General features: G+C 46.0%; 1 protein-coding gene across 1 annotated transcript; it reads right to left on the bottom strand.

Annotated features, from left to right (window-relative positions):
* Positions 1 to 38871: 38871 nt before the first annotated feature.
* Positions 38872 to 127192, bottom strand: RCOR1 (REST corepressor 1). Its single transcript, XM_063333082.1, has 12 exons — positions 126753 to 127192; positions 126571 to 126630; positions 83481 to 83564; positions 63434 to 63486; positions 59231 to 59392; positions 56464 to 56582; positions 52863 to 52941; positions 48448 to 48642; positions 47393 to 47470; positions 46627 to 46684; positions 45849 to 46078; positions 38872 to 43330 (listed from the first exon to the last, which is right to left on the bottom strand). The coding sequence occupies exons 1-12, from the start codon at positions 126940 to 126942 to the stop codon at positions 43289 to 43291; spliced, it is 1350 nt and encodes a 449-aa protein (XP_063189152.1). The 5' UTR covers positions 126943 to 127192; the 3' UTR covers positions 38872 to 43288.
* Positions 127193 to 130624: the final 3432 nt, after the last annotated feature.

The following is a 130624-nucleotide window of genomic DNA, read 5'->3' as shown; positions in this document are numbered from 1 at the left end:
ACTCTCTGAGAATTTCAGGTGTATTAGGATGCCAACAGAAAGGAGGACTCATCTGCAGCTTAACTTTGGAAGGTTACTTTGGAGAAATGATTTAATACTGTGCTGTATTCGGGATGGTCGGGATGTTGAAGTGAGGTTCAGTCCATTCCCTTATTAAATAAGAAGTCATTAGCGGGTTTTCAAACTACCCAAACGTCGATTCAACCTGAGACCTGAACTGGGAGGTTGGTCTGCCTTTCTCACACACCAGCCAGCCAAAGCCAGCCCTTAGCTGCAATTGCCGAGGTGGAAAGCATGGCAGCTACCTACTTTTTGGTGGTCAGTTTAAAATAACATATTTCAAGGAAAACCTAGGCATTATTTTTGCCCCCTGCTTTTCAAACCAGACAGCTGCTTCAAAGTAACTTAAAGCACTTTTTTTTTTTTTTCTTCTCTATCCAAATTACTTATTTCCTAGGTTCTAACCAAATCTTTTTAGCTCTCATAGGCAAGAATTGCATGAGTCGTTTTCATTTAGATAGAACGAACATCCCTGGAGCAGGGGGTTCCTCCACAAACATTGGCACACGGGTTTCCGTGGGCCAGTGTTGCCTGAGACTTTGCAAACAGTGTCTGAAGAAGCTGAGAGACGCTGCAAAGGAGCAGCTTTCCTCCTGGACGCGCAGCGTTTCCAAGAAAAGGACGTTCTGTTCTCTGCCACCTCTAAAAACAAAACTGGTTCAGTCATCTCCATGTTTGTTTTGCTACATCTGATATTTTTAAATTGTTTATTAAATACGGTGGTGATTTAATTCAACGTTTGTAATAGCACGAGATCTGTGCCATCGGCTTGAGCCAAGAGCCAGAAGGCACGCAGATAAACTTCCCCCATCGCACTGCCGCTGCCAGGCCTCCATGGCTTGCACAAAATCCCTTTCCAATCACTAAACCTCCTTAACGTCATTCCCCCCACCACCACCAACTGGGATAAAACTGCTGTGAGAAGTTGTCTCAGAGTCTGAAATCATGCACAAAGGATCCCTCTTTAATTTCCCTGTAATTGCCAAAAATTGTTTTCTGAATCCAGTCGTAGCCACTACATAGGAAGAGTCCACGTAAAAATTTTCTCTCCTCGCTGCATTTCCCGAAATCACAGAACTCTTGCTGCAGGACTATTGCACTGGAAACTATTATAATGAAAGCTCATTAAATTTCATTGCAGAACTGCCCAAACATGAAATGTATACAGCAAAACATTTTCAAGGAAAACACTTAAAAGATCCCATTTCAGGAAAATGAAATGCAGGGGTTTCCATCTCGAAACCGAAGGGAAGACGAAATTTTACAATGCTAAAACAAATACCAGAAAATAAGGAAATCAGCTTTGTAATAATGAAATAAAATCATTGTGAATTAAGTGGCTGCTTACACAAAAGACGCTAAACAAAAACAATGTTAAAATTCCAATATTAAGGCATAAATCCACAAAAGGGGAATTCTAAATTAAGTCAACTCTTTGCTTAATGCAATTCTTATAAAAATGACACTTTTCCAGAAAGATACCTTATTCCCAGCATATTTTCTTTCTGTGTACCAGGCCATAGAGTAAGAATGAATAAATGATTATTCACACAGTTTACATAATGCTCCATATCTCACATTCACAGATAAACATGCGGGACTCCAGGCATCCAGCAGTAGGAAAAAGCCACCGGGACTGCATTTCACTATGGCTGTCTCTCTTCCCGTCACCCTCCACAGTCCAAAGTCACTTCTGCGGGGAATCAGTGCCATTTATGTCCCCCATACCCCATGATTTCCCCGCAAGAAAAAGCAAATAACAAACAACAGAAACGGTGTCACCTTTTTCTCCGCTGTTGCCCCTCCACACGGAGAAGACAGGCAATTGCCTTATTGCAGGGGACAGCAGGGTTTGTCTCTCAGCTCCCTCTCCCAGGTGCTCCTCATTGCCCATGCACAGCAGATGTTCACAGCTGAGCTGGAAAACCACATGGACGCTGGTCCTTCTGCAAGACTTGAGGCCGCCCATAGGAGATGCACCATTACAGCACCAGGGGAGACCCTGAAGAGAGAAACAAGTAAGAAGGGATGAGCCAAGGACCACAAGCACCATGGTTTCACTGAAAGATCCACGATGGGTGACATCTCACCACTGTTGAAGGTTGAGCACTGGTCTGAGCTACCAGCGCTAGAAGTTCTCAGCCACCACCGTAGAGCTGAGATGGCCCTTGATGGAGCAGTGCCTGGCCAGGAGGTGAGGGAGCCCAACCCGAACCAGAAAGGGAACCCGAACCACCGCAGGTGAAAGAGCCGATCTCCAGGAGGCCTGGGCGTCAAAGCCATGGCAGAGAGAAAAGGGAGGAAAATGGGGACAGAAGTGACAGGGGATGCACGGTCCAGGTGCCAAAGGAAACAAAACAGCAGGACAATAGGAGAAATGTGTGAAAGAGGAAAGGATGGAGGAGGCAAAAATTGAGGAAAGGAAGGTGAAACGAAGGAAAGTACTTACTCCATTTGAGGAGGAGGCACTGGCGCCAGGAAGACTCCCAGTTGGACAAAGCCCTCCTTTTGTTTCCAAATTCCCCATACAGAAATGTGGACAAGAAAAATTTTCCTCATGCTCCTGACGAAACAAATTGGGACGTGCCCTGTAACAAAAGCTACTGAGGCAAAGTCAGCACTGGCGCAAGAACAAATGGGTCTGGGCCACGAATGCATTCAAGGTGGCAGCGAGAAGCGTGGCTCTGGGGTGACAAAGGGCAGGATCTTATTCCAGTATGAAACGGAGCTTGATGCATTTATTAAAGGGATTATAGAGCACGATGACCTGCAGAGACAGGCAACTTAGAGGCCTCACCTCGAGTGCTGTGTTCAGTTCTGGGCCCCTCTGTACAAGAGGGACATTGAAGTGCTGGAGCGTGTCCAGAGGAGAGCTACCAGGCTGGTGAGGGGTCTGGAAACCAGGTCATATGAGGAGCGGCTGAGGGAGCTGGGCATGTTTAGCTTGGAGAAGAGGAGGCTGAGGGGAGACCTCATTGCCCTCCACAACTACCTGAAAGGAGGTTGTAGAGAGGTGGGTGTTGGCCTCTTCTCCCAGTGAATAGTGACAGGACCAGAGGAAATGGTCTGAAGTTGCGGCAGGGGAGGTTTAGATTAAGTATTCGGAAGAATGACTTTACTGAAAGAGTGGTCAGGCACTGGAACAGCCTGCCCAGGGAGGTGGTTGAGTCACCAGCCCTAGAGGTATTTAAGAAACGTCTAGATTTGGCACTTCAGGGCATGCTCTAGTGGCAGAGATTGTAGGGGGTTTTTATGTGTGTGTATGGTTGGACTCGATGATCTCAAAGGTCCTTTCCAACCATGAAGATTCTATGATTCTATAACTTGTTTCAACAGTCCCAAAGACCCCCACCTCTATTCCCAAATCCCACCGCACTTTCTGCACCTCACTTTCGCCAAGCTCTCGTGCTTTCCTGGACCCAGCAGCACCACGCTGCAAGAATAAAGGACAAATGTGCAGAACAAATTTAGAAGCTGTTAATGTAACAATGTACATATTTATACTCTTACACGGATAAGACCAACTTTTTCACTTAGGAATATAGGACCAATTAAGGACTGCAAGAGCACATACAGATCCATCCCAAAATAATGCTTTCTGTATATTTCAGGAATGTGCCTTAACTAAACTTAGGATAAGGAATTTGTCTTCATGTGATGAGCCTGACCTCATCATCTACAAAAGGGAGAGGTTGTGAGCAAGCAGACACTCCTCTCATCTGCAAGGTCCAAATCACCAGTATATTTCATATATTTAAAGTACTGATCTGGAACCCGTTGCCGTAGCGTCTGAGTGCCTCGTAGTCTGCCTAAAAATAAACAAATATCAGTTACCCAAGTGGGTGACTCATAATCATGCATGAGCCCCTTCCAGTGTGAGCAGGTTGGCTGGTTAATTAACTTGAAGTCTGACTAACAGATGATCCTAATACTATCCTCAAACTACCATCAAACCACTTTAATTAGTCTGTGTAAAAGGGCCAAAGCGCACAAAGCTAGTAAACTAATCTCCCCTTCCCTCCTACATCATACGCTAGAAAAAAATCCCTGCTCTCCGACCAGAATTCATCCGTATTGACAAGAAGCACCATTAAAGCTTTTTCTGTCCCACACTCAAAATAGGGGCAGAGAGACAGGTTTCCATCATAGCATCAGCGAAAGTATACTGGTGCAACCCTTCACCAAATCAGGAACCCAGCACAAAACTCAATCCACTCTTCAGATACTTGCCATGATGCTCGTGTAGCCTATCGTCGATATTTCTGATAGCTTAACCTCTCCCTCCATCCCCTCCACACCCCGAAAAAATACAGTCTGTTGAGATTATACTTCTGAATCTTGACCTCATGCGAAATATTTTTTTAACTAACATAAATATTTCAAAATAAAAATATTTTAGAATGAGCAGAGCCCTTTGGGATCTGATAAGTCGTTTATTTCCTTGAGCTTAGTTTTCTGTTTTTAAAAACGCCTGTCGACATATAGGTACATAAACAAACACAAGGAAAAAAAAATATATATACACACACACACATAGATATATGGGACCATATGGAACTCTTTTTGCCAAGCCAGACTCAGCCCAGGGGAGCTCTGCTGGCAAGCACAGGAGCCTTTGCCTTCCTTTGACTCAGTAGCAGCCCTCTCACTGCCAGCAATATTAGTTCAGTTACCATTCAAAAATGCATAAAAAAAAATAATCTGGGTTTAATTTCCCTAAAGAGACACCATACTCAATTGTTCCAAGAAAAATAAAGTTCACTCTTTTTTAAAACAAAACAAAACACCCCCAGATCTTGTGGCATCTCTCTATGAAGTGTGTTACAACTGGCCACCTTTAAAAGATACTTGAAGTTTAAGCCCATGTCACACTCCCCGTGCTGGTTGCCTTCCAGTCCAAGCAACTCCTCTGGGCTGGAAAGGGAAGGAAGGGGGATGCCGGCAGACACTCCTCATCTATAATCAGCAGCTGTAATTGCACTTTCCTTTAGCTGGCTCTAGCGTTTTCCAGGCTCAACCCCACCGTTCTCACGCAGGGAAAACTCTTTGGAAGTCAATACAGAACTGCCGCTCCGAAGTCAATGAGAATTGACTTTTTCAGCCTGTCTGCAGGTGCCGGCCACAGTCGCTTTTTGACATCCCTTCATTACACCGGCTTTGTGTGTACAAATGAGTGAAGTTGCTCCCCGGCAACTGACTTGAAGAGACTTATTACTACCGACAGCTGCAGGAACTCGCTTTTTGCTCAAGAGAGAAAAATGTGTGTTTTGGAGCCAAAGGACCAGAGACAGTCAGAGTAAAACATGCTGAAGTTGATGAGAAAACTCCCACCGGCTTCCACGGGACCAGGAATTCACCCCCTTCTCCTGGCGGCTAATGGGTACGTGCAGTCCTGCCCCTTGGCTTTGTGGTTTCTTCACTGCTCGCACCCCGAGGGTCTGCTCTGCGGCACTCACAACCACGTCGAGTGTCAGATCAGAGCTCACATCACAAAGCGGTCTCATATCTACATCAATCCCAACATTTCCCTGCACGGAAATTTATGCCGGCCGCTGCCATCTTAATGAACAAGAAACACACCTGGTCTCATAACCGCTTCTATGAGCTCCGTGGAGCTGGACTGAGATGACTCTTTAGGGCTAAACACAGACATACAATACTTGTCTCAGCGTTGCTACTTGAGTTTTTTATCAGCATTCCAAAATGTGTGAAAACAAAGATAATTCAGGTTTTCACCTTACTGTATTGACTGTTTCAAAGCGACGTTAACCAGTGCCTACCTAATTATCCAAGTGAGATAATACAACAAACACCTTTCGAGCCACAGGACTGCATCAGTGTGGATGAGCTGTGCATATTACTCGTTCCGTGCAAAATACTGTTAAAGTAAGTAGGGATTTGTTCAAAGTTATCCTTCAAAAGTGTTTGTTTGGGGTTTTTTTTTGTAGGAGTTATGAAAGTACATTAAAACAAATGGAAAAATGTGCGTACAGGCAAACACAATGCTCACCACAAAAGCCAACCCAAAGGAAAAAAAAAAAATAAAAAATCCCAAACATTGTTCTGTGCGGGTTTTGTTCCAGGGAAAATAGTTAACATGAATAGCGCAAATAGGCATTTCTCTGACCTGACCGGATTCTGAACAAAGGCAAGAAAATCTTCATGTTGTGGGGTTTTTTTTTTCCTTTTATTTTAAGATGTTTGTGAATTTCATCGGATATTTTCAGCCTGGTGTTGGAAAAGTGGTAGAAAATACAGGCAATTTCACATGCTACACCTGATCCTTTTCTCTCCATTGAATGCTTTTCTGGATATGTATTTGCAGTTTCCTTTAGAGCGTCCTTCTTACTCTAGAAAAGAGCCACCCAGAACTACAAGGGAAACAAAATAGCTGATTTTAGTGAAAGTAGCAGCAAAACTGATTATACAGAGCCTATCCTCAAATTTCCACGGAAGTATCCCAGGGAACACACTAGAAAAATAGAGATGTTTTAATTATCTGGGGCAAAAGTAGCGCGATGCTGAAGCTGGTAGCATCATTTCAGCATTAGCGAAGCCTGACAGTGTGTGCTGGGGGGTCAGAGCGTTCTTTATCTCTACGTAACGGGGTTTTCTCATTTAATGAAAGCGCATACGCCTCCCTCTGCCATTGAGCTGGGGTTTTTCTTCTTCTGTTAAAGGAAGCAGGAGACGACATAAAAAAAAATTAGAAAACCCCTGGCACAAAAACAAAGGATGAATTTAAAAGACATTCAAACTACAAGTTTTATTTCTGTCTGAAATATGTCATTTGTGCCAACATACTGCGTGCTGTGACATTACACTGCAGTAAAGCGAATTCTGCCATGAATGTTACTAAAGGAGAACAGTTTCTGTTGTAACTCCCACCTCGGGGCTTCTGTCTGGATTTGGTTTTGGAATGGCGGGTTTTTTCTTACTTTAAAGTTCCTGTGTAAAAAAGATATTTCGGTTTAGGTGGGTTTTTTTCCCTTAATTTCAGCATCTAAAAAGGAATGAATCCCTTTTGCCTGGGTGAAGCCCCATGGCAGGGTAAGAGCCCGTGCCTTGGTGCCTGCCCATATCAGTTGTGAGAGACGGACTGCAAATTCCCTGACCAGGGGCAGGAAGCCCTCCAAGCCTCCAATGGAATGCCTCAAACACTCACAAGGAAATAAATAATGCAGGCCTGGCCTTCCAAGAGCTGATAAGGCTAACACTTCTGGCACCTGAAAGTGTGGGAGAACTGCCTTGTGAAGACAGGACAGTCCTGCCACTCGTGTGGTGAGCTTGCTAGTTCTCAATTCTGGAGGCCATTGTGTCCGAGGAGAGACCTTTGCTTCGTTATCCGCGAAATGCACGTGAAAGCACACACCCCTGCATATGCTAATGAAGATTATAGAGATCATGCTAAACATGTATGACTATGGCACTCGTTTCTCCACCCAAATCATGCTACACATCACCTGGGAGAAGGGAGAAACCTGAAAGAAGGCTGTGCTCCAGAAGGAGGGCAGGCCATGCTAATGCAGCAAACATAAAAGGGGAAAATAAGTGCCCCTGGAGAGAGAACAAAGAAGAAACAAAAGAAGACTGAGTCTGGGAAGATTCTTCCCAAGAAAGAATACTGTACCTGGGAAGATTTTTCCAAGAAAGAAGATCATGCCTGGGAAGATTCCCTGAAAAAGACGCTGGAACCAGGACCAGTGATCTCTTTCTCGCTTTTTCTTTCTCTATCCCCCAGTTCCTCTTTTCTCTTAGAATTGTTAAATAACAGTTAGAGTTGTTAAGTAACGACCTTAAGTATGACCTTAAGTACCACTTGCTATAAGTTGTCATCTACCTGTTGTATAGTAACAGAAGGCATACCTCACCATTTGTCATCATTTGTCACATACCTAACCAATTCTCATGGACTTGTTAATACCTATACTAATCATTTTGGGCAGCGAATAACTGTTTCTATATGGACCTTGAGATTTATCTCCCCTTAGTCCGCACCATTGGGAATTTACCCATGTCAAGTCATTTACCCCCCACCTCTTCCCTGGGAGCGGGACGTGACACCAGCTCACCAGGGTGAGCCCTTCCCTTTGGTTCCCTGACACCATGAGGTAAGAGCTCCCCACTTCTCCCTCACTTCTCCATTGCCAGGTGGTGCTCCATCCATTGCTCTTCTGTTAAGCAATTCCTCCAGGACCCAGAGGACATCTCTGGATCCTCTCTCCTTTGTCTGTATCCTGAAGCACGGAGAGAAATGAGTTATATCTTCAGAGGGGCTTGGAACGTCCTGTGCTCATCTGGCCATGAAGGATCCATCCTATGGTACTGCTGCCAGCGATAGTGCTGTTGGTACCACTGATGGCAGGCAGTTGGATTTCAAAAATCCATTTCCATCCCATGTCTCTGTGATTCAGTCACCAGCTGATCCTGCAAGCCCCGTGCCAGCCCCGTGAGCCTCAGAGGCACGTCCGCCCCGTGCCAGAAGCACATGTGTCTGTGTGAGGCTTGGTCCACGCCGCCTGCCTCACTCCTGTATCACCGTCCTCAAATACCTGCTGAGCACCACCAGCACCGGCAAAACTGTGTCAGTGATGGCACTGGTCTCCACCAGCAGCACATAAACTCAGGCTTTGAGCACAATCCCAAGGAATCTTGGTACCTCGGCATGAACTGTGTCTCAGGCTCCCACACCCACCCTCCTCCTGAAATGCAAGAGGGAACTTACAGGCTGTCATCACCCCCATTTCTACCAACCTGTCAGCATCCAAATTTGACTTCGGTAGGGTCCTTCCCCAGGCATATCCACGTTGTTGTTACCTTTCTGCTCAACAGATTTACCCACCAAGAGAACTGGCAGGCCCAGGCCCAGGTCCAGGCAGGGTTCTCACTGAAACTCATTGCACTGAGTTTTGGCCCAGGCAGCCAAAACAACCCTGATTAGTGCTAGGGACATCTTTGTCTTTATCACCTGATCATTCACGCTGCAGGCCATCAGCGCTGGTCAGCATCTTCAGGCTGTGCCAGAGGCTCTCTTGAAAGACTTGTCCATAAGGGACATCTGAAGAGGAGCCGCTCCACTGCTCAGCCCTCACCTCTCAACGTGCCGTGCCATGACGAGGCCCAACACAGACATCGGAGAGGTTGTCCTGCCCTTAGGCTTTTAACAAATCCTGAGGCTCAGCATCAGGGAGCTACTTGGGATCCCTACTTGGGATCTTCATACAGCAGAACAGACAAATGCAATCAGTCATACTGTGCACAGCAAAATAAATAAAATTTTGTTTTCTACAAACAACATCTTAAAGGTGAGGCTGGATTCTTCACAGATACTCAGGGAAAGATGAGCTGCTGCCCCCTTCCCTGTCCTAGGAGCAGCAACAGGTCTACGTATTCATGGAACTGAAGGAGCTTGATACTTCTGAGGTCCCTGAAATTTTGTGTAATTTGGTCAAATGAGTTCAAAATCAGAGGAGGACAGAGTGACAATATGAGCATGTAACCTCACTTGCATAGTAACCATTTAGCCCCAGTCGCATCCCCCTTTCCTGCAGCTCCCCATCCCTCTGCGGGAACAGAGGGCAGAACAGCAGAAGGACATGTGCCGCCTGGACCACATTACCCTGGGAACTTTTCCTGAGCGTGGAATAAGAACACAGCACAGCAAAACATGTTGTGTCACGCACTTCAAATGGGACACCTCTATGCGGGCACATAACCATCACTATTTTTTCCCTGCTGGCCCACTAATGCCAGGGGTACGGTTCACAACTGAGATAGGGACCGCTGCGCAAGCACTAATACCCAGCAAAGACTGACGTGGTCAGATGATAGAAACAATTAGGCTTCAAACCGTCACCACAGGAACTCCTGGAGCCCCTCTGACAAAGCCCTTGGTCTCTGTGGCTTAGCTGTTCCCGTGAAGATAAAACTGCGCCTTTTCTCCTGCTTGCGCTTGTCTGGCTCTCTCAGTAGCTGCGGAGGTTCAAAAAGCATGGAGGGGAGCACCCCAAAAACCTGGGGGTTATTTCTTCTGGGTTTTTTTTTTTTTTTTTGCTAGCAGAAATGCATATAAATTTGGTTGATTCATGTTTTTTTAAAAGGGTATCTTTTCCTTCCTGAGCATCCCCACCTTCCCCAGCTACAGGTACCATCTCCCAGCAAACACCCTTACAGAAATGCAGCTTATTGCAACGTCCTTCGGCTGGAATATCTCAGACTGGCTCTTGAGAGAGAGCAAACAATGCCAGCAAAGTTCTTTTCAAGTGATACGACTGCATCAGCACTGGGACATTTGCCAGCACAGCTATTTTTTTGGCAAGAGAAGAGTAAAAAGCCACTGCTCCAACCAACATAACGAAGCTGGCAAAACAGAAGCACGGGCCATTGCATCTCTAATAGCATCTGTCTCCTCTGTGCCCCTTCTCCAGCCCCACTTTCTCCCACCACCACTTACACACACAGTTTTGGGTCTGCCCGGGAAGGGATGTACTGCTATCTCCTCATGCGGATAAAGCCAAAATGTCTAGTGTAAACAAGTCCAAAGGACCTGTGGGAGATGCAAACCGTATGCTGCAAGTCAATTCATTCCCTCAGTCACTCCTCACCTTGTTAAGCCACTAACCCCACAGCATCTCCTCACTCACTACAAAGCTTTTGTTGCAAAGGAAAATGCTTTGAACGATCTTTGTGCCAAAAAAAATTAAAATAAAAGATACGGTGTGTCTGCGATGAGAGCTGCAGTGCTGCCGTCTGGTCTGCGGGGCACTGCTGAAAGAAGCAAAGAGCCGAAAGCGTATCTGCGGCCCCGCTCGCTTTAATGAGCGGTGAACTTCATGGGTGAGTTGGGACTGGTTCATCAATAGCATTATTAAGCAAAGCTCGTTTGCCCTCCCACCTTCCGCCTGTGAAAGACGGAGAGAAGTTCAATACCAAACTCTGCGCTAAAGGCAACTGCAAAATTACAGTTTTAAAAAAGAGATGAAAAAGGGGAAGCTGGGGGGCTGTTTCAGCAGCAGCCATAGTCCAGCCTCGCTGCAGTGACCCAGGTGGGCTTCCCTGGGCGAGGGCACACTGACAGCATTACAGCTTCACCCGGGATGCTTCGGCACAGCGGAGAGCACGGGGAGACATGGCACAGCCCGAATGCAACTTCCAGAGCCTCTGCAGGCTCCCACCTTGGCTTTCCTTTAGCAAACAGCGCGTGGTGCAGGCTGACAGTGCCTGCAAGGAGGCTGTGCCGTAGCTACGCATCCACACGCGAGCAAACTGAGCAACAGATAGGAAAAGCAAAGTATATGCAGCCGCATCTCCGCCGACATGCAGGTAAATCCCGATGACAGGCTCTAATCCTTCTTGTTAACGTACCTAAATTTCTTCCTACAGTTTAGCAAGTTGATGCTATTTGGGCAAAATACCACAATCAACATATAAGTTGGCAGGCACGGCAAATTGAAAAGGCTTTGAATAATGTTGATCCAATTCCTAGCTTGAAAGCTTATAGCTTACAAACAACGTAACATGTAACAACACTGTATATTGATTTAATTAAATAATAGCATTGGGTGAGGGGGGGGGAAATTGCTCTGAATAGCGGCTTTTAGGAAAATCACTTTATAGCCCATAGTATCTGATAAAAACGGTAGTGCTGGCAATCGAGACCAAGGGGAGAAAGAGCTGAATCAGAGGCCCCCGGGATGCAGTGCCAGTCTCTGCTGCAAGGGTGCGGGAATCCTGCAGCAGATTTTACTAATTCTCCTCCAGCCCTGCAGTCGCAGCATGTGACTGCAATCCCCCGGCCCCCGGGCTGGCCACAGCCATGCTCTGCCCGGGAGCTGCCGCGCAAATCCTTCACAGAGAGACACGGCATCAATCCCTCCCCGAGCAGCGCTCCTGCTCGGACCGTTCAGACTCTGCCGCAGAATATAAACGTTGCTGGGGCAGCATTTTGGGTAGGGGCTGGAGCTGCGCTGGAAGGGTTTTAACTGGGATAACTAGAGCGGGATGTCCCTAGGCAAAGCGGTCTGGGGTGCAGGCGCCAGTCATCCGCAAAACGGAATTTCTGCTAGATAAATGTTCCTACCTCTCCTCTGCTCCCCTTACCCCAAATAAAAAGTAATAATAATAATAATAAAAAAAAGCTGCTGGGGGTGTATCCGAGGGGCTTTTCCCACTATGATTCTCTCAAGCACCCCATGCATCTCCTCGCACCTCCAGCTGGTACGGCTCTGCGGGGCTGGACCGGAGCCCAGCCACCAGCAAGGTGCAAGGGAAAAACCTCAGATTTGTCAAATCAGCTGCCGCTCGGAGCAGGGTGGACTCCATTAGGATCCGGTGGGGCAGCCATTTAACCTCACCATTAAGTTTCCATCAGGCAACGCCGCTGCCCCTGCCAGGGTGGAGCCCAGTTAATTGGGCTTGTGACCTCCCCGCTCCCCCCCGGCTCCTCTCATTCAGCGAGGGCTCGTAAAAGCGCAGACGCTGCCAGCCTGAAGCACGCTATTAGCAGCAATAGTAGTGGCACTGTTATTATTAGCTAGTCTTTTATTTATTTTTTAGGAAGTTGTGCTGCTGGATGGCAGACCTGCTGTGATGCTTTTCTAAGGGGGAGGGGAGCTGGGGAGGGCAGACTCCCCGGCACCAAACCCATCATTAATCTATTTTGAAAACAAGATCTCGTGTTTTCCAAATATCACTGCATGACTCGCTCCTATTCTGCCAACACATTTTTATGGTGGTTTGGGATTTTTAGGGGGTTTCTTGGTGGTGGGGGAGGAGGTTAATGACTGATAAGCATACTAGCCTGCTTCGCAGCCAGCCAGGAGAAGAGTCTGTGCCCCCACCCCAGGCTGAGCCAGTAAAGCCCTTCTGCACCGGGTGGGGATCAGGTCCCCAGGAAGCCCTCTCCATAGGCACTGGCTATAACCCATTCCAGCTGGAGGATGTGCCCACTTACACAGCCGTATCTGGAGGCAACGGCATCATCGGCCACGCATGCAGGAGGTTTTACTCAGGCGCACACCCCGGGAGCGTGGTTAACCCCCCAGAAAAGCTAGCATGACTGCAGCCCAGGGAAATGCAAGGCTGGATTCTCCACCGATGCTCTGCAAAGCTGAGCTTTAACAGCGCCATTCCCGCTGGACCAGCTGCCTCTGCTGCAGTGCAGCACCCCTGGCTGCCCCGCACGGCAGACCCCGCAGCCAGGGTAGGTTCCTCTGGTCCCCAGCCGCATTCGCCAAGTGCAAAGGTCCCATCGCTGTGACTAAAGATGGGGCTCAGCTGAAGGCTTCACGTCAGAGCTGATCTGAGCGGCTTACAGCACTCGAGAGCGGACTGGCGCTCCAAATCCCAATGGATTTGTCCTGCACCACAGTAAAGGCTAGCTCAGGATCGAATGCTGGTTCTGTCTCTAACTGCTGTTCTTTAAGGGAGATGTGCGCGGTCCCGAGAGGAAGAAACAAGCTGGCTGCTGGCAGCCTTTGCGGGCAAGGAGCAGCGGGGACAGGCGAGGACCAGCAGCCTTGCTGAGGAGACAGTAAGGAAAGCGAAACACCAGCGCTTTAGCTCGTAGCTTTGGACCCCCTTTGGGGAATTCCCAGCATGCAAGATGCTGTTTGATTTCTCCTGGGGGTCCCTCAGGAGCTTTTGGGCAATTACAAATGCATGCGTCGGAGCACAAAACCTGGTTTCTCCCGAGGCCGCCTGGTCCTGCACCAAGGGCTTTCAGCAGCCCAGAGGAGCCGTCTCGGTGTGAGCCTCTGCACCTCCCCTACCTCCAGCCCAGCCCTGACATGGGTACCTGAGCAAGAAGCAGCAGAGGTGAGAGCACAGACCTATAGCTCAGGAAACACTGTCTCTACTTCCAGCACCACCTTTGCCTCCCCATGATCCCATACGAGATGCTTGGCTCTGTGCCTCAGTTTCCCCTCTCTGTAAAATGGGCTAGCAGCCACCCTTCTGGTAAGCTCTGACAGGTAGGGATGGGAAGCGCTGAAAGTGCTATCACATGGTCGCTGCCCTGCAGAGAGGGCAGGGGGAAGGAAGATGTGCCAGCTGTGTAGCAGGAACAGCAGAAAGGGCCTTAGCACCTGGTTTTTCTCAGTTTAAAAAGCAGGAATCCTGGGCAAAGGAAAAGAAGTTAATAAAGCCAGGTGAGAAGCAAGGTAGCTGGCGAAGTCGCACAGCTGGGGAAACTGAGGCAGAGACAAGCTTCAGTTGGGAATCAATTCACTGACACTGAAAGCATCTTCAGCAGAGGGTCTTGTCCGCTCCTGAGACCGGGACGGTCCTGGCAGTGAGAAGTCCACGTGCTACTTCTAAATATTGCAGAAAGTCCCAGCTGCTGCAGGGAAAGGAGTCCTCCCCCTAGGACAGAGCCAGGCTGGCTCAGGAGAACGTGAGCGTGCTGCAAAACAAGTCTTAGGGAGAGGCTACTGGGTGCTTTGCTCATTTAAAACGGCGTTGTGCTTATTCATCTTTGTGCAATGTCCCCTGTGATTGCACACGGCTGCATACAATACTGGAGAAGTTAGGAGAAATTCAATTATATTGATTTACAGAAGAAAGAGACAATAACAAATGTAATGGGTAGTTGCTATTCCATATTTTATCGTGAGCCATTAAGACTTCGGTTTCTAATATCCTCTACCTTTAGCGTGAGAATGAAATTAAAACAATCATTTTCAGGATGAGGCGCTTCTCCACGCAAAGCCCGGAGCTGCCAGCTAACCCAGTGTCGGCACACATAAATCAAGACCTCCTCAAATCTGGGTGCATTCGGATACTTGCTGGAAATCAGCTGAAGAAGGTCCCTCTCAGAAAAGATGCTTCTTGGTATAAAATATGCCAAGCGGGCGTCCCACTCATTGTGCTAATCTAGTTGTAGACTGGGTAAATGCACAGTTGGAAACTGAATCCGAGGTGGCTTCTATTTAATGTCCATGCTTTCAAGAACCACCTTCTAATTAGTAGGTAGGTGACCACAATCTACAGTAGGGAAATAGAAAACTGGAAGTATTAAGCTAAAGCAAGCAGAGAATCGTACTGGTCTGTAACATATTCCAGGTACCAATGACCAAAACCTGATTGATTTTAGGGGGGGGACTTGAAATAAGACAGATTTTTTGAGAGGGGCAACAAAATCAGTCATCCAGACTTGAGCTTACCAGCTAAGAAATCCCTGGCATCTCCCGCTGCTGGATACACATATCACCAGTGACAGCTTAATGCCCTGCTGCTCTGCTGCCGGGTGTACAGCTCCACTTCCACCAGGAATACAGCACTGAGCCTCTCCTAACTGGACTTTCCTCCTCTGGCTCACCTTTCCTTAGAGGTCACAGTACCGCCATGACCCAGATGGAACACAAAACGTAACCAATATCTCCACACCTCTTCCTTTCAGCAAGTAAAATCTGAAACCACCTCATTTATAGGTCTGCTGCTAGCGGGGAAATTTCCCTCCCCAATATTCAGATTCTGCTGGGGACACACAACCAGGCAGCTGCTCTTTCTAATATAGCCTGAAAATGTCTGCTCTTTATCATGAGCAAGGGCTAAAAAGCTGCCGAGGCACATTCCAGCGTTGTAATGTTGCTTTAAGTAGAAAAAAGATAGAATGCAACTCTGGCTTCTGGAGGTAGAGCATTTTTATGTTAATTGTGGTTTAGGAGCCCTGCTCAGTAGTTGAATGAATGACCATTTGTTTGCAGCATCTTAGGCTACGACTGCATGCAGTTTATGGCAATTTAACAGAGTATTTATAGCCGAGGTTAATAATTTCCCTGCAGTTTTTCTTAGCTCCTTGCTATCATTTGACACCTTGAATGGCTCCTCCCCACCCACGGCCTGGACCGAGCAGCAATGTGCTGCCAAAACAGCAATGATGCCTCCTTCGGCGTGCTCCAGCCTCAGCCAAGTGATGGGAGCAACTCTTACCTAGCAGAAACATTGCTCCCTGTTCCCAAAAATCATTCTCGGAGTCGTACATCTCTCTCCCTGACTCCATCAATGCTGAAGGCTTCCCAAAAACCCTCAGAGACACCAGGGCAGTCTGCACCGCCCCCTGCACAGAGGCTGGTGGGACCATGGCACGGCTCCCACGGGACACGAGGAAGACTGTCAACCTGCCCAGCCTTCCTCCAGTGAGCAGACCAGGGTGCTGCTTCAGCTCGCAGCTGTCTGGCACTTCTCCAGGTGACGCTTGCTTGCTTTTTAAAAGCAAGCCACCCACAGCCGAGTCCTCGCCGAAGGTGGTTTCCCCAGCCCTTGCTTTCTGCATGAAGCCTGGAGGTGCCTCATCGTCCAAAAGCACCGTTGGGCAGAAAGTGGCTACCTGAGCCCTGCACATGGACCCTTCCCAGAGCATCGCCCCTGCAGGAGGCCTCCAAAGGGCTTGTGGTTTCTACCAGCAAACTCCTTTCCCTGGGGTGGTGAGAACCCAGAGGGCAGCTCCCTCTACCAGGCTCTTCCCTCTGCCCAGAGCATGGGTTTTGCACCCATTTGGATGGATGGACGGATGGATGGATGGATGGATGGATGCTTCAGTACCTCCACCTCCTCAAGGACGCGCAGCTCCTGCCGGGCAGGTCACTGAGGGCCAGCTCTGCCCCAGCCCAAGCCTGGGGCTTGTCCCACAGGTCCCTTAAATGCTTTTGGACCACCTTTGGGGAGAGAGGGCCTGAGGTTTGGGTGGAGGCCGGGTGGGTGGGAGGGGGCTCTGGGGCATCCCCGGGGTGTAGGGCTGGGGTGTGAGGGGAAGCGGCAGCTGCACGCCTTCCCTGGGGAGCAGAGAGCTGAGAGACGAGTTTCAGTGCCAGTTTCAAAGGCACACTCTTCTCACAATTAACCCTCTGACCTCCCAGCACACCCCGGGCCAGCCTCTTGCCGCTCTCCTTGGCGTTTGAGGCGCTCAGGGCATCCTCCTCCAGCTTTACTATGAGCAGTGTCTCCAAGCAGGAGGAGGGAGCAAGAGGAGAGCGCAAGAGGAGAAATGGGACTGGAAGATTTGCAGTATCAGGATGGGTGAGGTGGCAGGGACCCCTCTGGAGATCATCTGCCCACCCCCTGCCCAGGGCAGGGTCGGCCAGAGCAGGCTGCTCAGTGGGTGTTTGTGTATCTCCATGGGTGGAGACGCTACATCCTCTCTGGGCGCCCTATTCCTGTGTTTGACCACTGCTAACGTGCAGGCAGGCTGGGATTTAATCTCAGTCAACATCTGAAAATGTCATCGAAGCAGGTCTCCTTTCCTGTGTAAAACCAGTACCCTCTGCAGGGCCCCTGGTCCAGCTCTGCTCCTTGGGAGCCTTCACCGCCTCAGAAGCATGATCGCATCAGCACAGGAGACTCAGTCTCCCAGCTAGACCTACTCCCCGCTCCGAGTTCACCGTCCGTGTATTTGATAATTCACAGATTCAAATATTCTACCTTTTGCCATTTAATCTCTGTCAGCAAAGTTAATTTGCAGAGGCAGATTGTGAGCTCGGTGGGACAAAAACCACATTTTTCTACCGTGTTGTACATAGTAACAGTTTCTATGTAATATTCCATAGAAATAAGAGTCTTTATAGGACGGGCTAAATATAACAGCTCTAATGAAGTTACCTCTGGTCTTAAACATAACATGCCGCCTTCCAGCCTGCAGGGCTTCATCACACGCATTGTTCCCCTTCATCAAAAAATAGGGGAGTAGGATGGCTGTTTTTCTGTCCTCAGGCAGCTTTACCTGCCTCCTCTTTGGCCTGGGAGCCCCTTCAATACATCCTTCGCTTTCTAAATATCACACGGAGACCCCTAGGAAATGTCACAGCCCACCTTTGCCATCTCCTCCTGCCCAGGCCACTTCCCAGCTCTGTCCCACCACTCTGTGGCCTCTTTGACCTCACGCCATTGCAAGAGCCCTCTACCCCTGCCTTTCTTGGCACGTCCGTCCCTTACCGATTCCCAGCACTACCCAAGTCCCAGCGGAAAACAGTTCTGCCACCTTTTGCTATGCTCATCTCTTTATTTCCAGTTACTATCTCTACAACTGAAGAGATAAAGCTTAAGTGAAAGAAAACAAAATTATCCCCCAGCCTCAAGATGAACAAAACCAAGCGCTGCCGGGTTAGATAGGGCAGCATTGAAACTTCCTTCTAAAAGCTCACAGCACAGGAGCTTCAAAACCAAGAAAAACTTCAGCAACCTCACCCTATCAATTAGGCTGCTCATCTCGATTCCTACTTAGGAGTTACATGGCATCACACGCAGCGCAGCCGTCCGGGTTCAAAACAAGCATAATCACGCCCAGGGTTTCAGACAATAATAGCAGACAAGGGATTCCCGCCCGGCCCGGAGAGCGAGTGCCTTGGATCACTGCACCCTAACGCGTAAAGTTATTAAATGCATTTGTTGGGACCATCTGCTCCGAGAGGCGCAGCGCGAGGGCAGGGGGAGCTGCCTGCAGTAGCCTGTTGTCTCTGGCTGCTTATCTGGGACCCGAGTCACAGTTGGCTGCTGGTCCAGAACTGAGAAGCGAAAGACACCCAAATGAAACGTAGTTGGCGTGAGCGCTGCTTTAGCACTTCACTGACCGCCTCACTTAAAATCGCTTAAAACTTCTGTTACACATGCAGAGGGAAAGAGCACTCCAGAAGGTAGAGATACTCTACCAATGCACAAAAATAAACAGCGGGTTTGCTAAAATTGTGTCTAGATACAGGCTGGGGAAAACCCAGCACCCCTATTATGCATTTCAGGCTCACAGATAATAAGAATCCGATTTTCCCTTCCTACCTACTATCTGCGTCTCTTCCACTGCAGGCAATATTTAGAGAACCCAAGTAAGCAGAGAGTACCTGATGATGTGCCACTACAGGTACAGCGGTGGCACTTGCTATTTGCACAGAATTGTCTTTAGTGTGTAAAACTGATATCGTGCTCTTATAAAACAAGCCAGAGCCCCCACCCCACACTCCCTCACCAGAGTAGAACTCTGCCTATTCTATAGGTAGAAAGGGTAGCCTCATTCTCCGTACCCAAAGGACGTGGTGGGTGAACAAGGGGAGAAATTGCTTTAACATACCCAATTTGCATTCCCCGTGAAGGCCAGCTCCAGCCAATCGCGCTCTGCGCCGCATGCATTGCAATAAGCTGTAGATCACCGTTTGGCAGGAGACTTACCCGCAGGCTGCCAAGCTGTCCAGGAGCTAGTAGCAAGAGACCTCGCTGCCTTCGGCTACCCTCGACGCGCTCGGCACCTGTGGACCACTGTGCAGCACTCTCCCCCACGAAGCACGCACCGCTCGATCCAGGTCATGAAGTCACTCTCGTTGGCAACAGCGACCGACGCATCTGGCTGCCTCTCAAATCGCATCTGAAAGCCTCATGGCTGGGCTGGTTTTATCCAGTCCCCCGTGGGCTCCCTTCGCAAAGGGCGACCAGCAGAGTGGAGGCTAATGCCACCGGTCAGCTGGCTGGCTCCTGGCTAGTGTTTCAGATAGCAGTGGAGGGTTGTCTGCTTTGGGGGATCTCAACGTGGGATCTTCAAATTCTAAGTAATAGGTCAATTCGCTGAGCTAGACCTGGAGCTCTGTGCTTGCCGGGGCCTGAGATGCTCTTTCGAGCACTGCAGTGTCACCGGGAGCTGGCCACCTGCCAGCCCAAAGGTCTCCAGGTTGGGGCTGCAACTTGACTCCAAAAAAAAAACCCCAAACCCCATGCGACGTTCTCATTTTCTGTTTTACCACCCTGAAAGGCCGTGTTTGCTCAAGCAGGCAACTGTGCTCAGCCCTCACCACCGAGCGAAGGCAGCTCGGCAGCCACATCCACCCTGGCACCCAAGGCACAAGCCCAGATGGAGAGTGTGGCCACACAGCCGGGGGAAGAGCTGCACCAGAGGGACTGCAGGAGAGAGGATCTTCCTTCTGCTTTGCTCTCTGTTCTGTCTCTTCTATTTTCACCACTTTCGTTCCTGCTTTACCTTCTTCTGCTGTTTTCTTCCTCCCCTCTCCTCAGTCATGAACCCTTCCTTGGTTCCACCAAAGCCAGGTGGGTCCAGCCTCTGCCATTTGCAGCTGCCAGCACTGAACTAAGCTGTGCTTTTTCTCAGGGAAGGAGCATCAGCTCCCCCACCAAGACTGGGCCCTAATCTCCATTTTCCTCCACAGCTTTTTCCCCCCCGGTCCCAGAGAGCACAAACTAACTGGGTGAGGTTTGGAAACTGCAGGCAGACACCCCTGGTGGCAGAGAACAGCCTTTTGCTGGGTCGCTGGAGCAGAGCACTGTGGATGCCTGAGCTTAGATACCAAATCCACGTCACCTGTGAGTGCACGTGGGCACGGTGTGTCCCTCTGTCCAGCTGTGTCTGAACCTGCAGCTCTCCCCTCCCAAACCTGCATCTCTACCCACGTTGTCACCACGTGCTCTGCCTCCATGTCTTGCTCAAAATCAGAGGGTGCTTGCAGAGATTCAGTGGGAGGTACCTATGTCCTTCATTCCCAGTGTTTCGCCATACAACAGTGACCAGATACTCTTCAGGTTCAGTTTATCACAAGCATTTCTTTCATTAAATCCTCACCAGAAACCCCTCACGTCATCCACACCGCTAATGCAGCGCAAGATCTGTCATTAATCCAACACGCGGCCACCAACAAATTCAGATTTGTTGCTAACAAACGTGAGGAAATGCTTGGCTGCCAAGGCATCCGTGACCTTGTCTCCGGCGTCACAAGGAATTATTCTTTTCCCCTTACCTGTCACCTTCCCTTCCATTTCCCAGGATGTGAAGCTATTAATCACGGAAGTGGGGGAAAGTGCTCCTGCTCGTTCCCAAAGAGGGGAAGAAAGGAGCTGCAGGACATTTCTAGCCCAAGTAAAAAGCGTCGGGGTAACAGTCTGGCACCCAGTCACTCTACAGAAAAATTAGCAACGATCTCCACTGCAACACGGCCTGGAGCTGGCTGGATATTTGTCAGGGTTTTGGCATGTGTGGGCTGGGGTTGGTTGGGTTTTTTTTTTTTGCTTTTTTTATAAATTAATTTAGAAATGGAATGCAGAGGTGCCTCTTTTATAGTACCTCAGCTCGGAAAAATGTTGATTTGCAGTTTTTGTGAGGGTTTAGGTGATAAAGCTCCTCTGGCTTTCACTGTAGCAGCCCGTTTCTAGACCATGGACGCACCGGTTTGCTTCTTTTTGCTAGTTTATGAGGAATATATATCATATATGTATATGGTTTGTTTGTTTTCCGTGTTTGTATTTCAGATTTCCTTTTTTTCATCCCCAGGCATCCTTATTGACAGACTAATAAATATTACAGCAGCTCTTTCCTGTGGGTTGGGAGGGCTGCAACTGTCCATTCAAATGCTCAGAATGATCAATTATTTTTTTTTCACTGCAGATAACGGGAGGGGAAGAAAAAGCATCATAACCCACGATGGGCGATGAGGCAGGGGAACAGCACGTACACAAAATGCTCGGCCGTGGCTCTGGAATTACACTGAACTTGTTTCTGAAAGCTTAATTTGTCATTTCGGGATTTTGTACACCAGAGGATCCAGCTGCAGGCTTGAATCATTGTATTCCCATCAGAACAGCTCACAGAAATCACCTAGGAGGTAAACCATAGACCGGCATTGCAAGGTATATTGTTTTCAGCGGGCCAGGTAAGAATAGGTTTGCCAAAAAGGGGGTGTTTCGAAACAATGGTGTGCCTGTAGTTCTGGAAACGCAGAATCAGGTCTGAGGTTCTTGAGTCAAGAGCATTCTTTTGGTCGTTTCAAGAACGTAAAAGTCCCAGGATGCCACAGGCTCATCTCCTTTCCATGAGGAAGCATTGCCTTAGTTAGTCCCGTGATGCAGTTTGGGACCCGACCCAGGAAAGCCACACTAGGTTTTCAGGCAGGATTCGCATCACTGATGTATTACAGCTGCAAAGCTCAATGCTCTATGCAAGGCCAAGGCAATGGGACTTACTAAAATCACTGCTTTTCCTTAAAAAAAAAAAAAAAAAAAAAAAAAAGGCATCCCTTGCTTTTCTTGCTTTTATCACAGGGAAGTTACCCACTGACACATGGAGCTTTGAGAGCACAGGGCGTCAAATGGATAAAACTGACAGGGGTAAAGGAGAAACGAGATAGGAAATTAAATAATGGGTTATAACACTTGTCTCTTGCCTGCAAGAATTTGGAACGTAAGAGACGGGAAGGTGCCTAGCACCAAAAATACCATCAAATAAGGCTTATGCAAGATTTTATTTTTATGAAGACATGCTCAAAAAGAAGACAAGTGAAGCATGGCTCTAAAACAAATGTAATTTTTCACAGTCAAAAAGATTAGTCTTGCTCAATATTCTACAGCTAAGTGGGAAGAGCTGGTTATTAGGCAACACTAGAAAAGAAATGGAACAACTCCGCAGTCTTACAAAAAAAAAAATTGGAGGGATATTGCTTTCATGTAAAGACAGAAGCTTCTGAGGTCTGAGATGGGAGATTTACATCAAACCCAGAACCTAGTGAAATTTCTAGTTTAAGGCTAGATTGTAAGGGCTGTCAGAGACACAAAACTGGAAAAGAACTCGCTGTTTTCCATCCTATGTAGAAGTACACGCGGGCTTCTGCAGCTCTGCTGCTTTTACAAGAACTCGGTGAGGACCCACAGAAACATACCTTGAAAGAAACCCCAAAGGTCCATCCCTGCAGGGAGCAGATGGCCTCGGTACAAAGATGAGGGGGGAACCGCTCATGGGGATTTCTCAAGGAGCCAAGGCACCCAGCGAGCGAAACACCAGCGTGAGCATGAAGGTCTCTTATAAATTGAACACTTCTGTGAGCGGGTAGAGAGAGTTTCAATAAAAGGGTTGAAAAGAAAATGCAATCATGCTCATCGCTGAACTGGGCTGTCACAGTAGGAAAATAATTTCTATCATAGAGAGAAGCAAGCTGGATGTCAGAGGAAAACAAAATATTGAAGAGTTGGTTTCAAGTAACGAGTTTGCGTTCCAGTGCTGAGAACATTTTAAGCTTCAGCATTTGGGTTCATCTCCCCCAGCTTTTAGGTTGTTCTCCAGTATGGAAACCTGCAGCTGGCACTGCCTGTCTGAGGTCCCGCGTGGGTTAGGGGAGGAGAACGGGCACATCTGGGATGCAGTTCCTCTCAGCTAGTTTAGAGATCTGCCCTAGATCTAGCTTAGGAGGAGACAAATCACATCCTAGAAGTGTGTATTTTTCTCCATCTGATAAAAAGGGAGGCTTTACAACTCAGGTATCTACACACGAGCTGGTTGGTCACCATCATCTGATCAAGTTAAAGATCTGACCTAGTTAAAGATGTCCCTGCTTACTGCAGGCGGGTTGGACTAGATGACCTTTAAAGGTCCCTTCCAACCCAACACATTCTATGATCATCTGAAACCAGGCTGGGATTCTTACCTTACTGAATGAAAAATTGTATTATAGGACTGGAGCTTGTAGAGGGGGGAAAAAAATATACAGAAGCAGAACTAAAGAAGGGAAAAAAAACCAAATAAAAGCCCCATCCCCAGTGGCAGGTGAAGGCAATGCAGAAAGTGATATATCTAAAGTAAAATGAAAAAGAGACAGAATAAAAAAACAACCCTAAGTTAATGTTTCTGAACATACTGAAGGAAGCCAGATTCACAGGCCAAGGCTGGCACAGGCCTGCTTATGCTGGGAAAATATATATTGATTTTGGATCATTGCTCTTAGAATCCCAAAATAGCATTATTAAAGATTACAAACCAGTAACCATGTGGTCTCCTGTCTAAAAGTCTATCTGCCAGTCATAGCACAACAGCTATGGAAACAACAGATAACATAATTGAGCATTACAAGTTCAAGTGTTTCGGGGGGGTGGGGGGTGGGGAATTATTGTGAGGAAACTCCTCTGAGCGCAAGGCGATTTGGCTTGGTCTGAGATCTCCAGCTTATCTACCTCATGGGAAGTGATGCCTACAGCCCCAGCCCAGCGTACAAACATATAACGAGGTGTTATCCTGGGTGCCGGGGGGCAATTCCCCCCTCCTCGTGCCTCCGAGGGGATTACTAGAGGGGGCCAGGCCTATAAGAGAAACAGGAAGCCATTCATCAGGTTCATCCAGAAGAAGGGGAGATGGCAGCTCAGGTTCTCCAAGTTGCAGAGCGAGGCCAGCTGGGCTCGTTGCACCAGGGAGGGGACTGAGGATGTCGGCTCAGGGACACCTGTGGGGCACAGGAGCGAGGAGACCAGTGCCGAGCACAACCAAGTCCCATGGAATTCCTTTTTCAGCGCTCTGCCTCCTTCCAAGGCAGCGTGGGTGAACTGCAGTGTCCCAGAGCAACCCAGACAGAGCAGTTTTGGGAACAGTAAGAGCTTACAGCCAGAGACGAGCAGACGATGCCTTTCTTCAGCTGGCAGGAATATTTTTTAATTTAGCTCTTCCACTAAAATGCATCCAAGTTGTTATCCCAGCCAGGCAATTCCCCCACCTCACCTCAACCACACGTACTGCCTGTGTGAAGAAGCTGTTACCAACACATGGACATCTCTGCCCAACGCTGCGGTTGTACCTCCGTGACTGAGCCACCCAGGGGGACCGTGCTGGTCCCACAAGGGGCCGAGCAGTCGCTGCCGGAGCTGCAGCCCCCTCCAGGTCTCCGGCGGGTCGTCTGTGTCCAGACCACTGCAGCCTCCGGGGTTTGCTGTGAGCTTGACGTTCACCTTCGGAAACAGGGACTTTTTAGCCCTTGGCAGAGGCACAAGAGAGGAAGGAGGAGGGAGAGGCGGGGATGGAGAAGAATTTGATGCTGTTCTGAGCGCCGTCAAAACTAGAGAAAGAAAAAAAAATAATCCCGCAGAGGTAGAAAAGCTGATCTACAGCCCAGCTCATTTTTAGAGTGGCAGCCACCAACATCTGCTAGTGGCAGTAAAAGTCCTCCCACTTTGGCTACGTATCAGCTCCTGTAGAAACTCATCGGAAGGCTGACAGGCATCCTGGCTTGGCCATTTCGGTACATTTTATTGCTTCGGCGCTTGCAAAGGGAACGCGTTTGTGTCCCAGGCGGCTAAGAGCCACGCGTAACCTGCAGCCTCACCTCTCACCGGGGTTTAAGACCCTCTGCATCCCCCGCTGGTGCTGCCCCTGGCCCCCAGCCCAGCACCCACCTCCCCAGCAGCTCCACCGAGCCCCCTCTTCCCCGCAGAAGACAACACCGTGGCAGCCAACCTACCTTTTACCTGAGCAGGGTCTCCATCAGGAGGAAGCTCCAGGTGACCCAGCACTGGGCGGGCATCAAGCCAGAGCTCACAGCACGGGGTGCTTCCAGCTATTCCAGGGGAAGAGCTACAACTTCTGCTCAAAACTCCTCTGCAAAGCACTCGTGATGCTAATGCGTTTTAATTTTCCATGAATTTGCAAAAGCAGTATCCTGCAAAGCTGCAGACGATTGTTCATGCTTCCTCACCTAGTCTAACATTTATTGTATTTTTCAAACAGACATTAGTATTAATTTAATCTTGATTTTTTTTTTTTCCTGAAGCAGTCTATTATTAAATATCCTTTTCCCGTGACATTTGCTGGGATGTAGTGAGGCCAGGGCATTTTTAAAGACTCATTCAATACAACTCGCATTTCAATTAGCGTAAGTGCATGAAGTAAACATTAAAAAAAAACCCAGCCCAGTCACATGAGCTCATTCACATGGGACAGTTTGATTTTTAATTGACTGCAATTTTTTATTTTTTTTTAAAGTCTGACTGAGTGGTGGAAGTCCTAGCGAAGCATGCATGTTAAAGCATGCTGGATTTCTTTTCATTTTCTCCTCAGAGCTGCAATATATTTTCCTTTCCACAGCTGAAGCTTCATGTTGACACTTCGTCTCTGTGCTGCTGCCCTTACTTGGGGAGATTTTCATATAGGAAATTTCCTACCGAGCAACATTGTCTCGCTGAACAAAGCTGCTTCTCTTTCAGTCCATCACTTCAACATGCCCGAGCAGGGATTGTCAAAGGCACGTGTAATATTTTCAATGGCTTACCCTTCCTCTTTAAAGGCAATCAGAGAAAAATACGATATTCTTCTCATTATTATTTTTCAGGGAACATCTCTTTAAAAAAAAAAAAAAAAAAAAAAGCCTCCTTTGGGGGTTCACAGATCCCAGCTACCTCCTGAGAAGGAGGTCATTAAAGCAAGAGTCACATCTTGCTGTATCTTAGCGCAGCATCTCACACAAGAGACCCCTGACCTTGCTCGGGGGTGCCGGGCAGGAGGCAGCAGTGCTGTGCAGCACCAGCAGCCATTGAGCCTTTAATAAGTTGTCTCAAATTACCATAGAAGACATTAAGGGAAGGGATGTTTAATTACAGTTCTTTGTTAGAGGGGGAAAAAAAAAGAAAAAGCAGCAAGCAACGATCGTTTTAATCCATCTCCCACAAGTGTGGAAAAGGAAGAGCATCTTCCCCGTGCCATTTCAGTCTCCTTTCTGTACCGCTGGTGACCAAAGCCAAGGGGCGGTGGGAGAGGACACCAGCCCACGGGCCGACAGTGGCTCCTGGAGAGGCAAAGTGGAAGGCTCGACTTTTCCAACCCAATATAAAGGCACTTATAATCATAGAATGGTTTGGGTTGGAAGGGACCTTAAAGACCATCTAGTTCCAACCCCCCTGCCCTGGGCAGGGAATAATACGTCGCTCAGAGAGGTTGCCCTGCTTCGAGAAAGCTCCCCGCGTTCCCGCAAGCGCCTGCTGGTTGCGCAGCCCCGATGTGTCTGTACGAGGGCTCCGACACTTCTGGGCTTGTTTGAGGAGCCACGGGGAGGGGAGAAAGGATGTGCTGAAGGTGAAGGGGGAGGCTTGGGAAAAAAGGTGAATCCAAGCTTTCCCTGCAGAAAGTGGGGCTCGCGTGGTAAGAGGGGCACGTGCCTAAAGGGGACGGCTCAAAAGCACATTACAGGAGGCTCCTGATATCGCTGCAGCAGCGGTGAGGGACGCCGCATGCCGGTACCTCACCCTCGAGTACCCCAACCAGGCTGCAGTAAATTGGGCCGGTCTTTGGCACTAATTAGCCCCAAGACCTGGAGAAACATGGGGACAGCGCTTGAGAAGAAACTCGGCATCTGCACCGCTATTTCTCTTCCCAGTAATACTGTTGAGACACCCAAATGAAGTGTGATTACAAAAGCCAAGAGTAATTCTAAAAATAAAGGAGATACCAGCAAATGCCTCCATATGAAACGTAGCATTTTATCTGACGCTACCAATTGAACTAACCGCTGCGCCGCTTGCTCTGCCGTTCCCAGAATAAGCACGGCGCATCCCCAATTGATTTACCCTTATTACTCGTTTGGTACCGGGCTTTGCAAATTCCTCTCCCAGCGCAGAACACAATTTTTCTCCGTGGCTGACGGACAGCAGCAGGCTGACTCCGATAAATCCCGCTTGGTCAGAACCAAGTATCTCTGTAATCATTCCTCCTAACCGACCGGCTGAAACACTGCCGGCACTGCATTAGCAGGAGGCGATTTCAGTCGTCGCGTTTATCCTTCCTTTAGCCTCTTCCACAGATCCCAGAGCTTTCCCATTATGTCAGACGCTGGAGGTGCTTTCCTCAACTTCGGTGCGAAGCAACCCTCTCCAGGAGGAGAGGAGATTTGAACGCCATCACCTCTGGGTGGAAAGTCACCTTCAGGAAGGCTCAACCCAGAACCACTGGCTGTTCCCAAGGGGAAGCAAACATCCCGCTGCCCTTTTCCCACTTCAACCGACGGCACTTGGCCTGAGCTGGAACCCAACAGACCCCAAGGTCGGGGTAAGATTTGTGAGCAATTTAGCAACATGTTTATTTTTGTGCAGTCGGTTACTACACACTGACAAGTGTCCTTAACGTGACACCAGGCTCTCTTCTGGGCTGGCCTTTCCTGCCCAACAAGTCTACCCGGGGGATCTCATTAATTAATCCCCAGCCATGCTCAATAGTTGCTGATGGGAGCCCACCAACCTGGCAGAGAACTTCATCTCCCCAGGTTTTTTTTTTGATCAAACTTGCAACAGGTGGATATCAGGGATAAAGGGGGGAGGAAGAGGAGGAAGATGACAACTTAAACGCCGAAGCCAACCTGCCCGAGATACTAATGATGCTTCTTGGTGCGCTGCCATGCTCACCGGCGGCAAACCATTTCCCCATCTCTCCCTACGGCAGCGGAGAGGCGGTGCGGAAGAGCGCTGCTGGGAACACAAACCCGTTAGCGGCGCCTCTTCGTTAAAGACAACATCTAGAAAGCTCCTCAGGGCAGGAGGGAAGTGGCGCACCCGGCCTGCTGTGCCCCTCAGGAAGGGATACGGGGAATGGAGCCTCCCCCATGCCCTACCCAGAGGAGCCGAAACCCAGCTCCCTGCCCCATGGATCAGTTTTGCCTCCAGACCTTGGTGCCCGCCCCCGGGCCTCCATCGCAAAACATGTATTTTTTTCCCAGGGACTTCTTCTAAGCCCCAGGGCCTCTTGCCTGGACTTTGCTAATTAGAGACAGAGTTGCAGCGACTGCAGAATTGCTCTCATTTTGTCTTTCGTTTTTTTTTCAGTTAGATTAGCTCAGGGATCAGAAAATGAATGAGCTTAGCTCAAGTCCCACAAGCCTGCTTTTCCTCCAGGCAGCTAAACACGCTGCTCTGCTTGCTAGACAAACATTTCATCACTTTCTGCGCTCGGCATCCTCCGCCATGCTGGGAGATGGGCTCTTGCCAGGTTCCTCAAAGAGGCAAAGCCACTGCACGCGTACATTAATTTCCCCTGCAGGTTGTGGCTTACGCACAAGGACAGACACAAAGAGAGGACATCGCCTTTTGTAAAAGAGAAGCCTTGGTAAAGAGGATCAGGTTAAACAGGCTCTCTGAATTCCAGAGCATCTTCTGTGCAACCGTAAACCAGGAACCTATCTGATAATGTACCTGTCAGACAATTTACGCCAGGAAACACAGGGGAAAGGAGATTCACTTCCACATGTTACCGGTGCCAAACACCACCATTTTGAGAGAAGGACAACAGGAATTATTTCAGTTCTGTAAAGTTTGCCTTTTCATGAGGACAGCAGAAAAGTCATACTGCTCAGTTTATCCAAAATGATACTACAAGGTAGGTGACTCCTCATCTACAAGTACCAGGTTGGGGAGAAGTGTCTGATAATAGTCTTTAACCTAGCAGAAGGAGATGCAATGAGATATACCAAGTAGGAAAATAAAAAAAATAAAAAAAAAAAAAAAAAAGAAAGGTTCTGGCCAAATTAAAGCAGCAAAGGCAACTTACTATTGAAGCAACTTGCTTAGGGACCTTGTGAATTCATCGTTGCTTGAAGTCAAACCTGGGCATCTTTCCAAGAGCTACGTTACAGCTCAAGAATAAATAACAGGTGTGACAGAGCTGATGTTCTGGAAGCACAGAGATATGATAAAGGCCGTGGAAACAGTCATATCAAGCAGAAGTCATTATGAATAAATTGGTATTCCTTACTCGACAGGAACTGCTGAAGTGTGTGGGAAAGGAAAGGGAAGAAAGGGGTAATCAGGGCAAGCTCCCACAATTGCCTGCATAGGTGGCTTGTCCTCGAGACATCACCTCCCAAAGAAAACTTGGCTCAGGAGGCTGGATGGGGCCCTTGAGCTAAATACCAACACTGCCGGACTTGGAGGAACCGTCTCACTCTGGTACAAAATGCCAAACACGTGCCCTACACGTGCCATCTGCTCAGGTGGTGGTTAGTGGGACAGCGGTGGGAGCAGACGTGGACTTGCTTTGTGGGAGCCTCTGCAATGCTACTGCCCCCAGCAGAGCTGGGGAGGTCAAGCTGGCATCCAACGCATGGAAATCACCACGCTACATCAGAAGGCAGCTGCCGGTTTAAAACCCATCCGTGGAGACACATGAGTGTGGGACAGAGACACCAGAAGACCCAGAGGATTCCTCGAGGAGCTACAGAAGAGCCCTGGGGGGCTGAACAGGGTCTTGGCACAGGGGTCATCAGGCAGATTCTGGGATGGTTTGGGGCTTTTAAAGTCCAAGTGGTGGGATAAGCCACACAAAACATGGCTGTGGGCCTTTCTAGCCTTCAAAACCTACAAGAATTCATCCCACTTGATCATTTATCACTAGACGCGTGGATCTTTCATGCATTCCTGCACAGCCTGTGCCTCCCCCTCAAATTATACTCATCTAGACTTCTCTTCAGAGAAAACCCCCAAATAAATCATTTGTGATTCATAATTTATTCAAGCAGTTCCCAATCTTTTGGACTAAGTACTGCTTGGGTTGTCATCTGACAAGATTAATCACTTTTCGGAGCCACTGGGAACACCTTCCCCTTCCTCTCCTCCTCAGAGCTTTACTGGCTCTGGCAAAGTACGGGCTGGAGGTGCCACCTGGCACCCCTGCCTTGAACGCAGGCTGTCGAGAAATAGTTTGTGCAGAAAGACAAACTCAAAGTTTCACAGCAATAAAGAACGCGGCACATCTGTCACTCAGCTCTGCTAATGATTAATTCCCTTTGCCGCCTCGTTTCCAGGGCTTCATCAAGCGCCAATTTCTAGCCCTACCACACAGCCTGGCCTGAAGCATCCACCTGTCCACCATCCCCTGCAGAAATAAATCGTGTCAGCTCAAGGCTCCAAGCTGCTCCCCGTGCCCGCAGCGTAGCCTGCACCCAGTACCTCCTCTCCATCCACCAGGGACTTGCACTGCTTCCCTCCGGCCCCTCGCCATCCCTGCCATCGCTCTTCTGCAGCCTCAGCTTCACCACTGGACAGGACGTGGATGTTTTTAAATAGATTTCAGTATCTTTGAGTGGCTGGAGCAATCCGGACTTACACCAAGCTTCCCACACAAAAACCCCTTTTTTCTTACAAAGGGGGTAGGAGGCAGCAAAGAAGAAACATGAGGACACATCCATACCCCTTCCTCCTGTAGGGTCTACAGGTTCTTCCCAAGCTTCTGCTGTAGGCAATATTTAAGACAGCAGCACGTGCTGCCCAGCTCCCAGCCACAAACACACGGCTTCCAAAGGCTTCTGTAAGCATTAATCAAACACTTCAGGACACCCAGTTTTCACGTACTAATTCACTTAAATGACACGTTACTTTGTCTTCACAACCAAGACACCTAAACAGCTGAACAGAAATCACAAACTGAATCTCATAGGAATAATTAGTATATGAAAAATAAACCAAGCCAAGCTAGAGCCACCCAGGCAAGTGGCCCTTGGGGTCTGCCTACAAAACAACTCATTTAGACTCAAAATAGTCACACGCTCAATAAATTCAGATGGCATTCTCCAAAGCTCCAGCTATTCTAGGAAAAAAAAACAACCTGCTATAAAAGGCTGTTGTGAAAAATGAATCTTGCGATGGGCAGTCAGACTCAGTGTGGAAAACAGACCAAACTGTTCATGTGCTACTCAGGAATGATCTTAGAGGTGGGACCATGGCAGAGGTCCCAAGCCCCACCTCCCCCACAGACCGTGAACGGCGCTTCCACTACTCCCAGTGTAGGTCCAAGGTACCTTTTGTTGATTTCTAGATGCCCACACTAGTCTGTAGCTGGAGCACAGCCCAGCAACCTCGCTGATGTGTATAACATCAGGACGTTCTTCTTGTGCTCTCCAACTTTCCTCGGTGCTCCGGTTAGGAGTTTCCAGAAAAATCTGCTATAATTACCATCACTGCCAAGAAGCAAGTCAACAGCAAGGGCAAAACCCTCGTAGCATCAGAGAACTTTGGCCTTCAGAAAGTAAGCCCACCCTGACAGGTCTCTCTGGAAGCTTCTTGCATCCAACCAAGGACCCATCCCTCCAACCTGCTACTCAAACACACGACCTCAGCCTCCGCAATGGTCCTCCAAGAGGGCCACGCTTACAACCACATGCAGCTCCTCAGGTCATCCTCCTTCCCACCACCATCAACTTTTCATAGGGCTTATTTAATACAAGTCAAAACCAAACCTTTGCTACTAGACAACATCTATCACAAACCTCTTGTACAACACCTCATTTGCATGCACTGTCTAAAACGACGTTCTGTATTGCAAGTATTAGGAAATCCCTTCTTCCTTGGGTACATAATTGCTCCTCTACAAGTGTCCAAAATCAACTAAGGGGTTTACCTCCCAAACACCCACAGCTTGGCAATCCAAGCCCTAACTGGGCGTTATCCCAGTTACTTATCCATCGGAAGGACACATCCTAACACTTCTCATCTGCAAACATCAACGCTTTCATGCTGACATTACTGCTCTCTGCCCTGAGCTCACAGGTGAGTTAACATTGACTTAGTTTTGGCAGAAAGTAGCAGAAATTATAGTTTCGCTCCTCCTCCACGAGCACGTTAACAACTCTCAGCAGCGCCGTGAGCCCTCCCAAGTGACCAGCAGTTGTTTGAAGCCTTTAGTAGGTTCTGAATTTTTAAACAGAGATGTATTCTCCTGGGTGTTTACAGGGCATTAAGTAAACATTAAACTTTTTAGTAAAATGTAAAAACATTGAAAACTGTCTCGATTACTCAGCTTTCATTTATACAGCGCTGTGACCTCTCCATCCCAGGGGGCTGTAGAAACAAGACTGAGTTGCTAATTAAAAAATGCACCTTTACAAGAAAACCAGAGATGACTCCACTGCCTTTTGGCAACCTTCAAATGCAAGAACAGCAACAGCAGTGATATAAACCCTCTTCACTTCATTTTATAGATTACTTTTTTTTCTCATACCAGAGCAAAAGCAAAACATTGCAGAAGGACAGAAAACTGGACCACCTCCAGGTCTGAAGGCACTGCCCTCTTCTTAACACATATTACTAGGGAAATCCTTGAGATTAACCCGTTTGACCCAGGAAATGACCATCTCCAGCGGACAAAGTAAAAAGCAAAGAGTTTCCTGAATGCAACGTAATTCCCTGCTTTGAGTCCTCAAACCAGATTCCCCGACCAAGAAGGAAGCAATTCAGAGGTGCTTGATGCTCCCTTGAGTTGCTAAAGCGCTGCTGAGATCTTGCTGCTTCTCACAGCGTGCTGACGCTTTCCTTCATTAGCAAGGCACATCTTTCCTTGTCAAGTTTCTGCTTGGTCCCAGACGCTAACGAGAGGCTGACAGGTAATCATTTAAAACTGCATTTGCTCAAACGTTATAAAGTTATTTACTATCCGCCTGGTCCAACTCTTACCGCAGAGTACGTAAAAGCACTTAACGAGGCTTGGATCAGGCTCCCCGCGATTTATTTAACGCCTATAGTGGGGGCATCCTCCTGTGGGGGACTTGCAGTTTAAAGCATTAATACAAAAGTATCTTGGGAAATCCAGCAGATGTTAGGGAGCCAGGAGTAATTTTTACTTATATATATGGATATAAAAATTAAGTTTCCTCCTCTTACTATGAGAGGTTTTCTCTGCACCTTGAGAGACAGGCTGGCAGAAGAGGGCTGAGTGCATTTCACATTATGGAGGCCCCTAAGCAGCGCACATTTGAGGGCAGCGAAGACGCGAGTCAGCTCATAGTTATTTATTATGGATCTTTCTTTTCTTGACACTAGATTCTGAACCGCAAATCCGGAGCCCTGGGCAGATCCCAGTACTCGCCGCTAACAATGCACAAAAATAAAACCAAGAGGAAGAGAAGTTCTCCACGCACGCCGAGGGCTAAAGGCATTGTTCCTGACAAATTGCTTGACTAGTTTGTCTTCCTTGTGTGCATAACACAATTCTCTTAAATTATTTTTCTGTTGCTAAACCCCACTGTGGTTCTGGGTCACTCATTGAAAGTCAAACCGAGAGGCTGCCTGTGATGGAGCACAGACGCGGGGTATTGTTTGCTTCCCACGTAGGGCATGGCGCTGGACCCGGGGCCTCCCGTGATTAATTGCAGAAACTGGAATCTTTATACAAATACTTTTAAAGGAGAATTTGATTGAGCTTAAGGGTTATCTTCTCCGAATATTTGTACCGGTGAGACTTGATTGTGCAAGGAAGAGAGAACCAGCCATGCAGCAAAAGGGAATTAGCTTGAATAGAACATCCAATTAACTGCTTTTGTTTTTTTAATAGTTGTTTTGAATTTATTTGTTTAAGGGAGAACATTAACAGCACGACACACCAATCGGAGGTATAAAGCTACTTTCGGCATCAGAAAAGCCGTCCCTAAAGTTGTATTGGAAAGACCGAAATTGATAGGAAATACATACGAATAACATTTCTAGCCTTAGTGAACGATGACAGTTCTATCCTGAGCTGTCTCTTCAAGAGAGGTGGGACACAGGGCCCAAAAGGGTGGAAACTGGGTCCAGCGAGGTGTCCCCTGCCCCAGTACAGGTACATTTCTAGAGTACTGGAAAGGTACCAAGCCACAGGGGAGCTAGTTCTGTTATCTGAGGCATATTTCAATAAGCAACTAAATCTGGGACCTTCAGGAGGACATACTTGTTTGGGAGCTACAGAAATCTTTCCCAGGTTTTCCACTGTTTCTCATGGCAGGAAGCAGATTTAATCCTCCTTCATGAGGAAAGAGCACAGGACGGGAGCAGGGACCCTTCCTATGGGAAAGCAGGACACGCAATTCAGTCGTCAGTGATGGAGAGAAGCCTAGAGGGCATGCCATGCTACAGTTTGGGGAAACTCAACATCCGGTAGCTACTGAAATTAAAATAAACAGGATTCTTCAAGCCCATCTTGTAGATAGGGGACCCAATTCATCTTATGTGAGGAAAAAGAATACATAAAGCAACACAAAATCCCTAAGCCAACACAGCGGGAATCTCTGGGAATCTGCTGGTGCCCCCGTGAATGCCCTTCCCAAGCCTCCCCACGCCAGCAGCGAGGTCCTGGGTCTGGCACTGGGAGAATGAGCAGCCACTGCATCCCAGCGGCAAGCGGCCCAGCTGCTGTAGGCAGTGGCCCAAGGCAGGCAAGGCGACTGGAGCAAGTCAAGGCTTCTTCAAATTGGCTTCTATGCCCAAAATAGCACATGTAAAATCCAGACCAGAGTGCCACAACACAATGTTTACTTGACCAAGGGCATCTCTCTTAGTCTCCCCCATCCCAAAGCCTTTTATCCTACCCTGCAGAGCATAGCCATGGACCCGCCAACTCCAGGGAGCCCTCCATTCCCAGCTCTCACCCACACAGCTGTCAGCCAGCAGCTCCCTTCTGGTGCAAGCTCAGACTCGAAGTCCATGGCCAGCACACTCTTACACGCTCCCAGCGCCTCTCTCCACCTTTCATACCAGAGAGGTGCTTGGCCTCTGCCATGGGCTGGGCAGCTGCAGGCGGCCAGGCGCCCACACCAGGGGAAGGCTACAGGTACAACCAGAGGTAGGTATGTCTCCTGGAGCACCCTTCCACCAGAATCTGTGGCCCTGCCAACAGTACAGATCCCCGTGATTCACCACCACCACTCTCCTGGAGGAAGGAAACCAGCAGTCAAGTAAGGGTGGACCCAACTGGCAAACCAGAGCTTGCCCGATACTCTTCTGTACCTGGGAGCTGGAATCTTCTGCCGCATGGAGTTCAGCTCAGTAACCTTCGCCTTCGAATACTTTCAAAGTTTAGGATTAATGGAGAGATTTGTCCCCAGACCTGGAAGAGTCACCTCACTAAGGCTATGGACAGACTAAAATCCAGCCTAGTATTTCTCCCATCAACACTGCCTTTATCTCACCCTGCGACCCCCGGGGTGCCGTTTACAGAGAACAGGGACAACCCCCAACCCTTCTTCCACCTGCCCGAGCACACCAAGCTCCCTGGGTGCTTTCCTTTTGTTTCCATCTGCTCGGGCAGACCTGTCTTCCAGCAGATGAACCAGGATTGTACACAATACCCCAGAGGAGGTTTTCAAAGCCTTGGTACAATGGCATCAGCGTTTCCTCGTCTAGCTGGAAGTACGGTGCCCGGTGCTGCAGTGAGAGGTCCAAGTCCTTGCCTTCTCCTGGGGTTAAGCACAGGCAGCCACGGCACTAGTGCAGTTAATGCCCAGCTTCCACATCCCAGACACAGCCCTAGGCTCTACCCATAACCTATAATAAGGAAATAAGCACTTTCGGGATGTAATACATTAGATCGGTTTTCAACATCTAATTTAGGATTAAATTAATTACACCCTAGAAAAGCATCTATCTCTCTAAGGGATTCTGGACAGCGAGCTTAGGCAGTGATATCCGTATCCACTGATGAATCCTGCCCCTTGAGATTGACTAGTCAGGCACAAGTCTTTCTCTGGCAAACCCATTGCACCCATTCTTCTAGTCTGTTAATTCACCTAATTCTCCTTTCCATCAGGACTTATTCTAAACCTTGAATACACAAGGCAGTATCAAGAAGCCGGCAGCTGCCTAGGCCTCCTATTCATCTTTTTCTTTTAGAAATCAGTTCAGTTTTGTCAGTCACATATAGTATCATCTTCCATTTTGAAAGCTTGTTGGGGTCTTGCCAAGCCATACACTTCCACATGCTAGGTGTCAGGCGAATTATATCTGCTCCCCCAAAGTCTGCAGATGGGGAAAAGTTCCTCCCGGTTCACATGCGCACATCGTCCCACACAGCTCCTGCTGTTCCAAGCTACCTTGGTGAAAACCAAGCGTCCATCCAGAACCAGAACAAACACCTCAACCCCTCCCTCACCATCGTCTCTGGCTGGAAACAAACACAAGTCAGTATGACACGTGTCGGTTCCTCTCTTACTCCCATTCCCTGATGTCCCAGGTGAAAACCCCTTGGCTGACCAATGGTTTTTCCCCATCTTACAAGACCCTGCCCTTTGCTGCCCTCGGGCCTTCTTCCACGCAAACCTCGACCCTTTCAGCAGGGGAAAGTTCCAGGTGATTTCTCCATCTTTGATAAAAGTTCAGGCCTCCTGTACGCTACTGTCCTCAAGATTTCCCTTCTTGATGACTTCAGACACTAATTCCCCTTAATATTTTACAGTAATTCTCTGCTACAGCCCTTCTGCAACAGAAGCAAGCAATTCCTCCACCGCTGTCAGCAGGCCCTTTGCTGTTTTGGGGGGTGTTTTTTGTTTTGGTTTGGTTGGGGCTTTTTTTGTTTGTTTGTCTTTACACACACACACGCACATTTTGTTTATGGTTTACTAAAAGCAAGACCAGAAATTTCATTTGCTCTTATTAGTTCAAAGCCAGAACGCGGTTTAGAGGGGAATGAGATTGTTGGTTTGATACCCAGCTCTCTCTCAAACATCACGCTGTATCTTTCAGACTGGAAGTCGGTTTATGAGATAAAATCCACGCTTACACTGTTATTTCATAAAGCTGATACTTGTGGATTAGATTAAGATCTCAGCACACAAACGGCAGCAACACTGAACTCTTCCATTTCAGCCTGAACTTCAGCTCCTACTGCATCCCGCGAGGCAGCTCCTATCCTAAGGGAGATGCGCTCGGTGCTGCTGTGCTGTTCATACTCCACAGCTTGCAGAGATGGGAAAGGCCTAGAAGATAAATGCAGGTGTTCTGGAAACTAAGGTTGGCTCAAATACACATATTCCCATTCTTAGTTAGGGCCCAAAGTTTAATTCAGGTCAGACCTTAAAGTCTAAACCGCAATAGTCGCTGGAGTGCTGATGCCTTAAGATTTCAACACTGGAAGTTAGCAGATGCCAATCTGTTTATGTAGGAAACAGGCTATCAGGAATACTAAATACACCATTTAAACTCCATTCAGCGCTAATTCAACACTGCTTTCCCATTTACAAACACGTACCGTTACCAGGCAGAAATGTGGGACCTCTGTTTTTAAGAACAGTAGCATTACCAGTACTTCACCTTTGCTTCTGCACTCCTCGGATGCGTTTGGGCAGAGGGAGTCCCGATTTCCTCACCTGGCTCATGCTCCCCCATCGAAGGGAGGGGGAAGTTCCTTCTTTTATTCGTTTGGTTGTTTAGGGTTTGGGGTTTTTTTGTTGTTTTGGGGTTTTTTTTTGTTTTACTTTGGGGTTCGGGGGGCAGAGGGGCAGGAAGGGCTGGTTTGTATTGAAGGTTAAGGGCTGAAAGAGTCAAACAACTCTGCTAAAAAAGCAGATTACTACTTCACAATACTGGTACCGTATTCTCCACCACCAGGAAAATTACAAAGATGCTTTCCAGTAAGGAAACACCCTCAACTCTTAAAAATGCTGTCCATGCTTCCAAAACCCCAAGCCCATCTCTCCTTCCCCACCCCACTTTGCTTTACAATAAAGGCAGGCATGACTAATTCCTGCCCTCCATACGCTACAGCATTGGAAACCACCGCGGAATCTTGCTGTATTAGTTCTGCTGCGTCTAACACGTGTGAGCAAAGCAGAAAACTCCTTGTCATCTGTCCTGTGCTAACTCCCGGGCTCAGAAAGGCCTGCTGGTACCCTGCCTGTTGAAAGCAGCAGTTTTCCCCCAACTGCCCTGTAATGTCTTACCTGTGCTTCTGCATTTAGTGCTCAGTTACACCCAGCAGGTGAAGAGAGAAAATATTCCCTTCCTGAAAATCCCAAGGTTGAAGCCCAGTGCAAAATTTCCTGCCGTTTTGAGCATGTGTGGCAGCAACATCTACACACTGCTAAGCTTGCCGGGTTAAGAGTCACCTTTTCCCGTGTATTTCAACTGCATTCCTTTCATTGCAGGACAAAGATGCCGATCTTTGTGCTAGCGAAGTGCTAGCCCTTGGCATGCAGCAGGCACCAGTTTATTCTTCAGGTCCTCAGCACATTTATCAGTTTAACCCGCGCTCCAAGCACAGCGACACGCGGAGGATGCGATACAGGAAGGGGGCAAGCCCCGGTCGGTTCTCCTGACCAAAAAGGTAAGGGACCAATTACATATCAGATTCACATTTTACGTCAATAACGTTTTACTACGTGTTTTATTACATCAATGGCTTGAAAAAATTTTATTTGATGTCAGCAAACATTGGAAATCATAGAAAAATGAATTATGTAGAATTTCACAAAGGAATTTACCCCACTATAATTCCTCATACAGTAAAATAATTCAAAACCAAATGTTACTTTTCAGTGGCTAAGCAATTTTATAATGCTATGAACATTCATCACAGTAAGTGTGCCGAATAATAGAAAACAGGCAAAAAAGACATTTAAAATATTACTTACAACATACTTTCTTTAAAATCCCAACGAGTATTTTATCACTTCAAAAGCTATACAGCATTTCCATTATATTTGCAAACTTAACCTTATACATCTTTTAAAATCTTGAAAAAACTTCTTTTAAGCAATCTATAAGCAGTTAACAAAATTGATAAAATCTACATAATGGAATACTATACACTCCAGTATAAATTTTATTTTAGGAGAATATGAATGTAAACACTCATTATTATACAACATGCATAGACTATACTGACCTTCCATCTTCTGAACTGTAACTTTCACTGCAATTGTGCTTTACTATCAACAGGAAAAGCTGCATTAATCCAGGGAGTGGCAGAAAGTATTTGCTTTAGGGGCATTGCACAAGATCGCGAGATTTTTGACTTGCTGAAGACAAGCTGGAGCTAATAAAAAAAAATCATTTTTCTTTTTTTTTTTTTTTTTTTTTTTAAAAAGAGTAAATATCAGGCCACTCATCGCTGAATGGGCAATGCATAATTTTATACAGATTTGAAAAAATGCATTATCAGAAAAATCTCCTACGATATTTTTGCGCTTCATTGACTTGGAGATTTATGTTCACAAATCCAGTGACCAAGTTAGTGTAATGCACTGTTTGGCTCATATTTGGTGTGCAAGAATACCAACAGCATATTAGCGATTTAGAGAATAAAAACTGAAATTTAAAGTGACAATGAGCATATTTTAATATAATGTTTCAGATGCATTTGTACAGGAAAAAAATATGTTTGTCAGGACATTGCTTTAAGAGAATAAGAGTTTCACTCTTATATTAACGACTAAAAAAGTGTTCTCGTGGGTATTAATGGGGTCTTCCTGGTTGCAAACTTGTAAAAATATATTAAGAATTCATTATCCCCATTGGTATTAAATCTATCAAGACACAACCACTGTGGTTGCACTACCAGTTATGGCTACTATGGTCTTAAGCATCTGATTGTACATTGTTGCTGTATTGTTAAGCACAACTGAGGCATGGTTTGTTTGTTTTTTTTCCCTTGGTTATAAGGTTATATTACAAAAATTGATCACTGTTTCAAACCAGTTAAACACGAATATTCAAGTAACAAGGTTGTTTTAATGGATAAGCGAAAAAAGAAGTTACCTAGCACTTTACACAACTACATAAAAATTAAATAGAACAAATGAAATTTGTTTATGCATATGCAATACACTTTTATATCTTTAAGATTTCTAAAACTAAAACTTAAACTATCATTTTCTTTAACGATACCATATTTTGCACAATAACTTATACTTAGGAGAAATAATTTCCCATTTTCCACAAAATATATATAATTATGACATTCACATTGATAGTTTAAGAAACAAAATTTAAGTGAATATTCTAACTTATGCAGTTATCTTTGTGGACCCTTCTAATTAGAATGCAACCAGTTGATGTACCTAATGCTTGACCCATTTAAAAAAAAAAAAAAAAAGAGGGTCTTCACCTAAACAAGACCAAACCATTTAAACTTTCAAAAGCTAAAATTATTTCATTGCAGTTAAAAAGATAGTTAAAGAGAATGTAAAAAACTAAACGTTTAAAATACAGTGCTATTATATTGTATGTATCAACTACAATAAGATAGCAGTCAACTGAAAAGTAATTAAACAACTTTTTTCTTCCTAATATCATGAATTATACATGGTTCCCCCTACCCCTTGGGGATGAAGCCAAAACACAACTTTTCTGATCACAAGATGGACAGATTTGAGGGCAAAAACCGATGGAAAGTCCTCACAGGTAACTTAGCTCGTCAGCAGAAGCCTCTCCCGGTGAGTTTTGCCAGCTGGGATAGAAGCTCACACAGCCCTCTCACACTGGCGAGGTCCTGTCTCCGTGCATTGGTACCAGCAGGAGGTTTAATACTAGAGTATTTCTAATGAGCGGCATTGCTTTATACCAGAACTGTCAGCTGAATTCACAGTGCTCTTTGCCTGTCTTTAATCCTAATTCACACTGGCTAACAACTAGTGTCCTTTCCCACAAGAGACTCCCAACTCCAACTGCCACAGGACTGAAGGAACATCTGCAGGGCCACAACGGAGCTGCCAGTTCACGTGAACAGCTGTAGAGACACTGCCACAAACTTGGGATTACAGGTTTCCCACACAGAGGATAGGGAATAGCTCCCTTCCATCACCTACCTCAAAGCATCTCTCTGGAGCGACCAAAATGAAACAGCTGCAAAGTGGCTGAAACAGGCCCTTTTTGGGCTCCGCGCTCTAGCCCGCCCTGAGAAATGCCTATCTGCTCCTTCGCCTGGGCACTGTTGCTCAATTTCTGATGTTGAATTACGCTCCTCACACAAGGCCCAAGGAGGAGACCACCTTGGTGGTACAGGAGGCTACCTCCTCCGCCTTTCCTTGGGTTGTGTCTCCGCTGCAGGAGGTGCAGGCAGAGCTGGCTCCGTCAGCCAGCTGGCATTAGCCTACCTCCTTTAGGTACAGAGAGCAGAGCCCTCACAGCACACAGTCCGGCACAGCCCAGCAGCTCAAACATCAGCACCAAGTTCGGGGCTAGACTCAGAGCTTGCAGCACCTCAGCTGCAGGCCAGGACGTGGACTAGCTCATTTCAGGTTGTGTTAGGAGGCTGGTGCCGCACATTGCTGTGTGCCGTCTTGGCTTCAACCCTCTGTAGAGAAAGAGAGGCAAAGAAGGTCCTTTTTTCCACCTGCAAAGACACACGGCGGTTTCTTCCAAGATCATGAAATTAACCATTTTTAAATGCTTTGTGACTAGTGTTATTTTGCAGCTTTCCACTGGAAAAGAAGTAATACTGCTGCTTCTAGCTTCTCTGAACGCTCTCTGCTCGGCAGCCAGCAACTCCCTTGTTCAAGGTGCAAAGTCCTCATACGGGACTTTGAGGAACAGCTCCAGTTCAAGCCAGCTAGAGAGGCCACAGCACAGGTCATCCGAGCAGAGGGCTGGGGGATTTGAAAGCTGCATGCACCAAGTATTTGGAAAAGCACCTCTTAGATTTTAAATTGCATATTTTGGTTCAGAACATGAAAGCGGTGTGTGCTTCAGAAGGGTTAAAATGGCCAATGAAATTAACCCAGTTCTTCTCCATTAAACTTCCAAGAGACCAAAAACTACCGGAAGGTTGAATTTTGTACTCCAACCCTCGTCCAGACTTCCAATGGGAGAAGTAGTTTGATGTCTTTGGCAAACAGCGCTCTGAAGAGGAATGAGACACTGGGACAGAAAGTGACCTATGGTAGCCAAATGTAAAAAGGCACATATTCCAAAGGAGAGGCACCAGAGAAAGTTGTTTTGACTTAATCCCGCAGAGGATCAGGAAAAAGAAAGTTGTGTAGCACTCATTTAACAAGTTACAATGCAAATGCTGAATGCCAGGGGTTAAATAGCGTATCAAACAGGTTCAGGTTACGTATTCCCTTTTGCACTAAATAAAAGCCATTAAAATATACAGGAATAAAATGCTCAATTAGGGAGCTTTCTATGAAGCAAGAACACACAAATACAGTGGAAAGAATTGCACAAACCAGAAGTGTAATGAGTTACGTTTACAACCTTGGACTGACCAAACCTTAGAAATAACATCTCCTATCACTTCGCATTATTCAAGATTGCTTGTTAACATGCCCTGTCATTTCAGAACAAACCTGACACCACTGGCATGTGCACAGCCCTCTCCTTTATAGAAAGCTCGCTAATAATAGTGTCATCGTAAGAATACACAGGAAGCGGAGACCACAAGGCCATGCAGCAATACGTACTTATACCCTACGGACCAAGTATTATAAGAACTCCTAATGTGTAGAGTTACTGTGGGGCTGCTAAGGAGCTCCTTGTTTTGCAGGTTGGTCAAAATTTACAGACAGGTGTTACTGGTTCTAGGAATCCCCATGCTTAAGCAGGACGTTGATGAAATGGAGAGCTGAGCTACCTGGGTGCTTTTGAAAGAAAGTGGAGGCAGTATGGAGGAATGAGGGGAGATTAAGGCAGATGTAGCACAGGACTGGAAGCGTTTGCCTTTTTTTTGGTAATAGCTGCTTGTCCACAGATATGATGCAGATGGCTGTCTGAGGTTTGCTAATACCTGATATCCTGGATAACACAGTAGTCAACACAAATTGTTCTAGGCTACAGCACCTTCTCACGAAGCAGATGCATATCTGACATCAAGAACAGAAGTAGCCTGGAGGGAAGGGGGAGGGGGGAGAAAAAGGAGACGTTTAGTTTAAAAATGAATACACATAGGCTTTCTTGCATCTCCAAACTTCACCCCAGATCCACCGTACTGAAAGTGACAACCCTGGCACATGGGAGGAATCACAGCAGCTTCCCCTATTATGAGCCGCACTGGAATTTGCTGGGAGTACAAACATGCAAGAATTAAGACTGGGGTTGAGGCTGCTTTATAATCAGCAGTCTCGCCTCCCCCCTTCACAAAAAAAAAAACAACCCAAAAAACAGAACTGTGGCCGCTTGCTATGAAAACATACTGAAGGGGAAAGCCCAGAGCAGTCAGAGGGCTGACAAAGTTTTTACTAGGTTGGCAGGCAGGCAGACAAGGCATGCCAGGGAGAAAGCACCTGAGGGACTGCAGGGTTAGGCCAGCAAAATCTTCTCCTGGCTACCGCTGACTGACTCCACCTGACTTTGACCAGCCATCAGTGCAAGTGCTTAGGTGATAATCCCAATGACATTTCACTTTGTACCCAGAAGTGCTCAGACGGGCACCCAGTCAGCACTGTGCTTATGTTACCTCTGAAGGCAGGAGCACCACATTTATAGTCAGCCCGAGAGGCAATGTCTGATGCACTCAGAGCATGGTGGCCATTAGATGTCCGCTGTGCAACACCCTTATGTCCCTTCCCTTGTGCATTTTTATAAAAAGCTGCAGGCTTGGTTAGTTAAAATCCTCTCCATGCTGCCAGCACCTTCCTCCTCCTAGCCATGACACATCAGTTCCTACTGTCCAGAACAGGCTTCAACGAGAACCACAAGCCACACGGTGCTCATGTAAGGTATACAGGGTATGTCACAGCTGGCGGCTCACTGCCACGCTGCCTGGTTCCTGCCTGCATCAGCCTGGTGCAGGCAGGCTCTACCCTCATCCCTTACCATACTGCAGGGCGCAGTGAACTGCTTGACTCTCGCAATAGCTGCCTTTTCTCTAGGCTTTGCAACTATTCCCAGCAGCCTGTTGTTTTGGTCCCCTTTCCACCACTCAGTGCTTGGCACTTTCCATGACTGGTTTGGGGATCATGACTCTTGCTCTACCAGTCATTCACCAAACCTTGCTGTCATGTCTCCACTCTCCCTCCTCCTCCTCTGCTAACTTGTCTGGGATACATATCGCTCCAGTATCCACACACTTGGCCACATCAGCACACTCCAGTTCCTGCTGTAACCATTTCCTTCCTATCTCAAGTGAGGCTCCTCTTTCTTGGCTCTAACTTTCAGGAGCAACGGTGTATTTAAAGCCAGGAAGAACCTCAGAGGGCTCAGAAAAAAAAAAAAAAAAAAAAAAAAGCTCTTCGCTGCCAACAGATACAACTCTACTGGTCACAGGAAGAGGCAGTGACACGAGCCACCTGTCTTTCAAATGACTGGCTATCTACTAGTACCATCGCTTCTCTGCTCCACCTCTCAATTCTGTAAGAATGGGACAATTTCACTCACACCCTTCTGAGGAGGCAATTTTTTTTGAGTTTGGTTTTGTTCTTCTGTCATACCTTTGGACCTAGTCCCAAGATGTAAGCATCTTTGAATAACACATCATTAGGATTTGTGAAGCAATGAAGTTCTGCTCTCCAAGTGTCTGAACGGCAACGTACAAGTGAGCCAACCACAATCGGGGCAACAAAAATATGCAGTACACTGAGAAGTCTTTAGTCCGTGTGAGACCAAAATCAGCCTTACGCTGTTGACTGTGCTTGCATTTAGAAGATACAGCTTTTGCGCCAAGCTGTCTTATAAAATTAGGCCAAAGGGAGTCCTAGATCAGACATTTTTAACATGCAAACCTCTAGCGGGCTTTTCTTTTGTAAGACTGTGTTAATATTACACTGTTGTAACTAACTTTCATATTTAAACACTCTACAGTCTCTTAGTTAACTTCAAACACACGTTGTCTTTGGAGAAGTGTTAACTCCGTGAAGCTCCATCAAGGAGAGGCTGTTTCTAGAATTTCTGTCTTCACAGAAACTGCTGTAAAATCAAGGAAACTTTGCCTCTAGGTAATTCCAGAGTGAACAGTTTCACACACTCGCCTTGTTTATAGCTTTCTTCCCTTCCCCCAAGTGAAACCACTCCATTGTCAAAAATGAAAGAGCGATATTTGCCTCAGAAGACTGTAGGGACCCACAAAGCCAAACCTAGAACAGCTTGGACAACTACATGCAGGGAAAACATCCAAATGAGATAAAGATGTATGGGATTTTGGCAGCGACAGGCATTAAAATGTCCATGTGCTGATGAGATACAGATACTGTCAGAGGGCTGCAAATTAACTGTTCTCTTTCCACTTTCATATATGTCTGGAACTCCCAGTTCCCAAAATCAGTACTGGAATCTGCATATCCAGAGGAAGTGAAATACGCTCAGATTGAAGATTGTCAAAAATCGCTTTTGCAAAGAGTGCATCTATACACATCTATCTGAACTCATCTCGGATGGGGAATTTTATGCGATTTTTAAATTGGATTTACCTCATCTTCCTCTTCGGACATTTTAGTGGAATTATCAGGGGATTTTACAGGCTTCTGGCTATTGGTTCCATTTGTCTCCTCTTTGCCATGCTCTGCTTCCCACTCCTGTAGAACTTCATCTATGTTGAAACGACGTCGATAATTTACAAAAAAGTTTTTCACTTGCACCACAGATTTGTTTCCAATCACATCAGAGATTGCCTGAAAGTCTCGGCCATATTTCCTGATTGCTAAAAGCAACAAAAACAAAAGCAATGTGTTATTTCCACAAAGACCACAAACCAGGCTCAAGTCACAGCATAAGGATCCAAAGCTGAACTTCTGTCAAGTTTTCGTGCCTTTCTCAGATTAATCCAGCAAAAAAAAAAAAAAAAGTCTAAATTGGGCAAGAGACACAGTTAAGAATAGCCCTAGAGAAGAGAACAGAGGTATAGTAAAGATGGGCAGAGCCAAATCTAAAAGACCTGTGTAAACCTGTGTACTACTTGAGAAGTTATGCAGGCAAAGGGCATAGCAGGGACTCCAGTAGAGTTTCACTTTCTGAAAGCTTGTACAAGGGGAGATTATTCGCAAACATTCGTATGGTGCAATTTATACTGCCGGGGCGGGGCGGGGGGGGGCAGTGACACTATTTCCTTGTTCAATTCCATTCTTTGGGCATTAAGTACACAGCAACATCAAAATCTTTCATTAGTCGCTGAAGGGAAACACAGCTCTGAAATGCAGCAGAGTTTTGATTATCACCAACTGAAGTACAAATAGATTTGTAGTGCCATACCTTGCACAGCAAGAAGCTGCTCATCTGTGGTCCAACGTGCATTAAATTTCTGAACAACCTAGACATCAAAAAATAATCAGGTAACTTCATTTACATAAGCAACAACTTTCACTTGCATCTAAGCTCACAAAAACACAAGGAATTAACTGTTAGTCAAACTATATCATTCCTTTTAGTAGCAACAATGTTTTCAACAAAGAACTGCGTATGGCGTCCTTTCAGTTAACTGTGACATACACCAAGCCTGTAAGCCACAGTAATACAAACAGATAGGGAATGGTCTGAGCAGATAACTAAGAGCCACACTCTTCCAAAGCACCTACTTGTTTTTATCACAGACACCCCCTGTAATCTTGGCCAAATTATTTCCAGCACGAGGTACCAGAGTTGGAAAGAAAACAGCAAAAGCACTAAGTGCCAAGAGAAAGATGGGCCTTTAACATCCTCTCCTACATTTCTCAGTATGTAGAGAAAAGCAATGACTGCTCTCACAAGGGCACACAGATACAACACTGACAAAACATGGTATATCTGAGATACCTGTCCTTTTGTTAGAAACCACTTTTGCATGTTAAACACTGCTCTTACTTTCTCCCCATCTCCCATTTCCATTACACAACAACAGCGAATACGGTCATGGTCTTGATTCACACTGACAACTAACAGGACATTGTTCCCAGTTTACTGGACACAAGAATAGCCCTGGTATGTAAACACGGATTAGCATTTATCCCCACAATAAACAAGGGTCAGAAAATGATCCTACCTCTGGAAGTCTGTATTGTTCTATACCACCTTCAAGTTTTTCTTTGAGCGCGCTGTTTGTCTGTTTGATATTCTGAATCTGAAAAGAAAGTTTCATCCCTTTAACAAGGATCAGAAAAAAATAATCTTTGGACGAGTCTTCTTCCAGCAGCCCCAGCAGGAACCCTACAAGCTCAGCATTCCAGTTTTTCCTCACAACCTCCATTTTCCAAAAAGGTTTGTTATATTGGAATAATGGAATGCAGGGGCAGCAGACACATCAGGAGATCCCATTTAAATTATTCTATCTTATCTGCAAGTTATTTGGAGCAAGAATTGCCCCAACTTTGAGGTCTGTATGAAGCCCAGCATAAAAAGAAAGGCCCTGTTCACAGCAAGTAATGAATCAAAGACTGCTTGAGAGCTCCGCTTCTCCCAGAGTGCCAAGAAAAAGGCTTCAGGCCAAAATACCAATTCTATTAAGTTTAATAAAGAGCTTGAGCCAGATCTCTGCTTTAGAAACAGTGAAAATGTTCAGATCTAGAAAACAGACTCACGTAGTAAACCTGTCTTTACTAACAGATATTGAAAAACATTTGTTTAAAAGGCAGATCCATCAGGGAAGCAAAAGGTACGTAGGAAAGTTTGTATGATGCCTGTCTAAGAAAGAATAAAACAAATGTATCTGCCTGTTCCAAAAGCACCATATGAAAAGGCAAAGGAAACCGACTGTTGCATATGGAAATCAGATACTGCTGGAACCAAATGTCATCTGAGGGAAGTTCCTAGCTAAAATATAAGGAACTCTGAACTGCAAGAAATACTAAGCACCAACAATTGTTCCTTCAAGTCAGTACTATGGACTTTTTTGCTTCACTTCATGTATAAAGTCAGCTTGCCCATAGAACCAAAATAAGAGAGATGTAAAACACAGGGCTGCATTAGTTTATAGCACAGGGCTGTATCAATTAAGCCACATAATGATGTGCATCCCCACCGTCAAGCTACAAATTCCTGTGAACTTTGCAGACTGCGATAGGCAAAACAGCAGTTATTCTTGAACTATCCCATTCATACCTGTCGCTTGATTGAGACTAATTCCATGTCCAGTTGTCTAAGTACAGTGGTAGCAGCTGTTGCATTGGCAGAAACGGCCTCCACATCTTCTTGGGAAAGGAACATTCCTTTGGGAGGTTTCCTCTTTGCTCTGTTCTTGGCCTGCGTACTGTGCTTCTCCTTCTTCACCTGAGGAACAGTTTCAGCGGGCGGCACCTGGCAAACAACAGTTGTTTTACAAAACTAGATGAGCTTTAATGGTCCCCTCCAACTCAAACCATCCCGTGATTCTATGGCTTTTAGCCATCGTCAAAGGTTGGAGAATGAAAAAGGTAGGTTGCAAAGATGATGACATTTTTTGCTTTAAGCAATGTCATACAAACACTGTCTTATAGAAATCTCTCCATTCTTCTAGGCAACTTTCAGTATTTACAGAGATACTGGTTGTGTTCTTTGCCCAATTTTCCAGCAGTTAAATATTCTGGTTATTTTGAAATGCTCCAAAACCTTTCTTCTTGCTTTCATCACCAGGCCTGAACACACCGGTTTAACTGAACACCAGAAGGAAGCAATGTGGAGTTTGGAGACAGGGGAAGAACACAACTAGAAGAGTTTACAGAGGCTTATTTTTCTACGTGTCAGGGAAAGGAATAAACCAAATTTATTTAAAGGCTAAGGATAAAGGAGCAAGGCAACTACAAAGTAATTCTTAGATCATTACGCAGTTTCTTGGAAGCCAAGTTTTCTTGCATAGCACTGATAGATCAACTGTTCCATTAAACGGATGTAGTTTTGCCCACAAATTCTCTTTTGGAAAAGGGAATATTTCACACACCACTGATTGTTTTTATGCCTCCTGCCTAAAGCAAAGAATTAGGCGCACACCTCTAACAGGCTGATTAGCTAGGACCCTATACTACACATACTTCAAGAGCACATCCGATTGTTTAATACCAAAACCATTTCTTCCAGAAGTTATTTTCAACAAGCAACTCAGACCCAAGATTTATTGCCCAGTGGCTGGAGCTTGGCCAAGAACACAGAACAGAAGAAGGGTGATGGGGAGAGAAAAAGCAGAGAGGGGAGGCCGCACATCTGAAATCCTCTACTTGATCACTGCCAGCTTTAAACACTTTGGCTTCACTTAGCGGTATTGTTTCCCTCCTAATTTGCAGCTACATGTAGTTTCTACACAGTTTGCGGCATTTGCTCATTAGTGAACATTAAAATTCTCTCATTCAAACCCACACAAGGTTGAGCACAAAGCCCCATGTAATCATGATGCTCTGCCTCCCGGAGGCTGGAGGATGCCAGCACAGCTGCCAGCAGATAAAAGCTTGCACCCTCCCTTTTCATGGGCTCAACAGCAAGAGCCACACAGGAGCAGTAACGCAGACAATTGCCTGTTCTCAACCTTTTTCTTCCCTCCTTTAGTGCAAAGGACTCCATGAGAGACAATGCCTAAGGCAAGTCCAGGAGCAAGAAGTAACTATTGCTGTTGCAGGATGGATACCCTATGTCCTTTTGCAGAAGGGAGTGGGGAGCAGGAGAAACCAGACTGGTTTAGCTATGAACGAGCGAGGTAAGCTCTGCACTCCTCCTCAGAAGCAAGCACTTTGATAGCTGAGCCAGGTAAATTATTCAACATAGAGAGACATGTCAGATTTATTCATATTTCATCTACATACAGAATTTCATAGGGTCATGCAGTCAGTAATGCCTCACATCAGGTTCAGGCTGTAGGTTGACCAACATGCAATGCCTGCAGTGCAAATATCCAAGAAGCCCAAACATTAAGGAAAAAATGAAAGCAGTTTCAAATGATTGTTTTACACAGTTCAAAGAATGTGAAGCTCTTTTGTGTTGTGGACAAGAAGTTTTTGACAGCTCCAAACGCCTCTAGGGCTCAGTGATATTGTGCAGGCTCTGAAAATTTGAATGTCTACCCTATCTTGGAAACTCTTGCTTTCCTGGCCACACACATCTCGCTAGAATTAAATCAATTCATGAAAACCAGGGAAAATTAAAATGCAGGGATTTAGCAGTGCTCCTCTGTTTATTTAGATGTTGACACTGCTATCGGCGCACTTCAGTCTTACAAACCCCTTCGTACAAACAAGGTTCCATTCCTCAGATTTCACTGTGTAAAAAGAAAAAAGACCAAGCTATCTCAAGCCATGTAAAAGTAGAGGATAAAATGGGAGGCATTTCCAGGAACAGGGAAGATGTGGAGAAACCAGCTCCAGCTCATGACCTCAGTATTATGGAGTTACAGTCTGAGGAAACCTGAACTGTTGCACTAACACTGAAAGTACTAAAAAGGGAAGATTCCTCCTCCAATGATCCCCAAAAGAGGAAACAGATGAGAGATTTCAGATACTCTGAGAAATCCCAGTATTACTCGGCAAGTCATACAGTAAGCGACATGTCTCAGAGCTGGAAAAACCATCTCTGCGGGGTTGGGACAAGGAGGTTCTTTACGGTAAGAGTCCTGGGCTAGTGGTACATCACCACGCCTGCACATCTGACCACGTCATTAAAAGAAACACAACTATCAAGAAAGAACATATTCCCCTCCTGGATATCTGCTCTCTTTCTCAAGGCATTTTCAATCAGCCCCAGGCGCAGGTACTGCAAAAATCCAATCAAATCAACTCTGAACAGGCTATGCAGGGTAGCAGCTTCCTTTTACCCACCAGTACATTCCATGTCCAGAAGAGCCCCCCCTCCAAGGCTGCCTGCCATTGCATACACAGCCAGACTGCACATGTGCCATGAGTTCTGGTGATCTCCTTCAGATCGGTTAGAGCACCATGGCCTGTATTAATGTGACAGGGAGGGCACACAGCCCATACAAGACTTTCTACAAAAACGTCTTGATGGTAGCCATCAGACATCTGCTCTGGTTTGGTCTTACAACAGAGGTGGCCCAAGTTGGTGAAGAAATGCCTTTCCCTCCTCCGCAGCAAGTTCAGAGCATGCCAGCATTGGTAGGGAAGGAAGCAAGAATAAAAGGGATTGAAGGGAGCTCTCTTACAGATGCAAGGTTTCAAAGAGTTTACGGAGCAATTTAAACTTGGACATTTATTAAAATAATGGGAAATGAGATGATAATATTAATTATTTACAAGACACACTGGAGAGCTGCAGTACGCAGCTGCAACTTAGCCAAGAGAGAACCCTCCCAGTTTGGGTGCTGCTGAGGCTTTTGAGAACTCAGCTTATCGTAAAGGTGAATACATGTGGCTCCACAGCCCTTCTGCTCCTAGGAAGTCATCAGGGATGCTGGTTCCTTCAGTGGAAGCAAAGCTAGGCTTTTCTGGAAAGTCTCAGGAGTACTCTGGCATAGGTAAGGAACAGACTAGAATACTGTGATTTTTCAGAATTAATTTCACTGACAGTAACTGACAAAGCAGCTGCTCTAAGACTTTGGTTTTGCCTGTGTGCAATCATGTTTTTAAATATTTCTAGGTTGTTTTTTTTCCCTACACATATCCTTTTAAAAAAATAATTTTAAAAAAATGGAAAGAGAATGACTGCGGGAGAGAAATCAGTCTACTTGAAATGAGGAAAGGATTCAAGGAGAGAAGGCCGTAGGGTAAACATCTTCCTGTAGTACTCACTCACACACAAAACCCACACTGCTGCTGAATGGCAAGGCTTTTATTTAGTAACAGATAACCATCAGGTTATACACATAAAAATAAGTATACGCTTCCCTGTTAAGCATCACACTAGGTTTTCAAAACTGTCTGTTATATTTGTGTGGCTATTTTCATCCAGAACTCTATGCCCACTTACAATGAAGTATTTGAAGTAAGGTGCAAGTACTACATTTTAAGTAGACAAAATATTCTGCGCGTAACAACAGGTTAAGGCCCCTCTGCCAGACAAAATGAACTGGCCACACAAAAGCTTTTTCCTTTCCTGTTCATCACTGGAGTTGCAATCCTGGTACCACCGAAATCCTCAGAACTGTTGCTGAGGATTTCAGTACATTGGGAATTTACCTTCGAGTCTAAGGTGTAGATAAACACGCCCTTGCTAGTCTACCTAGAACAGATTAAAGGACATATTTCCCCTCCACCAAGCCATCTCAGTGGGGACGTAAGTGCCCCTACTCCATCTCCACCCAGTTAGGTTGATTTAAACCATCACTGAAGGTGGTTCAAGCTAACACAGCCAAAGAGAGAATCAAAGAGACCAGAAACATTCACATAGTACATTATCATGGGATGGTAAATTTTCCCAGCTCCATCCATAACAGCTTATTTGGCTATACTTGTCTTGATCTAAGAATAATTCTGAAGACAATTCTTCTTTTCTTGTATGACAACTATACAAAGCACAACGAAAATTAGATACTGTCAGCTTCTACACAAAGTAGCTAGTAAGTAAATACTTTCATTTGTACAGTAGTAAGAAAAGAATTATACCTCCTTTTTGCTCTCCTTGTTTTGTTCGACTTCAATATCAATAGGGTTATTTCCATTTGCTTCCTCCATTTCATCCTCACTGGAAGACAAAAGCAAACAGTACTGTATTAGTTTGTGAGGCCCTCTTCTTCTATAAATAGCATGCTAAAAAGAAATGCATGGATGCAACAGCAAGTCCAACAGCTTCTCTTAGTTTTATTCACAGGGTGGTTTTTTAGGGGGCTGGGGTGGTTTTTTTTGTTTCAGGTTTTTTTGTTTATTTGTTTTCATTTTCAGGCAAGAAATTCTTAATTGTAAAGGTACTAGGGACCATCTCTTGTAAAGAAAGTTTCTCAGCAGTATACTGAGGCAAAATAAGTCGGCTCAGACGAAGGCAAGATACATGAAATTGATTACACAAGTCATCTTTTAAAGAACACGGGACACTGAGCATTTTAACTTCAGGCAAACAGAGACAGAAACAAAGACTTAGAATTACAGCAAGTAGCTAAAACATGGATTTCATACAACTCCTTAACATTTAGCAAAATAGACAAGCACAAGATGAAGTCAGTCAAGAACAAGCATTAAAAAAAATGTTTGGGGTATTTTGGTTATTGGGTTGGGGGGTTTTTTGGGTTTTTTTTTTAGTGACGGCCTCACATTTCATTCTCCCCTGGAAAAGAAAGAGAGGTTATCAGTTACAGAATAATAATATACTTTCACCATTTAGAATTTTTGTACTGTACACAACTAAAGTTAATTGCACCATTTGGGATGATGCCCAGAAACAGAAGAAATAAGCTGACCTAATCATAGCTTTTTATTATTATTATTTTAAAAATAAATAAAAATAAGCCTATTTTGTCATGTCAAACTTTATAGCCTAGGCCAAGGAACTTTGGTATGTCACAGGTACGTTCAGGTATGTCACAGCGACAGAGCAAGGCAGGGCTGTGCAGAGAAACCCCGGCAGAAGCTGTGCTATGCTGCTGGGGAGCTGGATTGGGGCAGGAAGTGTTCCCGCTGGAAACAGGAGTGTTTCCACAGCGAGCATGGCTGCGCTACCGGCGCTTGCTCACCGTTTTCTCCCTACTGCAGCACCGTCCTGTGCAGACATAGCCTAAGGAGGAACGTACTGCCGGGTGGCTTGAGCCGGCATCCATCTCCGCAAGAGCAGTCACTTGTACAAGCCATTCCTGCTCTCCCAAGTCACCTGGCTCACCAGCTGATTCACAAGATATTTAGTTTGGGTAATCAGGACTCCAGGAAATAAACTCACAAGCATCCCCTCCCAGGGCTGCATACACAAAGCTCCTCGCATACAATTAAGAACAGCTACTGAAAACCTGGTCCCAAATGCACTAGGAGCTATTTTAGTGACAATCTGTGGGGCTGGGGAAATTCCCTGTCTAGCCACAGAAGAGATATAGCAGTATTTGAGTGAGATACCTCAGACTGCTTCTTCTCTTAAGCCCATCTCCAAAAGAGCTTCCTTGTGTTCTCACCTAGGTTCAGATTTCAGCCTTTCTGCAAAGGCCAAACCCCCACAGGCTTTGCTGTGCTCCGAGTTTGCTCTTCTATTCCAGCAAGTTCCCTAGACATGAGCTAGATCAAAACCCACCCACTCATTTCTGCAGTTTTAGACATTGATCACCATTAACTGAAGAACATTTTTGAAGTTTTGCCAACACCCAATGGCACAGTACAACCTCAAAATACGGGCACCCCAAACTCACTCAGCTTTGCTTCCACGCCCCACATGGCTGCACTGACAAATCCTTTGGGGGCGTAGGGGTTTTTTACGTAACGGAGGGGAAGAAGGGAAATCAAACATCAAGCTGATGGCCTGGTGATTTGCTTGCTGCAGATGTAAACCAAATTATGCATTTCCAATCCAGCTGCCTTCCTCAAAGGTTACAACATTATAGCACATGGCAGCTCATACAGTTCTTTCCCAGTCACCAGATGGTCTGAGGTGCTGCTTTTCCCAGCAAACAGGCATAGGTACTACAGAGGTGTATTTCCAAATTGCAGTAATTTCATTTATGAGCATAAAACAAAAATAGAAAGGTAGTATTAAAAGATCCTAAACTACATAGTGCGAGACAAACACATACTCCTTATAAAATATCCTGCCCTATAAATTAGTAGGATTTTTTTTTTTAAAAAAAAAGGCAGGATGTGGGGAAGAAAAAAAAAAATCAAGACAGCCTTTGCAGAGAAGGGAAAGAACAGAATGGAAAAAGAAACTCAGGTCAGAGAAAGCCAACTAAGTACTGGACAAGTTGGCTGGTAGTGTTCTCCCTGGCCCTGCCTGTTAAGCAAGTATTGTTGACCTAATGGAGAGATGGGAGAGGTTGAGTGAGTCATTGGTGTAGTCCCAGCTCAACCCTGGAAACACATTTCTTCCTCCTTCCCAAACAGGGCTCACTCATACACACCAGAGCCAGCAAACAGCTCCCCAGGAAGTGCTAGAGCAGCAACTCCTTTAAGGGAAAAGCTTTTGCAAAATTTGGCCCAATCACATTAGCAGGTTTCCAAAGCCAGGCACATCAAGTTTGGTCTGCAAAGCTGCTAACTGCATTTTAGAGCAGGTTGAGAAGGCACCTGCATCAAGCAGATGGAGTTGCTGCTGTTCATAGTGGTTTTTTGTCCCCACACACATCTGAGGCCGCTGCATTTCTGAGGCTCTGTCAGATCTAGAACTAGGCAAAGTCACCAAGTGGCAGTACTAACTGTACAGATACTTCTAGCAATACACACAAGGCCACTGGCTGACCTACCTTCAAGGGCTTGCACGGGTATCCAAGAGGGTGCACTTGCAGACAAAGCTGCACAAGCAGGAGTCAAGCTCATCTGCTGAAATTCAGCAGCTAGTAACCCCCTGAACACCACCACCCTCACCCAAATCCTAGTGCACCCAGCACTCCTTGCAACAGCTCTGCCAGAGATCTCCTCCTAAGCTCCCCTGCGCTACCTTCTTCTCAGTGACTGTAAAACACAGCCTTAACTTCATCTTTCTCAGGGAATGGAGCTTGGCCTGACAGCCTTGTACTGGTAACAGTTTTCTAAGGAAAATGCAGGGGAAGGGTCTGTGTGTGCATCTGCACAGGCTGAGGGCTGCTGCACTGGAGCCGGCTCCCCATCAGGTGCACATTCTCACTCTGATGAGCATCACATGGAGGAAATAAAGGCAGATTTCTAGCTCTTTCGTGACTTCCTCTTACTGTCCTGCTTATCAGCTTTTCTGGCTCTGCTGACAACAGTGCCAATCAGCTTGTAAACAGTTTTAATTTCATTTGCTCCACCCTCAAGCAGTATCAGAGAAAAAGCTTCTGGAGCGATGGGATGGTGACCACTGCACTAGAGGGCAATCAGTGCAGGGCAATTGCACAGCGTTGAAAAAGGGAGCACACCTAATTGCCGACAGATTCCTTTTGGCTTTAAGCAAAGCAAAACATGCACAGCAGGGAAGAGGGGTGGGGAAAGAAGGTGTGGTACCAGGAAACATTTTGGGGAAAATCCTACATCTAGTTTCTTACAAGCTGACAGGAATCTCTGAGATAGTCTGAAGAAATCAGTGTGCGTCAATACACAGCCTTTCTGCTTGCAAACCTACCTTTCCTCACGTTCCCTTTTTTGTTTACGAGCATGACGGTCCATCACGCTAGTTTTAGTCCTTGTCTTCTTCCAGGAGTAGTAAAATTTCACCAGGCTGGCTATTGATTTGTCAGGAAGCTGTAAATTAAACATGTATCCTTTTATATGTTTATATGTAAAGTATCCCCAGGAGTTCACATACAATCGGTCTGGTTTTGTCAAGGAACATCTGATCTCTCTACATTGGATTCTCTCGAAGGCTCAAGCAAGGCAGTTCTGCAGCCTTTCCAAAAAGGATCTACAGGGGAGTGTTTCAGGTTAGTGCCTACTATTTAGGACATCAAAATCTCTAAAGAGCATCTCAGCAAGCCTCCACTCACTAGCCAGGTAGCTGGTTCTCTTCAGAATAGAGGAACGTAGCAAGAGCAAATCTGAAATGAGGCCTTGAAACTGAGATAACAGTTTTAAAAGCCAACACAGGCATGTGTAAGCAACCACGGGAACTGCTGAATTGCAGGCTACATCCCAAGCATATCTTTGATGTTTGGTTGGAAACGCTTATTCACACCATTCACAGGATGAAGTCTATTCAAAGGTCTCAACAAAAGATGTTTTCAAAAGGTGAAACATTGTTGTATGGTGAACTCAGGACATAGAAAAACATAAGTCTCAGAATATTTTTTTTTTGGTCTTCTTACACTAATGTCATTGCCCTGTAGCTATGAATGAAAAGTCTGACTCCAAAAAGCATAAAACTACACATTAAGACTAATTCTCCACTTCTGAGGTACTCTGCATGGATGTTCTCACACAGGACTTCTACAAGGTAAAAGTCCAGCCTTTCTTGCTGAATGAAACATGGTTTAGATAAGTGTCTGATTCAGCTTGGAGGGCAGGACGGGTGGGGAGGAAAACAAAACTGCGAGCAAGAGCCAGATCTCTCTTATTCAGCTACTTCAGTTTAAGTCTTCACTTGAGATAAGCCTAGTTCTCAGACTGCAGGTTGACTTTAGGTCCTAATAATGGATCACACCAGAACTACCACCCTGGTCCACAGCTGCACACAGGCACAAATCCATCTGCGCTGGCAAAGCACAGGTGCTGTGTCGATGTCGTGTTGCCAATAGCCATGCAGCAGGCTGGTACACTGGAATTAAAAGAGTTCCACAGAACAAACTCAGGGAACAAGGCTGTTCATGACAAACATCCACTTGGCTACAAACACATGCTAAGAGTGCCAAAATATCAGAACCAGCTCCGGTAAATAATGTAACTCACTTTTCATTCTCTGGCTTCAATAATTTTTCCCCTCAGTTCCAAGCTGCACTGGTGCTAATGGGGCAGCATATATAAACTAACAACTAACATGCTCCCAAGCCATTGATTCCTGTCCCCTGCTAAACACAAAGCTTCATGCCATTTAATTCCTTTCATGCAGAATGGCTTTCCTGGGAGCAACAGTAAAAAAATATCATTAGCTAGGGAGCAGTGCATGAGTTTGGCATTCCTGTGTTGGAATGCACCTCACTCAGGGACAAGTCATGCTTCTGCAGATAAACTGAATTGAGAATTTCTTGCTTTGGCATTTAATCAAGCAACAGCATGGGCTTTATGTTCTCCTTTTCCCCAGGACATTTCCTTCCCCTTTTCTTTCTCCTGTGTAAGAACAGAGGAATAAAGAAGAAAACAGCTTCACCCTTCAGGGGTCCACAACTCTCCAGACTGTCTATACCAGCTGCCCACAGTACGTGCAAGCCCCATCAGCTGACCCAAGGGAGTGGGAGACGCTAGGACCCCAAGAACATTCAGAAACAAACGCCAGTGAAGGAACATTCAAGGAGGATATGAGGAGAACAAGCCTCTTCCTCCCATCCTTTTGAAAAGGGACCTGGCAATTTTCTTTCATACTTGGGACACAAGTCGCCTTTTGCTTTTCAGTGGCATCAGCAACACAAACCTTCACATGTGCTTTAAAGAGCCTGAACAGACTGCAACAGCCTAGGCTCACTTCAAAGGGTCACAACCAACGTAACCAGGTCCTGCTGGAACACTGGAGAGGCACTTTACTGAAGGAGAGCAAAGAACAAAGTCTGGTTCTCACTCAGGTGATGAATCACTTGAAGAAATTCTCAAGATGTAATTAATAAAAAAATTTTTTACATCCTATCCTCTCCCTCTTTTGAAAGAAAATTGCACACACCCCAGCAGTTCCCTTTCAGGGAGAAACCTACCCTCCAAGTTTTCCATCACAGGTGTAAAAAAAAAAAAAAAATCACTACCACCCAAAAGCAAAGAACTGAATGCTTGCAATGATGTATAAACCTCCACTACAGCATCCACTGACAGTCCCAAATCACATTAAGCACAGACTTCGTAGTCAAATAAAATGAATTCCTAAAAAGCAGGATGTAAGAAAGGAAATCAGCTTTGCACAGAGATGATCTTTACTCTGTGTGTGGGTGGGCACGTGTGTACAGACCATGCCTGAACTCCAGCTGAGACATAAACACTACCATAGCACGCAGGGGACTGAAAACTGTAATTTCCAACCAAAAAAATTGCACAGTCAAAGTTTATCCTGAACCAGTAAAGCACTTCAGGAAAACACTTCTACAGAGACTCTGGAAACAACATTGTTTCTTTCTATTCATGGTAATATTTTTCCTCTAATACCCTCCTTGGCCTGTTCTCTCCCAAAAGCATTAGACAGGAGTTCATCACAATCAGCACTGAAGATGATGGCCCAAGCGCCTGTTCTGCTTTTCCATTCCTGTGACACCACTTACCATCTGCTGGATCCTGTGAAAGGTTTTCCCATGGAAACTGAAGGCCTGTTCAAACAAGACCTTGTCTTCCACTGTCCACTCATCTGGGAACGGAGTAAAGTTTGGCAGATCTGCCAAAGACTTCTCAATGTTGTGCTTGTGCCAAAAGAGCATCCCAAGGGCCTAGAAATAACAAAGACACCAAGGGGACAACTGTAATCACAAGAAACACATGCGTGCACAGGGAGAGCTACAGCTTTTCTTCCTCAGGCAACACGTTAGACATAATTTTAATTCTCAGCTACATCAGACGCTTTTCTGTATGCAGGAAACCTGGAATCTGACCCCAACTTTGCTAGGTTGTGAAGACCAACCTGAAGTATATCCAAACCATGGAGGCAGTAATGTTATAAGAGAGTAGCAACAGAAAGAAGGCAGAAGAATATTGAAAAAATTACTCCAGCTTTACTGATCATAGTATGCACAGGAAAGCTAATCAAAGCCTTGGAAAGACTATGTAAAAAACATGCTGGGCTAAAAGAAACTTCTTGCCAATGCTAAACACCCTTCATTTCCTGGGCAATTTGGAGGATGGATTAGTTGACTGGGGCTTTTATGGTTGTTTAGGGGGCTCTTTCTGAAGGGAAGGGGGGGAAAAAGGTGAGGGGATAAGGGAAGAACTGGAAGAAGGCAAGGCAGAGAGCATGCACAACCGTGACTTGCTGCCAAGGCGTCCCTGGCCCAAAGGAGGAACAAATCTCACTCATTTTGGGGGCTGCTCATTTGTTCCCTTGAGAGACGCCTCGTTTCACTGTTGCAGTCTCTGGTTCTCAGTTCCAAAGTCAAAGTGCACATGCTGCACTTCACCACCTGCAAACCATCCTCCTCCCACCATCTCTGACACGCTTGCTCGCAGCCACCCCTCTCCCAGGGGTGCACAGCCCCTGTGCTTTATGACACATCACTACATCTGGCATGCCAGCGACCACCGCGAGTCATTTTGGGAAGGCCTGACTCTGCAGAGCTAGAAACCAGCCTTTCGCAACGGCTGTAAAGTGAAAACAATCCCTAACATGCTGAGTAAAACATCAGCATAACCTGCTCGTCATATGCAAACTCAGCTCAGTTTCACAGCCACAGTTACCCTCATGTAGTAGTTTCACCCTGGCCGCTCAGAGGTACAAAATCCCTCCAAAGTCAGGGTTTCTACATTATGCTTTGCTATGCAAAATGTAGTTCCTTTATGGGATCTTGCTCCCCGGAGATTCTGCAGAGAGTACGTGTTTAAATATTAGTGTTATCCAAGATCTTTTCCTGACCCTACTGGCCTCTCAGTGCTGCCCAGGAACTCTCTCCTCCCTTTTGCCTCCATGCAGAACAAGACAAGTAGTCTTGGTTGGAGCGCAGTCACTTGAGATATCACAGGAGCCACACAGCCACTTATCTCCATCCACTTGGGCAAGCATGGGGCCAAAGAAACTATTTTGCAGTCACAAAGGACTGAGTTTTCTCTCCCTTGCCATCCCTTTCAGCTTCAGGTATGAACTGTACCAAATATCCCTGTGAGAAAGCAGGGCAAAAACAAGGGGGAGACATTCTGGGAAGGCAGAGTAGTGTCAAATACCACTAAGGTGCTAGTGAGGACTGAGGGGACAGCCGCTTACGCAAAACAATAGATAAACAGAAAGGTTTTCCTTTAGGCTTAGCAGGAGAGCAGTACTTCTCTCCCAGCCCATGCTGTCCTAGGAGACCTCTGCACTTATACATAGGTGAGTACACAGCTTTTCCAGCCTCCATTTGTCCCAGGGTGTCTGACACAGGCTGGCAGGAGAGCACAGTTCTTGGCCAGACTTGCTGTAATACTCCCAAAAGCCAGTGACTGCTACGGCTCAGCACAACCACCTACAGCCCTTGAAGTGGGCTTGTCCTGCCGGAGCTCACTCGCCTGCAGGAGCCTATCCTTCACCTGCTCTCAAGCTGGTGAGGCTGCAGGGACTCCCACCAGCACAGCCCCAAGCCTCCACCCATCATCCCACAGCAGCAGAGCCAACAACGTGGCATTCAGCCACAGGCAAGGGGAGAGAAAAGACAGAGGTACACGAGCCATGCATGGCATAGATGGGGCCAGCTGGACGGGCAAGCCGCTGGGCAGAGGAGTGCTGGTGCCTGCCCCAGCCACCCTGCCAGACAGCTCACCACTGCCTTGGACAAACTGGCACATCTTAGGCAGCAAAGGTAGGTTTTGGGCAGGGGGCACAGATGGAAGAATGGGAATCTCTGCACAATGACTGTCAGCCAAGCCACCTGCACAAGGGTCCAAAGAGACAGGCTGTCAGGGGGATGCATGCATGGGAAAGGGTTGCCTTGGCCAGCAAAGCTGAGAGACAGTGGCCAAATGCTAAAGGGAGCTCTGACTGGCTTCCAGGGAGTCCGTATCAGCTTGTCCACAGTTACCCAATCAACAGCAACTCTGATGATACCAGCTGAAGAGAGAGTGTCCCTTGGTGATACAACAAATCATCCTGATTTGAAAGCCTTGACACTTGTCCCTATAACACAAAACGCGTACATGCCTTCCAGAGTGATACAAGATAGATCCTCTCCAGTTATTTCCTGGAAGTGCCTAGCTTAGCTGTCTAGGAAATCCCAAAGGACCTGGGAAACGTGTTTAACTCCAGAGTATTATGCGAGAGCGCTAGGGACGGAATGAGAAAATTGCTCAGACACTTCACATCCTAGTGTGGCGAATTCTATGACTTCTTATGTACACAGAGACAGGGAGAAAAAAAGGGGAGAAAGACTTTGAGGGATGAGTGGGAGGTCTGTATTTCCAACATTAAAATGAATACAAATCTGTTAGTCAAGTATAAGTTTTTCAAAACACAAGAAATCCGTATTGTTTAAAAAACCCCAAGCTTCATTTTGATCAGTCTTCCAGATCAGTCTATAGTCTCCAAACCACGCTTATCCACTAAAATAATGAAACCCACTTTTATTACCTTGAGACCATCTCTTTAGGCAAATATTACTCACAATATCCAATACCAGGATATACCCATCTAAACTGAAATGAGCTACCATCCTTATTTTCATTGAAGTTTGAAGCCATTTGATGCCTTCACCTTCCTTTTATTGCTGTTTTCTGCTCTTTGAAACTATAAATATCAAGTCTGATTATTCCTGACTTTGCTGGAAATTTTGCTGGCTATCTCAACTTCAATGCTCTTACTCCACAAGAAGTCTTTTTGAGTATGACTATTGACCACTGAAAGTCTGACTCAAAGACGACAGGAGTCTCATTTAAATAGAAACCTTTGCCCATCCAAATCATTGGTTTCTATGCTCACAGCCTTTGCCCAAACAATTTCATAAACTTTCAAGTTTTCATAGAATCCCTTTGTAGAACAGTACATAATTTGCCAATACCGTAAGTCATGAGATTTGCAGCCTTCCCTTTCCAGGCAAGTATTCGTGCAATAAGGAAACTCCACAGAATTCAGAAAAGCTTCCCAGGCACAGGTCTACTTATCTCCCCAGATGAGTGTTGAAATTGATGTTAGTTAACACAGGGAAGATTAGAACACAACCCTAGGCCACATGCAGTAAAGGAGAGGTCTGTTCCTCAGACCGGGATTTCCATCCCTACGCTAAGGGCACTGGCTAACCTCAGGAAGAGCTGGTGAAGTCATCCAGTGCTACTGCATGGACATCCGAGGTGCTCATCTGTGAAATGCAAAATTATTTGCAGCCCAGTTTTAAGGTAAATAACCGTGGATATTGGTTTGCCTCAGAAAAGCATATGATGGTTCAATAGCTCATTAATAACTGCCAAGACATCCATGAAGCAGAGATGGAGCAGTCAACTGGAAACTGCAATGCAATCAGGCAGCTGTCCAAAGATAAGCCAATCTTTTTAACGTTGTTTATGGGTTATGAAAGTGTTCAAGAGATAGTCACCAGAGTAAACATAATACTCGTGGCCAAACTCCGCTAGAAATTACAATGGTTTTGTTTTTCTTTTGACTCTTGATGTAAAACTAGGGATGAACTCCTTATCCCCAGGGTACAGGATATTATTAGGAACAGTCAGTTTTTGGAGAAGTAGGAAAGGAGAAAACACAGGCGGTACAGAAAGGAAGAACTTGTTCCTAGGCAGTCACTTTAAGTCACGTTTTAATACCTGCTGAAAAAGTTTTTAAAATAAAGTATTCAAAGTATTGTTACCTGCTCCATATTGTATCCATGCTTCTCTTTAGCAATGGCGATATATTCATCCACTGAAAAACAAAGAGAAGGCGTAAGAGCAGTTCGTATAACAATCTTATCTCCTCTTCCCTTCCCCTTTCCAATGTCAAACCCAGTTCTGCAGCTCTGACTTCAGTCATGGTCATTGCATCCTCCACAGACAACTCTCATGAATAGCTGCTGTTCCAACAATTCAGGAAAGGAAGGAAGCAAAAAAAAAAAAACCACCAGTCACCAAACTACTACATATTTTCCTTAACAAGCCTTAATGATGCATGATATCCAATCCAGCTGCAGTACTTCTGAAACACAGCATATAGTATTTCAGAACTTGTTCACCAAAACTATAGATGTGACTGTCTCAGCTACTTCTCATTTGTTTGTTGGTCGGTTTTTGTTTGGGTTTTTTTGTTTGGTTTTTTAAATCCCCCAAAGCAGTTGTTTTCTTAAGAACAAAAATCCCCAGACACAAATCCATATGTTCCAATACTGCCAGACGCCTAATGTCGCACAGCCACTGCAGATACCTTGGCAAATTTTTCATTCCTTATGCCTCAGCAATTTTCATCTTGGACTAAACCCCACCTCTATGCATTATTAGGCCCCCACAAGCTTTTAACCTTTACAATGTAAAGACACCCCGACGAGTTAAATTTTGTATAGATGGGACTAAAACCCAAATGTCTCTTTCAGTATGAATGACTAAATGACTAAGTTTACATTATATCCAACCGCACGCATTTGAGAGGACTGGATCAAAGTCAATACCAGCCACGGTGTTCTGAAGTCTGTGCCCTTGTGCTTGGTCATTATTAAATGCACTGTAATAACACCACCCTTGGAAAAAAAAAAAATACAAGCTAAAAGGTGAGACTCCTACTTCACCTAATGGAGTAGAAGATGCTGGAAGCATTGGTCATCTGTAGGATCCACAATGTGCACGTGCCCTGAAAGACTTAGAACTGGTAAACATAGCCAGAATTCTCATTCTCTACACGCGTGGACTTCAAGACAAGTCACTTAGCAATGAACTCAAAAAATCATTCCCCCTTCCTTCTCTGCAGATACCCAGAGAGAGATGTGAATGCCTGCGCTGAACACCCAACTCAGGGAGAGCACGCGCAGCACATCCGTAAGGAAAAGGTTCTGCGTACACTGCAGCTAAGGAAGTCACATTTCCCAAGGTTTGGGCCTCATGATTAACTTCAGCTCTCAAATGTGCTTCTCCAATGTTTTTTGCCTTTATGAGAACTCTCACATGGAGTCTCTGATGTCTAATAACATGGCAACCCTTAAAGCCTTTCCTTTAACTTGGACACTCCTCAATTCTTCTTTCATCTGAGCAAACTAAGCAATGAACTCAAAAGTACTGGGAAAACACAGAAGATAGATCAGAAAATGCACAGCAGGAGAGCACCAGCCTCTTATTTTCAGCTTGTCATCAATACAAAGAAATTAAATCTAGGTACTTAAAGTAGACATCCCATCTTACTAGACAATATGACACTTTATGCCGGCCATTCATTTGAAAACAAGACGCATTAATTTTCACACAAAGTTGTTGCAAAAAAAGGGCTTTGTTAAGTGCCATAGAAGGCTCTATGAGAACATTTATATGGCCACACGTTGTGGCAGGACAAGAGCATGCAGTAAACACAGGCACAGCTCCACATCAACAAGGACACTCCATGAGGTTATTGGTCTTCCGAGCTTTCACCTGCACACAATGCGCACTCCCAAGGGGCTGACGAACCTGTTGGTTGGACCGTGTTCTGGAGACATCCAGTAAAAGTTATATTAGCCCTTTGGAGAAAGGTCAGACACTCATTGGCACCTCTGCAGCACAAACACATCTGCCTCTCCAGTCAACAAATTCAGCCCTTTGTTTCTGAGGACCATGCAAAACTGGGAGGAAAACTATCCCCTTTTGCAAATAATGTCTTCTTGCACAAGGCAAACATACTGAAATAGTTTCACAGACAGTGGAGGTGATGGGGACAGTGACAGCAACTTCTTAAGCTGAAATCGCTGCATTGCCTAATTGAACATCCTGAGGGTTACCAAAGGGTAGGAACCTCGGAAATCAGCTTTGCCATTAAAAAAAAAAACCAACAACAAAAAAAAAAAAAACACAAACAAAAAATCTCCCACAACTTGCAAAACCACACCCCAAAGAGAGAACATGATCCAGGAGGACCACATAGGGGAAATGGGGACAGAGAAGGGAACTGACTCCTCCCTACACACCACCCCTTCCCTCCGTGCACCCAACAGGGCAGGGAACATCAGCAGAATGTGGGCAGAAAAGCAATTTCAGGTGCTTCCAGACTTTATAACCACACCAAAAACAAAGGCTGCCAGGAAACCTTAAGTGCAGCATTTTCCTGTACTTCACCTAAATGTTCTCGGTTTCCTTAGGACAGGTATTGCACATGCAGTGTTATATATTTTGTCTAAGGGGGAGGTGAAGGAAGGGGGAGGGCAAGGAGCTGAATTCTCTGAAGTCCAAGGCTGAATTAAGCTCTTGAATGCTAAGTACTGCTGCATTAACTAGCTCGCTTTCACTGTGGAAAGTTCTACAGTTCCTGATTTGACTTCAGCATCTTATCCTTTAATACATACAGAGAAGAGATGAGGTCGTTCTCCTTTCTAGCATACTACCTTCCTTATGCCAGATGCTATAAGCAATGAAAACATACTTCGCCTCCCTTGCTCCCCACCCACCAAAAAATCATTACAGCATTTTCTCTCTTAACTAAGAACATTAGCTACGTCCCCCCATATCAATATTAATAGGATTCCTCTTGAATCAAGTCAATATACCACAGAGCCAAATAACAGACTATGAGTGATCAGACACCAGGAAAGGAAGCAGGATGCCTTCCTTGTCATGGTGGGGTCTGTAACTCCTCAGTGTTACACCTCATTGTTATACCTCATTGTTACATTGGAGGAAGAGAAAAGAATAATGAGAAAGAGGCATTAAGGCGGTAAACCGAACATAAGCACACAGCAATGCTCCTTCTATACACTAAAAGAGTGTTTGTGGATGAAGGAAGGACAAGGAGTACACCATCAAACTCTGCTCTTGGCTTGTTCCCTGCTTGCTTACTGACAACCTAGCCCATTCTGCTTGTCATTTCTTGGCTAATTAATTGCAGGCTCACTCGCTTTAATGCTTGCACCATCTGAGAGGTATGACAGTCCCTTGAGCAATCCTTCCGATTGCTTTCTTTACCATCCCCCTCCATATGAAGTGAGCAAGAAAGAGCATGGCACCAGCTGAGTCACAGGATCCCTTTAGTCTCCCATACCAGTAGAGCCTGGAATTGCCACAAGCTTAATGCTTCACATGCCACATCAGATAAATAAGTGCCCTCTTCCATCTCTGCCTTCCCCACGCACCTCTAGCAAGGCCAGGGCAGCGGGCACATGAAATTCTGCTCCACTGCATTTCAGTGGCATTCAGTCACGCTCAGCGTGTAACCCAGCAATCTGTTTAGACATCAGAGTTCGGAGCCAGAGGAGCCTGGGGCAGAGCCCTGCTTACACCAGAAGAAACAGTTTGCCAGCACAGCTCTTAGCTGCTTTCCAGAAGAGAAAGAGCAAGAGCAGCAAAGCAATCCCATCCTGTTTCCCCCAGAACCATGCACTCTTTCCACCAGTTTAACTTTTCCCCAAACAGAGCAGACAAGAGCATCTTCTCCTCCCACCCAACTCATTTCTCTATGCTGGAAAGATATTCAGCCACAGACCAAGCCAAAAGACAACGATGCTTGAATAGAGACAGTCGTGTGACAGGAGATGCATTGCTTCTGTGAAGGCTCTTGTTGCTACTAGAAACCAGATGGGGGACAGAGAAGAGAATCATAAACTGGTATTTCTTTACCTATTTGGCTACATTTCTTCTCTTGCATGCATTTTAGCTGTGTGGGGGTGAACAGGACTCTCCTGTCCACTCCATACCCAAAACAGAGTGAGCACTGGCCCAAAAAGCCCCTTCCTACAGCTAGTCATGCTCAGGAAGGCAGAAGTAGCATAAAAGGTGGGGATGCAAAGGGAACAGAGCTCCACATACAAATTGTCACCAGCAAAGAGGAGCACCAGGGGTTCAACCATCTCTCCCTAATACAAGAAATGAGGTCTGGAAAAAGATGACCAAAGAACCCCAGCTGTAGCACTAACACAGGCAAAGAGACAAAGGGAAATGGAAGGGAGTGGGAAAGGAAGCAGAGAAAGATGCTTCCCCCCCGCCATCTAGAGAGTGGAGTTTCTGACCAAAATGGTGCTGTCAGCCCCCTGAATTCTGTGGTCTTGTTTCCAGTCGTCTTTCTCATACACCCTTTTCTTTTGCTAACCATCTTCCTGCAAGAATTCCTCACTAGAGGCAAAAGAAAGGGGACCCTCTCGGCTGACAGAGGAAAGGAGAGACAAGAGCAAACAACTGCATTGCTGATTTTCAGTCCCGCATCCTAGAACAGTGAATTGAGAGACGTTAAACAGGAGCATTAATTTCAGGGGAGTGGGAGAACTCTGAAAAGAGAAATGCCTGAAAGCAATGACTCTCCTCATCACCATTTGTTCAGATTAAATGACCTCTCCAAGTTGGTCTTTTGGGAGAATTTCTCCCCCTCCCCAAATTGTTTCTTAATGACCCCACAAAGCATCACATCATGTTTAGTGGACTCAGTGACCCCAAGAAGGGTTTGCAGCAGAAGCGAGTATGCTAAAGCCTATAGAAAGCAACAGGAATGCAGAGGCAGAGCTGTTGCTGCAACCTCAGTTCACCCCTATTACTGGGGTACTGCAGGAGCTCTGAACACTTTGCATATTACGTGATGCAATACCCTGACAGAACGGGGTGAAATGAGGACAAAAGCAGCAGCCTTCACAGCCTCAGTAATGTGCTTCACAGGGTTTGATCAATGCTGGAACCTGTGAGGAATTCTGGATGTTGCTGTACATCTCCCCCCTCCCCTCCATTTCCCTTGAGAACAGGGTGGGGGGAAAAAAAAAAGTCAAGACCAAGAACAAATCAATGTTATATAAAGAAAATAAGGAGCACGGATTAGACACATACATGTGAAATTCTTCCAAATTTCAAAACACAATTATGACAGTACACAAACAAGTAAGGCACAGCTTTTGCCTTGGCTATAAAAACGAGCAGCTGCATTGCCGTCCTGTCGCCCTGGTGGCATCAGTGGAACAATCCTGCCACCTCGTGGTCCCAGCGCAGGAGAAGCAGCCGCAAAAAGCACAATAGTTTGGACAAGTGTGTCTCACTAACGCCAGCTGCAACAGGAGGCAGGGGGGAGCAGGCAGAGGTCAAAGCGAGGTAGCTTGACCACTTTTTCTGGGCAGAATCACTTAAAAGAAAATAAAATCCACCTACTTAAAGAGGTCTTCTGCATTGGAAAAGCTATTTCCTCTTCTCGGCAAGATATGATGTGTGTTACAGGCAGGAGAGGAGCAGAGAGCCAGAGCACAGCCATGTTTTGTGCCCTGTGCTGCACCCACCTGGGCAGGAATACAGCCTCCTTTAACACTGTTTCTAGGAACAGAGAGCAGCAGTCACAGAGACACAAAGGCTATTTAAAAATCACTTCATGCAATTGAAGGCATGAGAGGATTTAGGCTTCAACTCCATTGCATCTGCAGCAAGTTAGGGAAAAGTCCGGATGCAACTGCAAGGCAAAGGAAAACCAACATTGCCTGCAGAAGATTACCTGAATAGGAGCAAGAGAAAATACCCTGCAGCTGGGCAGGGTACCTTGAGACACAGGACTCCACAGTATCTCTCAACCTCCCACCCACTTACCTCCCTGTAGCTCAGATTTTACTTGTATGTCATCCCTTGTCCACATACCAAGGGCCATAGGGTGCCACTGCATTAGAAGTTTTTGGCAGCAGGGCCAGGTTAAGCACCCCCAGCCACCTCTTCCCACGTGAGCCCCCAGGAAAATGGACTGGGAAGCTGTTCCACCTGAAAATCCACCAACCCTCTCCTGCTGCGTTAGCTCCCTCACCCAAGCGTCAGCGAAGTCATACAAGCGCTGAGTGGTGCTGGTTGGAAGTATGGAGATGCTCTCACCTACGAGGAGGGGCAGTCCCTGGCTCTCGTATCACCAGCCCTAGCTACACAGGCTGCCCTCTTCTCTTGCACTAGCTCTGGAGCCACTCAAGGCACTGAACAGCTGGCCACCACCAAAGCAGCATGCTATTCATAAAACACAAACTTTACACTTTTTATTTGGTTGTATACCATATAAAAATCACTTTTCTGAGAGCTTATGTAAGCCTGAGGAGAAACAAGCCCTCCTACTTCCAGCAAGGAATGAGAGTGGCTCAGCCAAAAGTGCAACTCATTCCTTGTCCCGGCACAGCGCAGTGGTGGGATGAGCAAGCGGGCAGGAACAGGCATGGCTGTGTAACCTTGCGCTGGTGAGGAAAGAGTTGCTCATGGAACCACACCTGGAGCCTGGAAACAGCAGCCTCAGAGCGCAGAAAACAAGGAACAGAACAAAGTGCCCCATCACTGAGAGACTGATCCCTTTAAAAGCTCTGATACCTAAACCAAAGGCTTCTTTTCTCACACAAAGGCAACCAGTCCCCACCCAAGCAGTGCACGCTAACAAGCTCGCAAAGAAACACACCTATTTCCCTTTTTAAATTTTCCATGCTGCTCTTTTGCATGGCCTGCATCTCAGGGCAAGTCCAAAGTTGAAGCTCCAGTGATGGTTAAAGACCTGACTCATCTGCCTTTAGATTTTGCTATACCAGCAAGAAGGCTACGTAGTGCCGACACAGGTGTACTGACAAATCTAGCATAGCTTTTGTAGCTTGCCAAAACTATTTTAAACTATTTAGCAGGAAAGGCCTTTCGCTAGCATTCATGTGTTTCTTTTAAAGCCTTTACCAGTATAGGCTTTTTCTAAAGTTGCACCCTCAGCTGACACTATCACATCAAGAAAAGGCTCAACACAGTGCACATGTAGGGAGGTGGTGTATTCATGAGGACTACCATAAGGAAAGCCAGCCAGCCGATGCTTTCTTGCTTCTCTTGCTTTCTGATGCTGCAGCACTTCCTCAGAAAGGCCACATGGATGCCCACTCATTGCAAAGACATCCATGGAGGACCCTCTGGGAAGAAAGACTACTCCTTACACATCCATCACATTTAACCTTCAGGCAGAAATTTGCTCCACCATAGCACTGAATGCCCCTTTACTGGAGGAATGGCACAGGTTTCAGTAGCTACAGAGCCCAGATGTCTCCATATGTACCACAGAAGAGAAGGGGACAATGGACATCTGACAGGGCAGTAGCAAAGAGGAAACAGTACCTCTGGGACCTAGCACAGAATAGGCAGAACCACATCAGATCACCTGGGAAGCTAATCTCTGACCATACAGGATCTGAGCATGGCTGGATCATTCAGCAGTGCAAACCTGATCCCGTCAGACACAGGCACTAGACTGTATTAAATGTAATCAGTCAGAGCACTTGATATTGGGTTTGGAGCCCACAAAAGCACAAAAACTAGCACACAGTAGCTTCTGGCAGGGAGGGAATACTCGTTCCCATGTACGACCTTCCAAGACACAGACAGGAAGTCACAGACAGGATAAATGCACAGAGCATGCGCCCGAACAACGAAGTGAGTTTATAGCAGAACAGCTCTTTGCATTATTCAGCACAGTGCTCTCAATTCAGTCCGAGGAGCCCTACAGCCAGATTTATTCTGCTGTCAAACCATGGCTTGAGTTAACTCTACAGAGGGGTATAGCCTCATATTATATACTTCAACTACAGGCAGCAGCATGTCCAAACGATGCAAGTAGCAACATTATCAATACAGTTGTGATGAGGGGTAGAATATTAAAAAAAAAATATGATCCAATGGTTCACTGCAGAAAATGGTAACTTGAATTAGGAGAAACCCTCATGCAGATTTTCTTATGGAAATTATTATCACAGAATCACAGGTCAGAAAGGACCTGGTCCAACCTTTCTTGGCAAAAGCACAGTCTAGACAAAATGGCCCAGCATACTGTGCAGCTGAATCTTAAAGTGTCCAATGTTGGGGAATCCATCACTTCCCTGGGGAGATGATTCCAATGGCTGATTGCTCTCATTGTGAAAAATTTTTCTCTTGTGTCCAATCATAATCTCCCCAGGAGTAACTTGCACCCATTACCCCATATCTTTTCCATGTGACTCCTTGTAAAAAGGGAGCCTCCATCTTTTTTGCAGCCACCCTGGAACATGGTGACAAGGTCTCCTGTAAGCCTTCTTCTCTCAAGGCTGAACAAACCCACTTCTCTCAGCCTTTCCTCATATGGCAGGCTTCCCTGGCCTTGGATCATCTTTGTGGCCCTTCTCTGGACCTTCTCCTGCCTGTCCACATCTTTTTTATATAGTGGGAACAAAAACTGAACACAGTATTCCAGGTGTGGCCTGACAAGTGCTGAGTAGAGTAGGGTAATGACTTCTTTATCTCTGCTGGTGATGCCCTTGTTGATGCAACCCAGCATCCATTTGGCTTTCTTTGCCACAGCAGCACACTCTTCACTCACTTGTCGCCTGCCAGGACTTCCAGGTCCCTTTCCACAGAGCTGCTCCCCATCCAGACAGACGCCAGCCTGTGCTGCACTTCTGGATTATGCTTTCCCAGGTGCAACTTGTCCTTGTTGAACTTCTTGCTAGCCCACTCTTCCAGCCTATCCAGGTCTTCCTGCAGGGAGGGTGGCTCTCCTCTCCAAAATGTCCACTTCCCCACTCAGTTTGGTATCATCAGCAAACTTCATCAGGGTACAGGTGATCCTATGATCCAGATCACTTACAAAGTTGTCAAACAGCATTGGGCCCAATATTGATCCCTGGGGGACTTCTGTGACCGGTTGCCAGTTTGAGAAGGAGCTATTTACCACCGCTCTCTGGGTGCGGCCTGCCAGGCAGTTCCCCACCCACCGCACAGGCCACTTGTCTAGACCGCAATGCATCAGTTTCTCTAGGAGGAACCTTATGGAAAGCCTTAGAGAAACCGGGGTAGACAGTGTCCACGCTCGCCCCACAGGTAACCAAGCAGGTTACTTTGTTGTATTTTTTTGGCACTCCTTGAGAATGCCTGATCCAGCGCATCCTTTCCAAAAGCCAGATTCCCTAATTTGAAAAAAATACAGTTTGACACACATACAGATGACAGAGTCAGTATGGGAAACCACAGATTTAGACTACTAGCAGTCTTTGGTACTCTACCTAGGAACATTCTCAGCTCTTCATCCGCTTCATCCTCTATATGCTGCAATTCTTGGTCTGTAAAATAATCAGCGCAGACTACCATAAAGCTTCATTGAACAACCTGCCGTCAACCAGCTTCACAAGCCACCAAGGAATATCTAGACTCAAAGCCCTCTGAAGAGGGTGAAACCTTCCACAAGGTCCATTTTCCACTCTCCACAAGATTTTGAAAGCTCCTGTCTAAAATCAGAACTGTATCAGAGCCAGGCTTCCTAAACAGCATGGCTAACTCCACGATGTAGGGTCTTTGTGCAGGATGAGGGCACACACACAAGGGGTATGTGGGAGCAGAATAGCCATCATGTTAAATTACAGCTCATTATTATTGTTACTGATAATAAAGCCTGTGACAAGAGAGTAGAAGCCATGCTGACCCCCTTTATAATGGATACAAAAGCAAAAGAAGTGATCAATTTGTCCCCTAGCTACCTCCTGGAAGGGTGTCACTTGGTCGGAAAGGAAGTATTGGGCAGGCCAGCAGGCAGCAAAAGGGAGGAGACAAGTCGGAGTCACACAGAGGAGATGCCCTTGGCAGATGAGCCGAGAGCCAGGAGCTGCTCGTGGAGGGGAGAGAGCCTCCAGCTGTAATTGCCCACATCCAGCTCCTCAGCAGCTCCAACAGGAGAACCCCGTGATCCTGAATGGTGAGTGGTCAGGTCACAAAATCACCACTTACTATTTCAGTTATTTTTTGCAGCCAGCCCCCTCACTTCTAAGCCCAGCTTTATGAGTAACATAATAGTCTCAACAACCCAGACAGCCTCTGCACTCATGAACAAGTTGCACAAAACTTGCTTCCAGCCAAATTAGATGAAGAATGATAGGGACTAAGTGAAGGCAGCTTGATGTTGGAGGGGAACTAATCCTTCAGTTGTATTTTCTGAAGTAATACTGAGATGCTTTTGTTCCTTCTAACATCTATGGTTAAAAACCTATTTTCAGATGTTTGGGGCTGGCCCCTTCTGAGAAGGCCAGGGGCTTCCCACAACTCCACTCATTGCACTACTGCACCTGGGTGCTAAGAATGAAAAAATTAGGTCTCAAACTTGCTTTGAAAGACTCCATTTTCCTCATGTTCACAAAAGCTGGATGTGAACAAGTCAGCAGGAAGCAGAACAATGGAGACAAGACAAACACTTCCAAGGCACAGAGTGCTGCAGAACCTAAAGGGAACAGCTTATCTTGAGAGCAGTCGTGGCTCTGTCCCCAGCTATCTGTCCCATCCCTCTCCCGAAAGTTCCTATTTCTGCTTCCTGCAAGAACAGTTCGGCTGCTTGATTAAGCAGCTGTTTAATCACTTAATAAGGCAGGCCATGAACTACGACAACATAAACAAGCACCTACTGCAGGTTAAGATGCAGGGGTTCATGAAATTCCTAGTACCATACCCCACAAAACATGAAAACCTGGTAAATAAACAGAGGTTTAGGTGAAGAGCCCTTTCTCTGCCGGAGCTCAGAAGCTACCTATGGACAAACTCATACGGATTGCCCTACTGTGGGCAGGCCAGCCATTGGGAGACACTAACACTTAATACATACATTCTTGCCCATGTTTACTTCCTATAGGTCTGAAGCTAAAGAGATGCAAAGAAATGTTTTTGACCCCTCTAAGAAGTCCATGCAGAAAGACAGCAAGCTTACACAGCCACATCTTGGACAACATAATCTTTATAGTAACCTCTAACCAAAGTATTAGCGTTATGTTGACAGATTTTAAGGTATTCAAAAATACATAAAATTAAGTCAATTTAGAAAAAGGCAAGTTACATATCCACAGAGCACATGCTGAAACATGGATTACATACATACCAGCCCTCAGCCTCCAAGGCTGATCCTAAGAGACTGAGCAGAAAAGCCTACAATAAACCAATGTCACTAACTAGATCCTGGAGTATCAGTGGTAGGTGTTCACAGCTTTTAGCCAGGATTTAGAAGCCCAGTCCTTGCTGAGAAGTTATTAGGTGTTACTACTGATGTTTGCAGTGCTAGAAAATTCACTACTACACTATCATAAGATCAATTTGCATGAGAAGCATACGATCAGGAAAGTAACTTAACATAGAGTGCACAAATATGAGTACAGGAAAAATAAGTAGCGGGAGCGGTTCCTAATTAGAGCAAATAATGCCACAGCAAACACATTATGGTGAGGGAAGCTTTGGCCTATGTCCTTGAGAAAGCCTAGCTGTTCTGCCTCCTGCACTAGCACCTCTGTAAAGGTCACGCTCAGCAGCATATGAACTCATCACAGCAAGCTGTTGTGATCATGACCTCCTCAAGCATTCCTCAGTGGAGGACATAGACCACAAAAGTTCCTCCCTGCCTGTGCACAGCTCCCATCACATCCCTATAAACACGCACATGCTGGTTCATTTGCCAACTAACCTTGCTCTAAGAAGAAAAGAAAAAATTTTTAAAAAATTAAGTTATGCTCCAGTTCCCCAACCCTTCTTATTTTTCCCCTCACAGCTACAGTAAGAGACAAAAGGTCAGGAAAAAAGTCCTCTGAAATGCTCCGAATCCACCACTCTCACCAAGACCAGCAAGACTGGAGCGCACTCAGCCCGTCCCAGGGCTGGGTCCAAGCAGCACGATGTAGCTGCAGCCTGCTAGTTCTTGTCATACTGGTCCTACAACTCACACAGCGCCTATCAGGCTGGCTAAGGCTGCTCCCAAACATCTTTCAGATCAAGGCTCACTGCCAGGGTAACTCTTAACACGGCTATCATCACTCCATTACATCCACGTCATCTTGTCTCTAAACTTCTCTCAGGAAAAGAGCTTCTTCCTAGCGCCAGCACTAGGTTCAATCCCCCGCCGCAGCAACAGTAGTGGCAGCCAGCATTTTCAAACTGGGTCATCTTGACACATTCAGAGAAGGCCTGTTTCACACTGCAGTAAAAAGGAGGAACAAACAGGTGGCAGGAGAGAACAAGGCACACGAAGAAACTGCTGACTGTCATAGTCCCTGTTGTATTGTCCCCCCACCCCCCCACACCAAAAATTCCTCCAGGATAACACAGCTACCTTAGATAAGACATCCTTTTCCCGAATACTCTCCAAAGCATTCTCTCCTTTAGTTTGGGTTTGTGTGTTAGTTGTTTTTGTTTTGTTTTGTTTTTTTAATAAAAAACACAACCAAAAAAACCCCCAAACAACCCACAAAAAAACCCCCACGAAACACACAATCCACTGTACCTTGGGTGAAATCCATCCTAAGTACACACCCTAGTCCTTTCAAACTAAATTGCTTTCCTGGCTCCAATACAAACCACTGCTGTGAAAGGGTTAAATCTTCATCTTAATTTAAATATGCATTCAGGATCCAGAAATATCAACCTGCAGCAATAATGATGAAAGAGCTGCTCTGAGATTTCCACACAGCATTGCAACAGCAACTAGCACAGCAGATGACAAACAAAGGGGAAACTAGCTAAGTTTGAGGCAACTCAGCCATTTCTGGGATACACCCACAGCCTTTGAAGCCTGGTATCTTCTTTTTGCTGTTCACAATATTGCTACTATAAGCATGGAAAGTTGCCTCAGCTAAAATGAAAAACTGCATCCCTTCACCTTTATCTTTTGAGCATTTTCTGAAGTGCAGCAACTGCAGCTGCTGGGAGAAGTGGCCATGACTGTATTATTTCTACAGCTAAATTCAAGTAGAATCTTAAATTAAACACCAGTTCTCTCATTTCTGAATTCATGGAGTTGTACTCTTCAGCTACTGTATTTGCATCCAAGCTTCACAGCTGCCAGGTTCACTGCATAATATGAAATTTGGATTAGGGATAAACATAAACCCAATTCGGCTTTTCCATTAATCCTTTTTGCTGTCACTGGGACAGCCAGCAAGCTGATGTTTCAGCATACAAACAGCAAGATCATAAGTTTGGGGTTTTTGCTATCTTCACTTTGAGTGACAAAATGTAAGCACCTAGCTTCAGGCGAGAATTATAACCCCTGAAGTCCACCCCTCAGAGACCTGGAAGTCTTGGCTCTACCTGGCAGCTGTTTTTTAAGGCTAACACTTTTCCCACTACCAAAAAAAAAAAAAAAAAAAACCTCAACAAAAAAACCTCACACACAAACAAGCAGAAAAATCCCAAACAAAAAAAGCACAATACGCACATACGCTCCATCTTTCAAAACCTCCCACAGCACTTTGCCAGCCACAAAAAAATCCCAAAAAAACCCAAAACAAACTATAAGCTCAGCTAAGAGTTCAACAATACTTTTCTCTCTGGTGGCAAAGCCTAAGCAGCTCCCGCTCTCCCATCCCTGGCCAAGGTGGCTGCACTCTCACTGCGCACCAACACAACCTTTTGTGGGGTTGTGTTATAAACCAGGTCACAGAAACAACAGGGGTTGAAGGGAACAGGAAACCAAAAATAAACCCCCGATTCCAACTGTTTCAAGGATCCTGTTTACAGCATGATGGAGAGGAGGGACTTAAAAAGCAGCTTTGCTGACGCTTAAATACTCACCAGACTACATCCTCTCCCTCACCGCTGCTGCCCAGGGCAGGGGTGCCTGTGCATCAGGGAGGGGGTGGCTCTTGGGTACCTCTGAAGCATGAGTCCCTTCCATTTTAAATGCACCCTCCTAAAGAGGGGCTTCATTATCTGTAACAGAAGATTTTAAGATCACCACTTTCCCCAATTTACTCTCTCCCATTTGTGGTTTTCCACTCATACCCTACACCCCAAGGAAAATGAGAACTGATGATGATACTTGATGGAGTCTTATGTCCACAGAATTCACAGGTCAAAATAAGTGAGCCTAGGTGGAAAGGATATGTTCAAGCACAAGCCCTTCTTAAAACAGCTATAGCTCAGCTACACACTGAAAACAGAGACTTGCCACACAAAGCATGATCAGACACACTCAGTAACCTGAGAAGACAAATGTTTTCCTGTCCTCTACTCTGGCACTCGTTTTAAGTCAGAACATTCAGATAAAGGTGATTTCCAAGCTTGTTTAACATCCCTTTTAAAAGAGAAACTGAAGAATAATCATAGCCGGTTCTGTGTAAAGATTACCCCTTGAACTACAGCTGGAGACAGACCACTGGCCACTTAAACCTGTAACCTGTCCTCAGAAATTCTGGGATTCACCGCACCTTCTACCAGCTACCAAAACTCACTGTCACCCAAAGGTGGCTGTTGACACACTAATGATCAGGACATGCTTACAGGCTTGGTTGGGACATAGGCTTTTGAGGTCCTGAATGCCAACTCATAGCTTCTTAGGGTGGAGGACCGCTGCTCCACACTCGCAAACCGTTACCCAGCCTGTGGCACAGTTAACTCAACCTTGCCCATCCAGATACCACAGGGTTAACATCCTTAGTAACTATAGCAACCAGCACTTCTTCCTCCATCAGAGCCTCAGCTGGCACATTGCTGCCTTACCAGCATCAGGTTTTGCAGCACATTTAGGGAGCCCTCCCTTTCCCCCCAGCCACAGGGTTTGGCCAAGCACATCATGAGGATGTTGGAGCACTCGCTGCTTCGCCTCATTTTGGCATTCCTCTGTCTCCATGTCCCCTGGGCACTTCTACTCCCCTCCACAGGGGGAAGGAGGCTGTCTAAATTCTCTCCAAGTGCACCAAGGCAGGCATAATGTAAAGCTGGGAGCCAGCTGCAGCCTCGCAGGAAGAGATGCCAATGGGGTAAGGGAAGGAGGGACTGGGGAGCGCCCGAAGTTGGCACACCGATCAACCGTCGGTTCAAACAGAAGCAGCACTGCAAGGACAGGGGACTCAGCTGCCATCCACGACCCACCGTCCCATGGGTATTAGGGAGAGCACCTGCCTCTTCAGTGAGACCCCATAAATCCACTGGAGACACCCACCAAGACATCAGTAAGAAACCAAAACTCCCATCTAGCGGTACACATATTCTGTCAGGAAGAGAGCAGAAAAATGACTTTCAAAACAGAGCTTATCCCTAGCAAAACAATACATCTTTCTCCTCTTGTAGTTCACCTTTGAACTGCAGATGCATAACAGCAATCATCACATCCTATCCTCCCGCCTGGTTTCCATCCCTCGCCCCTGGGCAGCTGCAGCATGCCAGCACTTGCTCATTTCTAAACCAACCCAATGTCATTTTTATGGTTCCACCCATTGGCGTACTTGGCACAGGGAGAGACACTGCTGTTTTATTAATAGCTTCATGCTGGCCCAGCTCTATCCTGTGCAGGATTTCCACAGCATCGTTACAATGCATTTTTCACTATCTCCCCCCCCTCCTTCCCCACATGCCACTCAAAGAGAGCAGATGCCTGTCTTCCACCTAGCTGTTCCTGCTCCTCAATGTCACCTTGCTCAAGGCCTCGCTCCTCCTCACTCCCTGTCTCCTTCCCCGCCCTCCAGGACAGCATCCCAGCACAGCCAGATCAGTTGCCCTCTGTGGTACCAAGTCCTCACAGAGCCTCTCAGAGTCTCATTTTGAGAGCAAGCTCTTTGTAGGAGGTGCGACACCAGCCACAGCACATGGGGTATTTGGAACTGAGCTGGAAGGGGAGCACAGTTATTTTAAGTCCAAACGTTCAGTTACTGCACAATGACAGTTCTTTCTTTCTTCTTCAAAAGAGAAAGGACAAACTTCCAGCTTTGGGCTAACTTTGTGAACTACTAATGGCGGCAACTGCTATGCAAGTGACGCCTCAAAGGCAGAAGTTTGGCAGTAGATATGGAACATACTGGCAGCATTCCACTTTGGTATTAATACAGGCAAGGCAGTAAGTGATTTGTACCCAGGATTAATGGTTAACAAGGCACAGGATAAAAAAAGTAATCATGTGCCAACACATACTTTTCTTCGTTTTAATCTCCTCTACCATATCCATCATTTCATGACATCCAGGCAAAAGGTTTCTCCAACGTGATTAAAACATTACTCCAGTATACAGGGTGCATGGGACCCAAACAAGCTTTAACTAATTGTATGAGCCTGGAGGATCACGTATGCAGATACCCACCAGGTTTTGGCTGACACACTGGTCTTTCCAGGATTTATTTCAGCAGTTTAGAGAGGACCCTCCCACAATCTCCACCAGTTTGACCAGCCCTCTGCCAAAGCCATCAGCATGCATTGCTTTGAACATTGTCACAGATCTGCTCAGAGCGTTCTGTAGCACAGCTTCACCGTTAATGGAGCTGGCTTCCAGTAGTTTCACTGATTGCACAGAACTGTCCTGCTCACGAGAGCCACCAGTTCACTCAGTGAAGCACAGGTTAGCGCTCTGCTCAATCTTCTGTCTTCACTTTGAGCCCCACCTACAGGAAGAAGAGTCCTGTGACTTTTAAAGAGTTCACAACAGGCACAGGATGGATTAAAGGCTTTGGAGTACAAATGAAACTAACTAGACACAGGTACCAACACAGTACTGAGTGGAAGGATTTGTTTGCTCACACTTCAACCTGAACAGCAATATTAAGAATGGATGTGCTAGCTAGTATTCATAGTACTTACAGCCCAAGGGGCTACACCAACCTCCTGGAGACCACAGTTCTTCCACTTGCCATTTCACACTGCCAATGATTCCCCCCGCCAAGGATAACACGCACGTCACAAAAATCCATGGTTTAAAAAGGCATCAAGAAATAGAGAATCCATCACGTCCCTGGATAACTTCCAATAGTCAATCACCAAAAAAAAAAAAAAAACAAAACTACTCGGGCATTACATTTCACTCCATGTGGACTTATTTTGAAGCCATTTATTTGTATTATGCATGTCTCTTACTGCCTCAAAATTTCCCTTTGAGAAAATAATTGACAATAGTCCCCTTTCAGTCGCTTTTCAGTAAGCTAAACAGATGGAGTTTGCTTCATCTTCAGTTTCCAAAACGTTTCAGTAGCTCCCATCTCCATCCTCTTCTCAGTTTTTCAACACTAAAGCCACTATTTTGAGGTTCATTTTCCTGAATGATGCTGGGTGCAGAGGCAGCGAACTGTTCCAGAGATACCTCACTCTCTTTACACCCGCATCATTCACTGGGTCAAGCAGGACACCAGGAAGCTTTGTCAAATTACCTGCCCACTATGTCCCCAAAATTGCTCTCCAAGCCACTTCTTTCCAAGCATGCGCCCTTGATGTAGAAGGTAAGGCCAGAGCTTCCAGTACTGAGAGTCATAACTCTGCATTTGGGTCATTAAGAGCCCATTGCACTGGCATCAGTTCAAGTTACGAAAAGATCCAAAGCACTCTACAAGACTATCAGTAGCATTCATTTTATTTACCATCGTGTCAGGCTATGGCTCATCCTCAGTTTCTCTCCACAGCAATTCTGTATCAATTCCTATATCACTGATGGAAATGTTGATCATCATCAGTCCTCTTACACATCCCCACAGACCCCATTTAATTAGGATTCACTATCAACAATGCCAAGACTTGTCAGTGAACTTGGGAATAGCTGAAGAGACCTCCTGTCCCCTGATGTTCTTTCTTCATAAACCATAAAACAGATTAGAGAACTCTGCCTGTAATACATTTAGTAAGTGCTCTACAGCCATTGCAGAACACCAGCGTTTTGGAGGAGGTTCCCATCTTTTGAAAGGAAGGGGGACTGAATCAGACTCCCCTACAGTGGCAAATCAATTCCTAACAGCTGGCTGAATACATTAGAGCTATAAAGTTATTTCTACCGATCAATCCATTTCTAGTCTCAAAAAGAACAAAAGGAGCTACTTTCAGCAGGATTTGTTTTTCACAGTTCATTTTTAAGTAATGCCAGGAATAGACAGGAATAACTGATACCTTTCAGTAGTGTCAGCTCAAATTGACGCAAGAGAAAGCAATGACCAACCAGCTCACTCTTACCCTGTTCTCTCATTCCCTGCACAGCTGATGGAGTTTTCCTGCCACCCAAAGGTCCCCTCAGCCACGTCTCCCAATGCTGCTTTATTTTTTTTTTTACTACTACTAGATGCCAAATTTTACAACTCCATCCCTCTGTATCAATTAGGCGCCTGGGAGATATTTTGTGTGTCACATATGGCACAAGAGCATCATACTTCTCTCCCCAAAAACCATATGAAATATTTATTAGCTTTTTTCTGTATCTTTTTTGAAAGGTAAAAATCACTGAAGAGTCTACACTCTTACTAAAATTTTGAGTCTTTTGAGACATTTCTTTTTCCCCTCTTATATTCATATTGTCATCCCCAACTTTATTGTACCAGCAACGATCAACTGCCACCTGGTTTTTATTTATCAGTAACACTACATTTTTAATTATCTTAGGTTTGTGACATCTTCTTAGTAGATATTATATCCCTTTTATGCTCTATAATACCCTTGCATATATTTGTGCCAATTGCCACAGAATATTCAGTCACAGATTATTTTACTCAATTCCACATATCTTCAACTCCTTTTCCTCCTCCATTTTCTCCTTCCTTCCCAAGAAGCCCGTTTCCTATCAGACAGGAGTTAAATGTTCCAAAGCTGAGATGAGATTCAAAAGATTCAGACTTGAGAGGCAGCTACAGGAATCCTGTGTCACAGACAACCCATGAACAGTCATTCCTTTTGGTGGAGGCAACAGTTTCTTGCTCTTATACCCTTTTAGAGGTTTCTAGCTGTAGATAATTGTCAAATATATCCCTCTCCTCATCAGTCTTTAGTTCAGCATCCAATAGCCAGCAGGGAGCAGATGAGACAGCACTGGTAAGAGAGAAGGCAGATGTGATCCTTGTAAGGCCCTTTTTATCTGCAGTTCACAGTACCATCATCCTTCTGTAATTTAAGGGGCAACTTGCTCAGTGGAAAAATTGCCCCAGGGCAGAGCCCAGCCCTTTCATGACAGAGCCAGTTTGTGCACAACCTCTGCTGCTTTAATTTGCAAATGCCACTACGTCCTCACAAGTGCGTGAGAGCATCTTAGCCCTTAGGTCTAGGGGAAAACCAGGTATCAACTTAATAGTGCCACCACAGACAACTGCAGAAGAACAGGAATGCAAGATTCTTATTCTCAGTCCCAGAATCAGAAAGGAGAAAAAAAAACAACGTACAAGCACAAAGTCAAAAATAGCTCCTTTCAGCTCCCTCCCCCAAAAGCACTTAGGTTTAGTTACTGCATTCAAACAGCAGCCCTTTAATCAAGGAGTCCTACTTATTCATGAGGAGAACTGTAGCTAGACAAACCTTTCAAACACTAGTTCTGCCATCTGGCAGCAGCACTGAGACTTGTTCCCAGACACACACAGAGCACTGGTAATTGCCCTCACGTGGAATTCCAAGGCACTGCAATTGTTCTGGCATTTAAACCTCCACAGGCTCCAGATGTGGATTTTATTTGTGTCTTTGTGGGAAAAAGGTACTACTAATTACCATACATTCCCCCCTCAAATACTTTTCAATTTGCTCTCCCCAATTATTTCTGTCGCCTTCTACAGCACCAGCAGCAAAAAAGCAGATCCTGTAGGCCCACGGATAAGCATCTTAAAGAATTCATACTAAGAAAGAAAGTGTGTCACATTCCTCCTGCTTTCCCTGCCTCCGTGGATTTGACACTCTGATCAGCTGCCCAGTGGGCAACAAAACTCTTCTAGGGGATTGCTTTGTAGGCTTTTATTTTTTCAAATTAATTTCAAATCATAATGGAAAGGTCACAGACATAACCTCTCTACTGAAAGTGGCAACTTTGCATTCTCGAAGCGATACATGTAAGGGAAGGGGGGAATAAAAGTATTTGAAGAGACTTACATTTTGCTTCAGACAGATTCTGGTTAGGTGACCATACCAGCATGCCGAGATTCTCTCTCTCCTGACTTCGCCTTGCGAGTTTGGCTTAAGAGAAAACAGATACAAACCAAGTTACAGAGAAAGTAATTTCAGATGCAAAATGGATATAAAAGTGACTTATCACACATCTGCAGCTTTTAATCAAGATATAAAACCCATCCGCAGAGTTAAAGCCCCATCTTCCCACTCAGACCTGAGGCTCTTCCTTGTTTCTTCAATGCATCACCCTCTATGTAACATGACAGATACCGCACACTCACTCTTTCATGCAGTACACTAAGAAGCATACATTAGATCTAAATTAAAAGTTAATTAATGTTTCTCTTCCAGCATACTTGATTATTTTTCTTCCAGCCATCGTTAAATGAAAGAAGGAGGAGCTAGGCTTAGGCAGCAGGATCCAAGCCCTTGACATCATGAGACCATACTGTGCAGCTGGATTAACACTTTGGGGTAGACACACTGATGAACCTCCTGGATTTCACCTCTGAGCGCCTCCTCCCCTGCCCCAGAGCCCTTCTGTGCCTCCGTCCCCCAGGTCAGAATCAGGTGCTCTGCTCAACCGCTCCAGAGAAATTCTTGTGCATTCACACCCACGCTGAGAAAGCAAGTGGGTTTGCAAGCTAACCAACTTAACAGCCGGCTAGCATGAGACCTCTGAAAGTCTCAAGTGAAGAACCATTGGTGCATGTAGTTTGAAAGAGCAACCTCAAGCTAAGGTTCATTTCAACAGTGAGTTCTTGTAAATCTGCTGTTGTTAGGTCACAAGCAGTCAAAAGAGGAGGACGACGAGAAGAGAAAGACGCTTGCTCCATTGAGTCAGCATGCACACAGCCAGCTCAACTACCCACCCCGGCCAAGAGAAACTTGCAGGTCTTGTTATGAACGACTGCCTACAGTACTACTTCCACTACAAAATGTCACATAACATTGAAATTTTATGCAATATTTCAACACAATACTATTTTCTCTACGCTGTGCAATTAGAACACGTAACCACCACTTCATGAGGCATTAAACAAACAGGTCAGAAAAGATCTAGTAACACGAAAGATGCAATGCCAGGATGCTGCCTCATGGCACAGGGTATGAAATCAGAACATTATCTGCTCACACGTCTCCACTGCAGCAGAAAGAGACCTGCCAGCACCCAGCTCCTGCTCATCTGAACACATCGGAAAGTTTAGTAATTACAATGCTATGAACAGTCATGGTTTGGCTACTGTTTTTAACCTGAAATCTGCTCAGCTAAGAACAGTTAGGGTTTAGATGACAAAAATATTTTAGCACTAAATTTAAACCACAAATAGCGTGTATTAAAAATAACCAGTTGCCAGCAACACATTTACATGGAGCTAAATGTTTTTTCATGACAAATGCTATCATTATCTTTCACACAGTTTTGGGGTTTTGGTTTCTTGGGGGTTTTTTTTGTTTGTTTTAAATAAGGTTAATGTACTAAGGTTATTAATAAGGTTAATATAATAAGGTTAACATAAAAGATATTTTGTGCACTGTGCACATTCATTACTTTCTACATTACGCAGAAAAACAGGAGTAAGAAGAGACAACAACAGCCTCTGGTGGCAAGAGATAGGGTGTGGAGACCAGGTCTATACAAAGAACACGAAGGGTGTCTGAATTTAAAATCATGATACTGAATTTAAAATTACAACTTCACAAATAAAAAAAAAGTCTTGAAACTTTGGGGATTAAGTTTTAGTTTCTTCCTCATTTCAAGTCTAGATCAGGAATGTAAAGAAAGAGGCAACCTTAAGCCTCCTATTTATCAGTTTTTGCTCCTCACTCTCCCTGTCCAGGATGGTCTGTCCTACTAAAGTCTAGCAGAAAGTCTCCTCACTTTGCATTACCCTGAAAAGCACGTTCTCATCTCAAAAATACTGAAAGACAGAAATCATCAGTCAGGTTTCCAGGAAGTGAAACACTTTTCACGCAAATCCCAAGACATCCCCAGTAACCCACTGCAGTTCAGGAGGCAGATACCCAAATTCTGCCAGTAAGGCTTAACTCGCGGCAAATTTCCAACCTGGCTTTACCATAGTCTCACTTGCTGAACTGGCAAAACCCACCTAACTCAGGAAAAGGGAAAAGTTTTCTCTTAGTTTAGCAGGTTGAAACTCTTCCCTGACACATCAGGTGAATGTCCCAGCCTGGCTGCCCCTTTCAGGAGCAGAGCATCGCTAGGTCAGCTCACCCACAGTTAAGGTGGGTGAAGTTTCACCTCCCACAGTTAAAACCCCAAGTTACGCTCTGGGGCATTGTGGAGGGAGTGCCACAGCCTTCCTGGCTGTGAACTGCAGCAAGCCCTGGGAGGTGACAACCAGCGCCGCAAGGTACTGTGGGACCTCATGGCACCCAAGCAGGGTTGGTGAAATGTGTTCCTCATCTTCCATCACAGCTCCCCCCACTAAAGGTACCCAGGACCTCCCTTTGCAAAGGGAGTGCCTTGAGGTAGGAGCTACCTCCTTCCAGCCCTACATTCCCTCCCTATGAGACTGGGTAAACCACTCCTTGGGCCTCACACCCAGAGCCAGAACCCCCCTGTAGATGCCGGGCTTCATGCAATCTTCAGGAACTCCTTCTGCCCAGTTGCCCCAGCCCAGCTTCTTCCCCTCTGCCTCCCTCCAGAAGTGTGAAGCACCACCGGTATCCTGCAACATCTTTCCTGCTCTGCCTCTCCACCCAAGGCCACAGCTGTCCATCCTCAGCACTTGTTCCTTGACGGAGGCAGAGGCCAGTGCAAGGCATGCAGTAGGGTTAAGTTAAAACTCATGCTTCTCTGCAAAGGACAGAAGCAACTAAGGCCAACACACATAGAAGGGCAGGCAGGTGGGTGCGTGTGTTTGTTCCTCAAACCTCCACAGAGGCCAAAACTCCCTCCCTAATATCACAAGTGACTTTGCCCACCACCCAGCTCCAGCACCACATCCTCCCCATCACCCCTTCTCAAGCCCACAGGCCCCACATTTACTGTCCCCTGCACACCAGGCAGACACGACAGGCATTCTTCTGAATCCAGTGTTGATCCCATCATAAACACACACAGCACAAGAACTCCTGCTACATGATGTAGCAAAGAAGAGCTTAAGAGCTTGCCCGGAATTTGGAAGCACGTTGAAATGAGTATTTCAGAGCAAGAGCCACATGAGGGGAAGAGGGGGCTGCTTGTGGACAAAAGATAGCGTGGTGAACTCAAACACTCTACACTTCAGTGACAAAGCTCAGAAGCTAACTTAATTTAATCCATTCTATATTTCATATAAAAATAGCCACATAAGGAGGGCAAGGGTTACTCTTTTTTAGGGGAATAGATCAATTTAGGATCAATGGGGTTTGCTTGTTTAAGCAACTGCAGTTAAACCAGTGCAACTTGTGTTTAGAGAAGCTGTATATTGGCAGATGAGATCATCTGACATTTCAGTTAATCCTGCACTTTCATCTAGGCTACCCACCAGGTATTTGTAAAGTCTCTGCCATAGCCATTAGCTCCTTATCACAGCTGTTGTGGGAGCAAACACTTTGTAATCACTTTCCTACTGCTGACTCTCCCTTTTGTCCCAAGTCTGGGAAGAATCACGGATGCTTCCTCCAACCCCAAGAGGAACACCCTCTACTGCAAGCAGCACCCCCTATACTTTGTTCCAGTGCCAGAATTCACAGGGGATGCAAGGTCCCATTGCCTTTCCCCAAGCACAGATGTACAGCCCCAGGCATTTTTTCCACAGCGCTTCCCATCCCTCTGTCTTCCCTCATCCCCCAAACATACCCCCACCCCATGAACCATACACTGAAACACAGGAGGGAACTGATCCAAGTTAAAACTCATTCCGTAAAGAAAAAGGTTACTTTTAAAGTTTGTCCCATTCACAGACCTAGTTTACTGCACAAGCCCGAACAGTTCAACTGGTACAAGTGAGGAGATGAGGCAGGGCAGAATATCCATATGCCAACAGTATCCTAAGAAGAAATTGGAGGGGCTTTTTTTTTCCCCACCCCTGGAGCTATGAGGGCACATCTCAACACCAGCATGCAGCGGACCACATGGTGTGTAGGAATATATTGATTTGCATAGCAGAGACACCACCGCTGTTGGAGTTCCTATCGCTTCTGCCCTTAGGCTGAGGCTGTCCATCCGCAGGGGCTCCTGGGCTGCCTGTGCTAAGGCACCAGCTGGCCACAGGCAAGAGCAGGGGATTGCAAGGACACGAAACCCCAACCTGCAGCAGCTACGGCTCTTCCCCAGCTTTTGGAAACCTGTTGCAAGACTGCCCTACAGAAAAACAAGAGAGAGGTTTCAACCAGCAGCAGCAGTCAGTTCAGATTCCAAGAGGCATTAGGCTGATTTAAAAAAAAAAAAAAAAAAAAAAAAAAAAAAAAGAATCTTGACTTGAGCCTTTAAAGCCAGTCGTTCCCCTGCTGTGAAGGTTACTACATGGAACAGCCTCACTCCCAAGCATTTGTCTGTGCAATTTTCACTTGCATACAGAAAGATATCAGTCCCGCTCTCCCACTACCACTCATAGAGTTTAAAGCCTCAAGGGTAAAATCCACTTTAGACACCAAACCCAACTGATGCCAGCTCATACAGGAGAAGGAAAAAAAAAAAAGTGAGAGCAAAGAGATTTTCTTGTCAATTAAAAAAAAAACAACCCAAAACAAAACAACCCAACAGCAAGAAACCCCAAACTCTTTAAAACCCACTCCCTTCCTCCCAGAGTCACACTCCTCTGCTGCATCTACTCCAAGTCAGAGAGCAAAGGGTTAACCCTGACAGGACCCTCTGCAGAAACAGAGGAGAAAGGTGGAACTTGCAAGGAACTTAAAGGACACCAAGCCCTAAATACCCTTAGAGTGCTCTGATGTGTCTATTACCTTAAACCCTGGGCTGGACCCCCTCCCTACACCCAGAAATATGCATGTATCCCCAAGCATTCGTGGAGTGCTTCTGCAGATACTGTAACTTCATATTTTCTCTTAAGCAAACCAAAGTTGTACCGGTGTTGGAATCAGGACTGTATGAATAAGCTCAGTGTTGAACGTGCTGCAGAGTTTGTCATCATGAATACATTTGTGTTGACATGAAACCACAGATCTTTGTTCAGGCTCTCTCCAGAACACTGCAAGAGAGCCAAGGCATGCGCGTGTGCCCTGCAGGCTCCTCAGACACCACGCTCAGCAGAGTTACTGCAAACTGACAACAAAGCGGGGCTGAAAGCAGCAAGTGTGCTTCTCTCCCCACCTCTACCAGGGTGCTGTGAAGTCAGGACACCCAGCAGGGAAAGGGAAGCATACACATCTCCAAACAGAAACTACCAAAGGCCACCACACTGCACACATGATGTCCCCGCTACAGGTCAGAAAGTACCTTCCTCATCCTTCTGACCTCTCCCCAATTTCAAGTTAGCCATGGAGCAGCTGGCATCAGTACAGAAGGAAAGCTGTGCCTGGCCGGAATACCACTCCCTTCATCCCATCTGAATCTCCTTTTTGGAGAGATGAACTAAGAGCCTCTGAAGAGCTGTGTCAAAAGGCCAAAGGGTGAAGCTTGCACTTCACAGCTTGAATCCATCCAACACCTCACCACTTCTGAAGCGAGAGGAGGTCCTGCTCAGCCAGCATTGCTTTGCTCTCCTGACTCGTGCTCCCTGCCTCTCCCCCCCATCCTGTGTTGACTCTGGCATTTATCCCTCCAAGCCAAGCACATTCACTAAGAGTAACCTGGCAAAATAGAAAGCAAACAGCATTTTCCCCAGTTATTAAATCAAATCAGCTGGCTGCAAGAGGAGACAAACAGCCGAGTGGGTGCACAGGGAACGGCAGACCCACGTGGACAGGGGCCTCTCTGCCTTCACCCAAATGCGACAGTGCAGCAGCACCACTGCAGAAGAGAGAGGGAGGGAGGCTGTTTCCCCTTCCACCAGCACCAACATGTCGAATCAAAGCAGGAAATCTACCTGAGTTTAAAAAAAAAAAAACCAACCAACAAAAACGCATTCAGCTTTAACTCATACCAATTCCTAGTTTCCTACCGAATATCCTTAAGAAAGCAAAGGAGGAAGCAGGGACAGGCAGGACACCTCCCTCCACCCCAACACCAGTTTAGGCTCTCTTAGGGACCACTGGTGGAATAACAGTGTACATGAAGAGCAGGCAGGAAGACAACAGAGCCCATCAGTGAGCAGGAGCCCAGCGCTGCGCAGCTCCAGCCTGACACATCCCATTTTATTTTTCTTTTCCAAGTTAAAGATGAAACATGCCAGAATAAACTCAGTGGGAGCTGAGGTCTCTCAAAAGAGCCACCAATCACTCTGTCGCCTATTATTTTGCTTCTGTGCAAGGCAGCGGTGCCAGCTCCCACTTGAGTTCCTGCACTTGAGGGAGCTGCTCCATCTCGCAGCTCTCCCCAAGGGTGCTGCATGTTCCAGCCGGGGCTGTGAGCCGTTCAAGAGCGCCTTGCGCTTTCCTTTTGGCACCTGTACTGACCCCTCGGAGAGATGATCCTCGTCTCCTGCAGATGCCAAGACACACTTTGCTCCCAGCTCCATCCTGCCCAAGTGGAGGTGAAGCTCTGCCAGGAGGCCTCCAGCATTCTTACTTCTCCATAACCCTTTCAGGAATCTTCAACAAGAGTTTTCGCTGTTGCTGTTTGCACAAGACATTTCAGAGCCATTGATGCCCTCTGAGTTTCAAAGCAAAATGCACGTTATAATACATGACTATGCGAGAACACTGCAACACACACCATGAAGAGTGGGAATCTGCTGTTAGTCAGTTCTTCTGTTATTTAGAAACGGCAAAAGGTAACTCAGAAAAGCAAGTCCACTGACGGGTGCTCGATACAGACACACACTTCTGTACCTTCTCTGGAAGGCAGACATGGGCAAATCAAAGTTTAAAAGCCACTTGCCATAGAAGTACAGGGAATTCTTCAGGTACTGATCTTTTGCAAGGCAACAGGTAATAAAAGATTTCCAGATCTAAACAACATATTTCATGAAATTATTAAAGTTTACACAATAACAACTGAAATCCTCAAGGTACAGGATGGCAAGACTCCCACCTACAAAAGCTATTGCATCACTAACAGCACTTACTGATCCCCCTATAACTGGTACTAACGCATTTTTAATTCACATATTGCAGGTTTAAAAAGAAAGACTAAGAAACATCTTTTCCTTTTAATATGTAACCCTCTGCATTATATGTAACACATGCATTGTATAATACCCAAAGGTGAATAGAAGTTTTTATTGTTTGGGGAAGAGCTGGAGCTGACATATAATAACTTAGCTGTTGAATGCTGCTTAAAGCAGTTTTGGACCAAGTCTAAATGTATTTACTTCTAATGAAGTGAGATTAAACAAGTGCTTCCATTCCCAGCCCTGTATTTTCTTTATCAATGCAGGCCTTATATTTATTGCATACGGTAAAATCCCCTGTTTACAGTACCCATGATGACAGTTAAACAAAATAAGACAAGGGAGGCAACTGGATCCCATAGTTTAAAAAACCTCTCTCCCTGGTTCATTGATATTACTCAGGCTCACAGTGTAATTGTAAATGCACAGCTGCAATACAACAACAAAATACCTATGTGGCACAAGAGAATACAAACAAAATTGAGAGTCAGAAGAAAAGCTTTTTCCACCTTCCTTCCCCACTGCTGGCACTGGTGTCTCAAGCAGCAGCTCAAAGACGCTTGAAGAACTCTGCTGCCCATCTCCACTTCCTTCTGCATGTGACTTCTCCCCGAGTCAGCAGATAATGCTTGTGATCCCCTTTCGTTCGTGTTTTCTGAGGACTGCCTAGAGTAGCTGGTACCTCATAGAAATACCATCTTTATACACACTATAGCAGTATTAAATGCAGCAGAACATTTTAGACTGGAATCCTGCAAGTTGAGGAACGTTTTTTAATTAAAAACTTATAAATTAAGCAGCGGTTAGGTCTTCCTATACATGACTACACCCGGCTGGCACTATAATCTATATGCAAATAAAGTTCTGAGGGCATTTTTGTATCTGCCTAGGGAAACAAAGGCAACTATTTGGGTTTCTATACAGAGCAGCAGCACTGGAAACGCAGGCTGAAGGGCCTTATTGCCTCAGAATAACTGTAGGTGCTGTGCTACAAAAACCCACAGTATCACACGTTACAACAGTGTGAAAAATATTGCTTTAAAAATTACCCTGTTAAAGATTAATCATCCAGCAATGATTACAAAGGTCACTTTGCAGTGATAAAAATTATTACCATTAGAAGAACTGGAAGAGAAAAGGAGAAAAAGCATGGATAGCAATACAGTTTCCTGTTCTTCAAGGTAATCAACCCATACTAAGTTTGAACTTCACATCTTTGTATTTTTTTTTAATTTTATTTTAAACTTTTTAAGAACTAATCTCATCCAAGATGCCTTTCCAGTTTAAGAGCTAGCAGTAAAGCAAAAGCCGTGGCCTACATTTTGCCCACAGCCCAGGCCAGACCGAACAATAAAGCCAGAACAGATGTTGAGGCCTCGCCTTGATTTTTTTTTTCTCCCCCTGAATAATAGGAGTTCACTCATTCTTTCCTGCAAGCAGGTGGCACCAATGTGCAGCCATAGATGAGGTCTGAATAACTATACAAGCAAACAGCCTTTCAATATACACTCTAAGTGTGTAAAATTATTTTTTCTGCATGCGTGCAATTCCAATTCGAGCTCTGCAGAAAGTTCTGCATACACAAGCCCCGCAACCCCTACAGGAGCAGGAAATACATTAACATAACATCAGAAGCATGAATGTTTCCCCCACACACGCTCAGTATTGAGAAGCACACCTCTGCTAATCACAACGGGGTTTTGTCTAGACCAGGCTGGGATTTTGTACTGAAACGTGAAAGGGTTGGAGTTTGCTTAAAGAGAGAATTAAATATAAAATTAAGAGGAGAAAATGCACATTTGATTAAGATTTTACCATAGACCTCTCGCAAGCCTTTTTAAGAATGTAAAAAAATTTGCACCATCTGCTTTTTTTAAAAAGGAGGAAGGCTAGAACAACCAAAAAGGAGGCAACCAGAACAAAGCAAAATCCAGCAGCGCACGCATGGGGTCAGACCTACGAGGTTCACCTGCCCTCCCAAGGACACTTCTCTCCCCTCAACCTCACTGAGAGCATCCCTGGCCTCCCCAGCCTGCGCGTCTGAGCCGCGGCAGCTCCAAAGCTCCACCAGCAGGACTGGGATGGGACTGGACCTGTGCTGCCCTGCCAGTCAGTAGCAACAACAGCAACCACCACACGTGGGGCCTGGTGGGCCCCACACACCCTGTGGCTACCACCCCACAACCCATGGCTGCCACGCTGGGCCCCACATGCTGCCACCAACCCTGGGAACCACTGCACACTCACAACTCTACAAAAAAAAAACATCAATGCAGGACCTCCAGAGCCACGCAGTGAACCATTTTAAACTTTGTTAAAAATAGGTAAATGCATGCACGCAATTAGTTCTGAGAGCCAAGCTACAAGCTGAGCCAAGCTACAACAAGCCAGCTACTGTTAGTTTCTGTTCAACCTCCCTGAATGCTGCCCCAATAAGAAGATATTTCCTTCCTTCCCTCCACGCTATTTCCCTTCTGCTTTCGTTTAGGTGACCAAAAAGTCACTCAGGCACGCCTACATGTATGCAAGTAAGATCCACGTATAGAATTTAATATACAAAAAAGGAACAACAATAACATAGCATGGTTCCCTCAAGTGCCAGGCCTCGTGCTGCCGACAAATATCTGGGCACTGCCAAATCTATTTGAAGCCAAACAGTCTAGTGATGAGGAAGCAAATAAGGCAAACACATCTTCCTCTCTTTCCACCATAGATAGATCTTGATTCCGCTGCTTCCCCTGTTCCTTGACAATCAGCAACTCCTACACGCACAGCTCCACATTCATACGGTCTCCCATTTCTTTACTAAGCCCTCAGCTCTTCACACCCCTCTGTTGTGTTCCCTTATCCCCAGCAGGAAGAGCTGTTTGGGCCCAGTCCTGCCCATTTTTCACAGGCAGCACTTAGGAATAACGAGACCAGGACCAGCAGAGAGATTTCCCGAGTCTGGCACTGTATCTGCATCATTGGATTTAATGGCTCTTCATGGGAGGAGGGGAGGGGGAGAAAGTCCATCAACTAGTCTAATCCTTTTTGAACCCATTTGTAATTTTGGCATCTACAACATCCTGTGGCAGAGTGCTTCAATTTAATTATATGTTTGTTGTCTGAAGGAGAACAAAGAAAGCCCGTGCACACACTCCCTTCTCGGCTCTGGAGCTGCTACCCAGTCATTTCATTTGGTGGCCCCATTTCCTGCCTTATGAGAAGCAGAGAATAACTGCGCCCTGTTCACCTCCTCTGTGTCTCTTGCTGTTTTACAGACCCTCTACCACGCTCCTCTCGGTCATCTGTTTTCCAAGCTAGACAGTCTGGGCTTTTCTGCTTCTCCCTCGTACAGAGACAGGGAAGAACAATTCCTGTACTTCATCTAGTTATCTTACAGCTCTGAGAAGCATGTATGCATGGGGGAGGGATGGAAACGGGACACAACCAGAACGGTACACAGTGTTCGAGAAGAAGGTACACCACAGGATTTATAAAACCTGCCATAATGAGGTTCTGTTTTGTTCTCATATGCTTTCATAACAGCTTTTAACAATACTCTTGCCTTTTCACTATTACCATTGAGTTGATGAAAAAAACACTATGACTCCCAAGATCTTTATCTGGAAAGGCAACAGCTAATTTAGAGACCACTACCGTACACATAGAGTTAAGGGCTGTTCCACCCTACCTTATACCCCTCCCCGAATATTAGCACATAACAACAAGTGTCACCTGTCATTTTTATAGCCATGCTGTCACAAGATTGAACAGGTTGCCCATTCCCCCATTCAGCAAATATCCACGCTCCCCCTGCAGCTCCCTCCTCCTGTTCACATACTGTCTTTTACACACTGACAAAAGGACAATCTAGCCATTAGTAGCAAAAAATAAAAAGCAAGAAACAAAAATAACAAGATACATAATTTGAAATGGAGAATACACAAGCATTGCTTTATTCGGAGAGTGAGAAGTGCACAGTGGCTCCCCTCCAAACCCCAGCTCTGTGAAACCTCTTGCTTCCCAAGGCTTCTTCCCCCAGGAGACGTGACCCAAGGAGCAAGAAGTCAACAGAGGGTTTCTCAGACCTTGCGGCTCTCCCCATTCCCTTTCCCATTTAACAGCAATGCTGTTTAGACCATCAACCCAAGTACTCCCCACTCCCCGTCTCCAGCCACCCTTTCCCACTCCCCGACACCGTTTGGGGAATGAGGAAAGGAACAGAAAATGGGGGCAAGAGACCAGTGCTTGTGCCCCTGCTCAACAGAGCCACTCCCACCACCCCGGCTTTAGAAAGCCCTGAACCTCCTTACTCATAGAGCAGACCTGGTTTCCCCTGCAAAGCTTCAAACTTGGCCTTCATAGGCCTGCACAAGCACTGGCAACCCAAACAAGCAGCGTTTTACTCATCTTTCCCACACACTAAGGACCAGCTGGCCTGTTTCTATTGCCCACAATGCAAGGAGAAAGAAGCAGCAAAAAAAAAAAAAAGCCAGTGTCTCCAGTGTTCGCAAAGCAGAGGGATGAGGGATTACTTTTTGATATTTTTAGCAACACCTCTTCCCTTCCCACCCATCCAAAGTTCACACGACAGCATCCTTTTGAGATAGCTTACACTGATTAGTGGAAGTAATGAGTGCCTAGAAAGCACCAGCAATATAAAAATGTAGATTTTTGGTTAACAAAGTAACTGGCTTATTTTTTCCACCACACTTCAAAAACCCTCGCCAAGAGATAGTCAGAAACAGATCTGACTAACCAGAACCTGGTCTCCAATGAGTATGGGGTGTGGGCACTTTTCCTCCTCCTCACCCTGTATCTCGGGAGTTCAGGAAAAAAAAAAAAAAAAACTCACAGAAAAACAGTTCACAAGCAGTTGAGGATAGCTAAGGCTTGTGGATGACTGTGTTACTGCGTGATGATACAGTACTGTGAAGGGCATGCAGATAGGACACACTGGTGTCTCCATCCAGACAAGAGTCCACTCAAAAGGTCAAATGAGAGAGAAATTCCACTGTACTGTACTCTTGGCAGTAACAAATCATTTTACACAGCAGAATGAATCAATCAGCAACAGCTACGCACAGTCAGCTCTCAGAGACAGTAAAGATATCTCACATTATTATTATTCTTTTAAACCTGGGTCAAACACCAACACTTTTCAAGGCTGTAAGCAAACAAGCCCATCATGCTACAGCAGCAGACACACATCTTCCAAACCCAGCTGCGTGCTGTGGAGAGGCTGGACATCCAGGAAGGTATCACCACAGATAGTATCACCACCTCCCTGTTGGAGCTGGTGTCCTCCAAGAGCAGCAGAACTGGGCCCCACAAGCACACTCAGGGGAGTCCTGAGCTCTGTGCTGAAGTCACCTAAACTAACACAGACACTTCTACCCAAAGCTAGTTTTGTAGAGGTTACACGAGCAGCCCAGCTAGCAGAGCGACAGAGATAGCAACCTCTGAAAAGAGGGCCCAGCTTCCTCTCCTGGTGCAGCCATCTCCAGAAGCAGACACCTGTCCTCAGGCCAACGTGAGCGTACGAGAAGCTTATATATCAAATCCCACCCAGCACTGAGTCATGCACCGATGTGGTGTGCAACTGCAATCAACAGGCTGCGAGCATGCCCAGTTTAACCCACACAAATCCGACTTCTCAACGTCTGTGACGGCTGCATATCCTCCTCTCACCCCCATCCATGACAGTCTTCCAGGTCCTTATCCTCACAGCACCCCTACCAGCAGATGAGAGCTTTTATCAACACACACACATGCAAAGCGCTGAGTGCCAGGCTGGCAGGAGTAGAGCCAGGTTTCCCGGGCCCCATGTTAGAGCCCCAACTGTGGGTCATCCTTCCTCATCATCCCACTCTCCGAAATGCTGAAATCAAGTAGGAGCCCATAAATAACGCATTTGTAATATTTCAAATCAGATCTTGAAAACACAGTCTGCTTCCAGCTCTCCTTGGAGCTGACTTGTGTTCATCAGCTCACAAGCTCCCTAAGGCACAGACAGTCCCTCACCTTCTGTCTGCAAGGGGCCTGGCTCAACAGGGTGCTGTAAGGATAATATTCATACCCAAAAACACAAAGTCAGATTTAACGTGCCCTTGAAATGCAGGCAGCTCCTGGATCACATTTTTCCGACAGATTTCACAAGTCAGTTTTTTCTCATTTTTGCCAAACTCGGAGGCACAGTAAGGACTATATTTAAAATGTAGCTAACAATCATGGCAAACCTTAAAATTCTGTTTTTAACATTCAACTTTTACTAAGAGACTATCCAAAACAAGTTATCTGGTTCCTCTCCTTCAACCACCTTCAAAAGAGTCTCAGAACTAGTTTGTCTTGCATCTGCATTAATAATTTCAGAGCAAGAAAGCAGTATGATAACTACGAGACAGGCTAAACACCTAATTCATTGCTGCTCCGCACCAAGCACCGCCTCGCACTCTTTCTGCCCTGCTGGTCTGCCCATACTCCTACTTTATGCTGAATGTAACTGATCCTAAAAGGTGCCAAGTAACCGCAAGTCAAACTCTGGATAGACAGGCTTTCAGCAATAAGCAGCAAGCAAGCAGCCCAGAGGAACAAAAGAGGGGCACAGCAAAGAAGTTGGATTTTCCTGAGCTGCCTCCGCTTTGGGATTACAAACGCTCCTTCTGCAGTGCTGGCATTTGCATACCACAGCATATTTACAAAGAAATCAATCGGGACACAAGCACGAAGGTGAACAGGGAGAAGAGGCCCATAGTGCTTGGGGCACCCTGCAGAAAAGCATGCAGCTTTCTGCTCCACTTAGACGCTCCAGGGAAAAGCAAACCGGTTACGACCTACCCACGTCTAAAGCACAATCCCTTTCCCCACCTCGTTTAACAAAGAGGACAGAAGTTTGCAGGCGCAAGGCCTCACAAGCTCTCTGAAACGCAACCACCACGTGGCGAGCGTCAGGAGCAGAGCTCACACAAAGAGCCGGGAGGCAGCGGGAGACAGAGGGGAGAGGGCTGGGAAAGCCTCTGCAGCCAGGCGACCGGGAAGGGGAGACCGAGCCTTATTCTCCAGCCATCGCCACAAGGACTCGAGCACAAAGGGGATGGGGAGGCTAAGCAGATAAGGAGAAGCCAGCTGAATGCTAGCCTGGCAGCTTAGATAAACGGAGGAGCCAGGACCCTGCTGGAAAGAGAAGAGTGTGGTTTGGAAGGGAGCTGAGGGAGGAACCCGGCTTGGCGCTGCCCCGGGGAGGGGAAGAAGACGACACTTCTCAGCAAGGCAGAAGGCAGCGGTTTGCACTGCACTTACCTGCACTGTAGCACGTCCCTCGTACCGCACACGCTGCGGCACGGTCCTCCTCACACACACAGATACTCAGCTACAAAATTAACTTAATTTTGCTGTGTTCAGGGCCATTAGTCTTTCCAATCTGAGGACCGAGATCCTATTCAGCACATAAATGCCTCTTTATTGAGGCTGAAAATTCTTCCGCTTTCTCCAAATTAAAAAGAAAGGGGGAAAAAAAAATATATCCCTTTTAGACATAATTCATGCTCAGGGCAAAACATCCCCTCTCTCCCTTCCTTCCAAAAACTATCATCATAGTGAAAGCAGCTAGAGCATCCCCGCCTGTGTTAAGAGCCCAGAAGTCTTGTTTTCCCTTCCCACAAATTATATAATGGAAAAAAATGCAGTGGCCAGCCCCCGGCAGCTGTTTGATAGGAATACAGCTGTGCCTCCTCACACATCAATTATGCTGCCCTGCACAAATTCAAAACATGGCTGCCAAGCTCATTTTCTTTATCCATTGGATAACTTCATAAAAGTGACCACTGGATAACTCCATAAAAGCAACCAGCGGCTCTCCACAGGGCACCATACAGAACTCCAGCCATGTAAGGAGGCATTAGGCAATCGTCCCTGTCCTCCTACATCCTGTGCTACCACCCTGGCCACTCTGGAGCACTGTTCTCCACAATATCACCTTCTGAGCATCAGTGACCCAATGCGGCCTCTTGTTCTGCCACCGGGACACTTCAAATGCAAACCTCTGCTCCCCAGCTTGTAGGAAAGTGCTTAATGAGGCTTACACACATCCATACAGGAGAAAATAAAGAAAAAGGAAAAAAAAAAAAGAGAGCAGCAACAAGAACAAGGCAGCAAGGGAAACAAAACACATAGGGACATAAAGAGGACAGAGGGCCTCAGGGGAGTGACAGTATTTAGAAAAGCAGTTATTAGAGACTGAGAAGCTAAACCATGCTAAGGCTGCTGGGCCTTCAAAGGAAAAAAGAAGTCTGTGCAGAGCATCTTGGAGAACACAACAGCCTTACAGGTGCATATGTGGGCTGGAGCAGAGAAGCTGAGACACACTGGCACCAGAGAGGAAAGCAGACTGTCAAGAAAACTACAAGGCAAGGCAGGCCAGGGAATCCGCACCATTTACCCATAGCGAGGGGCTTTGCCAAGCCATTTTGAGACACTTGCATCTTTCTCAGCAGAAAAGCTGCATGTCCTCTTCATTTTTATCCTGGCCTGCACTTTCTCTGAAACTTTCCCAGCACAATTTATTGCATTTACTGAAAGACAACCATTTTCCCTGACATCTGAATTGTCATAGGCTGCTATTTCAATTAAAGTTTGCTACCTTAAAGGATAGTCTAAAAGACAGGTACCATAAAACCAGGACTAAAAACCACCATCCCTAGTGTAGCTGAGCTCTGATCAAGCAACTGGGAGCCGTAGGTACTGCTGCAACACTGATTTCACCCTGCGCATTTGAAAGTCTTGAGTCTTCTGCTCCGTGCCACCACTCAAACACAAATTGCTATGAGTCCAGTTGTATCTATGTTGAAGGGAAAGAACGAGTGTCAAAATAATTCAGGGTAAGCTGATTCCGCAGACTTCTCTCTTCTACTCTTCCTCCTCCCCCAGAAAATCCCTCAGCCTCACCTCCCCCTTTTGCCCCTTGGCAAAAGCTTCGCAGACATCAAACCAATACTTCTTAGCACAGCCAGGAACGCTGCTGAGAGCCTCAGCTCCCTTTAAGGCATGCTCCAATTGGTCCAACTTTCTAACATAGAACTATTTGTAGTCAGATATTCATGATGCTGGCGGTGATTCTTGGTATAATTCTGTTCGTTAATACCTAGCATGAATGTACAACAGCAAAGGAGGAAGAGTCCACAGCCTGTAAAAGATAGCAAGCTCCAGTTAAAAAATAAAATAAAACCAACAAAAACTCAGGAGTAAGCCAGCTTCACCAAACAAGATGACTGAAGCTCTTTTCCTGTGGCAGATTTCATTTTCATTTACCGTGCAGAGCAACAAGAACATCTTATTCTACTTGTTCCAAAGTTCCCACCTGAGCAAGGTGCACAGAAGGCGCTGGCTGGCTGTACTGGGCCCAAATGCAAACAAGACTCCAAGCTCACTCTTGCCATCGCTTCCTCCATCCCCACTTGCAGAGCCCCAAGGGCATCCAGCTGCAGCACTGTGACATGCTCACCCTCCCACCCCTCCTAGACAGCTCTCCACTGTCCTGCAGCAGCTGCAGGACTTTCCTGCAGGAACAGTCACAACTTGTGCTGCTGCACGAGACGTAGCAGCAGTAGGGAAACGTGACTCCCTGAAGCCTCAGACAGCCCCATCTTCAAAACCTGTCATTCAGCAGGAATATGGCCCAGGCTTTCTCAACAGCTGGATGCTAGATCTTTGCACCCTGGTATTTTTTCTGGTATATTCAGCATAAGCTACAAACACCAGCGCTTCTGCTCCAGCAAGGCCTGAAACACCAGCAATGCTTGCAAGGCCTTGGCACAAGGCAGGGAGACAGAAACACCCCTGACAAGCCCCAAGAAATTTGGGATGTTCATCTCCTCAAGGTCACAATTATCACAGGTACCAGCATTGCGTCCAGGCTGTTAAAACACATGGTAGATCAACTCACAGAGCCTCCAGCAACACAGTCTGAAGAACATCAGTCTTAGAGTTGTAACCACCTTTTGGTGTACTTCAGATTGCCAAGCTGCTGACTGCTTGTTTCTGTGCCCCCACTGAGAAAAGAAGGAGGAAGCTGCTTACAAAACTCCATAAAAGACCACTTTCTCATAGCAGTGTTCCAGACCCACTGCAGGCTTGCAGAATAAGATTATCCCATTGCATCTGGTGTTGTCCTGAACCGGAGGCATCAGCTTACATGCAGGAGAGTTCAGATGCCTGTTGCTGCGGAGTTCGGTCCAAACTTGCAGAGAGTCCCCTCCAAAAGCCTCCATTTTCCCCCCCTCTCACAGAACACAACAGTTCAGCTACACGTATGGACAGGTTCATCAAAAGACATCAAAAAGACATTATCAGTCCAAGAGCAATGCAATGATGAGTCCCAAGAGCCCTGGCACACCCCCCACAACCTCCGCACCTCCTTATGCAACTGCCCAGTCAGTATGTAGAAGTATCACATGAGACTAGCACAGACGTTGGGAGAGCAGGTTTTAAGTTATTCTTCCACAAGAAAAAGGAGTAACAATTAAGCAACGCCTAATAGATGCCTGGGCTCTATCTATTTGAGAATCCTTGCACCCTTGATTATAGCTATACACCAAGAAAACAGCACACCCTCTACACAGCTTGTTTAAATATCTGTGCTATCTTCAGTAGAGAACTCTGCAGCAATTTCTAGGAAAGATGACACCAGAGCACCACAGTTTCCACATCTCTGGCTTACTGCCCTTGGATAGTCCTTTTTGTGCAGAGTCGGTAAGGCTGGAAGAGTTGTTTCCACCTCACACTTGCTGGTGATGCAATCTCCCTCCCCCACATCCTAACCGAGAGCAAAGCCCTTCTGAAGATCCCACTCAGTGGTCTACAGGAACAAAATAACTACACCTTTTTTGTCCAAGCCCTGCTTTGCCAGGGTGATGCTGCTGGAAAGCTAAAGCTTTCACAACGAGCTTCTAGGTTGCTTCTCAATTCCTAAAACTGACGGTCACATGCCAGCAGGCTCAGCTAGTGCCCTGCAGTAACACTTCATGTAAGGCAAGGGCACCATGCCTTTGCTCTACTGCTCCACCTGCAAGAAAGAATTTCCCCTGTAGAAGCATGGGAGAGAAGAGGGACAGGGAACACACCAGGCTACAGTGTATAGAAACAAAACGTAAGCATTTGTCTCTTGCAGCCATCTCCTGACAGAAGGTTACTGCAGAGTAGATCCTCCCCTAAAGCTGTATGCCCACACGCTGGTCAGCTGTTGTTGCCTCATCAAGTTTAGGACTGGTCATGTCCAACTTTACCCTGTGATGCTGGCACCTTCCTGAACAGAGGTTTCAAAAGTCAAATGTATAGGCCAAGGACATGCTACCAACACCGCTAGGAAAGCAGATTTTTCTGCTTTCAGAAGCCCTTCCTCTGCTGTCCCTACAGAACCATCAATTTTGGCCACTAGAAACCTTTCCACAAGGGGAAAAAAAAATAAACCTTTTTTTTTTTATAGAAGCAGCAATTATCATCCCTGGGTTTGCCATTAAGCTATACTAACAATCCCTTCCCTGGCTCCCTTGACTCTTCTGTAGAAAACTCACTTGAAACCACACTATCTTGCCACTTCTGCCTTTGTTCAAAAAAACATGGCGAGTTTTCCTTGTTCCTCTCGTTTCTTTGTTCAGGTGATTTCAAGGCCTTCTACAATAGTATCATTCTCAGCACTACCACTACAAACAACACTTGTGAATTAGAAAGGAAAGTTCCCTCCAGCCACCTAAATCCTGGTAGAACAAGGCACACAGGCAGAAGACAGAGGGGAAGGTCCATGCCATGTCCCGTGTTCTCATGGGTTAGACACTGCCCTGTCTCATTACATCCTAACAAAGATAATCAGTCTTGTTCACTTCGTGCACCACCCAGAGGTGTAACCTTTTCCTGGAGTTTGGAAACGTGGGGAGTGAAAACTAGTTCTCTTTTCTTTCTACCTGCCCATTCCCAGAAGTTTTCGAAGAAGTCAGCTGTAGTAACTTGGAACTTCATTTGCTCATCTGGGAATGAGAAACACGTCATGCCTAATTGAGTTACCCCATAAATTTCCATCAGGTATGCTTTCAAATAAAGCTTTTTAATACAAGGAACATTTATCACCATGCAGAAGTGAGACTAGAACGTCACAGCACACTATGGTAATAAGTTTATTTGTTGCCAGTTGGTGTATCTCTAAAATGAGACAAAGGAGGGAGGAAAAGTGTCAGAAATAGAAAGTATCAATATTGTTAACTCAAACAGAAGGTTATATATCCCTAGGGCTCTGAAATGGTACATAAATAAAGACCTAGTGTCAGAATGCAAACGTAAAGACACAAGTGCAACATCCCAATCTACGTAAGTGTCCTTCATTGCGACATGGGAACAGCAAGGACAAAAAGTAAATCTGATCCCACGTTATCACTAATTAAATTCATATATACTAATTTTATTTTTTTAAATGAAGCAAACATTTTAATTCATTAGTGGCAGAAAACATTCTTAATAACTTAAATGCAGCAGCCATCTCCATTTAAAGCTTTTCACTTTTAATCCTAAATATATCTCTAGAATATCCCTTCTGATTTTTCCACGCTGGACTTAGGGAGAAGAAAGTGGATTCTGAGAGCTAATGACTTACTCTTTTTCCGTATCCAGTCCTCACATCTAGTACATCACATCCATGACCTTCCCATAGAGATTAAGTGTTGTTTCATGTATTGAGTCTTGCCCTAGAGAACTATCTGGCCTTCATGAAACACAACGCTATCATCCATGAACCAGTCCCAGGTATCATTTACTTCTGGTTATGCGGATCTGTGCTAGTCTGACCTTCTGACTTTGAGCCCAGAGTTCACAAGACACCATAAAACCACTTTATGCATTTATTAAAACAAACAAAAAACCCGAGGAAATTATTTTCTTCTGAGACCTAAAAGATACGTGCCTTGGAATGGGACTCCCTGCATTTCATTATTGATTCATGAAGACCTTAACCTGCTAAGTTGCTTTGCAGGCAGAAGCCCCGTGTTTTCTCCTCTCAAGCACTGTTACAACAAAAGCTTAGATCGTCCGCTAGAATGCTTATGCAATGCAGTTCTAAAGAAAAAGCTGTACGAAAATGGATTTATTTCTGACTACTACAGAAAGTGACTGAACATGAAACAGGGATGCTATGTGGGAAACCAGGTTTTGTTCCCTGGAGCAGAAGCAAGTCCTTTTACCTCAGTGCCTCAATTTCCTCCTGCCTTCAACTCACGGCGATACTCAGCACTTTGCAGATATACATGTAGAAGGCTAGAAAGGCTAAAGGCCATTACCAGGACAGCATTCTGGGCTCCATGGCAGAAAGAATTGTTGCACACGCGTGAGCCAAAGACAAACCTTGCGGGAATTTTTACCACAGCACAGTTCAAAGTGAGAAGACCACAGAAAGTCAATTCAAATTACCTCCTAGAGGTAATGGTGGTCATAGAAGGCTTCCATCCATCACATCCAATGAATGAATCTCGCAGTATTAATAGCTTACCAACACAGGCAGATCACCATGCTTCCTGAAGAGCAACTTCCACAGCAGACTGAACTACAAAAATGCCCCTTCTGAGGAAGAAAAAAAGAAAGCGGAGTTCTGCAGGATGTCTACTGTGCTTTGCAGTCACACCCTCAATTATTTAATAACTTTTCCAGCGTAGACACCAACAGCACTTGAACATCTGGTTCCAGTGGCAGGCCAGTTACCTGGGCAAGCCTCTTGGTACCTGTGTCCCTTTTGCTTGAGACACAAGCCTTTCCAGGGACCTAGATATCAGAGATCTCCATAAAACGGTTCCTAGCCTGAAGGGGCAAAGCAAAAGCAGAAACCATTCACTCCAGCAGGACAAAAGGAAAGTGTCCTTGGGCTCACAGCGGCATCTAGTACAATACGGGATGCCCCACCTACCTAGGAAAGTCTGAAGCTTCCCAAATATCACTATAGGTCTCACAAAAGCCCTTTCTAAATAGGAGACTCCATTAGGAAAGGGAAGAAAGGAAAGGGAAAGCAAGCTATTCACAACTCACTGGAGTTACTCCATTAAGGGTTACACAGCCTTAACTACAGCAGATTAGATTCACACCCTAGCTCAGCTCATACAGGAAAAGCTTTTTAGTATAGATCAAGAGTAAGTCAGAGCCCTACACCTGCAGATCCGTAGCCAGATTTGTGCTACATAGCTTTACTTAAAACATACTACTAAAAGAACATAACAAGAGGATGATACCCATACACCTAAGCTATCAAAAGGAGTTCCTGAAGTTCCCATACCCAGGAATCTCACTGCAGAGTACAGTAAGCCTACCCATAGCTGCTACCCCAAGCAGGGACAGTCATGGCATAACCCAGATCTCTGTACAGATACAGAAGATGAGAGCAAGTTAAACTGAGCAATTACTATCTGCCTAAACCATGACACAATGAAAAAGCACCACACTATGTCCACTCCTGCAGTGGAAGGAGGCTGCTCTGTGGTTATACTGGTATGACTGAGACAATTCAGTAGCAGAACTTCACCAGGAAACCAAACTCCTCTGTGTCCATCTGGTGTGCTCCTCCTCAGAGGCTGCTGAACTAAGCCTTCTTTTCCTACAGTCAGGTTAAGACAGACAGCAACCTTCAGGCTGAGTCCAAGGATGCTCTAACATTCTGTAGTGTCATCACACACAGTACCTTTCTACAGAATACTGCCAAATTACAACAGAAGGGTAAGGCAGGACCAACCCCACCTTCCCTCAAATCCCTCACGTTTCTCCATAATGAAACTGGATAGGTTATGTGCCAAGAGAAAGTCTAGCCCTAGCTCAGAATAACTGATGCCAATAAAAAGGAATTTTAACTCTGGCTGGTAAAACGTTGGACGGAAGAAAAAAAAATCAAACTGAACCACCCAATTATTTACAGCACTGCAGACTTCCTGTTTTGATGCAAGTCAGCAAGATCTTCTGGAAAACCCAGGAACAAAAAGCAGTAGTTAAGAAGGATAAGTTAGTTACAGAGAAGCTAATGATCTATCTCTGTTAGACTTCAGAAAAGAGGAAACTGCATCTATGCCCATCCTTTTCTAGCAGTATTTCAAAGACTAATGCACAGGAAAATGAAGGAATAAATTAGTGAACTGGGAAGAAAAGCCAGCTACTAGCCATACGGAGGCTATCTATACCTTTGCAGTTCCAGATACAAGTCTTCTCCCCTTCTTCCCCAGGTCCAGCCTTTCCCATGTGCCACATCAGTTTATTCTAACCAGGCACTGCAACAGTGGGTATCGAGTACAGAGCCTTTAGGAGGCAGGCGGGCAGAAGTGATTCTGAAGAGTTCAGAACAGCAAGTCTTACCTCCACATCAGGTGAACTGCCTGAAAAAGACCACTGGAGACAACTATTAAAACGAAAAGCTAAACGAATGAGGACAAGATATTTAGGTTCCAGAAATATTGTTGTTCTTATTCTAAGAGCTCCCAGAATACTAAAAAAGATTTTAATATATTGCTAAGCTTTAATCGAGTTCTCTTGCAATTTTACAATTTTGGAGAATCACAGGTGATAGGATAAGACAATACTGTGGATTAAAACCAGCTACATAATAATAAAAGGGAGAGGAGGGAAAAAAAAAAAAAAAAAACAAAAAAACACACAATTCTCTCACATCATAAATTAGGAAAGAGAAGAGAAATGGCAATACAAGGCCCAGCCTATGGACCTCCGACCCAAAGGGTCCTGTTCCACTGACCTAGCTGGGTTCTGGTTCATGGCATTTATGCTCTGAAGTTTATGGATTCACTCCATAGCAGTTAAGTACAAAACCAGCCCCAGAGCGTTCCCAGTATGTATCCTGCTATATTGGCAGAGCTGTGCGTTATACAACTATAGTGAACCGCTTCCCAGCAAGTTTCACTGGTAGAAGGGTGGGGTTTGCCGGCCACACAGCACCTATGTTAGGGATTTCTGCCTGCCAGCAGCTGACCCACACCTCTGTCTCAAAGATGAACTAACAGCGTATCCTGCCATGGCAAGACTGCGCACAGCCAATAATTCCAAATTTATGTTTAAAGCTGTGATTGATAAAAGCCATGAGGAAAGCGCTTTGCAAACTAGTGACAGAGCCACCTTGCAAGCTCTCGATCGGAGCCAGTCATGGTGTACTCAAGAACAACAGGCCTCAAGGACTGCTCTCAAAATACCAGCAACATCACTCTCTGCTCCCCTACAAGCAGCTCTACAGCAGGACACGGTGCTGCACACCGCCTTCCAAGCCCCTGGACCAATTACTGAGAAAGATCATTCACTTAAAAGCACAAAACTTCACAGAGCTGAGAAGACATGAGCAGCAGGCAGCCAAGCTTCCAGCAACTGCTCCTGAACCCGGGGGCTCCATCTGGGCTCCCCTGCACATACTGCACTGAGCAGGGACCAAGCCAGCACCACACACTTCAGACTTACTGCTCTGCCCAGAAGGGAGTTCACACTCTGACAACTCAAAAGCAAGTTTCCAGGAATAATTAGCAGCGATTTTTGTACTAGATGGATGGATGGTTTATATTAGCATGATAGACATATCCTGCAAAAAGTCTTATGATAACCAAGGTACAGCTACAGACCAATTTGTCTGAGACACAAAATGCTCTGCATAGCTGGTAATACACCTTAGAGAAATACACTTTGAAGACACTTGGGTGCACACTAGCAAGCAGGTTGCTGAGCCACTGTTTGTTTCATTCTTCTCTCTGCAAGCCGTTCCCACAAAGTGCTGATTAGGACAACGGCTGTTTGGCTGCTAGATCCAGCAGAAGCTCTTCTAGCTACTCTGACCTCTTACCCTCTTCTCTGCTCACCTGCGTACTCATCTGTTGTAACACACATGTCAAACTACAGCAAGGCGTACTGGGTCATAGCCTTGGACCAGTTTCTGCTTGTCCATGTCACGATAGCATCTCTTCATGGTAAAGCAGGTCACCAGGAGGCCTTGAACGCTGAGAGGGGCCTCCTTAAATCATGCCTCCACATCAGAGTAACGAGAGCCTATTCCCCTCAGGGTGCCGTAAGGCTCCATTACAACTGAGCCTAGGAAGATAATTTCACCATCCAACAGACCGTGGTTTTCACAGGCCACAGCAGACGCATTTAGGACCTGCTTTTAATCTCTCCCTTCCAAGAGCTGACTGAACACAAGTTCTGTTAAGATTTCCAAACAACCAGCACTCACATGTTGTACAAATGCACCTTGCACAGTGTGGGCTGGAACAAACCCGAGCTCCACTAACAAGGACTTCTGATGGATGTAGCAGGCACTCAGCACCCTCTGGCTACCTTGCATGTGGCTAAGTGACAAATACTATGGTGTCTCCATAGACCAGCTGTCCTCTCATTGCTTAGCAGGAGATAGTGCTGGAGATGTCATTTAATAAAGATTTGGAATCCATTTCCTGTTTTACACCATCGTGGGGAAAATGAGCTTAGCTCAGAGGCATGAGACAACAGTGTGACTGATGCAGAGGGTGTTTATTTAGGCAGGCAGCTAGAGAGGAGTCCAGGAGAACTGAACATACTTCTATTAGCATCACTTGGCATCCACTTCTCCAGCTTTCATAGTAGATGAGGCCTTTAAGTGTGGGAAATTCTGGGCTTCAGGCACTTGCTTGAATCCAGCACGCCAGAACACACTGCCTCAAGAGCTTCCTTACCTTCTCTGGTATCTTGTATTCCCCTCCCAGATTTTCAGGGCACAGGCCTCCAGATTCTCAGAAATCCTCTAGTGAAATAGTCACAGAAAAAAGCATGGAAGAGAAACTGCCAAGAAACACCTCCAAACCCTTTTTTAAAGGGGGGAGCGGGTTTCTTCTAAGCTGGTGAAATCCCCTTGCTTCAGAGCTATGGCTGCTCCACTATGCCAGGCTTCATGCAGAAGTGACATTCCAGAAACAAGGACAATGCCAAAGCAGTCAGAGCAGAGGACTCCCTAACTCCAGTGGTCCCTGGGAGCAGTTTTTCTTGCATGAGCAAGCAAGAGAGGCAGCATCATGAACTAGAAGTTAAGGTAACCCTGAGAAATATACCCTTACATGAGTAGCACCGGACAGTCTAGGAAACCTTCCCCTCCATTATAGGCAGAGGGAAGGCATTAAACTTTGAGACATGTCAACGCTGCTCATAAGGCACAGCACAGGTCTGGTGCAAGAGTCTAACCCCAACACACATTTATTTGCTATATATTTCTCTTCCTTCCAAGCAGCCTGAAAGGGAAATGTGTAAATTTAGCTTCTGCCTTCCCTGCTAGAGACATCTCTCCCTCCCTCCGCAGTGCACAAATGCAGACTCCTCCCTGAGATGGACAGGCAAACCCAGCACTGGCTGCACCTGCTTTACTTTGCAGCAAAGCTGGAGCAAGCACACTGTCTCCACAAGGAATTCATAGTGGAATAGTTAATGCACCTTAGTTTCCCTGCAGCCAGAAACACTTCTGACTTTTGAAAGACAGATTACAAAGGAAAATTTCTTCCTGTTTTACCTTCAGAACATGAATTAGTCTGATGTGGTCAGACCAGACTTCAGATGCATCAATTCTATTAATAAAATATACCACAAGACACTGACACCTCCTCTCCCCATCTTAATTGTTGTCACCAAATCAGACGGGGGGGGATTCCAGCCCTGCCTCATAAAGCACTAGCTCTGTTCAGGCTGATGGTTTCTTCTCTAATGTCTCTAGATACCCACACACTTGTCCACTCCACTCTCATCCCCATACTGAACACAGGTAGATTTAAAGTAAAACAGAGAAAGCTCAAAGGTTCAGCTTCCTGCCCAAGGTCACACTGGAAGTCAAGCAATGAGTTCCCTATGGTGAAACACCTGTCACAGCCTATGCTGAGTGGAAATGATTCTCACATGTCAAGATTTTAGGTGACTTTGTCACCCAAAATGAAACCAAGCTCTTTTTAGAGTGTTCTCCCCTCCACCACCTCTTACCTTCAGATGTCAGTGATCTTTGCTGCGGTGCAAAGTAACCTAAACCAAGCTTACCTCCCCTTATTAGAAGTCTTGCCTGTTGCCCTATTTGAAAAATCAACTGGAGGATGCCTTTTCAGAACAAGGTTTTAAGCTACTGGGCCAAAAGGGGAAGGAAAGGGAAGAAATATCACCACACTATCTGCATACCAAGCTGGCTCACCTGCCAACTGGTTTCTCATTCATTCAAGTCCAGCCTCCATTGTTCAAAGAGAGGTGACCCAGCTGGTGGCTAACAGAACAAGAAACACAAGAACCTGATGAAGACTTGGCTATGGAGAACACACATGTAGAGCAGAAGCGCCAATTACTCATCTAAGTACCCGGATTAACTGTGCACTGGAAGTCCTGTCCTAAACGGGAACAGTGGCTACTTTCCCTGTGGCACACAAATGTCCCAAGCTCCTCTATGTGGAGGGAAGTACCAAGAGCCATGAAGGCTGCAGGCAATGGCGTTCGTTTTCCCCAATCCCAACACAAGCTTGTAACCTTGGTCCAAATGACTGGAGGAGGGGAACAAGTTCTTTCCCTTCCCCTGCCACTGACCACCTTCTCTTGTTACTACACGTCTAAATCCTGGAAGGAACCTATCAGCCAGCTTCACAAGCCACCTCCAGCGGTCAGATATGCCTCAGAGAACCCTTCAGAGGCCAGAGTCAAATCCCAGCGTCCTACGTGCTCTTTCCCCTATCGCTGCCAATTAGTCAGACATCTACACACAAGGGCCATTTTTGGTGTGCTGACAGCTTGCCTCGTCCAATTCATTCCAAGGTCTGTCCATGATCATTACTTCATTCCCTCGCTCGCTTCACTAACACTCTAGCTGTGCTTGGCCACAACCAAAGACTATTTATTTATGGCTATTTGAGGCAGTATTCCCACCACCTCCCTCAATGCTAGCCCATACTCCTACTCCACTCAATTGCAGTTGCACAGAGATAGTTCACTACAATGCAAGTTAAATAGCCACTTTAACATCTGCTTTGACAAGAAGATCTTTGTCACCCTACAGTTGTGTGACACAGACATATCTGTGAAACAACAGGGTGTAACTGTACTGTGATCCAAGCATGATGCGGATCTCACGCCTGCTCTTACTGAACAAGGTCCTGGGCACACCTGGCCAAATTCAGTGTCAGAGTGACCACCTGCTGCAGCAAGGACACCCCAGCAGAGAGGGGTCCTGCTCTAAACACACGGTACGGGAACAGCACATGAGTGACTGCAATATTACTTGTTTTTCAGAGGGGGAGTTTGAGCTATTGCATGGCACAAGGAACAGGAATTGGCATAAACTGGGAGATCAGAGTTAGGTAAGGCCTGTCCCAGCCCCAGAGGGGTCTAGGAATGCAGACAGTAGCAGCATTTCCACCTCTGAAAGCGATACGGTGCTTTGTCTGGAGTTTGGAAAGGAGGAGGAAAGGGAGATTAGAGGTAGAAAGAGAAAAAGCCATAAGGGCCCCTTAACCCAAAGAAATATTTAGCCAAGAACTTTTGTGGACTAAATCAGAGAGATGGATGAACGAGACCTGTACTGTAAAACTCAAGCCTAAACAGAAGTAACGAGACTTGAGAAGATCCACTCAGAGGTGAATTCAGATTCTAAACCCTGCGAAGCACACGTCTTGCAACTTCACTCAGCTGAATATTGTGCCAAAAGCCAGCCTGCACAGTGACTTACAGTGTTTGGCTCTTCCTGCATCTGGCTCAGGCACACTCCCCAGAGCCAGCAGTTCCTTTGGCTCGCCCCCACTTCCAGTAGCCTGCTACAGTGCAGCAGAAGGTAATGACACACCAGGTCCCCATGCCCCAACAGCAGTACAAAGGGATGCTGCTTGGCTTCAAAGGACAGACAGGACAACCAACAGGAGAGCAAAATATACTGACAGGATGGCCGAAACATTCACTTACAATCCCCCCCACACCTTTATCGCAGGTTATGGCAAGCAAGTCATTAGCTCCATGGTGACCAAGATCCACCAAGCCCAGCACAGCGAGGCCAAGTAAACAGCATGCTGTGGGAACATCACATTTGCTGACAGCCGCAGGAAATCACAAGTGACAGAGCAACAACAGCAGGTGCCAAACACAACTTGCATCCCACTGTATAAGTCCTCTACTTCTGAGCAAACTACTTTTGGGTAAGGTAGAACAGAAGTCACAGGAAAGAAGAGTTTCGGCTCAATGGCCTGAGCAGCTGTGGGGTTGGCAGAGGGCATGTAAGCAGAGAAAGCCACAGCTCTCCTTCCCTGGGAGGAGACAAAGGAAGGACAGGCCTGGCTCTGGCTCATCCATTGCCAGGCAAGCTGCATGTTTGCCCAGGTTGCCAGAGCAGTACCCAGCCACATACATAAGCCCCTAACACAGACAAGAACAGCTGCTGTAGCACAGCTCAATGTGGATGTGTCAGGTCTTCAGAGACACGACCCTTTAGCTAGTAAGATACTGTCATGAATGCAGCTTCCCTTCCACCACCCCTCCACCAACCTGGTTGTCTCCTTATCTCAGGAATTCAATTCAAGACCGTATTCTCTGAACTGTAGGAAGGGTGGATTTGCACTCACCTGAACTGGCAACTATATATTTAATCTATCAAATGATAAAACAACAGAAAGCATAGCCAAACACCTTTAGAAGAGAACACTAACAGCAGGGGGTTGGGTTTTTTTAATTAAGATAGGGAAAATCTGCCACTTTTCAGCCTTTCTTGGTTGGTTCTCTTTCTGTTTCCCACCCGCTCCCATCTAGGACACTTAACTTCCAGCTCCGCTGACCTCACAAGTCCTTCTCACATCATTCTTGCATCTTCACTGATTTCTCTCTCCTTACAGTTGCCTGACTACAGAGTCTTGCCAAAATACAGAAGATAAAACACATTCTTGTTGTCAAGTCGGCTTGTCCTTTTAACATATGGCACACAGAGTTTTGTTTCATCTTAAACTCAAAGCAACAAAGTTTAGCAGCCAGCTCTCATTACAGAAGTTGAAATTTTAGGCTCATTAAAAAAATAGTGTATTTAAAATTCTATACTGATTCAAGAACACTGGGAGCTACTTTAAAAAAAAATCAAAGGCAACAGAAAAACATGAGTTTCATACAGCTGGGAAGCAATTCTGCCATTTGCTTCAAGCTTTCTAGTAACATAACGTGGCCTTTGGGTTAACATTTCATTTCAAACCACTTTAAGAGTGTACGATTGCTCTGTGATTGTTCTGCTCCCGTGGACATTTTCATTGGAAAACTCAAAGTCTGGATAGATATGTTCTCTAGTCAGTGCTCACTGATTCTCTAAAACAAAGGGCAAAAAATCCAAGGGCATCAAAAGATGTTTCTAATTACTTTTACACTATTGATGAGAAGCAGATACTTACTCCCTGCTGCATAATACCCATGTGCCAGGTACTGTACAACTCATCAGGACATTCTCTTCCAAATTTGCTTAAAACAAGCTTTTGTAGTTTGACCTACCTCTACCAAGCCTGTACAGTAGCTGTTAACCAAACAGGGAGAAAATGATACATAATAGAATGGTTCTGTTGAAATCTATTACAATCATCTTTCCTAAAACTTCCAGGTACTTTCTGAAAACTTCCCCCCTTCTCCATTCCCATCAGATGCATAGAGATTGATGAGATACACCTCTGCTAAGGGAACTTCACCAGTAAGCCTTACACAGGTATTAACTATAGCTTCACTTAGTCAGAAAAGAGAATTTTAGTTAGAATGATTATGCCCTGAAAGATATGGAAAGATGGATTTCTTTTGAAGGCAGTATCCTGTATCAAATCCATTTCCACCTAAAGAACAGCTACTTAGAACATTTTGTTCAAACTGAAAAATTTCCAGTCCTTTGATTACAAAGGCAACCTGCCAAGTGAGAGTATAAAATTAGCACATTAGTGCAGTAGTGTCTTCCTTACTCTGAAGACAGCTTCAGTGCCTCAACTGCATGCCATAGTTTTACGGGGGTAAAACTGAGCTAAGACTAACTAGATACATTCTTTCCTACTCCAGAGGCTCAGAATCACTGGAACAGCATTGAAATACAGACATCGAGCCAAATTACGTCTACTGATGAAAGAGCAAGAACCGAGCAGCAATAAGAGTGCGAAGGCATCCCTAGCACACGAGAAGAACCCTGCTGCAACAGCCAACAAACACTACAGCAAGCGAGCAGCACCCAACCATTTTATCCCTTCCTGCTGCAGGGCATATTGCAGCACAGCTGTTTCCCACTGTGGCTTGCAAGCACCAAGTCAATTTTTCAAACCCTGGTTGTAACTGCTGCTCACTTTAGAAATGTAAGTTATTTTTAAAATGCATCATCAAAAAAAGGTTCAATACAACCCTTTTCCTTTTATTCTCATGTTTGATAAACATTTCAGCAGACATCTATCCAACTTAAGCAAGCTCTGGGTGTGCACCTGCTCCAAGCTTTGTCCCAACTCTGGCAGCATGAATTAAATCCGCTGCTTTTATTTATATGGTCACTGTAAAGTCACTGGAAAGGTTTCTCCTACCCATCTCTTTCAGAGACCCCATCACATCTCCTCCCACCCTCTCCCCCAACAGACACTGAAATCATTTTGCAAGCAACACTACTGTACCCAGTAGTTTCCTTCTCTTGAGCTGAAACAAAAGGACACACTGCTGCTCGGGAGGTATTGCTCTGGGCAACTTAGCAGCAGCAGCCACCACGGAGCGAGCGATAACCAGACAGGGCAGCATTCCACCGAACTGAGCTGGAGATGGTTGGTTTCAAGAGGAGACCAGTGTCTGCTCCCACAGCCTCTTTGCAAAGGTTCAGGTAAGAGGACATGAAACAGTTCCTTTCCCAGCAAGTTTCAGAGCAATAAGGACTGCTTGCAAGCCTAATTCCCCTGACACCTAATTTATTTATTTTTATGACCTCTAAAAACATTCTTATTAGGAGTTTAAGAAGTTCTGTCTTTATTCATTCCCCCATCCTCCAAAATAACTTCAGCAAGAGGGGTACAATAAAGGACATCACTTTGCCTAATATAACTACTCATGCGCGTGCTTTAGACAGCTTAAACATTTATAAAGGTACTCTCAATATACATACATCCTTTCAAACCAGTAGCAGCCAGTCTCAGATTGTCAGGCAAAACGAGCGCTGCCCATCTCTGCTCCTGGACCAGCACACAGATGTTCCTCAGTCACTAGCTGCACCACAGCAAACTGCAGGACCTCCCAGCTCCAAACCATCTTTGCTTCTGCTCCAAGAGAAAAAAGTAATTTTTCACCCAAATCCACAAATATACCTGTAGACCCCTGCCAATTTTCAGGCTGTTGGCAGGATGGCTGTTTTTGTGCCTGCCCTGTTTGCACAAGGACAGCATCTGACCTGCACATGGAAGACCGTTTGCCATTTCACCTGAAGTTACCTGAGAAAATAAACTGATCCCATGCACTCGCACTCCCAAGCAAATCTGAGGTGACAACCATCTTAAGAATCAATAGGACTGAAAACCCACCCAAAAATACAGAAGGAGCTAGAGCACAATGCAGTAGTTTCCCAGAGAGCAGACTCGCTTCTCAGAGCCAGTACTCACAGGAGGAAACAATTTGCCAAGCAACTCAGATCTTGGGCTGAAAGCCAGAGGACAGCTCTGAAAAATCTTCCCTATGCCACCAAGTTCCCACCAGCAAGCCTCTGCCCTAGGTTTTATACAAGTATTGAATAACTTAACAGGAGAAGAGAGGCGATGAGAACTTCAGATGAGATCCAGCTGTACCCTCCCCAGCTCCCCTCAGCACCACCCAACTCAGCACACCCAACGATGAGCCCGAGGCTGAATCTACAGCAAAAAGACAAGAGGAAAAACACTTCAGAGCACTTGCCTGCCCTCACTGCATCACAGCTCACTGCTCACAGATTTGAGTCAGCCAGCAACCCAAGTTTTGCTCTATTCACAAAATGGGCGAGGAGACCTCCCCTCCCTCTTCTCCAAACCTACAGAGAAGGCTTCAGGCAGACAGAGCTACTCGTGGCAACTCCTCCTTGGTGTCCAGCAGTCAGGGGACAGCTGGAGGCTCCAGCCAAGAGCTCAGCCTATCCCTAGGGCAGCCCTGGCTGTGGAAGAGATCAGCTTTCTCACACACCTGGTTACTCACAGCAGCAGCAGTTCAGAAGAGTGACACTACTGGCCAGAGATGGATGCTCTACCAGGCTAAGTAGGGGGCAAGCATTTGCTCCTACAAGAGCAAGCAGCGCCTTGACGCTTCCAGAGGAGAAGCTGAGGCACAAATTCATCAGTGATGCAAAAAAGCCTTGAGAAAGGAGCCTGAAAAGGCAAAAATATCACTGCTATTTAAATGCTTGAAAAGCAGGCAGACCCCACATCAAGAGAGGCAGGCAAGTTTAAAATAGCTTGTTAAGGGGCAGAGTTCTGCTACATTTTCCCCTCTTTTAGAGCAAAATTATAACAAAGTAAAAGTCATGACTACTTTCTTCCAGCCTGAGAGGAACTTGGGAGAACAACTACAATGTATCTGAGGCACAGAGAAGTCCCCTCTCCTGGACGGACAAAGCAAGGTGAAAGAGGGCTCAGGAGCACAGAAATCCGAGCAGGCTGGGTTAGTAAGAGGGTGGACAGATAGGATGTAGAAGCTGTACACAAATTATAATGAAAGTGGGAGAACCACAAATAGCAACTTAGGAAACAGAAAGGAAAAAAAAAAGGGGGGGGGGTAAGCATATTAAAGGAAAGCAATGTTTTCTTAGAAGTGTTGAGTACAAAAATATTTGGGGCAACTCAAACAAGCAGTTTTCCCCCCCCAGAAGGAGGTAATTTCTGGAAGGACAAGCAAGGACAAGTGCAGTTTGTTAGGGTGGTCAGAGGGGAACAGGACAGCAGTGAGCCAAGGTGCAGAGAGAAAACAACTTCAAAGCAGTTGCTGCGGGAGGTTAAATCAGGTAAGAGCGCACTTTGCTAAGAAAGAAAAAGAGCAGGTGGTAATTGGGAGCATCTCTATAAATGGCCTTATTCCAACAGGAATGACAGTTACTGCACAGCACATGTTTATAAAATAAAATAAAAAAAATATCCATTTAAACCAGTGGCCAGAGCATAACCAATCACTGCCGTGATACAGGAAGCCAACAGCTGCAGAGACAAAGGCGTGCTGGAGCTCAGCCCTCAAGAAGAGCACGAGGCCCATCTCTCCCTTTGAGTTTGGGTCTCCAGTTCCATTCAGGCCCCTCTAATTTACCATACATGCTTTATCAGGCATCGACGACAAAAATAACATGAGGGAACGGGCTGCCCTTATTTCTTGAACAAGAAGTACCAAAACACAAGCTTGGGACAAAGCAACTTATCAACAAGAGATTGCCCAAGTTAAAAGTTCCAGCTTGTCCAGCACATACCAGCATCTACGCTAACAGTGTGCAAAAGCATTCTAAGTTTTGAAAGTGTTTACCTTGCCTTAGTCATAATTTTAAGGTTTTACAGCCAGAGTTTAGAAGCGATCTTGTGATATTTTAAGCCGGTGACCTTTGTTTAGAGTGAATGTCACTTTTAGCAGTATCTATTTTAATGCAGGCTACAACTTTTGGACTATATGAGCAGTGCAACAGTTTTGCACTGGATGGCACATGGCTTTACTACGCAGAGCTTTGTTCTTAAGAGAAGGTTGCATCAAAACCTACCTGCTGAAACTCCCGTTCACCCAATGCCCACACACTCATTATTCAGATGTAGAAGAGGGGGTTCCCCCAAGGTTGGCTGGTGTCAGGGGACCCTTTTGGGGCTGGTTTCATTCTGCCAGCCTAAAAACAAAGACCCAGAATTTTGGGTGAGCCGAGCAGTCTTCCCCCACAAAAGAGATAGGATATCAGAAAAGGGTTTTTTTTTTGTTGTTAAGACTACTTAATCCACACGTTGAGCTGGGTCTGCCTAGCAACAAGTTGGAGTTTTAAACTTGTATCATCCTACTTGTGTTCCCATGGCTACTGTCACGAACAGCGCAGTGGCAGCTGTACAAATCAGCACAAGGGTCCCAGGAGGGACATCTTTAAGATTCCCAGACAGAAAACAATACTGAGAAAGTATGAACGCTACACCTGGTATGCCTGCCTTTACAGCCCTTTATGCCCTGCGAAAACCACCCAGAGCAGACCCCTCCTAGGGATGGAGAGATATTAGTCAGGGGAATAGACATGCACGCTGACATCTACAGATCATTTGCACTGTTTAGCACAAAAAAAAAGCTTGGATTATAGATGCAGCACTTTTAGCTTCTCACAAAGCTGTTAGCTTACCTAAACACAGAACTATATACAACTCCAGCCAACAGCGTCTGCTGCGTGGGGCAGCTACCTCTCAACACAAAGTGTGAAGTAGGTGAAAAATCCTCACCCCATCCCCATTCATGCATGGCCAAGACTCAAACCGATGCTATTGATGAGAAGAGAGGGATGAGTTTAGACCCCCAAAGAAGGTGGAAAGTCAGAGGGAGGAGAAAATAGCTCCACATTTCAATGAAAGCTGCAAGTAAAGAGTTGCTTCAAAAGCAGTGCTGTTATGTAAACCAGACCTTCCCAGTTCTGCCGCTTCAGTTCCTCAAGAGGGGAGGCCGTTTCCTACTCAGGAGAGGTTTTTCTTAGCCTTTATCCATCCCTGGTCCCTCTGTGGAATTAAAATGTCTCTGTGCCCTCTCCAGCGACTCTCACCAGGGAACAGTTAAGAGGGGAGGGCAGGCATTGGTGCCCCTGCGTGCAAGCCATGTTTATATGTATTCCTTAGGGATTTCTGAACCTAGAAGCCACAAATATGATTACACATTTGTTATGTTGTGCATTCATACTACAGTTATAAAGTCTAGAAGGACACCAATTCAAGGTCACATACACTAATTATTTTCAATACCCAACTTTCAAATCAAAGTCTCTATATGAACTAAACCCCAACCTGATAAGACATCTAGTCATCTAAAAGTACATGCACATGCTATCATGACAGGTTATCACAGATACCTACAGACAGCAGAACTGAAAAGCTGTGATAGACAGCCACGTGGTTAGACTCCTCTAATTAGGCAACTACGTTACAAAAACAAGCCGTAGGCTCTCTCAGATTATTTTTTGTGAAATCCATCCAGGTGAAGAGCACTGAGATAAGAGAGGTGGCAAGGAAGATGAAATAACTTTAAGGACAAAAACTCACAACTCCATCCTCCTGCCCCTAATGGGGCAGGGGAATATTTTTCTAGAGATATACCTAGTTACACACACACAGAGTAGATAGGAGATCCTGCTGATGTTCCCTAGAGGTACCTGCATGATAGAAGGACAGGGCTGAAGGGGGAAGCATAAATTAGAATTTCCTCCCAAGAGGGGATTTTCGCAATTTTATCACACTGCTGCAGCCTCCTCCCCCCAGAGAGGCAACATTTACCAATACTTCCTTTATGAAGTTCAAAGAGCAAGCTGCTGCACAGAGCTGAATTTTTGAAGATACTTGGAAAGGTAGGTTAAACTCAGTTGTTTAGTCTCCAAACCTCACATGAGAAGCAAAATGAATGCAATGAAGCAAATTTACTGAGTTTGACCTACAATACTTAAAGGCAGTCACATCACAATCTGTTGCATTTCAAAACAAACAGTGAGAGGAGCACAAAAGCAGCCCAATTCTAGAATATGCTGGAGAAACTTTCACTGTCTTCACAAAGGCTGAGCACATCCTCTTGCACTTTCGAAAAGCACAAAGTAGTCAAAACTTACATATGGAACTATAAATTAAAAGCTTGTAAAGTTTAAAGAAAGACACCCCTAACCTAACGTTCCTTAAAAAATGCTTTTGTAAGACAAATTTTAGTTTACAAATCAACTTTTTATTTTCAATAATTGAATTTCAAACTGTTCCTTCAAGTTAAAACATTTAAGAATGCGGGATTGCTTATCTTGTTATAATGTCAAGTCAAAGCCTCAAAAGACAAGGTCACCCAGTGCAGAAAGAGATATAGACTTCCTGGGAAGGGAGCACACTCTAACTACCCCAAAGTTTTCTTTTTGGTCTCTAGACTCAACCAACCATTAGTCACCATGTCTCAATCTTACCTTACACTTGGAATGGGTAAGGCAAGGCTTGGCCATGACCAGCAATTGCTACACCTAAGGGAAGCGGGGATTAGCACTAACCACAAGTTTCTGAGGAGCCAGTTACTTCAGATTTACCTGCCTGGCACATATTAAAAAAAAAAAAGTATATTAATATTACAACATAGTTAAAAAAATACATACAGATGTCCAACGAAGCATTGTCATTTATATTACTCTGAAGGTATGTGACAGGACTAGAGCCCACTATAAGCAGCATTATACAGTGCACCTTGATCACAGAGGCAAAGATTTCCGAGCTAATTATAATGACTAATCACAGGGAGCTCTAAGCCTTCACTTGGCCAAGTCACAGACCTAACTAGGGCTGAAAACAAGAGTTTTAAGAGCAACTCATTAAGCAGCAGGAACCAGCTATGAAGAACAAAGCATTCACTCTACCTAGTATTAATTCCAGTCCAGCCATTAATACATTTGTCAGTACATGAGACAGCTATTACCTCCACATACAAACACTGCATGTGCCAGGCAGGGAAGGAAGCCACAGGCTTTGGCTGCACTGAGACTTGTTTGTTTACTACAGCATTCAGGTTTGAGAAGGATGTTCTCAGTACTATTTGAATAACGAGAAAGCGTCGAAGCCATCCCTTAGAATAAGGTGGAGCTGGAGCTCTGCTCACCACCAGCAGCCTCTGCACCCCTTCACAGGACAAGTGAACAGACTGGCTGAAAGCTAACTACTGAGCCACAGAGGCTTAAACATGGTCTTCCTTGGCTGAGCAGCCCAGAGGTAAGAAAGGTATGACACCAAATAACAGCTGTGCTCTTGCTGAGGTGCCAGAGATACGGATAATAAAGTCCCCAGCTTGAGCGCTACTCTTTTTGTCTAGGGTGGATTTAAAAAACAGAGGATAAGCCGAAGCATCAGCATCTACAAGTCAGCTTCATTCTCCTCGTGTATAGGTGTAGTAAGAGTGCACCCTCTCCTGCCACAGTGACTGGACCAGCAGTATGTATCAGTGAAGAACAAGACAAGACTGAGACTCACCCACACACTGGCAGAGCTGCCAGCACATTAAGGAGGTGGCAGGAGACATCTCCCCTTTCCCCAGGGCTGTTGGGGACCAGCCTGACCATAAGAACCCCCTTCACTTGCACCTAAATGGCCATGGGGTTGAGACAGCCAAAAAACAAGGTTTCAGCAACAGCTTTTAGTGAAGCACCTGTTGAGGAACTTCTCAGCTGCTCTGCAGTACAGCACAGAGAGGCTGTGACTTGTGGAAGGAGGGCAAGACAAATATAGCCCATGAGGGAGTATGAGTCTGAGCAAACTACAACTGGGATGAAAAGCTCCTCTTCTCACCAGATAGTTTAACAGAAAACCCACCATACCCAAATTTTCCACCACCTAACTGGGAAAAGACACTTCTGTTGGGGATGATGCACGTCTCCTCAGACAACAGTGAAAGGACGAAGGCACGCCTGGTTTATCAAGATACTAGGCAGCCTCTCTCAGCCCAAACACATTGGGCATTAGTACATTATGGTTTGGTATTTCTGATTACATCAAACATCCTCCATAACTCTCCCTTCTTTTCCAAAGAGACTATTGCACTAAAGGAGTTCCTCCTGCCTGTTTCGTTTAAGGCAAAGTCATTTGAGGAGATGAGATAGCTCTCCAGGATACCAGTATTTCCAGTTTCAGGAGTTTGGTTTTGACTTTTCCACTTGCTTAGATGGAGATCCCAAAGTCTCACCTGAAGAGCACGCTTTTTTCCCCACCCCCTTTCTAATGAGTCCGTTCACGTAAACACCATTTTCTCTTACAGTCATTGGGTACTCAGACTATTTGCAAACTATTAGGACTGTTAGGAGCAGGACTATTTGCAAACAAAGAAACAGAACAAGCTGGCTGGGAGCTGGACTTGCCAAGTGCAAGTCATAAGGGGGCTTTTAACAACATCTTGTTAAAGGGTTATAATCCCTATTGTGTAGGTCAATACAGGTGCTTCTGCCCAGAACCCCACGAAGTCGCTGAAGATGCAACCTAATGAAATCTGGCCTTTACAAGCACCAGAGAAATACAGCTATTCTAGGGGAATCAGCCACCCAGGGGCTGTCCCATTATTGTACTTTCACCTTTGATCCTAAATGGAGAGAGCAGAGCATGAGCGCATTTTAACAGCCCGAGTTGGATGGATGGATGCACCAGCTTCCTCCCCTCAGACACAGCTATGCCACCACTTCCCTATCAGGCATTCCAGATCAGAGACAGCAGAGACTATGTTATTTTTTTTTCCACCCTTCTTAGACACAACTATACTGTTAAGAGTTTCTGACTACATTGAAAAGGGTTGTCGGTTTCTCCCGCCCCTCCAACTCCCCTCTTCATTTTTGGTAATGCTGAAACAACACAGTCTTGGCCATGAAAGAAGGTCAGGGAATATCAAGTGTCTGTGCAAGAACACAGCTAACAGCGTGGACCAAAGAAGGAGCTCCTCAAGGACTAGTGACTTTCTGGCAGTGAGCACCTTCCAGCAAGATTTTCTGCACCTATGGGGCGAAGCACTAGAGAGTATTTCCTTCCAACGTTTTTACTTTAACTGTTACAATACAACAAAAAAAACCTGGGAAGAGAGCAGCTTTGCAAACAAGGGCTTGAAGTCTCCCAACTGACACATCCCGACTTTGGATGTCTACAACAAGACACTATTGAGTCCAACCAGCTTTTGCTCATCTGTTTCCACTGGAAATAGCCCCAGAAGCTGCTTTACAAAGATGACCAACACAACTGATGTCCAAAGCTATAAGATGTGGCCTGTATTCTTACTGCCATCACAACAAATGAGAGAATCTAAGGTTGTAGTGCTATGAAGGAGAAAGAAAAGATCATCTGCCTTCAATACGTGTCAAAATTCAAGAGAAACCATTCTCTTCAGGGAGTTATTTAACACTCCTCAAAATTATGGAACCTTTAATCTTCACTTGAAGTCACTCACTGTGTTAAAGTGCTCACTAATGTTTTCTTCCTCTTATTTTGCTATTTATGCTATTGGAACATTGAAAATAAGTAACAAGTAAAACGGTCAAGTGCAATATCAGTGCTTCCCCATATGGAAGATTTTTATTTAGCTTTAGGATATGCAACGTTTCCTTACACTGAGTTTTTCCATTAACAGGACATGTGGGTTTCATTTGTATGGATTAGAAGAACCCTCTTCAAAACCTTCGATGTCTCAGACTGAGAAATCGCAAGAAATGCTGACCTACTGATACCAGTCTTTCTTTAGTGCTAGGCCTGAATTTTAGGCTTGCAAATATTTGACTCCAAGCTCCAATAAGAGAAGAAATAGGAGAGACAATAGCAATTTTTCACATCACATCTGTGAAATCAAGGCCAAACAGTGAAACACAGCTCAATTGCAAGTTTTACTGATTCTAGTGAGCTCTGTCATGGTATTTTCATCCCAAAAAGTTTTGCCTGTTCTTCTCCCTGCTTGAATCGGCTTGTTTAATAAACACTTTGCCTCTGCAAAAGCCTTGCCTTTACTGTACAACTATTCTTATTATACAAATAATAACAGAGTTGTAAGTACTATACAATAATAACAGAGGTGTAAGTTTTTGAGAGAATAAAAGAAGTAGGATCAATGTAGTGAGAACTTACTTTCCTGAAGTAAGGAGAGATTGGGATACATAAGAAAGATAGCAACATTACTTTTGGCAAAGAACCTGTAGGCTTTGCCACCATTAAGACATTTACTGAAGGGGCTGTGAGTAAGGACCATCTGCTATAGGATTCCAGCCACTGGGATTTTTACAGTCAAAGAATCACATCAGGCCCTTTCTCAGCCACTGCCACAGCAAGTTTTAGCCATAAGGAGAATTAAAAACTTGCACCAAAATATTTTAATCCAGAATGAGAATTTGTTATTTTCTGGTTCTAAGGATTAAGCAAAAACAAAGAACCACAACCCTTAACCATTTTCCTCATACTCTGCTCAAACAAGGGAGAGACAAGCACTCTCTGTCCTCCTCTGTGCTAACCAAAAGGTGCTGAGGTCCCTTCCCTCCCTAAACCTAGGCAATTGTTAAGGTAACACTCTCTTCACTTTCAGGCCATACCATTTGGTACTTTTTTGCTCTTCTCTAGCTATTTAATTCATGCAACCCAGCCCAACATCCCACCACTGCCTCACTCTACCTCCCTCTTCTCACATAGTCTCACAGATAAGGATTTCAGAAAAGCTTTCCTAATTTTATTGCTGTTTCCTACAGCTCACATGTGGTTGAGAAGTGAAACAAAATTAAATGCTTTCTCTGCCCCTCTGCATGGGGACAGAGGAACTCCCACATAAGAATGCTGATGTAAGAATCAGCAGTTACAGATATACCTCAGCCAAACCCGAGGTATAACTGAACATTAAGTTAAAAAAAAAAATACACACAAGGCCTAGTCTGTGCCATTTTCCCCTCAGACACAGCTAGAGCGGGATGAGCCCTCCGCATTTTACCAGACAGCTAATCTGAAGGTGAAAGCCTCTGCAACACGACACCAAGAAACCTTCAAGCTTTAGGATCCTTTGGTCAACCAGCCCCTAAAATTTCTAGTGAGAAACAGACACAGTATCTGCGCCCTCTGGTAACGCTATTCAATCAATTTAACTTTAAAATTACCAGTGATACGGGACAACTTAACAGTTTCAGTCAAAAGGTCTTAGTGCAGCGTGTGTTAGGCTTATTTAGGGTTTTCTTTCTTAAACAGGGAAACAAAAGAGGCATAACAAATAAACACAACGTGGCTATTTAGCCTTCAGGACCCAGAAGAGATCACAAAATTCAGGGAACAATGTTGCAAAATTATTCCCGCATAATTCCACAGGCCAGGAAACCAACTCTTCAATACACAAGCAGACAAAAGTTCACCTCAAACTTGTTAATTAAGAAGTATACTTTTAAGGAGGGGGAAAAAAAAAAGAAGAAGAAAAAATAGAGAGGCCAATAAAGGGGGATCCCAATGCCCATTCAGGTCATCAGAAGACCGATCATTTACTTCGGGTGAATCTACTGCAAAGAGCTTGCTATACTACACTGTGTACTCAAAGAAGAGCGCCTGCTGATGCTGTGTTAGGGTAGATATTACTCAGAAAAAAAAATTGTTTCCCCACATCAGACACTTCCCCCTCCCTTCCACTCCACACAGCACTGAAAGCAGTAACCTTTGTATAGGTCACCGTACATCTATAAGTTAAAACCAGAACAATATATAACCGAGAACATAATAATGAGGAAGGGGCATGTATTTTTTTTTCCCCTCCATCTATTATGTTAGAGAAATGAATTACACAAAAGAGTGTAATTCACAGGGGTGACCGAAAAGCTGAAGTATTGTTGTGATACCTGGCTAATAGCCAGTGTGATGCGCGTTGTGTGTTACAGAAACATCGTGTTTGACCTACAGATTGAAAAACAGTGTCAACTGCTGCCTAACTAACAGCTCCCCCTCCCTCCCCCCCCACTTTTTCTCCTCCTCCTTCCCCCTCCTCCTCCCTTCCTCCTCCTGGTCAACCAAGAAATGGAGTTCCCATGTGCCAAGACCTTGTATCTTATTTTGTCACGAAAATGAAGAGGGGAAGGAGTGGGGAAAAAATTATCCTGTAAATAAGTACAAGTAATATTGAACTTAAGAAAAAAAGCCTCTTTGCGCACCCCCCCCCCCACACACACACACACACCCCGGGGCCTTAACAGTTAAGAACACATATCTTTAATAATAAAAAAGGCATCCAACATATTAGCGTACAGTCTGAGGACGATCCACGAGGAACCTTTTTCCTGAATCCACACAATAGTAACTCTCAGGATTATTCGATAAGGAGACACCGTGTCTTTCCACACCATTCTTTTTGTTTTAAGGCAAGAGGTGCGGAGGATTCAATTAAGTTTGGGCTGGGCAAAGGGACAACTCCAAACGCTAAGATCTCCAGACAGGAGCGTTTTTGCTAGCTTCAACCTCCACTTAAAAAGGAACAATACAAAAAAAAACCAAACATTGCTTAGATTTCAAACTAAGGAGGTCAACAGCCTGTCTTTCTATACACGGAGATACATCAGTACTAACGTGCTTCCAGCACCTGCCTTTCAGCACAGCCCCAATTCCTTTGTTTGCTCAAAATTTGCTTCCATACCACTTTAAATAAGCTTACAAAGAACCGCAGCAGAATAGCTGGAATGTGAAACATTTTTTATTTTTTTTTTTTTGGGGGGGGGGGGGGGGGCGAGCAGCTTCTTAGGAGGCAAGAAAATTAAAATACCGACCCAAGTCGCTTCTAAATATGTTCGGAAAAAAAAAATTATATTCACAACTTGATGCCTTCTAGTTCCACCCTTACTACCGAGTCTATAGACAGAGGAGTCCAAGAGGGGGTAAAATAATAAAAAAAAAAGAAAGAAAAAAAGAAAAAAAAAAAAACCACCCAACTGCCATCTCCTGCCTCCTCCAGCCCTGCCAGCTTCCCTGTTCCTCCCTGCCTGCAAAGCGCCCTCTGGAAAGCATCGAGACTTCTTTTATCAACCGTGTGTGTCGGAGGGGGGGGGGAGGAAGGGGGGGTCCTTGTTCTTGCTTTGGGTGTTGGGGGTTGAAATTAGTAGGGATTAATTTTGGAAACCCCCCCCGCCCCGATGAGCGGTACCCGCCCCCCCCCCCAGGGCTCCGCTCATCGGGGGGGGTCCAAAGCAATGGATGGTGGGGGAAGTCGCCCCCTTTAAAAAAAATATAATAAAGACTTACCGGGGTCGAAATCGGGGACCACCGCCTGGTACTGCGGCCCGACCCTCATCCCGCCGCCAGCTGAGGGAGGCAGAGGGAGAAGCGTTACCCGCGTGGGCCCGCCCGGCCCCTACCTCCCCCCCCCCCCGCCTCCTTTCCCCTCAGTTACCACACACCGCCATCCCCCCCTCCCCGCTCCTCACCGTGCTCCTCATCGCTGGAGGACCCCGAGCTCCCCTCCTCCCACGAGTTGCCGCTGCTGTTGCCGTTGGGGGCGGCGGATAAACTTTTGCTGCCGCCGTTGTTGTTGTTATTATTCCCCCCGGCGGCGTTGTGGTTCCTGCCCCGCCGTTTCCCCGAGACCTCCGGGCCCTTCTCGATCATGGCTGGCATCTAGGGGAGGAAAAGCGGGGGGGGGGGGTGTGGGGGGTGTGGAAAAGAAGAAAGGCGGAGGGGGGGGGTCGGAGTTTAAAAACTGCTGGGGGAGGCGCCGAGGGCGGGCGGGAGCCGGGGCGGGCCGGTGAGCGGCGGCGGCGCTGCTGCTACATCCCCCACCGCGATCGCCCCGAAGTTTGAGGCTCATCCCAGCCCTGCGCTGGGACTCCGTTCAACCTGCGCTGCTGCCTGCTCACCCGGCCCCGCCTTCCGCCCCCTTCCCATTGGCTGAACCTAGATTTTGGGAGGCCAGCCCGCCCGCTCATTGGGCGGCGCTTCCTGTCCATCCTGCCGGCCCGGCGCTTCCGTTTGCTGAGTTAGGTGGAGGCGTATCGCCGGGCTGTACGTGTGAGGGCTCCGCGATCTCTCCGCCCAGCGATACCTCTCCTCCCGAGGGCTACGGCGGAGCGGAGCGGGGGGGAGAGGCGGGTTCGTACGCCCCCGCCGAAGCGGCTTCTCCCCGGCCCGGCCCGCCGAGGGGGCGGCAGTGCAGTCCGCCGCCCCGCTGTGAACTCAGCTCCGGGAGGAGGGTGGCGAGGGACTACTTTCCCCCCTCTTCCCCCCCGCCGCGGCGGAAGGTTACGGCGTGGTTTGAATGGGCTCCATACAAAGCCCCCGGTGCCCGGGGGCCGTGGTTGGGGTTGCTGGGGCGGGCAGGGTTGGTGGCTGTTGGCCGCTTGCTCGACCTGTCCGGGGTGGTCCCCGCCGGTAGGGTCGGCCGCTCCGCGCGGGGGGAAGGAGTTCTCCGAGGGGGTGGGGGGGATCCAGCGACCGGGAGTGCCCTGGGGAGAGCTGAGGGGGGCGGCCTGGCCGGCCGGGAGCGATGCTGAGGGGATAGTGGGCGGGGGGATGACCCCCCTGTCCCGGGAGCGGAGCCCTGAGGGGGTGAGAGCAGCCAGCCGGGAAACGAGCACCACCCGGACGGGCTCCCCCCGCCTTGGGGACGCAGCCCAGAGCAGGGCTAGGCGCCGCCAGCAGGGTGCTGCTGGCTCCCCCCGCAGGCAGGGCCGGCGGCCGGGGTGTCTCACAGTCACGAGGAGCCGCCGAAGCCCTTGCCCCAGGCTGGGGGTCGCCCCGGGGTCCCCTCAAGAAACTCCTGAGGCCTCCAGGGGCTCCTCTGCCGAGTCGAGAGCCGCTCCTTGGGCCCAGTGCGAGCAGCCCACCCCACACCCCGAATTTCAAGGCCCCATGGCTGAGGCCGCCGAGGAGCCCCTTTGCCCGCGAAGGCCTGGGCACGGCACAGAAGCCCTCCCCGCATGGCCACCCTCGTAGCCGCCGTCCCGCGCCGTCGTGCCTTCCCCCGGTGCAGCCCCGCAGCGTGGGTGCTGCCCCGCCATCGGCCTCGCACGGCAGCGCTCCCCAAAACCGGGAAGGAAACAAAAGGGGAAGTGAGAGCACTTTTCCTTTCCCTGTCGCACGAGGCTCCCGTCAAACCCTGCACATTCCGAGGAGGAATGGATTAGGAGGGACAATGGGGACGGGGATTTGGACCCGTCCGGGCAAAAATGGGCAACAAAAGTACACAAACTGCTCGCTTTTATTTGCGACTGGAACTGTACAGCGGGGTGAGGGAAAACAATACATAATCATGGAAAGCAGCTTGTGAGGCGTGTCTTCTATTTTCATTCAAATTAACTTCTGTAGCAAGTTGGGTTGTTGGGGTTTTTTTTGTGTTGGTTTCTTTTTTTATTGTCCCGTGCAATTAAAAGTGCAATTTGACTAGCAGCGGTTATCTCGTATCAGACAAACTGTCCCCAGCCACTCCCCTCCTCCCTCTGCCATTTTAATCCGAGAGAATTTGCTCAGGGGGAGGGGGAAAGAGCTGTTGAGGGAGAGCTACCGTCTGTAGCGCTGGTCTCACCCTGCCTTTCCTGTATCGTGCTCAAGATTATCAAAATGATTTCACTGCTGGGTAGTGGTTTGGAAAGGGTCCTCGTTAATTTTCATGCGCTATTCGCTCCATTCAAATTAGAGAAAGAAACACCTTTCTGAAATGCATGTTAGTTTCTAGTGACCTCTTTTCAATATTTACTTTCCCCTCTATACTCCCTGTATGTGTTGTGTGTGTATACTGACAGATGCATACTGTTTCCTTCATGTACACATGCAGGTACCTGTGAATATTTATTCACCACATCTATTTATTTACAGCACAAAAAAAGAAGTTAGTTACACTACATAAAAATAACTTTTTTCTAGCTCACAGAACTTAATTTTATGATGGCAACTCTTGATCCTACACTCTTTAAAAATATCAGTTCTAAATCAGGGGAATAATTAGCGATGCTCTGAAACCCCAGCGCTGACAGCCACGAACATTTCCCGGTGCAAAGCGTATTAGTTCTTTAGCACAGAAGACATTTTCATGATAGACAGGAATGCAAACATGGCAGGGTGTTCATTATCTTTCTCTGTACTCCAGTGTTTCTACTCCAAGGGCAGGAAGGGAACACCTGATTTTTCATTTAAAAATGAGCTTGAGTGGAATTTGAAAGGTTTTTCACTCTGCTTTGCAAGTCTTAGCCCTGAAAAAAAAAAAAAGCTCACCCAAGAATTAGACCGAAGCACACCTGAGTATTCAACTTGAACCTGAGACCACAAATGTGCTTACGCAGGGGACACGTGTGTACGGCTTTGCAAATCGGGGACTAATTTTGGTCTTCCTTCACTTCCTCTCCCTCCCTCCCTCCTCCTCTCTTCATAGCCGTTACCCACTTAGGCCCCAGGACTAAAATCTAAGTCAATCATCTAAAATATTTATAACACAATTTCACTCTTTTAAACTGTTGAAACGACGTTTACTGCTGGCGCTTCACAACTGTTTGCCTCTCTTGAAGCTGTGGCCCTGGCCCTGCCCCTCCCAGGAGTGGGGTTGAGTAGCACCATTCCCATAGGAGCAGGGTTGAGCAGCACTGTCCCATAGGAGCGGGTGGAGGAGCACGATCCCGTTGGAGTAGGATTGAGCAGCACCATCCCATAGGAGCAGGTGGAGGAGCACCATCCCGTTGTAGTAGGATTGAGCAGCACCATCCCATCAGAGCAGGATTGAGCAGCACCATTCCCATAAAAGCAGGTCTGAGCAGCACCGTTCCCACAGGAGCAAGGTTGAGCAGCACCATCCCATCAGAGCAGCTGGAGGAGCAGTGCATCCTGTGTCGCCCCACCTCTGCTTGGCAGCACCACGACTGATGCCACCCATGCCAAAGCCATTGCCTGGGACGGCAGGGCACACTCTGATGCTCCCGCCCGCTCACCAGGCGGTTCCTTATCCCTGGCAGAAGATGAGGAGATGCCCAGGAACAGGAGTGGATCCCTCTCCCTTGGGTGCCAAGGGGAGTGTGTGTGTGTGCAGTGTGCACATGTGTGTGTCCCCAGAGCAGGCAGTCTCAGGGCTGTCACTGTCACAGCCAGCCTGCGCCTGTCACAGGTGTTGTCCAAGGCCAACAACACCCTCTTCATCCCCAGCAGGGCTGCTGTTCTCTTTTTCAAACTTTTCTGCAGAAACTCATGAGCCATGAACATAACACCTCCCATGCTGATGAAGCTTTTTACTTCTAACCATTAAGATTTTTTTTTGTGTTTGTTTTTGCTTCCTTAATGGTGGCGTTTGGTTTCTTTCCACTCAGGCTAAAAGCCTGAA

The sequence above is a fragment of the Chroicocephalus ridibundus genome, chromosome 4 (genome assembly GCF_963924245.1).
Source record: "Chroicocephalus ridibundus chromosome 4, bChrRid1.1, whole genome shotgun sequence".
NCBI lineage: Eukaryota > Metazoa > Chordata > Aves > Charadriiformes > Laridae > Chroicocephalus > Chroicocephalus ridibundus.
The sequence above is the reverse complement of the archived record's forward strand: the minus strand, read 5'-3'. Positions and strand labels throughout refer to the sequence as shown.

Excerpts from the sequence above, each read along its gene's own strand:
- RCOR1 (XM_063333082.1), bottom strand. The coding sequence starts at position 126,942 with ATGCCAGCCATGATCGAGAAGGGCCCGGAGGTCTCGGGGAAACGGCGG. Across the intron at positions 56,583-59,230 it reads TTCACAGGATCCAGCAGATG|CTTCCTGACAAATCAATAGC; the intron begins GTAAGTGGTGTC and ends TTTAATTTACAG. Across the intron at positions 46,685-47,392 it reads AACAATACAGACTTCCAGAG|GTTGTTCAGAAATTTAATGC; the intron begins GTAGGATCATTT and ends TTTGATGTCTAG.